The sequence below is a fragment of the Macrotis lagotis genome, chromosome 1 (assembly GCF_037893015.1).
Source record: "Macrotis lagotis isolate mMagLag1 chromosome 1, bilby.v1.9.chrom.fasta, whole genome shotgun sequence".
Lineage (NCBI taxonomy): Eukaryota > Metazoa > Chordata > Mammalia > Peramelemorphia > Peramelidae > Macrotis > Macrotis lagotis.
In genome coordinates, this window is record NC_133658.1 from 394,660,445 (window position 1) to 394,804,623 (window position 144,179).

General features: G+C 34.7%; 1 long non-coding RNA gene across 1 annotated transcript; it reads right to left on the reverse strand.

The window, feature by feature from the left end:
- Positions 1–32,788: 32,788 nt before the first annotated feature.
- Positions 32,789–117,215, reverse strand: LOC141518307 (uncharacterized). The gene is made up of 3 exons (XR_012477151.1): positions 116,998–117,215; positions 58,115–58,290; positions 32,789–32,877 (listed from the first exon to the last, which is right to left on the reverse strand). It is a non-coding gene; the product is annotated as an uncharacterized LOC141518307 (long non-coding RNA).
- Between the last annotated feature and the right edge of the window lie 26,964 nt (positions 117,216–144,179).

Below are 144,179 nucleotides of genomic sequence, written 5' to 3' on the forward strand. Positions count from 1 at the left end.
CAACAGAGTGAGAAAATCTCTGTGAAGAAACTGGCCCTGCCACTTATTACTTGTGCAAATATCTTTAGGTCTCATTGTCTTCACTTACATAATGAGAGAACTGGACTAAATAATCACTAAGGTCTCTTCCAGATTTAATGTTCTATGAATCTAATTCAACAAATATTTCTTAATCATTTACTTTGTGCTTATGTGACATCAATAAGGAATTGTCCTGGTCTTCCAGGAGCTCACATTTAAGTTGTGTAAATAAATAATGGTCAAAAATTGCAGCAAAAGAAGTCATGTGCTCTGGGTCATAGAATAATAAGAAATAGCTAGGAGCATAGTGGAATGGAAAGACCACAATTCAAGGGGAGGAGTGAATCATTTTTTCTAGAAAAGCAATGTAAAATATATTTGGAATCAGGTTGATATATTCCCACTTTCCTCCACTAATAAGCCAGTTCTTTAACTTCTCTGAACCTCAGTTCCCTAATCAGTGAAATGAGCATCAAAATACATTATAGAATCAAAGGATATAAAGCAGGTGAAGCCCTTTACAAACTTTAAAGCATTATCTAGGTTCATCAGTCTAGAGCTAGAAAGGAATTTGAACATCATCTAGTTCAATACCTTAATTTGACATCTAGGGTAACCTAAAGCCCAGAAAAGTTACTGACTTGCCCACAATCACACAAGTTATGGTAAATAGAAAGAGTGGAACTGAACACAGGTCCCACAAGTCTCAGTTCAGTTTTTTGTTCCAGATAACTACTCTGCCTTATCTATTATTATTGTACTTCTTGTTATTTGTTTATTAACCATTTGCCAGAAGTTTTTTTTGAAAGGCCTGGATAAATGCCCCATGAGCAAATCAAATCAGTTGTAATTTACTAAATATTTATGATGAAGAGGGCTTAAATACAGGAAAAATGAATTTGATTCAAGGGACACTAGGAAAATCTTATTGCCCCCATGAAAAAAGTCTTTCCTGCCTAGTTAACAGTGTCTGAAATTCCATCCTTGTTTATTCATTCTTTTGCATTTATATCCCTAATAAAGTTTTTAAAAATTCAGATGCTATGGAAAGGGATAATTCACATTTAAAGATTAGTGACTCATCAAATTTGCTTTCTATCTGATGGAAAGTATGTAAGACAGTAGAGTCCTGAACTATAAAGGCACATGTTGAAGGAGAGCCCAGAAAGGGAGCTTAAAAAGATGCAAAAATTGACAGTTAATGGTGCTGAAGTCATAACATTATCTATAGTGCATTCAACCTAGCTGGTGCTATGTTGTTGAATGAATAAATGATTTAACTTTTGTTTTGGGCTAGCCCTCTTCGTAAACTTTTGCTTAAGCTATGATGTGATTTTAGCTTTTCTTTAAATAATCATATAGGTTGGTTTTTTCCTTGGAAGTCTATAATATCAATCATCAATTTTACATGTCTTTTCTCTTCTACATTTTTCTATTATCCACTACCCCTTAGATAGAGGCTCATTGAGTCTTTTCCACTTCTGTGAATTTTTGTCCCTTTGTAAGTAAACAATTGTAGGATTTAGAGTTTGCAAGAACTATTAGATATATGATATAGTGAAACATACTCATTTTTAGAAATGATGGAATTGAAGACTAGAGATATTAAGTAATTTTCTCAAGGTCACAAAGGGAGGAAGAATCAGTCAGGATTTGAACCAAAACCTTTTAACTCTGCTACTTGCAATTTTCTTGACCTTGAGAAAATTACTTTTATCCTTGGTATTAGTATCCTCACAAGTAAAATGAAGAACTTGTACTGGTTGACATCTAAGATCTTTTCTGAATCTAAATCCTATGAAACTCGTGACTTCAAATCATATTGTTTTACCACTCTACCATGATTCTTCCCCTCAGTTTTTCATGATGTTGGCTTTACTTATGTGGATACATTACTCCCTTCTAATCTGCAATGAAAATATTGGTACTGGGAATCAGGAACATCTCAGAATTCCTGGAAAATTCCTGGTTCAGAATGCTCACTGGCAAGAAGTGACTATTTCATTGTTTGTTTTTTGTCTAAATAAGATTGTTTAAAAAAGTCAAAATAACCAAAAACAAGCAAAAACCAAATTTATACCTCTTCTTTTTTTCCAACAGGAAGCAAACAGTTCGCTAAAATTTAGGGAAAGTTTGTTTCCTTTTTGAGTGTCATCTGAATAGACACATTAGTATGTCAGTTATGTACAGAATTAGTTTCATATAGCAATGAATTCTACCTCTTTTTTTCTTTTCTAACCTTGAAGTACTTGAGCCAGTGTTGGCAATATAAAATAAAATAGATAATCTCATGACCTTTTAAGTTTCACCCCAGCTCCATGTGGAAGATTCTGTTTCATAGGCTTGTCAATCAATGACCCCATGGTGTCTTAAAGATATTTCAGACCCAACCTCACATCAAAGAAATGTATTCATGAGAAAAATGAGACTGTAGCTTCTGAGAGTCCTTGATCCTTTAATTGGTTGTTAAATAATCTCAACTGCTTAGTTGGAAAATTAGGTCAGATAGAGGAAGGATGGCCTTTTTTTGTGAAAGGAAGTCTTAGTGAATGTTTTTATTCAGAAAACATAACTGCTAAAATTTCATAGTAGGCAAAGAGGACTTTAAAGGATGGCATTTTCTCCTATGTTATGAATAAATATCACTCATTCTGCAGTTTTCAAACCAAATAGTCAAATTGCCCATACCATTTATATTAGAGTAAAAATAAAACAAAACAAAATACTTTCCCCTTCAAGACCCTATGTTTAATAAATTCAAAGCCATAAAAGTGACTGGGCAAGTCGCTTAATCTCCATTTGCCTTCATTTTCTCATTTCTAAAAAAGAGAAAAATAATAGTACCTAACTCTGAGGGTTGTGGTGAAGATTAAATGAGATGAGATCCACAAAGTGCTTGACCCAGTATCTGGTACACAGTTAGTTAGTTATTATTATGATGATGATTATTATTAAATTGCTTGGGGAAGTACTCCTTTTGACATTTATTGCTAGTAAAAAAACTATAAATCAGTTCAGAAGATATTAGGTTCAGATCAACATCTTATATCATATACCAAAATAAGTATAAAATGATACTTAACTTTAATACGAATGGATATGCCTTTTAAAAAGTAAAAGAAAAAAAGATCAAGTAATTTTCACAAGGGAAGCAGGGAATGTTGGGGAGTAGACTCAGAGTCAGTGGAGAGGTTCTTAGCCAAATAAGACAGGTCATTATAAAAGACACTAAAATGAATCTATGATCTCATCAAATCCATCAATGATCCAACAGAACATACTTTATCCATACTTACTCATCCTATGTCATTCTTAGTCATGTTCTTTCTTGAGTTCACAAGGGGTTAATTTAATATGCTAGAGAGTTTCCTTCTTTTTTCCTGACAATGTATATCAGTGGAATATTCTAGCAGTCCCTTGCCAGCTCTTCATGTCCAACTCATTTTCTCTTTCTATCATATATTTCCTTGATGTCATACTTTAATCATGTTTTCAATGTTCCTCAATTATATGATGCAGCCTCTACCCATCATGTACTTCTCCATTTATTCCTGTATGCTGTTTATTTTTAACTTTTTAAGGTATTTTTTTATTCCATGTCTCACTGACATATATCAACACTGGAAAATGAATGCAGATAATAAGAAGATGGGTCACTGAAAAAAACTTTGAAATACTTTTAATACAATCCAGTCCATTCTCCTCCTGTTCAACTGTGGACTTAACTCATTCTCCAGCAGTACTATCTGTTCCATACTGACATATGTATAGTGATATATATGTATGCACTCCATAGGATATCTATCTAAATAAGGGTTTACAAACCAGTAGACATTTTTCTAGAGCTTAGTCTTTCTTATGCCAGGGATCAACAAACTCTTCCCTATAGGTTTTCAGTGTTCCAGGACTTGATAAAGCTGCCCCAATTTCACTATAAAAAGTAGTATCTGGTGGATTTCACCCACAGAGATAACCTCTTCAACTTGAACTCTGAACTAGATATTTCCTATCACAGTGGAAAATACTTTTGTTAAATATAGATCTCTTTCATTCTATCTGACTTGACATTTACAATCAGAATACAATTACTGGCTACTGACTACTACTGACTATTAAGAAGAGATTTTTCTTGAGGGGAGAGGTGATTTCTTTCAAGAAATCATGCATTTTTTTGATAAATGGATAGTAGATACTTTGTAAAGACCAGTTAACTAATAAGCATTTATCAAATACCTATTATTTACCAGGTATTATGCTAAGACCTAGGAGCAGAAAAAAGATGCAGAAGACATCTTTGTTTTTAAGGAGCATATAATCTAGTGAGGGAGCAACTATGCAAACAAATATATATGTATATATATATATATATATGTGTGTGTATATATATATATATATATATATATATATATATATATATATATGTATATAGTAAAATAGAGGAAAGGTCATGGAATTAAGAGGATTTGGGAGGGAGATAGAACCAAGATAGCTAAGTAAAGGCAGAAACTCATCTGAACTCTCCCAAATTTCCCTCTGAACAACTTTAAAATAATTCCTCCAATTGAATTTTGGAGCAGCAGAACAAACAAAAGATTGGGATGAAACCATTTTGCAGCAGGATAATTTAGGAGGTCAATAGAAAAGGTTTGTCTCAGAGGAGCAGTGGTCAGATTGGGAGTCGACACAGATTAGGCTTGCTAGGGATCAACAGTAGACCTTGAGGAGAAGTACATGAGCTACAGCAGCAGTTGCTTCAGGAGTTCTCAACCCACACAGAGTAAGAAGGTTGGACAACTAGTCAGAAGGAGATTGTACTAGGTCACAATACCACAGTTAAGAGAACTAGCTCAATAGCACTTTTGGTGGCATTAGCTTCCCTTTTTTTCCTCTGTCTATATTTTAAGGAATTATTTTCTTCAGAGATTCTTTGTATCTCCTTTTCCATTTGATCAGTTCTGCTTTTTTAAAGGCATTCTTCCTATTTGCTTTTTAGACCTCTTGTTCCATTTGGTCCAGTCTGGTTTTTAAGATGCTATTTTCTTCGATATTTTTTTGTATCTTCTTCATCAAGCTACTTATTCAGTTTTCATGATTTCCTCACATCACTCTCCTTTTCCAAATTTTTCCTCTATGTCCCTTACTTAATTTTTAAAATTCTTTTCTAGCTCTTCCATGACCTGAGTCCAATTCATGTTTTTCTTGGAGGTTTTGAATGTAGAAATTTTATTATTTCCTCCTGAAGATCTTTCTTATGAGCATAGTAACTATTTATAGTTAGATTTTTTTTTCCTTTGGTTGCCTGCTCATTTCCCCACACTATGATTTGATTTTAATTTTTTGTGGTTCTTACTCCAGGCACTGTCCCAACATTCTGAGGGTTTTTAAATTGTTTTCAGAGACCTTTCTCAGTACTTACAGGTTTTTAAGTCTTCCAGGGTCTTATGAGGGGTTATAACACTCTCCTGGCCTGTGTTCTGGTCTGTGGATGACCACAAACACTCATTTCTGTGAGGGAGAGACTATGCAAACAAATGACCATGGAATTAAGAGGATTTGGGAGGGAGACAGAGCCACTATGGCACTAAGCCATATGGATCCACTAAGGCAGTAAGTTCTGTTGTGCTTCTGCTTCTGCTCCTGTTCCTGGGACCAGGATCTCAGATCTGAGAATGGGCAAAGCACCAGAGTCCTGCTTTGGTGATAGCAAAGAGAACCCTCTAAGTTCCTTCCAACACCTTTCCTGTCCATGGACTGAGAGCTCCAAAAGCTGATTCAGTGGCTCCTGAGACCTGTTCCTGGTCTGCTGGGATCAGGTATGCGCTGCTGAGGTCTGTGCTGAACCATCCTCCAATTTCACCTCAGTGCAGCAGAGTTTTCCTGATGTCCTTCCAAGTTATCCTTGGTGTTCCCTGGACTGAGAAGTTTAGAAACCAGCACCACTGCCACTAACCAGTCTCCTAACTTCTGGAGAGCTGTGGGCAGTTTGCTCTAACTCTACTGCTCTCCTCTCCTTTCTCACCCTGGTTCAAAAGATTCTTCCCTTCAATCTTCCAAGCTATCTTGGCCTGGAAAATTGTTTTGCTCTGTCTTTTTGTGAGTTCTGCCACTCTAGAATTTGTTTAGTGTCATTATTTAAAGCTATTTGGAGTATTTTCAGGGAGAGACCAGAGAGTCCCTGCCTTTACTCTGCCTCCAAACAAATAATTTTTAAAAAGAATTATTCAAGAGGTGGGTAGGTGGCATAGTGGATAAACCACTGGCCCTGGAATCAGGAGTACCTGGGTTCAAATCCAGTCTCAGATACTTAATAATTACCTAGCTGTGTGGCCTTGGGCAAGCCACTTAACCCCATTTGCCTTGCAAAAACCTAAAAAAAATTATTCAATTTGATTTTTAAAAAGAAAGAGAAACCAAATTACCAATCTCAAAAGTGAGGAGGAAATTACACCAATTATTAGGAATTATTTTGTCCAATTACATATCAATAAATTTAATAATCTAAGTGAAAGAAATGAATATTTATAAAAAGAATATGTTGTCTAGTTTAACAAAGAGAAAACAGAACACTTAAATAATCTTATCTTAGAAAAAGAAATTAACCAAGTTAACAGTGAAAATTTTAAAGAACTAGGTAGATTCATAATTGAATTCTTGAAAACATTTCAAAAAACAATAATTACTAATATTATTTAAAATATTTGGAAAAAATAGACAGTGAAGTAGTCCTATGAAATTCCTTTTTGACACAAAAATAGTGCTAATTCCTAAACCAGGTGGAGCAAAACCAGAAAAAGAAAATTATAGATTAATTTCCCTAATGGATATTAGTGTAAAATATTTAAATAAAACCACTAGTGAGGAGATTACAGCAATATATCAGAAAAATCATAGACTTTGACCAGGTACATTTTCACCAGTAGTGTAGGATTGGTACAATATTAGGAAAACTATTAGCATAATAGACCCTATCAATGACAAAAGCAACAAAAATCATTTGATTATATCAATAGATGCCAAAAAATACCTTTCTTGCCAAAAATACAGCACTGGTTTTTATTAAAAACACTAGAAAATATAGAAATAAATGAAGCTTTCCTTAAATGACAAGTTATATCTATTTAAAACAATCGGCAAGCATTAACTGTAGTGGAAATAAGCTTGAAGCCACCCCAGTAAGATCGGGGTGAAATAAGGACACTTGTTTCTACTATCGTTTAATATTATTCTAGAAATACCAACTATATCAATTAGAGAAGAAAAAGAAATTAAAGGAATTACAATAGGTAATGAGAAATAAAACTATCACTCTTCACAGATAATATGATGGTTTAATTACATAATTATAGAAAATCAATTAAAAAACTAATTGAAATAATGAAAAATTTCAGCAAAGTTGCAGGTAATAAAATAAACCCACATTAATCATACCATTTCTATATATATATATATATATATATTACCAATAAAGTAAAGAAGAATAGAGACATTTCATTCAAAATAGCTACAAATAGATTAAAATGCTTGAGAATCTACCTGCTAAGACAAACCCCCAAATTCTATGAATATAATTACAAAAAAATTTAGATCTAAATATTAATATTAATCATCTCTAAACAACTAGATTAATTGTTCATATGTAGCCTGAACCAATATAATAAAATGATGATTCCACTCAAATTTATTTACTTTTTCAGCACCATATGGAAATAAATTAGCAAAAATCCATCTGGAATAACAAAATTTCAAGAGTATCAAGGAGATAAATGGAAAAAAATGTTAAGGAAAGAGGTCTACCAGCAGCATATTTAGACTGGAACTTGATAATTATTGAAATAATCTGGTACTAACTAAGAAATATAGTGGTGTACCATTGGATAGATTAAGTACCCAAACCATTGTAATAAATGATTATTTGAGCTTATGTTTGATAAACACAAAGATACAAATGTCTGGAACAAGAACTCATTATTTGAAAAATACTGGAGAAAACTGGAAAGCAGTTTGACAGCAACTAAGTATACCAAAATCAACACAGGACTTAGACATAAAAGGAGATAACACAAGCAAATTAAAGGAGCATGGACTATCAAACCTACCATCTATGGATAAGAACTCATGACTAAACAAAAGTCAGCACTGCAGGAAGTAAAGTGACAATTTTGATTGCATTAAATTAAAAAGATTCAGCCAAACAAATCAAATATAGACAAAATTAGAAAGAAAGCACACAACTGGGGAAAATTTTAAAGAGCAAATGGCTCTGAGGAAGGTTTTCTTTCTCAAATATATAAAGAACTGAGTCAAATCAATGAGACTACAAATCATTCCCCAATTGATAAAATAGTCAAAGAATGTGAACATTGGAAAAAAAATATTCTAAATCACTCTTGATTAGCAAAATACAAATTAAAACAACTCTGAGATATCGCCTCATTTCTATCAGATTGGTTAACATGGCTGAAAAGAAAAAAATGACAAATGTTGGAGTGAATGTGAAAAAAATTTGAAAACTAAAGCATTGTTTTTGGAGTTGTAAAGTTGTAAAGGCCCAACTATTCTAGGCAGCAAATTGGAACTGTATCCAAAAGGCTATAAAATCATACATACTCTTGGATCCAAGTCTGTATCCAAAAAATATTTTAAAAAGCAAAAGGATTTATGTGTACAAAAATAAGCATAGCAACTCTTTTTTGGGGGGGGCATAATAAAGAACTGGAGAATGAGGGGTCTTTCATCAATTTACGAATGACTGATTCAACAAGTTTTGGTATATTATTGTAATAAAATGCTATTGTTCTATAAACATAATGAATGTGATGCTCTCAGAAAAACCTGGAAAGTCTTTATAAAATAATTCAATGAGAAATTATCAGAACCAGAAGAACATTTCATACAGTAACAGAAATAGTTTATGATGATCAACTCTGAATGACAATTATTTCAAAGAATTTATGATGATAAAAATAATGTTCATCTCCAGAGAAGGAATCTGAATGCAGACAAAATTATACTTTTTTAACTTTATTTTTCTTAATTTTTTTGGTTTATGTCACAAAATGATTATTATGGGAATGTGTTTTTCATAACTGGAGATATACATATATATATATATATATATATAGAGTCTATATTAACTTGTTTGCTTTCTTAAGGAGGGGGAGGAAAGGAGAGAGAGAATTTGGAACTCAAAGTTTTAAAAATGAATAATAAGGATTCTTTTTGCTTGTATATGGAAAAATAAAATATTAAATGAAAGACAGGGAGAATTTGGGGAAGGCATTCTATAAAAGGTAGAATTTTGGTTGGGACTTAAAGGAAGTCAGAGAGGTCAGCTGTTGGAACAAAAAAAGAGACCTTGTTTTAAACCAGAGAAAATTCTCTGAAATGAGAGATGCAGTATCATGTTTTTGGAACAGCCAGGAGTCTAACATTTCTGAAATGAAGGGTGTATGTCAGGAAGTAAAGTTTAAGATGACTAGAAAGATTAAGAGAAGATTAAGTTTTGAAGGTCTTTGAACTGCCAAACAGCCTTTAAAATGACATTTCTGTCGAATTGTTTCATAAAATTATTAACAAATAATAAACTCAAATCGTATCTTTTCTTTCAGTTAGTTCAAAAATGGTGATTATTTCAAAAAATCATTTTCAAATATCTTCCTTAATAATAACCCTATCAAAGCTTTTTTTTGATTTGTGTAATGCATTTAATTTTGCAATATCTTGCAAGAATATTTCATATTGCTGGGAATGCAGATATATGATTCATTAGTTTTTGATATTTTCTGCCAGTTTTCTTGAGATCAATGAGGTTCAAGCTTTTTTCAATAATTTTATTATTTTTTATTCAGATCAGAAAAGATAAAATTAATAATTTTGATTTCATGAAGTCAATATGTTTTTGAACAATCAAAATCAATGTGGTTGAAAAGAATGGATAGAATCAATAGGAGCAAACTATCCCTCTGTCAGATATCTCTGATAAAAGGGTTAGAAACAAAGTACAGAGAAAACCAACAAAGATATATAGGGACAATAGTCCATTAAAAGCCATGTATAGCAAAAAGATATGAACAAATAGTCCTCAAAAGAATTGCAAACTATTAAGAACCTTATGACAAATTAGTTCATACCACTAAAAATGCAAATCAAAAGAACTTTAGATTTTATGAGAAAATTGACCAAAAAAAATGAAAAAATATTAGAATAGTAAATTTTAGAGTAACTGGAAAGATAGGCATATTTATAAACTATTTAATTTATAAACTATATAATTTTAAAGGTCATTAAAATGTTCATTTCTTTTGATGTTATCTCACTAACAGGCATATATCCTAAGAATTTCAAAGACAGAGAAGATTTATATATATATATATATATATATATATATATATATATATATATATATATATATCCAGATATTCACAGTGCCACTTTTTTTGTAGTAACAAAGAAATGATAATAAAGTTTAAAAAAAAGAACATGTTTACCTTCTTTATAGAAGAGGAATATAGGTGGGCATAACTGCACATACTGTCACATTTAGTTAATGTATAGACTAGTTTTTTGCTGAATTTCCTTTATTTTTCCTAAACTATTTGTTACAAAGAATAGTTCAGTGGGCAGGAAAAGAGAAAAGAATATATTCAGAAAGGAAGGTGATGTAAATAGCCAAAACTATCAATAAAACTGCAAAAAAAAATCTCTCCCTTCACCCAGGAATTGTGTGAAACTCAACTTATTTGTATGAAAACCTGGGTGTCAGTGAAAAGAATTCTAAACTGGGATCGAGATTTCAGCAGTCCTATGTCTGTTGACAATAAAACTTTGACATGTATTCAGTGGTACTCTTTCCTCATTTGATGACATCAAGTTAATGATAACCATGCTAATAATAATACCTGACAAGGCTGTAATGTTTTAAAGTTTACCTAGCACTTTACATACATTTCAATTGAACTTCCCCCCACCCCTCAAATAAGTCCTCAGGTTTAATATTATAGGAACAATATTATTAAATATTACTAAATAATATTATTAAATATTATTCCTGTTTTAATGATGAAGAAAAAGATTTATGGAGTTTAAATGATTTTGCCCCATACTATGTACCAGAGACTGAGTTGTGTTGAGACTAAAAAGAAAGGTAAATAATGTCTTTGCCCCCTTAAAGAACTCACAACTTAATGAAAAAGTAAAGTTTACAAGGGGGGGAGGTACATGATAAAATCCTGCAACCAAAATAGGAAATGATCTGAAGAATGTGAATGGTAGAGTTGAATTTCTTTTGCAGCATGATGAGCTCCTGAAGATCATGAAATCCAGGAGGTCAATCAGGTAGGAAGTGAGATAAATTCCTAAAAATCTCTCCTTAAATAGTAGAGAACCAGTGAGAAGTTCTCCAGTGTCTAAACTCCATATTCGCTAACAGGAGGTAGGGAAGGGTCCCTGATTTATAGGGTGCCAAGAAAATGTGAATTCAGACTTGATTTAATCTTGCAGAATGATGAAATTCTGAATATCATGAACTCTAGGAGGTCAGTTAGATGGGAAATAATTTGTTCATGATTTGCCAGAGAGCAAGTGTCAAAAGCAGAATTCAAAAGATCATTATTCTATTCTGGCATTCTTTGTTCGAAGGGTAATTCCTTATCTGATGTTTTATATTCTATGTTCTAAAATTCCTTCCAGTTCTAACAGTTTATGTTCTCTTTTCTGTAAATTCTTCATCTTTGATATTAATTCTTCGACATATCTTACATTACATTTTTTTCCTTTTTGTGAGACCAACTTCATTTCCTTAAATAAAAGCCTCACCAGAGAAGTCTGTTGTAATGTCTACTTCAAAGAAAAACAATTCATTACTATATTCATTACACTCATTAATTTTATTTATTAATCACTATAATGTCTTGTAATTTTATGAGCCTATACTAAGTTAGGCACAATTCACATATCCAACTACTGTAATTGCTTCTCTCTTTCTACAGGATAAATGAGGCTGATGACAGGGCTAAAGGAGAGGGGAAGCAGAATGTAACAAAGTAGAGATTTCCAGATTATCCTATGAGTTTAAATACAAAATCCTGTGAATTTACTTTCTCCTTGAGGTTTTATAGACATATTTTTTCTTTTATCCCAACTGACTAATGAAAAGGGAATTCATACTCTGACTCCATTCCTCCTGGATCAGTCTTCACTTCTTAGACAAAAGGGGGGGGTGCTTAGTTTCTGTATAAATGTTTATAAGAAGGGTGCTTTTTTATATGGGGATTTCTACCCCAAACAGATCATAATGCTGCCTAGTAATCTGCCTTGCTATGATTATGTGAGAGCCATTTCCTTTTATTTATTTATTTCCTCCTACATAGGAGGAAGTATGCCTAATAAAAGATGACCAGGACTGTGATGCTAGGGAAAGATCTGAAAAGAATGGGCTTTTTGAGGGTCGTTGTAAAATTTGCAGACAACTTGGATTGCCAGATTGGGACCAAGTTTCATTTTTCACTTGCATTCTGCTTAATTTAACTAACGTGTCATCTACCAGGATTGTCAGCTTGGGAAGCAATTGTCCTTGTGGTTGGATTCCAGAAGTACTGATGACTGAATGGAGGGTGGGAAGAGAAGGTCCTTAGCCTACATGACATTGGCCCTAATTCACATTTTCCACACTGTTTATTCAGGGTGTGTCAGAGCCTTTGTGCCAGAGGGAAAGGAATCTTTGAAGCCAAACAGATGGGTAGGCAAAGATCCTGGCAGTATTTGCTTTTTCTTGTAGCACTTCTAGCTAGTTCCCTTTGGAGAAGTGCCCTTAGCTTTATGTTACTTATTGCTTGGGGGTTGGGGTGAGGAGAGAGAATCATAGGATCATTATCAGATTTTTAAAGATGGAAGCAATTCTGAAAATTCAGCAAGCATTTATTGTGTACCTACTAATTTCCATATGCAGTGGAAAAACAAAGATGATAACAGCACTCACTTCCCTCAAGAAATTTATATACTCTTGGGAAATGCAATATATAAACAGATAAATATAAATAATCTGAGGCAGAAGAGGGTGATACACAAACACACACAATTAGTGGGATCAGGGGTTCACCTGGGATCAGCTTTAAAATAAGTGAAAGATTCTAAGAGGGAGAAATAAGAATAGACTGATTATAACCATGGTGAATAACCTGTGCAAAGCAAGGAAGATAAAAGATAGAATGCCAAATTCTGAGAACTACAAGTAGGCAAATTTGGCTGGAAAATAGAGAGAATAAATGATAGTAATTTAAAATGTCTGGAAATATAGGATGGAAACAGATTTGCAGTGCATTACATGCCAGACTGATGAACTCACAGGCAACAGAAAACCATTGAGGATTCCTGAGTAAGAGAGTTACATACTCAGACTTGTACTTAAAAAGATTTTTTCTTTTAAGTAGAGAGTGGAATGGAAAGGAACAATTAACAGCATGAAGAATAATTAAGAGACCAGTAAGATAGTTCAGGTGAGAGTCGATGAAATCCTAAACCAGGGTGCTAACTATGTGAGGGGTTATTCAAATAATACAAAGTCATGGGTGTAGAAACAACAAGACTTGGAATCTGATAAATAAATGGATAAGAAAAAGCATGACTAAGTTTGTAAACCTTGGTGAATGGAAGTATGGTAGTATGTTTGATTAAATATGAGAAAGTTTGGAGAAGGGAGAAGTTTAAGATGGAAGGCAAAAGTTCTATTTTGAGTATGTGGAGTTAAATATACCTATAGGAAATACAGGGAACGTTCAATTGTCAGTTTGTGACTGTGGGATTAGAGGTCAGGAAAGTAGTTAGAACTAGATCTAGAACTAGATCATATGTTTAGGGTTGATAATTTGAGAGAGACAAAGACAGAGGCAGAGAGAAAAGGGAGCTAGGGCAAAGGATCTCATATCACAGACTTGGAGTACAATTAAGGTAGGACATAAATTTAATAAAGAGAATTAAGAAGGAATAGTCAAATATGAGAAAACTGGAAGAGGGAATTTTCACTAAAACCAAGGAAGAGAAAGTATTTTTGAAAACAATGTGGTTGGGGCGGCTAGGTGGTGTAATAGATAAAGCACCGGCCCTGGAGTCAGGAGTACCTGGGTTCAGATCCAGTCTCAGACACTTAATAATTACCTAGCTGTGTGGCCTTGGGCAAGCCACTTAACCCTGTTTGCCTTACAAAAAAAAAAAAAACCTAAAAAAAAGAAAAAAGAAAACAATGTGGTTGATAATGTCCAAAGGTGAAAATAGATCAAGAAGATAAGGACCAAGAAAAGACTATTAGATTTAGTAATTGCAAACTATAGTAACTATCTCAATCAGTTTCAATCTAATCATAGATTTGGAAACCAGGTTCCAAGGGTTGAAAAATAAAGGAAAGGAAGCAATGAATATTGGAATTCTTTTCTCAAAATTTGTTTATGAAAGAAAGGAGAAGTTTAATATTATAATTTGAGATGAGTCAAGGCAATATCGAGTAAGGTAGAGTAGAAATGGAAATCATAGGACTTGATGAATTAGGAGGTTAGAGTATTTGAAAGCAGTTATTGAATCCCTCAAGCAGAGATGAAAGTAGAAGAGAGGTCTGAGATCCAGATGTTAAATTCCTTGAGAAAGGAGGGAAAATAGCCTGGGAGGCTGATAAATGACTCCAAGAAAGGAAGTGCCTTCTGTTTTTATTTTATTAAACATTTAATTTTTCCCATTTACATGTTACAAATTTACTTTATAACCTTAATGAACAAAATTATAAAAAAGAATTTTAACATGCTTTAAAAAATTTTTTTGAGTTCCAGATTCTCTCTCTCACTCCCTCCCCTTTAGTCACTCAAAGCATATTTTTATATTAGTCAAGTTGTAATAGAAAAGAGACCAAAAAATACCCAAGAAAAATAAAGTTTCTAAAAAGTGTGTATTGATATGTATTCTGATGCTGTGAACTCTGGTCTTGGAGAAGAGGGGACATTTTCCCAAGCTTGAGAAGTTTTGTGCAACTATTTTCAGAGCTAGTTCTTGGGATCTGTAAGTTTTCAATTCTTCCAAGGTGGTATAATCTGAGAAAAGGTTTGTGTACCACCAAAGTGTGTGTACATGTGTATACACACTCTCACACATGTATATATGCTATATATTATATATATAGCTATATATATATATTCTGCCCTGGAATCAAAATCACAGTTCCCACTCCCCTGCATTGCAAACTCTGCTATGTGAGTGTTCCTCCTCCTTCTGGAACTGAAACCTGGACTGAAACCTGGATCTGCATATGGGTAATGCAACAGAGACCTGCATCAGTGCCAGAAAAGGGACTGCTGTAATCTCCTTTTAACCAATTGTCCAACCCCTTTACTGTCTGTGAACTGAAAGCTCTGGAAACAGCTGCTGCCAATTCAGTTGCCCTCAAAGTCTGCTGTTGGCTCACCCCAGCTATTTCCTGGGCTGAATTGCTCTCCACTATCAGCCAGTGTGATTGATCTTTCCTAGCAACCTTCTAGGTTGCCTTGGACTGGAAAATTGTTTCTCCCAATCGTTTTGTGGGTTCTGGCACTCTAAAATTTGTTTTGAGGTGACATATAAAAGTTGTTTGGAAGGGGATTTGTAAGAACTCAGATGACACCCTGCCTTTCCTTCACCATCTTGTCTCTACCCTCAACCTGTCTTCTGAAGGAGCTAGGTCTCTGAATACAAGATGGAAGACAGGAAAGAATGAGGGGAAAAACTGGGGGAAAATCTATAAGCGACAGGGGATTCTAGAGGACACAAGGAAATGAAGATTAGAATAAAACGAGGACTCTGGAAGAGTAGAGTCAAGATAAATGGAGATTAAGATAGCAGAGGAAAAAAGTTTTTGTCTAGGCCAGGGGTTGCTGGCCTTATTTAAAGTGATGGACCCTTTCTCATAATAATATTTTTGTTAATAAAATAAAATATATAGAATTATAAAAGAAAACAATTGCAGTGAATTATAGTTATCTATATTCATTATAAATATTATTATATATAATGTACAATTAGTAAGTCAATGAAAAAGTACTTATTACTGTTGGGGCAGTTAGGTAGCTCATGGATAGAGCTCTGACCTTTGAACCAGGAGGATAGGAGTTTGAATCCAGCTTCAATAACTTGCTACTTACTAGTTGTATGACTTTGATCAGGTCATTTAACCCTAATTGCCTTGCATCCAGGGCCATCTCCAGTCATCCTGATTCATATCTGGCCACTGGACCCAGTGACTCTGGAGGAGAAAGTGAGGCTGGTGACAGCACAGCCTCCCTCTCACTCAAATCCAATTCCCATGCTTGTCATGGCAGCACCTCCCTGATGTGGTGGTCTTCTTCAAGAATGAAGGACAAACATCACTCATTCCTGGTGTGAACTAGGTACCATGCTCTCAAGATACTGCTGAATGAAGCAGTCAGCAGAGAGCAAAAATATCAAAGGAATATTTTTTTACTTTCAGGTCTTTCTTGGTGTGTGAAGCCCTACTCTTTGACAAGACAAACTTGGTCTTGGTCCATGAGTATTTATGGATGTTATTGAAAGTGAATTCAATGTTGTTTTTCTTATCTAGTTTAGTAAAGCAAAGCAGGGAAAATGGAGCCTTCTAAAAATAGAAGATTCAGCCTTTCAACCTCATTCCTGGCTATGAGATGGTGTTAAAGAGTTACATCACTATTGCAGGGAGAAGAATAGCTCTCCTCTCCAAGACAGCTAAGCTGGAGAAGTACATTTTAAATTCATTCCCTTTATGTGGTCATATCTAGGGCATCTGCTCTCACTTGTCCAACAACTGTAGCTCTGACCCAAAATCACAGTTGGTGTCCATAGTGAATCACATACTCATATGCTGTTAGAAATCATTTAGTCTAAATGTCAGGAAGCCTACAGAAAAACAGTACACTGATGTGTATTGATGGAGCTCTGAATTGGTTCACATGTTCTAGAAAGCAAATTAGAACCAAAGCCTTGGACATAGCAACACTAATACAAGGTCTACATTCCAAAGAGATCAAAGAAAGAGAAAATGACCAAAAATATTGATAGCAGCTCTTTTGTATTTGTCTCAAGGTATGTCAGAAATGTCAGTTATTACTGGACTCCTTAGTCTTTCCTTCCTAGCAGTTCACTCTCCCAGCTTCATTTTCCATAATCTTCCAATCAAACTCTTCACTCTCTCCTAAAAGTACATTGTACTTTCAAACTTCTGGGTGTCTTTGCTCACATCAATTTTCTCACCTCCATTGTGTTCTCAGATCTTATTCAAAGCTTGAGTATACTTCAATTTTCTTCTCCACTCCCTGCTAATCCACGAGAGATTTCTAGACTATATTGGCCACAAAGATTTTTCCTTCCTCTAAATTCATCACATTTATATCCTAGTCTACTCATTTAGCAAGCTGTAATATTTTCTGTAATGTTAAATTTTGTGTTAGAATTTAACTTTTCCCTGGTATGTGTCTTGTTCCTCATACTAGAATGCGAGGTCTCTGAGAGCAACAGTTATATCCTTCCTTGTATCTCACATTTCTTTGCAGAGATAAAGATCTCAATAAAATCTTCAATTGACTGATGCCAAAGGGTACATACCTATGAAGAGGGTAACATCATAAACTTATATCAATCTCTAAGAGCAGGTTTTAAGAAAGAGAAGAAAACATAAGGATTATGGGAGCCCAAGTTCTAAAGACGGGAAAATAACTTGAAGTGCAAAAAAAAGTACAAGATTGGTGAAAGGGGAAGCTGGGGTGCAAAATATAAATTAAACCTAATTTATATTTTGACCTACGATATCACATATAGATGAACATAGGTCCAAATGTAGGGAATTGTCCGTGTGTGTGTGTGTGTGTATGTGTGTGTGTGTGTGTGTGTGTGTGTGTGTGTGTGTGTGTCCATCTTTATGGTTTTGGCTAAAAGTGGTTCTCAAGCAAGAATAGATAAATCTCATGAATTTCCACCTTCTACTCTTAACCAAGAGATTATTCAGTCAGAAGAGGAAAAAATATATATTAGGGTAAGAGCTTCACCATTCTGCTTTCTTCAGAAGTGGTACTAGGCAAGAATTATATCTATGTGTTCCCTTAAGCATAGCTAGTATTGGTAAAATAATTTTTAAGGTCAAGCTACACTCCTGATTACTATTTTTTTTAACTGGTACTTTTTAGGTTTTTGCAAGGCAAATGGGGTTAAGTGGCTTGCCCAAGGCCACACAGCTAGGTAATTATTCAGTGTCTGAGACTGGATTTGAACCCAGATACTCCTGACTCCAGGGCCGGTGCTTTATCCACTGTGCCACCTAGCCGCCCCAAGATTACTATTTCTTAATGGTAAAGGAGTGCCTCAAATTCTATATCCAAGGTTTGACTTCCTCCCTATTAAAATGCCAGGTCCACAATGAACACACATACCAAATAGTAAGTAAATTAGTTTTTTTTTTCCCAGAGAATCATAGAAAATATATTTGAGAACTGTAGACAAGAAAATACATGGAATGAATAAGCTCTTCTATTGAGAGCAAGATAAATAAATTCAATTGAGAGAGAATTCCAAAACTCAACCAAGGAAAAATTTCCTGATCTCTAGAGTAACAAACTGGGGTCAAGAACATGGTAACTGGCTTTTCTGTTAATTTCTCACCATAGGTTTTCTTTTCCTTCAGAGTCCAGAAAAAAGTCTGGGACCAAACAGGAAGCTAGAATATCAGGATCTCTCTCTTCTCAAGCTCTCAAAAGCTCCACCACACAATAGCAATGAGGAGAGCCTCATGAAAATAGATTTTGAGGTGAAGGCATTATATGCAAATATAGGCTATTCAACAAAGTTCATGGTAATATCAGTCACCGTATTTTTTCATTTATTTGGGGAATACTATTATGTTAAAGAAAGAGTTTTAGAACTGGTATCTGCAGATCTGAATTAAAGTCTAAGCTCTGTCTGTAGTGTTTGACTTATGCCACATCATGCTAACTCTCCAGACCTCAGTTTTCCTCATTTATTAAATGGAATAATAAGATTTCCTGAGCCTCAGAAAACTCTCTAGAACTTGTTTATTTATGCATAGACTGATTGTTACCTTTGCTGGTGAAGGGAGTTCCTCACCCTGAGAAAATCACAGATCCTTTACATTATCCCATAATTTTTTTCTATTAAGATCTTACGGTTGTTAAATTGAGCCAATAAGAAATATATGTTAAATTCTTTATTTTCTTAGAGAACATTACTGATTATTTTTCATTTAGAAACATCCAACCTTTTTAAAGTATTTAAGTTTTCAAGGTATCTATTATTTATTATAAGGGCAAATAATTATTAATATTTAAAAAACTAATCATTATTCAAACTAATTTCCTAATAAATTCAAATATTTGTCTAAGAGATCCTTTCAGATCTAGGAATTTATGAACTTATATGTAAAACAAGCTTTTGATGACAGAAAAGTAATATAACACTTAATAGGCACCAGTAGAACTTTGTATAAGTTAGTACTTTTTCATAAAGACAAGATAGATTTTTGACTACTCATAAAGAAAGGGCTGCTGTAATCCCATTGACAGGGCTTTCTCTGTCACTCTTCATTAGAGGCATGGTGTCAGGGATACAGTGCTGATCTTGGAAACAAGAAGATTTGGCTTCAAATATTGCCTCTGATGCTTACTATATGACTATGGCCAAGCCACTTAACCTTCTTTGCCTCAGTTTTCCCCTCTATAAAATGAAAACCTTTATCTAGATTATCTCTATTGTCTCTTCCTGCTCTAAATCTATGATCCTATGAATCTGAGGTTACAAAACTTAAAATAAACCTTCTGCACTCAAAAATAGCATTCCTTACAACACATGCTAAGTCACTAAAACTGAAAACTGAAGTTGTCTAGATACCAAATTGCTAGGTAATATAAGGGACAGAGTTCTGGGCCTAGAATCAGGAAACTTTGATTTCAAATCCAACCTCAGACACTTTACTAACTGTATGACCCTGGGCAAGGTACCTAATGTCCGTATTCCTTAGTTTCTTTTTAGAGTAATATGGAATAATAATAGTACCTGCCTTCCAAGATTGTTGGAAAGTTAAAATGAGATACTGATAAAGTATTTTAGCACATTTGCTAGTGCACAGTAAGTACTTTAATATTTCTTTCTAAAGATAAAAAACCTACCATTTTTAGAAAGATTTTATTAATTTGAATTTTATAATTCCCCCCCCCCCATTTTTGCTTCCCTCCCCCCCACAGAAGGCAGTCTGTTAGTCTTTACATTGTTTCCATGGTATACATTGATCTAAGTTGAATATGATGAGAGAGAGAAATCATATCCTTAAGGAAGAAAAATAATGTATAAGATAGCAAAATTACATAATAAGATAACTTCTTTTTTAATTAAAGTTAAAAATCTTTGGTCTTTGTTCAAACCCCACAATTCTTTATCTGGATACAGATGGTATTCTCCATCATAGAAACCCCCAAGTTGTGCCTGATTGTTGCACTGATGGAATGAGCAAGTCCATTAAGGTTGCTCATTGCCCCCATGTTGCTGTTAGGGTGTACAATGTTCTGGTTCTGTTCATCTCATTCAGCATCAGTTCATGCAAATCCTTCCAGGCTTCCCTAAATTCCCATCCCTCCTGAAAACCTACCATTTTGATTTTAAAAAACTGATGGGAAACTCAATGACAAAGTTAATCAAGCCATTTGGTGAAACAATTGGGACTATTGTTGAATGTATTAAACTTATTCATATTGGTCAGATAAGTCATAAGTATGGACATGTCCAGAGACTGAACAGTAGAATAGAACTAGAGATTTAGAACAGAGAGATTATATCAGTTGTCAAGGTGAAACACTCTATTTTGCAGATGAAAAAGCTGATGTATATGGTCAAGCAAAAAGAGGATCAGAGCCCAAATGTGGAAACCAGGTCCTGTTGGGCTAAATCAAGGCCTTTGGATAACTAAAAGGACAAGCAACAACAACTTATTATGTTTTGCTTATATCATTGTTATAGTTTATCAGACAAGTTTTTTTAAAATTATCAAATGAGACTTGTGCTAGAGCAGATTTTAAAATTAATTATTCTACCATATAATGAAGTTTTAAGGTAAAGGCAAAAGTCAGAAAGATAATTATTAGAAAGACATATGACTGCTGAGTTTACATCTCAAGTCTATCTCAAATTTATCTCCTGAATGCATCTGTTTCTCTCCCCTCCTCCAACTAACATAGCAGCTAGGTGGCAGATTGGATAGAACACTGGACCTGGAATCAGGAAGCTCTGGATTCAAACTTAATCTTAGCTGTGTAACCCTTGGCAAGTCAATTAACTTCATTCTGCCTCAGTTTCCTCATCTACAAAAATGGGGATAATAATTGTACCCACTTCAGAGTGAAGATCAAATTGTGAAGATCAAGTGAGATATTTGTAAAGTGTTTAGCACAGTGCCTGGTACTGAGTATGTGCTTAATAGATGTCCATTTTTTTCCTTAAAATTCTACCTGGATAATTTTAATTCTCCTAATTGGTTTCTCTGCCACCAATCTTGCCTCTGTCCTTCACATTGTCAAAATTATTTTCCTAAGGCATAGCCATTACCTTGCCACTCTTTTTGCTCAAAAGTCTTCAGAAACACCTTTTGCTACTAGGCCTAACTACTAATATACTAGTCTAGAGTTTTATGTCCTCCACAGTCTGACTAGAACTTGTCTTTCCAGTCTTATTTCACATTCTTCATCTTCATTCACTCTGTGTTCCAAGGAAAATGGTCAACTAGCATTCTCCAAACTCAGGCTGCTATTTCCCATCTCTATGCATTTTAAAAGACCTTTCTCCATATCTGAGTTCATACTTTCTCTATTTTCATTTTTCAGAATCCTTCTCTTCCTTTGAAACTCCATTCTGAAAGTACTATCTCCCTCCTTACATCTTCATTGAACACTTCAGATTTCTCCTTTGCTCTCAACATACTTTACCTGCTTATCACACCTATTATTGTACATGTTGTATCCTTCCCTCCACAACCCCTACTGTCTCATAGAATTTAAACTCCTTTAGTATGAGGTCTCTGTCTAAAATAAATTTTAGAACTCATCCAGTCCAGTTCTCTCATTTTACAAATGAATAAATTGAGATATAGAGTGGAAAAGGGCCAAGTTTCAAAGCCAGGATTCATATTCATATATTATAACTTCAAAAATTGATGATTCCTCTACTCTGCTATAATATATCTCCTCTATTCGGAGATAGGGCTTCCTCTAAACCTTCATGGATTGGTAGTATTCCAACCAAGTGAATCTTTAAAGTTTTCTAGAATAGACTCACAGCCAAACTTGCTTGGCAACTTAAAGTGGGATCAAAGAATCACAGATTTAGAGCTGGGGGAACTTCAGAAATCTTCTAATACAACCTCTCTCTTTTTACAGGTTGGAAAACTGAAATCCAAAAAGGCTAGAACTGACATATCTGAGATTATATAAATAACATTTAGAAGGGTCAGGATTTAAATTTAGATCTCCTGATTCCAATGTCTGTTCTGTTTTCTACAGTATTACCCAAAAAAGTGTCTTCTTTTAATTTTGCCTAAGGTCAAAAGGGATAATTGGAATGATTGACTTATTCAACCACATATAATGACAGTATGATGCAGTAAACTCGGAGGTTAAATCCTACCTTAGATATTTGCTAGCATTTAGCCTTGAACAAGTCACAATCTCTGTGATTCATTTTATTCACTTTTAGAAGGACACTACAGATTCAATGATTCTGGAGCTTCTTTCTAGTTTTATACTGATAATGCCATATTTCTTCCACCCTTCCAAATTTGTTTTTGTGGTATACTGAAAAAACATTAGACTTGGAGTCAGAAGAACTACTTGTGACTCCTAGTCTCATAATTGCTTCTGTGATCATGGAAAAGTTCCTTCAATTATCTGAGTCACTATTTCTTTCTAAGTAAAGTTAGACTATATTGTTGGAAGGTAGCTCACAGGGGTGGTATGAGGAAAAAGCTTTGTAAATTGTAAATGTGAATTATTGTCATTGGGAAGTAAGGAAGAGTTCTCTTCATTTTCTTATTCAAATATGACTTTCCATGGACCAAAGGACATTCTTTTTAAAATTTTTAGGTGTCACAGTCTCCAGTCTCATTTGCTGCACCATGATGCTGTTTCCTTCCCAGTGGTGATTACTGCTATTTTCTTTCTGTATTAAGATGGATTAAAATATTGAAGTATGAATGACCAATCTGGTAACGGTCTCATTCCTAGGTCTAGAGAGCATAGACTTGATGTTCAAAAAAAACATGTGGGAATGGAGCATTTGTGGCTATAATGGAGAGAAGTGCAAACTACAAGAGTTACTACACATTTAACTCAGTGTATTAATGTTTGGGGTTACTTTTATTTTCTGGCACCTCCAAATTACAACTTCCAGAAAGACCCAGCTTCAGGCTGCAAATGTGGTTAGCAGAGAGGGAAAAATACAGCAGCTACTGGTCATGCGCCACTATTTTTTTTTCATTCCACAAGAAGGCAAAGTCATGTTAGGACTTCATCGTTTCAGGATTCAGGCAGAAGACTTATTCTTAACTTCAAAAGGGTAAACACATTCAGGATCCCTGGCCGTATTTATGTACATCTGTTAGTTCTATAGAAAGATTGCACAATATATATCTTGTAGATTGTTTGCTATTCCTAATGAACATATCTGTACTCTATAATACCAAAATAAATATCATTCTTCCAAATAACTCAATGTGATATGAGGAGAAAATATCCTTTTGATATACAGAGGAGGAAGGCAGTTTCTTAGCATCCTACTGAAAGTAATTCAGTGAAATTCAAATTCGGCTCTTATATGTGCTATTTCTGGGCATAGAGCAGTCAGTTTTTAGGGCATGTCTCTTTCTATAACAGAACATATTCCATAAAGCATGTATAGGAATGAGTCTCAGAGTCCATTCAATTGGACACCCATGGGTCTGAGGTCATCTCTCCTGGTCATTTTTAGGGACTAGTGTCCTCAATGCTATAGGATTTCACAATGATGAAGTGCTATCTTAGTGCTTGTAATGATAGACAGTCTCCTCATTAGACTTTTAGGAAAAGGTAATTTCTAGTTCCATTTTCTTCTTTCTCCATTCTTAATGTTTAGGAAGTCTGAGAGCTCTCTCTTGACTATCCCCTGGGGAACTGATGGGATTTTCCAACCCTCACTCAGTGGTAATAGCTGCAGTAGCTGTTCACACATTCCATTATGTGCAAAGCTAGGTAGCACACTGAGTTTCAAGAGTGGGCTTGGACTTTAGGACTTTGTGTATGTTTTTCTGAGCATAGATGACTAAACAATGATCCTGAGATGGAACTTGTGAATTTGAGAGATTGCAAACTCTTAGATAGCTCAGAGTGGCAGCAATGGTCTTCTCTTCTGAGGTTCAACTTTTAGGAAAAAAAGATCACTCCTGGGAGAATGAGCTTAGCTTTCCAAAAGGCAAGGAAAATTATCATGATTATTTGATAGAGTGCCAGAAATACTAAGAAGAAAAGAAAAAGGAATAAAGGAATACTCATAGGCAAAGAGAGCAAAATTGTCTTTTGCAGATGATATGATAATGGGTTGCTTAGAAAATCCTAGAAATTCAATTAAAATTAATGGAAAGACTAATTTTGGCAATTTTACTGGATAGAAGAAAAAAATCACATAAATTGTATATTTTCTGCATAATTTCCATATAATACTCTATGGAAGGGGGAAAAACCCAGGAAGACACAGAAAAACAATTTCTATTTAAAATAATTACAGATTGCAAATATCACTTGGAAGTCTGCCAACAATTAAAAAAAACAGGAACTTTAGATATACAAGTAAAAAGCACTATGAAAATAAAGACAGACTAAATATTAATAGCCTATTTGTAGGCCAAGCCAATTTGGTAAAAATCAAAATGCTGACTAAAATGATTTGCTTTTTTAGTATACTATTCCAACCAAACTACTTTATAAAGATAGAAAAAATAATAAAATACATCTGGAGGAATAAATGTTCAAGAATTGTAAGAGCAATAATTTAAAAAAAAGTAGAAATGAATGGGACTAAGTGGTACCAGATCTCAAACTACAATTGGTTTTTTTTTTGTTTTTTTTTGTGTTTTTTAGTTTTTGCAAGGCAATGGGGTTAAGTGGCTTGCCCAAGGCCACACAGTTAGGTGTCTGAGGCCAGATTTGAACTCAGGTACTCCTGACTCCAGGGCCTGTGTTCTATCCACTGCGCCACCTAGCCGCCCCTTCAAATTACAATTGCAAGGAAAAAAATCATTAAAATGATTTGGTTAAAAAGTAGAGGACTAACAGTGAAGCACAATAGTTATAAAACATTCAGGAGTAAATGAATCAAGTAACCTGGTGTTACAAACTCCCAAACTCTAAATTACCCTATTTAACCCAAAAACTTTAGGAAAAAATGGAATACAATCCAGAAGAAATAAAATTTAGACCAACCTTTCACATCATATGTCAAGATAAATTATAAATGGATAAATGAGTCAGATAGTTGAAATGTTCATGATCAAATGAGATAAAGTCAATCATTTAAGATGAAATATTTAAATTTTGACTATGCGAAAATTTTAAACTTTTGCAAAAACAAAACAAAAGGAACTTAAAATTAGAAGGGACATGTGTACCAAATTTCTTTAATAAATATCTCATTTCCAAGAAATGTGAAGAATTTATTTAAATGTGTAAGTATAAGAGTTATTCTCTAATTGATAAATGGTCAAAAGATTTGAATAGACAATTTTCTTTTTCTTTTTTTTTTTTGTCTTTTTCAAGACTGGCTCTTTTATTTTTATTTTTTTAACATAAAGGTTTTATTTATTTTGAGTTTTATAATTTTCCCCCTAATTTTACTTCCCTCCCCCAACCTCCTCACAGAAGGCAATTTGCCAGTATTTACACTGTTTCCATGGTATACATTGATCCAAATTGAATGTGATGAGAGAGATCTCATACCCTTAAAGATGAAACAGGCGACTAGGTGGCGTAGTAGATAAAGCACTGACCCTGGAGTCAGGAGTATACCTGGGTTCAAATCCGGTCTCAGACACTTAATAATTACCTAGCTGTGTGGCCTTGGACAAGCCACTTAACCCTGTTTGCCTTGCAAAACACCTAAAAAAAAAGAAGAAACATAAAGTATAAGAGATAGCAAGATCAGAAAATAAGATTTCAGTTTTTTTTTCTAAATTAAAGGTAATAGTCCTTGGTCTTTGTTCAAACTCCACAGTTCTTTCTCTGGATATAGATGATATTCTCCATTGCAGACAGCCCCAAATTTTCCCTGATTGTTTCACTGATGGAATGAGTGAGTCCATCAAGGTTGATCATCACCCCCATGTTGAATAAGCAATTTTCAAAGAAAGAAATTGAACCCAAGGAAGAGCCATATGAAAAATTTTCTAAATCAGTAATAAAGAAATACATATTAAAATGACCCTAAGGTTGTACTTCACATCTCTTAGATTGATAAGGATTAATAAAAAGGAAAAAGACAAATGTTGGCAAGACCAAGAGAAAATAATCACATTAATATACTTTTGTATATTGGTATAATATACCAATATGAATTATTTTGGATATGCTGGAAAATAATTTGGCTACCTAAAAATTTGATCAACTGTGCATACTTTTTGACCTAGCAATGCCACTAGTGGTACATATATCAAAGATATTAATGAAATTTTTTTTAAAAATGCATATGTATATGTATAGAAGTTCTTTTTATAATAGTAAGGAATCAAGTTAAGGGAGCAACCAACATTGGGAAACAGCTAGAATATGGTTGTACTATTGTTCTCTAAGAAATGATGAGAGAGATGATGTCAGAGAAACCTGGGATGTCTTGTGTGAAATAATGCAAAGTGAAGTGAGAATAACAAAAGAAAAATTTGTATAATAGCAATAATATTATAAAGATACTCAACTTTTAGGAACTTTCATCAATGAGATAATCAACCACTATTCTAAAAGCCCAATAATGAAGTAAGCTACCCACTTCCTGGTCAAGAGGTGATGGGGAGAAGAGAACATCCTTATATTAGGTAGGTAGTATGGGACAGATACTAGGCCAAACAGTTTATGAATAATATCTCATTATCTCATGTTTCAAGGTTATGAATGAAACATTAGTTTTTGCATAATGAAGTTTTAATCAATTATGAATATTTATTATAGAGGAGGTTTTTCTTCCTTTTTTTCATTGAGCATAGATTGGGGTAGGAAAGAGGAAAAAATTCTAATTAGAAAAAGTAGAATAGATTGAAAGGTTTAAAAAAAATTGGACCTTAAAGGAGCTGTTTGGACAGTACAGAGATTAGATTAAGATGAAATGGTCATTCAACAGTCTCAAGTGGTTCCTGTTTTGAGCATCACTATCTCTGCAGAATATTATAGAAAAATTCCATTATTTTTTAATTTGGGGGATTTTCTCAATGTATGTCTATCAATCATTTATGTTTTAAGCACTTAAGTATGTGTCTGTCCTATTACTGATTTATATTGTAAATTGAATATTTTTCTGTACCATTTTTTGGGAGACTCTATACATTATAGTCAAACCTCATGTTTCCTGAAGCTCTAGGTTGGGGAAATAGAGAGCAAGAGACTTTAATAAAGAAAGAAACTGACCTTTGACTCTAGACCATAATCTTCTTTAGGAATCATTATGATCCAAATATGAACCCAGACCTGAGACTTCTAAGTGGGCAAGAGTATCTCCAGTCCTCTACCTTTAGCAGTTTTTTCTTAGTTTGTTTTCTTTGAAGGAACACTATGTAGTATAAAGGGTATTACATTTGGAGTTGGATGACTTGGGTTTAAATGTCACATATGATGCTTACTGGGTGACCTGGGACAAGTCATTAAATACCTTTGGGCTTTGGTTTCTTGGTAAAATAGGGATTATAAAACCTATGCTATCCACCTTTTTTGTATTGAAAAGGACCTTTAATAAATAAAATGCAATAAAAATTTGAATTTACCACTGGGTCCTAATTGCTGAATCTCAGTGCCTGGAGAAGAATGATTCAAAAGGCTCTGTGGATTTATTCTTGCCTTTTACATTCATGTCATTCAACATTTTTTTTAATAATGAAAGGGCTTTGAAGACCAGAAAATAGGCTCACAAATATCCTCCCTGGAAATATTTTCTCTGCTGTTCCCCATCTAAGTATGTATGACATATGACATAATGCACTTAAGTGCGAAATGCTGGGGATTTCATCTGACCCCATTAGATCACATCAGTGTAACTACACATTGGCTAATTGGAACACTCAGTTACTTGAACACTAAGTTACTTGAACACTAAATAGAAGGTCAAATGCTTAAAGCATAATGACTCCAGAGAAAGGAAAAGTTGGACTTAGTTTCCTATCTTCCCTATTCCTCAACAGCTGCTTGTCTCTGCTTTTAAAATACAAATGTTGGCTAGAGTACTAAAGTACCAGATCATGAAATCTTTTTGTCTTTGTTCCTATCAATTTAACCAAAGTAATGCCTCCAACCTGACCACAAATTTTACCTCTCCAAGATACTGTGCCAAAAAAGTGATGTTATTAGACTTTAATATATTATCTGCTTAGAAATCTTACAATCTATTTCATTTTTTTTCCTGGAATGTCTGAGTAGAGTGTGTCCATGTGTTTCTGGATGAAAGGAAAAATTCTTTTTTAAAAAAAAAACTATATAAATATTTGATTTCTTTTCCAATGATATACAATAGTAGTTTCTACCTATCATTTTTTGGTAAAGTTTTGAATTTTACACTTTTCCCCCCACCCTCCCTACCCTTCCCCCTCCCCTCCACAGAAGGAAAACTGATAATCTTTACATTGTGAAAAGAAAAATACTAAGATACACAATATATGTTTGTGGGTATATGTGTGTTGTTATGATTCATTATCATAAAACAACAGCATTTCCCTGTGTATATGTAGAAATACTTCTGTCTTATTATAAGGAATCATAACCATCTATTAAGCATAAGGAGGGATCAAAGAATCACCAGAAATAGGGAAGAATGAAAAAACATAAAAGAAAATTTTTAAATTTAAACATAGTATGATTTGCTCTGCAACATCCAATAACTTTTGCAAAGAGATGCTAACTTCTAAGATGCAGAAATATAGTTCTACCAAATACCTTGAAGGCACACTCTTCTCTTTCAGCATAGCATTGACCCCACCAACTTCATATCCAGATGCAGAATTGAGAGAGAGAGAGAGAGAGAGAGAGAGAGAGAGAGAGAGAGAGAGGAGGGAGGGGAAGGAAGGAAGGAAGGAAGGAAGGAAGGAAGGAAGGAAGGAAGGAAGGAAGGAAGGAAGGAAGGAAGGAAGGAAGGAAGGAAGGAAGAAGAAAAATAGGAGGAAAGAGAAAGAGAGAAAGAAAAAGAGAGAAGGAAGGAAGGAAGTACTTGTTAAACACCAATTATATGCCAGGTGCTGTGCTAAACAGATTAAAACATTATCTCAACTAAGCAACTGAAGAGAATGATGAGGCTCTGGTCACCAGGACTTTCTAAGTTATTTGTAGTTCCAGCTAATCAGTCAATCCAAAAAACTTCTCCCCCTCATGTGCTTAGCAGATCAGAACCAGTAATAAAATGTTCTTATGTGTTCATTTCCATTATATTATATTATATTCCATTATATTACACACCGTTATAGTTCTCCCAGAAATGGGCTCCCTTTCTTCTTCCACATGGGAAGTATCATCAGAGACACTCTATGCATGAGCCAAATCTCATTAAGGGGTTCATATGGCTAGTGCTTAAAGAGACTTAGAAGCCATCTGGTCACATCCATTCATATTACAGAGGCATACAGACAATGATGACGTTTGTCCTTCATTCTTGAAGAAGACAATGACATCAGGGAGGTGATGTCATGACAAGAACATGAATTGTATTGGGGTGAGGGGGTGCTATGCTAAGCCTCACTTTCTCCTCTGAAGTCATCTGGATCCAATGGCCATATATGAATCAGGATGACTGGAGATGGCCCTAGAGGCGAGATATCAGGCCTAAGTGGATTGATATATAGGCTTTAACATTTCCTGAATTTTTCAATTTGATTGAGAAGTTTGGCATTATTTTTAGGATAGAGATGTAATCTGAGTCATGAGACGTTAATAGATGGGATGGAGTCTTCTCAATTTTCTCAGATCCAAAGCATTAAAGTGATAATACCATAGGACAGTAATGAGGGTTGAAAAAGAAGACATCATCCATTCAGTCAGGGAGGAAAATCATTATGGAAGGAAGGAGTGCACTGTGCAAATTTCACCATTTCTTATCATATTTATGAACTCATAATCTTATGATCTTCTTCCCATGCCCAGAATATTTAGTGCCTTATCTGAGAACAAAGCCCAAATTCAGAAGAGGTCACTAATGTAATACTTTTCATTCTTGTTTCACTGGCTCTAACTTACTCTCTCTTATCTGAGTTCAATCTCAATGGCATTTTCTGCTGACATGAAATAACAAATTCTATTTTGCATACTTCCAACCCTAACCCTCTCAATTGTAACTTTCAGGAAGAGAGTTTGAAGGTATCCTTTTACTCTGACAATAACTGGGTCATATTTTTTTTTCTAATTGAATTGTTATATTTCTTTCCTGTTTTCAATAAGTATTTAACAGAATATCTGAACTGGAAGGGTCTACAGATATCATCTAGTACTATCTGTCATAGAAGTTAATTATATCTTTTGTTTTTATATTACCTTAATTCCTCAACATATCCTTTCTATTCTACTACCCCCCTTCAGAAAAACCATTGTTTATAATAGAGAATAAAAAAGAAAGAAGAAATGCCAAGTTCCAGCCAGATGATAAGCCCAACCATATGTAATCCATTCCCCAACTCTGCAAAGAAGGGAGTGATGCATATTTTCATACCTCGGTTAATGACCTAGACTTGTTAATGTTAATGTTAATATTATACAGTCACTTTCAGTCTTGTCTAACTCTTTGCAACCTCACTTTGGACTATCAGTAAAATACTGGAGTGTATTGCCATTTCCTTCTCCAGCTCATTCTACAGGTGAGGAAATTGGGGAAAACAGAGTTGTGCTACTTACCTAGGGTCACCCAGCTAGTGTTTGAGACCAAATTTGAATTCAAGAAGATGTCTTCCTAACTCAAAGTCCAATGCTCTATCCACCTAGCTGAGTGAGAATTGTACATTATTATTATTATATAACCTTTAGTGTTGATTTTTGTTTTGGCTGCTACTATTCTTTCCATTTACACTGTTGCAAAAATATAATAACTGGTACTTCATAATATCTAACATTTATATAACTCTTTGCAAATATTTTCTCACTTTATACTCAGATTCATACTGTGAGGAATACTATTATGCTCGTTTTACAATGAGGAAATAGGAGGCCAAAGAATCAAAGTGATTTATATCAAGTCACAGAGCTGGTCTGAAGAAGAATTCAAACTCACATTTTTCTTAGTCCAGGTCCAGAACTCTAACTGATTGGACATCTAACTGCCTTTGCATAATAAAGCCTTAATTACTTCACATTCATCTTACCATGACCCTCTATATCATTTGTATTCATTATTTCTTTTTAGTACAAAAATTTAACAATGTATTTTTGTGTCATGATATGTTTAGCCATTCCCTTATCAATGGGTATCAATTTGGCATTCAGTTCTTTGATACTATGAAAAAATGATATAATTATTTTGTGTATGCTGTAAAAAACTTCTGTCTTTGACCTCCTTAGCATATAATTCTGACAGAATCCCTGAGTAAAGTTATGGATATCTTAGTTATATTCTTTAGCATTGCTATAACTTACTTTCCAGAATGATTGAGTCAATTCACAGTTCTAGCCCTTCCCCCCAACATTGACTATTTTCATTATTTGCCATTTTTATCAATGTGCTAGGTATGAGGTGAAGTAATATGTTGAATTTATTTTTATTTCTCTTATTATAGTAGTTTGGAAGAAATCTTTCTTATGTTGGGAATAGTTTTTAATTTTTCTTTTGTCTGGCCATATCTGTTAACTGATTTTATTTTGACAATGGCTTATAATGTTTGTAATAGTTTACCATTTAAATATTAAACCTTTTGGAAATACTTACTAAAAATGTATTTTTTTCTCAATAGAATACTTTCTTTTTCACTAGGTACATTCTTCTTGTTGATTAAAAAAAGCCCTTTTATTTAATTTCAAATAATTGATATATATTTATTCATCTTCCTTATTGAAAACCTACTTATTTTCTAGATTTATAATCTGAAGTCCAGAAGAGAAAAGGAAATTATAAGGAAATAGATATTTTCATGATTGGTGATCTTTCTACTGTTTCATTGATTTAAGGAAACCTACTAAGTCACAGCATACATAAAAGAAAACACATTTCAAGAACAGTTCAAACTGTGGCCCATGTGTATAAGATATAGGCTTATAAGAAGTAGTTCCAATTATTGATTTTACTTTTATTTGACTCATTCAGAAATCTCAGAGCTCAATTTGTGTCTATATCTTCACAGATGGGGACAAAATCATCACAGTATCCCATATCCCATAAAACCCTGAGGGTAATAGTTCATTTATTAGATACAGAACAGAACACCCCGAAGAAAACACAAAGTCACAGACTCATGAGGTCTATGAACAGAGAATATATATAAAATATTCTTAATAACCCTTAAGTAATTAATACAATTCTCCTTTATTAGCTGGTAAATCCCATTTCTGGTATGGTCTCAAAGCCCCCTAGGATCATTGCTATCCTGTGGTTCAGAGTTCCCTTTAAAGTTCACTGCAAAGAAAGAGATAAAAAGAGAAATGTCATTTAAAGCAACTGCAGACAACATAAAATATGTGAGAGTCTACCTGCCAAGATAAACACAGAACTCTTGTCAAAACAATTGCAAAACACTTTTCACACAAATAAAATCAGATCTAAAGAATTAGAAAAATGTCAATTGCTCATGGGTAGACAGAATTAATGTAATAAAAATGACATTTTCTCCTCAAATTAAATTACTTATTCAGTGTCGTACCAATTAAACTACCAAAAATCATGTTATAGAGTTAGAAAAAAATAGTAGCAAAATTCATCAGAAGGAACAAAGGGACAAGAATATCAAGGGAATTAATGAAAATTGCCAAGGAAGGTGGTCTACCCATACCAGATCTAAAATTATATTATAAAACAGCAGTAATCAGAACTGTTTGCTCCTGGCTAAAAAGTAATTAATGACTGTAGTTATCTGCTTTTTGAAAAATCCAAAAAACTCTAGCTTCTGGGCTAAAATCTCACTATTTGACAAAAATTGCTGGGGAAACTAGAAAAACTTACAACAAAATAATGTCAAAATGGGCACATGGTTTAGACATAAAAGGTGATACCATAAGCCAGATCTGTCAGATCTTTGGAAAGTGGGGGAGTTTATGACTACACAGTAGGAAAATATTATAAAGTACAAAATGGATAATTTTGATTAAATTAAATTAAAAAAAGGTTTTGCACAATCAAAACCCAAGGCAACCAAGATGAAAAGGAATGGAGAAAGTTAAGAATCATTTTTTACAGCTATTTTTTTCTGATAAAGGATTCATTTCTAACATTTGATAAACTGGGTCAAATTTATAACAATACAAGTCATTATAATTAGTAAATGGCAAATGATCTGAACAGGCAATTTTCAGATAAAGAAACTAAAACCATTTATAGTCATATAGCATTTTTATGCTCCAAATGATTATTGATTAGATAAATGCAAATTAAAAATAACTCTGAAGTACCACCTCATACCTATCAGATTGGCCAATATTACAAACAGGAAAATGATAAATGTTGGAGGAGATGTAGGAAAATTGGGACACTAATGCATTGTTGTGAACTATTCCATCCATTCTGGAGAGTAATTCGGAACTACATCCAAAGGTCAATAAAACTTACATACCCTTTGACCCAACAATAATACTTCTAAGTCTGTATTCAAAGAGATCATAAAAAGGGGGAAAGACTCACCAGTACAAAAAGTTTTTCACAAGCTCTTTCCATAGTGGTCTTGCATTAGAAATTGAGAGAATGTCTGACAATTGGGAAATGGCTAACAAATTGTGGGATATAAATATGATGAAGTACTATTGTTCTATAAGAAATCATGAATGGGTGAACTTCAGAAAAGCCTGGAAAGATTTGATGTAAGACAAGTACCAAGACTAGCATCCTCCTTCTTTGACTAAAAGACCATAGATAAGAACTCTCAAACTTGGGTCTGCTAAAGAGGAAGTCAATCTCTCAGGAATTCTCATCCCTTGTTCATATGACTCCACTCTGACTGATATGGGCACTCTAAATACTCTCAACTTCTTGGCTCAAAAGATAAATCTCTTCTGATTTCTATTTAGTAGCTCACCCCTAGCTCATAGCTGTGTTGATCAGGACTATGATCTAGGTGTAAACTAGGAAGAAGGATTACAAGTGTGCAGGTAATTGCAGTTTTCTAGACTTAAAATTCCTCCACTGCAAAATGAAGAAATAAGACTAGATAATCTCAAAGGTCAAGACAATACTTTAGGTTATATTGTGCTTGTGATTTGAGGGGGAAAATTCATGTAAGTTGCTCTACAGGGGAAAAAATAATTTTTCCTGGCACTGGATTTTAGAAAGAATTTATTAACTAGATGTATTGGATATTAGGTAATACAATGGGCAATGTTTTCAACTATGGCTTTGCAAAAGATACAGAAATAGTCTTCAAATAGAAATTGCTTATATCAACCCTCTCTAAAAGTTGAAAGTATAACATTAAATCCTCACTCAGTGACACCTAAATTAGATTTTATTTAGTATATTTTGCAGTCTACTTTGTACCCAGAGTCATAGCTCATATGATTTAGAGCTGCAAAGTACTTCAGAAATCATGAAATCCAAACCATTGCTTATACAGATAAGGAAACTGAGGCCTAGAAATATAAAATGACTTGCTAAGCATCACACAGCTAATAGGTAGAAAACAGAACAGGGATACAATTTGTAACTTCTGATTTTAAACCTGTTATTTTCATCCTACTGTATTGCCTCCCTTTCATTTCCCATCTATCCACCATTAAAGAAATTTAAGGATCTGCCTTATCTCCTGCTTCCTTATAACAGCATTCATAATTGGATGAGTAAAATATTAGAGAACTAAGGAGTCAGAGTAAAGAATGCTACACTTTGGAGGTCAAGTTGGTTCCAATATTATTATAATCATGATATACATTAGTCAGTATTATTTAATGGGAAGAACACTGGTCCTGTAATGAGAGAATCTGAGTTCAAATACTCATTCAAATGCTTTTAAGTGGGATCAATTTCCACATCTGTAAAATATAAGGATTATGAAGGTCCCTTACAGTTCTAATTCCTATGATCTGTGAGGAGGAAGGTAAGAATGGAAAATACCATAAGGCAAATTTAATCATCCAAGAAAATTCAGAAGCCAACAAAAACATTTTCTGTTCTAATGGAAACTGGGCAGGATGATATGGGGGAAAAACAGAAACCAAGAGGCAATTGTCCAGCATCCAGATCAAGTTAGTCATTGGCAGTAGAGTTGGATAAGATGGCTTCTTGAATTATGAAAAGTTCTCCTAGTCTCCTCTATCCCTCCAACCACCCAATCCCTGAATTTGATGTTATGGGGACTACAAATGCTTTGCCTCAGTTCATTGAACCAAAGCTACACTCAGCTCTGTATTACCACCACACTAAGACTAGGACAAAGTCTAGGCTATTGAACTGGAGACAGTTCATGACTGATCAGGACTCAATCCAGGACTTAACTCAAATTTCAGGGTTATACCTCTATCATCCTAATCTCAGTGGTGCATACTCACCACCTCCATAAAGAAAAAAGCAAAAAAACCCTCACCTGTCACTACTTGTCATTCTCTTAACCCATCTAACTTATCCATACTCTGCCTAAATACCAATTCAGTTCTTCCCTTCCTTTTTATTGTATTCTCTAGAGATATTTTTCTATCATCAAAAAACTCTCTTCATTTTGTCCCTCTTCTTTTCTTACTCGCTCCATTTCATGGTTCCTGCATCCCTGAATAACCTTTACCAGAATTATTTACCAGATATTATTGTCCTATGTCATTCAGCACACAATGGACCAAGACTTGGTAGATGTATTTTGCTCCTTGTTTCCATGTTCAGACCCTCTCCACTACCATCAATCAGTATCCTCTAGTCCCTTGAGGCTGACACCATACAGATACTGGTAGTAGTTCTCTACCAGTACATATTATACTTAAATTTAATATAATGACTGGGGGGGGGGCGGCTAGGTGGCTAGGTGGCGTAGTGGATAAAGCACCAGCCTTGGAGTCAGTAGTACCTGGGTTCAAATCCAGTCTCAGACACTTAATAATTACCTAGCTGTGTGGCCTTGGGCAAGCCACTTAACCCCGTTTGCCTTGCAAAAACCTAAAAAAAAAAATATAATGACTAGGAAAATGTCCTGCTTTTTGTATAATAGACTTAGATTCAGAAGGGACCTAAGGGGTCATCCTCATTTTATAAATGAGGAAACTGGGGCCTAGAGAGATTAAGTGATTTACCTAAGATAAAACAAGCAAAAAAGATGGATTTGTGATTCAAACCCAGATCCTGTGACTCCAAGTTAAGCTCCCTTTCTATTGTATCAAACTGCTTCCCCAAAATAATCCTTCCTTGACCAGAAATAGAATCAGGATAGTAGCAGAGTGAGCAACAGATCCTAATTGGTTTGTGTGGTAACATTCTACTCTCTTCTCTGGGTATTTTTAGTGTTTTATTGCTGCTTTTCTTCCTTTCCTTTTTCCTTTTTTTCTTTTCTTTTCTTTTCCCATTTTCCTTCCTTCCTTCTTTCTTTTTTCCTTTCTCTTTTGTCACTATCTCTCCACATTAATTTGCCCCACTATTTTCCTCACCATCAAGATAAAAATCCTTCCTTCAAATAAATAAATCCAAGCAAAATAAATTTACTAGACATTTACCATGTCTAGAATTGTAAATCTCTTTGCATACTACTTATCTAATATTTTTCTGCCAATAAATGGGAAGTAGACTCGATCATTAGTCTTCTCAAATCATGATAAGCTATTGTGTTGATCAGAGTTCTAAATTTTTTAATTGTTTTTGAATTTTACAATTTTTCCCTTCAATGCCAATCCCCCCAACCCCCCACAGAAGGCAATATGATAGCCTTTATGTTGTTTCCATACTATACATTGATCAAAATTGAATGTGTTGAGAGAGAAATTATATTATTAAGGGAAAAAATATAGGAGATAGCAAAAATACATAATAAGTCACCTTTTTTAAAAAAAATTAAAGGTAATAATGTTGGGTCTTTGTTTAAACACCACAATTCTTTCTTTGGATGAAGATGGTATTTTCCATGGCAGATACCCTAAAATTGTCCCTGATTGTTGCACTGATGAAATGATCAAGTTCATTAAGGTTGATCATCAACCCCATGTTGTTGTTAGGGTATACAATGTTCTTCTGGTATTGCTCATCTCACTCAGCATCAGTTCAGGCAAATTCTTCCAGGCTTCTCTGAATTCCCAACCCTCCTGGGTTTTAATATATAAATAGTGTTCCATAAAGTACATATATCACAATTTGTTCAGCCATCCCCCAATTGATTTCCAATTCTTTACCACCACAAACAGAACTTCTATGAATATTTTTGTACAGGTGATGTTTTTACCCTTTTTCATGATCTCTTCAGAGTATAGACCCAGTAGTGGTATGGCTGTATCAAAGGGTATACACATTTTTATTAACTTTTAGAAATAATTGCTCTCCAGAAAGGTTGGATGAGTCCACAGCTCCACCAGCAATGTATTAGTGTTCCAGATTTCCCACATCCCTCCCAACACTGATCATTGTCCTTTCTGGTCATATTGGCCAGTCTGAGAGGTGTGAGGTGGTACTTCAGAGATGTTTTAATTTGCATTTCTCATCATATTGGCCAGTCTGGGAGGTGTGAGGTGGTACTTCAGAGATGTTTTAATTTGCATTTCTCTAATGATTTAGTGATTTAGAACAATTTTTCACATGACTATGGATCACTTTGATTTCCTCATCTGTTAATTGCCTTTGCATATCCTTTGACCATTTGTCAATTGGGGAATGGCTTGTCTTTTTTTAAAAATTTGATTCAGTTCTCTGTATATTTTAGAAATGAGTCCCTTGTCAGAAATACTAGTCATAAAAATTGGTTCCCAATTTACTACATTTCTTTTGATCTTGTTACAGTGGTTTTGTCTGTGCAAAAGCTTTATAATTTAATGTAATCAAAATTATCTAGGTTATTTTTAATGTTGTTCTCCATACCTTCCTTGGTCATAAACTGCTTCCCTTTCCATAAATCTGACAGGTAAACTATTCCTTGATCTCCTAGCTTGTTCTCCATCCTTTCCTTGGTTATAAACTACTTCCCTTTCTATAGATCTGACAAATAAAATATCCCTTGACATTCAAGTTTGCTTATAATATTGTTTTTATGTCAAAATCCTGTACCCATTTTGATCTTATCTTGGTATAGTGTGTGAGATGTTGGTCTAATCCAAGTTTCTGCCATACTAATTTCCAATTTTCCCAACAGTATTTATTGAAGAGAGAGTTTTTTTTTTCCCAGAAGCTGGACTCTTTGGGTTTATTAAACAGCAGATTACTATACTCATTTCCTGCTAACTCTTTTGCACCTACTCTATTCCACTGATCCACCACTCTTTTTCTTAGTCAATACCAGACAGTTTTGATGATTGATGCTTTATAATATAATTTCAGATCTGGTAGGGCTAAGTCACCTTTTTTTTGCACTTTTCTTCATTAAATCCCTGGAAATTCTTGACCTTTTATTTCTACATATGAATTTACTTACAATTTTTTCTAAATCATTAAAGTATTTTTTGGAATTTTGATTGGTAGAGTCTAAATAAGTAGATCAATTTAGGTAGAATTATCATTTTTATTACATTAGCTTGGCCTATCCATGAGCCCAATTATTTAAATCTGATTTTATTTGTGTGAGAAGTGTTTTGTAGTTGTTTCATAGTTTCGGAGTCTGCATTGGCAAGTAGACTCTCAGGTATTTTATATTGTCTGGGGTTACTTTGAATGTGATTTCTCTTTCTAGCTCTTTCTGTTGTATCTTGCTAGTCATATATAGAAATGTTGAGGATTTATGTGGGTTTTTTTTTATATCCCGTGATTATGCTAAAGTTGCTAATTATTTCTAGTAGTTTTTTAGATGACTTTTTGGGATTCTCTAGGTATACCATCACCATGTCATCTGTAAAGAGTGAGAATTTTGTTTCTTCCTTCCCAATTCTAATTCCTTCAATTTCTTTTTCTTCTCTTATTGCTGAAGCTAACATTTCTAACACCATATTGAATGGTAGTGGTGATAATGGGTATCCTTGTTTCACCCCTGATCTTAATGGGAATGCCTCTAGCTTATCTCCATTTCTTTTTTTGTTTGTTTGTTTTTTAATCTTTGCCTCAAAGATTATTTATTGAAAATAATTTTATTGCATTATAGTTAGTGAAAGGTACATTTAATGTCTCTATTTCCTGCATTTGTTTGTGAGGATTTTATACAATAATATATTATCAGCTTTTGTGTAGGTGCCAAACACATTGTAATAGTATATTGACTCTTTTCTATTTTCATTCATTAGGGGGTCTAATTGCTTTTTTTAATTTTTATTAAAGATATTATTTGAGTTTTACAGTTTTCCCCCAATCTTGCTTCCCTCCCCCCACCCCCACCCCACAGATAGCACTCCGTCAGTCTTTACTTTGTTTCCATGTTGTACCTCAATCCAAATTGGGTGTGATGAGAGAGAAATCATATCCTTAAAGAGAACAGAATTCTCAGAGGTAACCAGATCAAACAATAAGACATCTGGGCTTTTTTTCCAAATTAAAGGGAATAGTCCTTGTACTTTGTTCAAACTCCACAGCTCCTTATCTGGATACAGATGGTACTCTCCTTTGCAGACAGCCAAAAATCGTTCCAAATTGTTGTGCTGATGGAATCAGCAAGTCCTTCAAGATTGAATATCACTCCCATGTTGCTGTTAGGGTGTACAGTATTTTTCTGGTTCTGCTCATTTCACTCAGCATCAGTTCATGCAAATCCCTCCAGGTTTCCCTGAAATCCCATCCCTCCTGATTTCTAATAGAACAATAGTATTCCATGACATACATATGCCACAGTTTGCTAAACCATTCCCCAATTGAAGAACATTTACTGGATTTCCAATTCTTTGCCACCACAAACAGGGCTGCTATAAATATTTTTGTACAAGTAATATTTTTACTCTTTTTCCTCATCTCTTCAGGGTATAGACCCAGTAGTGGTATTGTTGGGTCAAAGGGTATGCACATTTATGTTGCCCTTTAGGCATAGTTCCAAATAGCTCTCCAGAAGGGTTGGATGAGTTCACAGCTCCACCAACAGTGTAATAGTGTCCTAGATTTCCCACATCCCTTGCAACAATGATCATTATCCTTCCTGGTCATACTGGCCAATCTGAGAGGTGTGAGGTGGTACCTCAATGAAGCTTTAATTTGCATTTCTTTAATACTTAATGATTTAGAGCATTTTTTTTCATATGGCTATGGATTGCTTTGATCTTCTCATCTGTAAATTGCCTTTGCATATCCTTTGACCATTTGTCAATTGGGGAATGGCTTTTTGTTTTAAAAATATGACTCAGTTCTCTGTATATTTTAGAAATGAGTCCTTTGTCAGAATCATTAGTTGTAAAGATTGTTTCCCAATTTACTACTTTTCTTTTGATTTTGATTACATTGGTTTTACCTTTGCAAAAACTTTTTAATTTAATGTAATCGAAATCATCTAATTGGTTTTTAGTGATGTTCTCCAACTCTTCCTTAGTCATAAACTGTTCCCCTTTCCATAGATCTGACAGGTAGACTAGTCCTTGATCTTCTAATTTGGTTATAGTATTGTTTTTTATGTCTGTGTCCTGTAACCATTTGGATCTTTTCTTGGCAAAGGGTGTGAGGTGTTGGTCTAATCTAAGTTTCTTCCATACTAACTTCCAATTATCCCAGCAGTTTTTATCAAAGAGGGAGTTTTTATCCTGGTGGCCTGACTCTTTGGGTTTATCAAACAGCTGATTACTATAATCCTCTCCTGCTTTTACACCTGCCCCACTGGGTGCATATATTATTCAATACTGAAATGACTTTATTGTCTATGGTACCTTTTAGGAAGATAAAGTTTCCTTCCTTATCTCTTTTAAGGCTATCTACTTTTGCTGCTGCTTTGTCTGAGATAAGGATTGCTACCCCTGATTTTTTTACTTCAGCTGAAGCAAAATATATTTTGCTCCAACCTTTTACCTTTACTCTATATGTATCTCTCTGCTTCAAATGAGTTTCTTGTAAGCAGCATATTGTAGGGTTATGGTTTTTAATCCACTCTGCTATTTGCTTACGTTTTAAGGGAGAGTTCATCCCATTCACATTTAAGGTTATGATTACTAATTCGTTATTGCCCTCTGTGCTATCTTCCCTCTGTTTGTATTTTCCCCCTTTCTCCCCTTTTATCCATATTCCCCAGTATTTTGTTTTTGAATACCACCCCCTTCAGTGTGTTTGCCCTCCTATATCGCTCCCTCCCCTTTCTTTCCCCTTTTCCTGTTCCCTTTCCTTCCTTTTGTTTTTTCCCCTTATTTCCTCCACTCCCCTTCCCTTTCTCTGTCCCCCCTCCCCTTTTCCCCTTTTACTTCTTGAAAGGTTAGATGTTTTATAAGTTAACTGAGTATGTGTAGGTTGACTTTAAGCCAAGTCTGATGAGAAAAAGATTCAGGTGTTTCTCCTCTACTCCCTTCTTCCCCTCTATTGCCATAGGTTTTTGTACCTCTTAGTGTAATGAGATTTGTCCCATTCAATCTCCTCCCACCTCCCATCTCGTTCCTGTCCCCCTTTTTAGGGAGGTAGTGTATTTTTTTTAGATCATTCTATCTAAGTCATAGAAAATTCTGAGTGTCTGTCCCTTCTAGTTCAGTATATTCTGTTGAATAGAGTCCAAATTCCTGAGAGTTATTAGAGTCTTTCTCCCCAGTGGAGTTAAAGCCAGTTACATCCCATTAGATATCAGTCTCATGGATAGGTCATGGATGTCCAGCATTTCTGGCCAGGTATATTCTCTCTGTTAGAGTTACATTTGTCAGGATTCTCAGGATTTCTGAGAGTCTCTACCCCCCCCTCCCCCCTTGCTGGGATATAGCCAGTTTCAACTTGCTGGATTGCATTTTTTTCCTTTTACAGCCACCCCCTTTTTTTTTTTTTACCTTTTCATGTGTCTCTTTATCCTCCTGTTTGATATCCAAATTTTCTGTTTAGCTCTGGTCTTTTCATCAGAAATTTTTGGAATTCTTCCATTTCGTTAAATGTCCATCTTTTTCCCTGGAAGAGAAGGCTCAGCTTTGCAGGGAAGTAGATTCTTGGCTGCATTCCAAGCTCCCATGCTCTTCGAAATATCTCGTTCCAGGCCCTTTGATCCCTTAAAGTTGATGCAGCCAGGTCCTACGTGATCCTTACTGTGGCTCCTTGATATTTAAATTGTTTCTTTCTGGCTGCTTGCAGGATTTTCTCTTTTATCTGATAGTTCTGGAGTTTGGCCACAACATTCCTTGGTGTTTTCCTTTTAGGATCTTTTTCTGGTGGGGATCGATGTACTCTTTCAATAACTACTTTGCCCTCTGATTCCATGATGTCAGGGCAGTTTTCCATCACTAGAATCCTGTAATATTAAGTCCAGGCTTTTTTTCTCTTCAATGTTTTCAGGAAGTCCTATAATTTTCAGGTTTCCCCTCCTCAATCTATTCTCGAGGTCAGTGGTTTTGTTTAATGAGGTATTTCACATTTGCTTCTATTTTTCTATTTTTTGATTTTGTTTAACTGACTCTTGCTGTCTCGTGGAGTCATTAGTTTCTGTAGACTCCATAATTTTTGGGGGGGAGAAGTTTTCTTCATTAACCTTTTCCAATTGGTTGATTCTACTTTTGAAAGAGCTTTCCATTTGACCAATTGAGGTTTTGAGAGAATTAATTTCTTTTTGCATTTGCTCATTTGAGGATCTGAGAGAATTATTCTCATTTTGCAAGGTATTAATTGTCTCCCCCAAATTTTCCAGTTGATTATTAAACTCCTTCTTTATTTCTTCAAGGAAGTCTTTCTGTGTTGGAGACCAGATTGTATTCTCCTCAGAGGTTCCAGGTCTCTCTGGGTTGGGGTCTTTCCCTTCCAGAAATTTTTCTATGTATCCACCTTTCCACTGACCCTTCTTCATTATGCTAAGACCTTGAGTGGGGGGGGGGGTGGTTCACCTGGGCTTGGGATCTCTAAAGGCTTTAGTGAGTGCAGTTTCTCAGGCTGGCCAGTAGGAGGAGCTGGTTGCCCTCTCTGGGGTGTCTGTGACCTGGGTTGCAAGGCCTTCTCCCTTTGCTTGAGGGAGGGAATTGGAGCTTTTGAGTCCTTTTGCCTTCAATCAATGGTGGGCTTTACCCTGGCCTGAGGTGATTCCTCAGCTGGGCTGGTTCTTTTGCTCACACATCTGGGCCTGAGGCAGAAATAATTTGCATTTGTTTGAGAAGAGGCCTCAGTGCAATGGAGGCGTGGGCTCAGCTTTTCTCAGACCTGAGGAGGCCTGGGGATGGTGTCAGCAGCTGTCCTGCATGGGACCTCTCCCCGCGGCCCCTTCCCCAAGCTCCAGGGGGACAGCCCCAACACCAGCACCTCTGCTTCCCCACGGACCCAAGCCCCCTTCGTCCAGCCCCACCGCTGATCCAGCAGGTCCGGCTCTCGGGCCCTCAGACTCCGGGTTCCGATTCAGCTGTTGGTCTGGCTGATCTTTCCTGGGAGCTCAGACTCACCTGCCGGTACTCAGTCAAGGCTGCTGTGGGAGACGAATCCTGAGGTAGATTTTCCTCTCCTGGCTTTTCTTTCTGGGTTTCCTGGTTCGGATTTCTTTTAAGAGGTTTGTTTCATGTGATAAATGGGGAAGAGATCAGGAGACTTTAGAACTGTGCCTGTCTTCTCTCTACCACCTTGGCCCCCAGTCTCTATCTCCATTTCTTATAATGCTTGTTGAGTTTCAGATAGATACTACTAATCATTCTGAAGAACAATCTATTTATTTTTACCCTCTCTAAGTGTTTTTAGTATGATGGGATGCTGTATTTTGTCAAAGACTTTTCAGCATATATAGATATAATCATATGATTTATGATAGGTTTGTTACTGATATAGTTAAGTAAACTAAGAGTTTTCCTAATATTGAAGCAACTTTGCATTCCTGGTATAAATCCTGCTCAGTCATAGTGTATTATCCTAGTGATAACTTGCTTAATTGCTTTGCTAAGATTTTTTTTTAAAAAGATTTTTGCATCTATCTCATTATGGAGATAGGTCTGTAATATTCTTTTCTTGGTGTTATAGAGTTAGATAGAGTTCCAACTTCACATATTTTTCCAAAGAGTTTATATAGAATTGGAACCAATTGTTCCACAAATGTTTACTAGAATTCACTTGTGAATCCATCTGACCCTGGAGATTTTTTCCTTAGGGAGTTCAATAATGGCTTCTTGAATTTCTTTTTCTGAGTTAAGGTTATTTAGGTATTTAATTTCCCCTTCATTTAACCTGGGCAACTTATATTTTTGTAAATATTCATTCATTTCACTTAGATTATCAAATTTATTAGCATACAGTTGGGCAAAATAATTCTAAATTGTAACTTTAATTTATTCCTCATTGGTGATGGATTCACCTTTTTCATTTATGATACTGGCAGTTTTGTTTTCTACTTTCTTTTTATTAATCAAAATAACCAGAAGTTTATCAATTTTATTGATTTTTTTCATAAAACCAATTCTTGATTTTATTTATTAGTTCAATAGTTTTCTTGCTTTTCATTTTATTAATTTCTCCTTTAAATTTTAGAATGTCTAATTTGGTATTTAATTGTGAGTTTTTAATTTGTTCTTTCTCTGTTGTTTTTAGTTGTATGTTTAGCTCTTTGATTTCCTCTTTCTCTAATTTATTTATGTAAGCATTTAAGGATATAATATATCCCCTGACAACTGCCTTGGCTGTATCCCATAAGTTTTGGTATATTGTCTCATTATTGTCATTATCTAGGAAGAAATCATTAATTTTTTCTTTTCAACTTTTTTTTTTCAATTTGTTGTTTGATCCACTCATTCTTTAAAATAAGGTTATTTAGTTTCCAATTACTCTTAGGTCTATCTCACCCTGGCCTGTTACTGCATGTGATTTTTATTGTATTATGATCTGAGAAGGATGTGTTCACTATTTCTGCCTTTCTGCATTTGATTATTAGGTTTTTATTCCCTAATATGTGGTCAATTCTTGTGTAAGTGCCATATACTGCAGGAGGAAAAGTATATTCCTTTCTATCCCCATTCAACTTTCTCCAAAGGTCTATCATGTCTAGGTTTTCTAACATTCTAATTACCTCCTTAACTTCATTCTTCTTTATTTTATGTCTAGATTTACCTAAATCTAAGAGCAAGAGGTTTTGCTCTCTATGTCTTCCTGGAACTCATTCAGCTTCTCCTTTAAGAATTTGGATGCTACAAATAAAATCAGATTTTTCTCAAATATAGTAAGAATGACAATTCTACCATAATTAACTTGTTTACTTCCCTACCAATCAAAATTCCAAAAAATTACTTTTATTAGTTAGAAAAAGTTGTAAGTAAATTCATATGGAAAAATTTAAAGTCGAGAATCTCCAGGGATTTAATGGAAAAAAGCACTAAAGAAGATGGCTTAGCCCGACCAGATCTAAAATTATATTATAAAATATGAGTCATCAATACTGTCTGGTATTGGCTAAGAAATAGAGTGGTTGATCAGTGGAATAGACTACGTGCCTGAATTGATAATAGTAATCTGCTGTTTGATAAACCCAAAGAGTCCAGCCATTGGGATAAAAACTCTCTCTTCAATAAAAAAAATTGTTGGGAAAATTGGAAGTTAGTACGGAAGAAACTTGGATTAGACCAACACCTCACACCCTATACCAAGATAAGATCAAAATGGATATAGGATTTAGGAAAAAAACCCAATATTATAAGCAAGCTAGGAGATCAAGGAATAGTTTACCTGTCAGATTTATGGAAAGGGAAGCAGTTTATGACCAAGGAAGGTATGGAGAACAACATTAAAAATAACCTAGATAATTTTGATTACATTAAATTATAAAGCTTTTGCACAGACAAAAGCACTGTAACAAGATCAAAAGAAATGTAGTAAATTGGGAGCCAATTTTTATGACTAGTATTTCTGACAAGGGACTCATTTCTAAAATATACAGAGAACTGAGTCGAATTTTCAAAAAAATTGACAAGCCATTCCCCAATTGACAAATGATCAAAGGATATGCAAAGTCAATTAACAGATGAGGAAATCAAAGTGATCCATAGTCATATGAAAAATTGCTCTAAATCACTAAATCATTAGAGAAATGCAAACTAAAACATCTCTGAGGTACCACCTCACACTTCTCAGACTGGCCATTATGACTAGAAAGGACATATTACAATGATCAATGTTGAAATGGATATGGAAAATCTGCGACACTAATACATTGTTGGTGGAGCTTTGAACTCATCCACCTTTTCTGAAGAGCAATTTGGAATTATGCCCAAAAGGCAACAAAAATGTGTATACCCTTTGATCCAGCAATACTACTACTGGGTCTACACCCTGAAGAGATTATCAAGTAGGGTAAAAACATCACCTGTACAAAAATATTCATAGCAGCTCTGTTTGTGGTGGTAACAAATTGGAAATTGAGTGAATGTCCAACAATTGGGGAATGGCTTAATAAACGGTGGTATACATATGTCATGTAACACTACTGTTCAGTTAAAAACCAGGAAGGATGGGAATTCAGGGAAGCCTGGAAGGATTTGCATGAACTGATGCTAAGTGAGATGAACAAAAGCAGAAGAACATTGTACACCCTTACAGCAACATGGGAGTGATGATCAACCATAATGGACTTGCTCATACCAACAATTTTGGGACATATGCAACAGAGAATGCTATCTATATCCTGAGAAAGAATTGTGGAGTTTGAAAAAAGACCAAAGACTATTACCTTTAATTTAAAAAAAATGTTATCTTATTATGTAATTCTGCTTCATGTCATACTTTATGTTTCTTCCTTAAGAAAAAATTCAAAAATAAATGAAATCTTTCAAATAAAAAAGAATTTGGATGCTATACCATGTGGTGTGTGTGTGTGTGTGTTTATATATATATATATATATATATATATATATATATATATATATATATATATTTGGTTTTGAAATTGCTTCATTGTCTATGGTACATTTTAAGAAGATATAGTTTGCTTCCTTATCTCTTTTATTGAGATTGATTTTTGTAGCTGTTTTGTGTGAGATAAGGATTGCTACCCTTGCTTTTTTTATTTCACTGAAGCAAAATATATTTTTCTCCAACCTTTTATCTTTACTCTGTATGTATCTCACTGCTTCAAATGAGTTTCTTGTTAAATACCATATGGAAGGATTCTGTTTATCTTTCTTTAGAAAGATTTTATTAAGTTTGAATTTTACAATTTTGCCCCCATTTTTGCTTTCTTCTCCCTACCCCCCACAGAAGGCATTCTGTTAGTCTTTACATTGTTTCCATGGTATACATTGATCTAGGTTGAATGCAATGAGAGAAAAATCAAATCCTTAAGGAAGAAAAATAAAGTATAGGAGATCACAAAATAATAATAATATATATATAATAACAGTTTTTTTTCATAAATTGAAGGTAATATACTTTGGTCTTTGTTCAAACTCCACAATTCTTTCTCTGGATATGGATGGTAGTCTCAATTACAGATAGCTCAAAATTGTCCCTGGTTGTTGCACTGTTGGAATGAGCAAGTCCATCAAGGTCGATCATCACCGCTCCCCCCACCATGTTGCTGTTAGGGTGTGAAATGTATTTCTGGTTCTGCTCTTCTCCCTCATCATCAGTTCATGCAAATCCTTCCAGGCTTCTCTGAATTCTCATCCCTCCTGGTTTCTAATAGAACAATAGTGGTCTATAACATACATATACCACAGTTTATTAAGCCATTCCCCAATTGAAGGATATTAACTTAATTTTCAATAATTTCCACCACAAATGGGGCTGCTATGAATACTTTTGTACAAGTGATGTTTTTACCCTTTTTCATAATCTCTTCAGGGTATAGGCCCAGTAGCGGTATTGATGGATCAAAGGATATGGCCATTATTGTTGTCCTCTGGGCATAATTCTAGATTGCTCTCCAGAAAGGCTGGATGAGTTCACAGTTCACCAACAATGTATTAGTGTTCCAGATTTCCCACATCCCTTCCAAGATTGATCATTATCCTTTCTGTTCATATTGGCCAGTCTGAGAGGTGTGAGGTGGTACCTCAGAGATGCTTTAATTTGCATTCCTCTAATAAGTAATTATTTAGAGCAATTTTTCGTATGACTATGAATCACTTTTATTTCCTTTGCATATCCTTTGACCATTGTGGGGAATGGCTTTTTTTTTTAAATTTGACTCAATTCTCTGTATATTTTAGAAGTGTGTCCTTTGTCAGAAATACTAGTTGTAAAAATTGTTTCCAATTTATTACATTTCTTTTGACCTTGGTTACAGTGGTTTTTATCTGTGCAAAAGCTTTTTTTTTTTGCAAGGCAAACATGGTTAAGTGGCTTGCCCAAGGCCACACAGCTAGGTAATTATTAAGTGTCTGTGACCGGATTTGAACCCAAGTACTCCTGACTCCAGACCTGGTGCTTTATCCACTACGCCACCTAGCCGCCCCTGTGCAAAAGCTTTTTAATTTAATGTAATAAAAATTATCTAGTTTGTTTTTAATGATGTTTTCCATCTCTTTCTTGATCATAAACTACTTCCCTTTCCATAGATCTGACAAATAAAATATTCCTTGGTATCTTATTTTGTTTATATTTATAGTTTGCTTATAATATTGCTTTTATGTCAAAATCCTGTGCCCATTTTGATCTTATCTTGGTATAGGGTGTGAGGTGTTGGTCTAATCCAAGTTTCATCTGTACTAACTTCCAATTTTCCCAGAAGTTTTATCAAAGAGAGTTTTTATTCCAATAGTTGGACTTTTGGGGTTTATCAAACAGCAGATTACCATATTCATTTCCTGGTATTGCATCTAATCTATTCCACTGACTTACCACTCTATTAGTCAATACCACATAGTTTTGATGACGTCATAATATAATTTTTGATCTGCTAAGGCTAAGCCACCTTCTTTTTTTCACTGAATCCCTGGAAATTCTTGACTTTTTATTTCTCCATATGAATTTACTTACAACTTTTTCTAACTCATTAAAATAATTTTTTGGAATTTTGATTGGTAGGGCACTAAACAGGTATTTTAGTTTTTGTAGAAGGATTCTGGTTTTTAATCCAATCTGCTATTAACTTATGTTTTCTGAGAGGAGAGAGTTCATCCCATTCACATTCAAAGCTATAAATGCTAACTCTTTATTGCCCTCCTTTTTATCTTCCATCTGTTTATAATTTCCCCTTTTTTTTCACTTTATCCATATTCCCCAGTATTGTGTTTCTGAATATCACCACCTTCAGTGTATTTCCCCCCCTTGTATCCAACCTCCCTCCTCTTTATTTTCCCTTTCCATTTGCCCCTTTGCCCCCTTCTTCCTTCTGTTAATTCATCTTTCCCTCCCCCTTCCCCTTTCCCGTTTTAATAATTGAAAGGTAAGATAAGTTTCTTTAGGCCTAATCTGATGAGAGTAAGATTCAGGAGGTTCTCATCTCCTCCCTTCTCTAAATTTCTTTATTTTTATATACTTTAAAATTATTCTCCTAATTCTGCTCACTTTCTTCTATATCAAATCATACAAATATTCCAATTCTCCACTGAACCTTTTTCTTTAGTTCTGTTCTAGTCTCATGCCATAATTTATTTGATAATTCATCAATTGATATGATTGTTAATAATTTTCATTTCTTCTTTTGAAAATTCCTTTTTCACATTCTTCAGCTATTTATCTATTAGGAAAATAACTCCTTGCATATCACACCTTTATCAGAGAAATTTTCTATAATTATTTCCCCTCTATTTTTAACTGCATTGATTTTTGTGAAAAACTTTTCTGTTTTATGGAACTAAAGTCATCCATTTTTAGCTTTTGTTATCATTTCTATCTCTTGTTAGGTCAAGAACTCTCTCTTTATATGCAGTTGTGAAATGTATCCTGTTCTACAATTTAATTATTATATAATCTTTTATATCTAAGTCATCTATCCATTCATAGCTTATTGTAGTAAGATAATGGTCTAAATTTAATTTTTGTCACACTGCTTTCCGGTTTTCCAAGTTAGTTCTGTCAGATGGTGAATCTTTACCTCTAATAACTGGTGCCTTTAGCTTTCATAAAAAGTAAGCTACTATGTTCAATGCCTCTGGGTCTTATTTACCTAATCTACTCCATAGATCAACAATATTATTTTTATAAATAGTATGAAATAGCCTTGATGATTACTGATTTGAAGCATAGGTTGAGATCTGATACTACCAGGATTACCCTTCATTCCCCGTTTTTTTCCTAATTTCCTTAGAGATTTTTGACATGTTGTTTTTCTAGGTGAATATTGAAATAATTCTGTCAAGTTCTTTAAAGTAATATTTTTTTAGGTTTTTGCAAGGCAAATGGGGTTAAGTGACCTGCCCAAGGCCACATAGCTACATAATTATTAAATTTCTAAGGCTAGATCTGAACTCAGGTACTCGTGACTCCAGGGTCGGTGCTCTATCCACTGTGCCACCTAGCTGCCCCAAAGTAATAATTTTGCAGTTTTATTGATATGGCAGAAAACCTAAAATTAGTTTAAATAATAAAGTTTTTTTTCATTATATTAATATGACCCAACCAGGACAGTTATTGTTTCTATAAAGAATAATCTGTAATTATATGTATATTATTCCTATCATTAAACTCATAGACATTTCATATGTTTTAGTTATTTTATAATAATTTTTAAAAATTTCTCTTTCTGTTGAATTTTGTTGGTGAAAAGCAGGAAGGATGTTTTGGTGTATTTATTTTATATTCTGTTACTTTACTATGGCTGATTGCTTCAATTTATTGTAGATGAAACTTTAGAGTTCTCTATGTAAATTGTCATATCATCTGCAAAAAATGACTTTTTATTCTTTGTCTTTGCTTATTTCTTCAGCTTCATTGATTTTTCTTTTCAAAATAGCAAGTATTTCTAGAACTCTGCCAAATATCTTCAACAATGCACATCCTTGCTTTGTTTTTTAAACTTTAAAAAAAAAGAATTAAATCGATATTTATTAAGTACCTATTGTATTCTACTAAGCACTGGAGAAAATACAAAGTTTAGAGGAAATATTTTGCTGTCTCTGACCTTTTTATATGTGCCATGAAACCTTTTGGCAATCCAGTGAAGCCTCTAGATATTTATCAGAATATTTTTTGTTCTATTTTCTTTTTAAAATTCAAGTTTGCTTTATTTTCGGGTTTGAATTATTTCCCTCTCACATCTATCCACCTCCCCAACCACTGAGAAATCAAGAAAAACAAAAGCTATTGCAAATAGTCATACAAAATAAATAACCACATTAGTCTTATCCACAAAAAATGAAAACTCCTCTGTGTTCTCAGAGTGCTTTACCTCCCTATTTCCAAGTATATAGTATGTTTCATTGTCAGTTCTCTGAAATCATATTTTATCATTGAGTTGATCAGAGTTCTCAAGTCTTTCAAAACTGTTTTCCTTTACAATGTTGACACTATATAAACTATGATTCTCCATCACTGTATTTACCTAATTCTGTCAGTTGATAAAACCATTCCCATCTTTTTCTAAAACTGTTCTTTTATCATTTCTTATAGGGCAACAGTATTCCATAACATTTATTTCTTGTGATTTGTTCATTCATCATTCTATAATTGGTGGGTAATCCCATTTCCAATTCTTTGCTAACTATAAATAATAACTCCAAACCTAGTATTTTTGTACAATCTTAGGATTTATTTTGCTTAGGATTAATCTCTCCCTTAATGTTTTCTTCATTTTATTCTAACCTCCTTTTCTCACTTTTCCTCTGTTTCTTTGTTCAGTTAAATGTAGTTTATATATATCTATATATCTATATCTATATATCTATATGTATATCTATATATATCTATATATATATATATATATCATTCTATGTGTTTTCCCTCTTCTGATTAGTTCAGATAAAAGTTTCAATTTTCGCCCAGTTCCCCTACCTCTTCCCTTTTGCTTAAATAGACTTGTACCTGCAGTCTCTAATTATATGAAATAAATTTCTCTTTCCTTCCTTTCTTTAAAATATAACAGAATCACTTCCAAACCTTTTCTCTGATTAGATTCCTATAACTCCTAATGAGATTTGAATTCTGAGGGAACACATGAATCATGTCCCCATAGTAAAATGTGAAAAATTTATATTTTTGATCCCTTATGATTATTCACTAATTTTGTCTTTTTTATGTTTCTTTTGACTCCTAGATTTTTTTCCAAAGTTTCTACTCAACTCTAGTTTTTTCATCAGGACTGTTTGAAAGTCCTCTATTTCAAAAGTTCATTTTTCTCCTACAAGAATAAGTTCAATTTTGCTGGATAAGTTATTCTTGGTTGAAAGCTGTTTGCCTTAGTTTCCTCATCTGTAAAATGGGGATCATAGTATGACCTACTTCTTAGGATTATTGCAAATTTTAAATGAGATTATTATAAATTGTCTGTTACATAGTGAATAATATATAAATGTTTATTATTATTATTAATATTATTTCCCCTTCCCAGCTCTTCTCCAAAAATTCAATCTAATTTTTTTAACTTTTACTTTACTTCTTCATTTGACTCTTTCTAGACTAGTCTTTGTATTTTTCTGGGGCTTTATTTATTGTAGATCTTCTCTTCTCTTCTGGGTTTAAGCTATGGGTTTCTTTTAATTTATTTTATTTTTTAATTTATTAAGAGGTTTTTTTCTCTTTTACTAATGTTTATAACCTCATTTCCAAGATTGCTCCCTCCCATATTCCTGAATAGGGTGAGGAGACCCTCTATAATTCTAAATATCACTACAGTTACTGCTCTTTACTATAATCTTTTTTTTCTTCTATTCTTAGAGGCAGACAATCATTGCTGGCCTTGGTCTGTCTGAGTCTCCTTTGCTTTTCCAGTCATCAACCAGAAGTTCATTTATTTCTCTGACCCTAACAAGCCCCAACTAGATTGAGGAGGTCATGCTTATCTTAGACTTCCTGGAAGGCCCCAGATTGAGTGCAGTCGCTGCTACTGACCAGTGATTGTCTCTATCTCCTGAAGTTGCAGGACTCTTGGACATATAGATATATTCCTTGATCTGGGTAACTGGCTCCATCTCTCATTTTAAGTCCAAAAATCCACAAATGATTTCCCTGACTTTAGGACCTATTTCTGAAAGTTAAGTTGCCCTTTGCCCCCCACCCCCTTGACTCTATTTTCCCTTTTGTCCCACTAAGAACTCCTACCAGTTTCAGGTCTTGGTTGCTGATTAGTTTGATGTCAACCACCATAACAAAATTTATCTCTGATTATAATGCCAATTATTAGCCCCATTTTACAGTTTTGGGGCTTTGTTTTACTTTTGATGTGGCTGATATCTGACCCTTTGATGCATATCCAATCTGAGTACCCATAGGATTTGGGATCTATTTATTAGAGGTTAGACTGCCCTACAGCCACATTCCTTTTCAAATGTGGCCTTTCAGTCACATAGGAGGTATCTGAAGTCAGATTTGAACTCAGGTTTTCCTTACTCCAGGCCCAGCATTGTATCCACTGAGTCATCTAGTTTCCTCAGCCTAACTACTACCATTCCAGACCAATTATATATCAGTCCCTTTTACTTTATTATACAGTTAAGCCAGACTACTTTCTGTTCCTCACACATGATATTCCATCTCCTGTCCTGGTACCTCTAATGTCCACTCTCCTTACCTCCATCTTCTTCTTCGAAGTCCAGTTCAAATGACTCATCTTTTATGAAACCCTTTCTCATCTTCCCTTCCCCTGCATTAACACCTCCCTTCCCAAAGAAAAGAAATACTAATATTTTCCTTGTATATATATAGCTTACTATTTTTGTACATGCGTTCAAATGTTTTCTCCTAATAGAATGTAAGATTCACAAGGATATAGAATTTTTGTATATCCAGTCCTTAGCACATTATTAAACAGATGTTTGATTAAATGCTTTATTAATAAAATTTTAATAAAGCAATATTAAATTAAATGCTTATTGATTGATTGAAGTTCCTTTCAAAATAGTATTAAACCAGAAGAAGAGAATGGAAGCAAGAAGACATGCCTTCCTCTTATTTGCTGTAGGGGAACCCAATGCTAACTAAGCTTTAAAATGTTGTTGAGGAACAGGGTAACAGAAATGACATAGAGACCAGTTTTTAGTTAGATCTTTCCTCTACCCAACTGCTTCTTGTGAAAAACTGCGGGAACAAAAAAATGGGAAAAAAGAACTAAAGGTTTCAGTTTAATCAAGCCATATTATGACATTTAATCAAGCCATATTATGGGAAATTCATTTCATTGTGCATTCCACAAGTCATACAATCCTCCTCTCCTCAGCCCTGTAATCCATAGTCATATTGGAGTTTGACTGGCTTTGTGGGATGTTGGAAAGTTTTACTTGGCAGCTGAAATTGGAAGCAAGAAATGATTAGCAGAATTGGGCAATGGTTAATTATCCAATATTTGGAAAGTATTTTCTTATCATTGCCTTTGCTCAAGCTATTTCCAACATCAGAAAAATCCTCACTCCTCTTCCTTGATCTTTGAATTCCTTCCCATTTAAAGTCCATTTATAATATCACCTCCTGCACAAGACTTTTAGTTATCCACTTGATGGTCTAAGATCAACTTCAACCTCAGAAACTTACTGTGTGGCTTTAGGTTAAGTTTTTTCTAAACTTTCTGCCTCAATTGTAAAATAGGGATAATAATTGCATTTACCTCCCAGAACAGCTAGGTGACTATATAGTGCACCAAAGATTTGACCTGAAGACAGGAAGATTCATAGTCTGAATTCAAATCTGGCCTCAGCCATTTACTAGCTGTATGAACTTGGCTAAGTCATTTGACCCTGTTTGTTTCAGTTTCCTCATGTGAAAAATAAGCTAGTAAAGGAAATAGAAAACCCAGTATCTTTGCCAAGAAAATCCCAGATGGGGTCCCAAAGAACTGTAAATGGCTGAAACTGAACAACAACAATACAACAACCTCCCAGGGTAGTAATATTATAATGTTTAAATAAGATAATATTTTTTAAACATTTAAGACAGTATCTAATAGAGTAATCAATAAATATTTGTTCCTTCCCTCCCACTTCCAGAACTCACATATAACTTTCTTTCACATTTCTCTAATGGTTGTAAGCATATAATGTTGCATTTTGTTATAATTATGTGTGTTGGTATCTTCCCAGTAGAATATGAGTAGACCAACTAGAAGAATCATAATCTAAGCTTTATCTCCTTTCACACCTAAGTTAATATAATTGAAAATAGTAGGAATTTAATAAATGTTTGCTATATTGTTCTATAGTCTTTTGAGTCTAGGGTTTAACAATAGGAAGAGGCAAAGAAGTAGGATGAGAGGGCTTCCAAAAAAGGAAGGAAGTAGGAAGTAAAAATAAATGGGAAATTCCCTTACTAAAGTCAAAGGGAAAGTTAAATCTGGTTTCTTAATCTGTAAATGGGGTGGGGGGGAGATATAGCATTAAAGATCTTCTTTCTAGCTTTCCACTCTATGATGAACTATTCAATACCAATCAGGCAAAAGCTAATTGTAGCTGTTCTTTATGGTTGACAAGCTATTATATCTCTAAGAGGAAAAGCTGTAAGATATAGCTCTGATACCTGGGAGGTGGGGGAGGAGGTGAACAATTGTGTGTATGGTAGTGGGAAAGGAGGGCACAGAATGCAAGTAAAGACAAGGTCCTGTGTTCCCATGACAACCCACCTAGCTCTGTGAGTGGAATGGTGCTTAGGAAAGTTCTCAGCAGGGTGGAAAACCGATTGGAAGAAGTTGTTGGTTGTAACTCCTGAGGAGCTGAAGCATTCTTGCCAGTAGTTTCTATCTTAATTAATTACTTTTGGTAATGAGATGCTACATTCAGTTGTTTCTTCATCCTGAGGGTATATAAATGCTATCAGTTTCTTAGGGATGAAGCCGTAGGCATTAGTTATAATTTGGTTAATAGGAAGGCCCTGTAGAGTCTTCAAGGTCAAGACAATGTGGTGGAGTGGAAAACAACTTTAGCTTTGGGTATAAGAGGTCTCTGGTTCAAATTTGGCCTCTGCGCCTTATTACCTCTGCAAGCTTGGGCAAAGTATATAGTTTATGATTCAGTTTCTTCGTTTTATAAATGAACAAGAAATAGATACTTCTATGATCCTTTCTAAAATCTGTGATCCTGTTGTACCTAGAAATATTGGTCCAGGCTTACTTTTAGCTAATTGAGCTTGACATGAAGATGAGAGGTTATGAAGAGTGGAGTGTCGATATTAATGAGATCTCAGTTCCACTGAAGTATGGAAGGATTCACTTAGGTAAGACTAAATTAACCATAAGATAATTTATTTAAAAGTTTCTTCAAATGGCTATGTGACTCAAATGGTTCCAAAAGGACCCTACTTATATTCTTCCCTGATTTAGCCACAGAGGAAGATTGAGTGTGGGGAAAGATGTTATAAATTAGATTAATTTGCTCCATTTTTTGCATAAAAAGGTAATGCCCCCCACAAAGTTATGTAGCTATCAAGAATAAAACTGATATACCCAATATTTAGTCAGAAACCATGACCATGAATCCCAACTCCCTTACTTGCATGACCCTGGACAAGTAAATAAACCTTTCTAGGTCTCAATTTATTTAAATAAAATGGATAGAAGTAGATGATCAACAAGATTACTTTCAGCTTTAACATTCTATGATTCAATGTATTCAAAGAGTACAAATTATTAAGACTTTCAGCCCATGGGAAACTTTGAAAAATATAAGTAGGTTCACTCCCTACTTCCTTTCAAATTCCTCTCCTTTCTCTCAAGTTCTTCTCTTTATTCTCTGGACTTCTTTCTCCATAAGGCTTCTTTCAGATCGCTCCACCCTTCAATCCCTTCCTGTAATTGGTCAGGTGCTCATAAAACCTTCATTTAATGAAAAATATACATGTCAGCCATATCCATGCCTTCATTAATCTCCTGACTTTTTTTCTGACTCAACTATGCGCTTTATTTAGCCACATTTCTCAGCTCCCTTCTATGAGTGGTCTTTCCGCATTAAAATGTATACTCCCTGAGAGTTTTTACTTCAAAATGGATTGGATTCCAATTGAACTGGATTATCCTGACAGATAATAAGTGCTTAATAGTTTGTTGGATTGACTTGCCTGAGGATGCAAAATATAATACTTAAAATTAATATATAGTATCTATATAATAATATAGAAATAAAATATCTAATAGTAACAAATTAAAAATGCATTACATATGATCACATCTGTTCCTCACAATAACTCTGGGAAAGAAGTACAACATCCTCATTCCATAATTAAAAAAACTAAGTCTGGACTGTGCTATTAAATGTTTAACAATTGACTCTCTGGGGGAAAATAATTGCTCTTTTGCACATTTTTAGTTTTTAATCTTCATCATTAACATTTTTCTCATCACTTTATTAAGTCTAGTTAGTGAACAAGACAATAAATCAAGTCCTGGTTCACAGCATTTTTCAGTTTCCAAGGTATAAATAATCACACATAAAATTTAACAACTTGATCTCTCAAACCAGTATGAGTTGGCACCAGAACATACCTGGTGTGGATAAGGCAATAGGGTGTCTGCATCTCTGTGAGGTTCAATAACTTGTCTATGGTCCTATAGAACGTAGTGAATGAGAGAGGTGGAAACAGGAGCTTGTTCATCCTGATCCTGTAAAGTCCAACATTTTGTCTACCACAACATGGCAAGACAGGATCTTCTTGGAAAACCTGGAGTATAAAAAGATATAAGTTATGACTTAAATTTGCCAAAGAAATTAGCAACTTCCTCCAAAACTAAAGGAGCCCTGTCGGGCCTTTTTATTTCTGTGATTTTTACATCCTGTAACCTTCTTTTTAATGGTAGCTATCATCCTTTCACATGTGAAGTCAAGATTGTGTTTGCTTAAGGTAGAAATGATCATTAGCTTTTAGAATTTAAAGGCAGACATAATTGTCTGATAATCTGTTCCCATTAGACTATTTGCCTGCTGCTCTCTATTTTTCTTCTTTATTTCAAGTGTGAAAAATACTTAGCAGGTGAACTTCCTATTCAAAACTAAAGGAAGATGTATTTTTGCTAATCACTTCGTGCACTGGTTGGTTAGAAAATAACTTGTGGCCTTAAACAGCATGATAAGAGTGCAATTAGCAGCAATTGTGGGGGAATTACGGAGCATAAAAATATTAAAGGGAGATTAAGCTGATGGAGTGAAAATGGAGATGATGAAGTCTGCCATAGTAGGAAAAGAGACTGGATTGGAAGTCAGAATTCAATTCAACCACTCAACAAATGTTTATTACCTAGTTTGGAACAAGGAACTGCCCTGGGGATATCTGGGGGAATCCAAAGATGAACATCATCACATATCTCTGGTCTCAAGGAGTTTAGAGTCTATGGGAGTAGATGACATGTATCTAAAGTGAAAGAAAAAGATTGCTTCCTTGCCCTGGAGAAAAAGTTTGATTATTTTAGATCCAGACAAAGACCTGTAGAAAATATGGAGAAAAGAGAACACTGTTAGGTGAGGAAATTAGGGAAAATAAACTGGGGGGCCTCAATTGAAGAGAGAAGATTTCCAAAGGCAAAGATGAATTCTGGTCACAGGGAAAGCCCAGTGCAAATTTACAGAAGCAGAGGATTGGCTCCATGAGATCTAGAGACTATGGCTGATTTCCATGTCTGGACAGAAGGGTCAATTTATTTGAAGGGGAGTAGATCATAGATGAGGTCTAAAGGGCGCTGACTCCTAAGAGGCTGCCCTTTTTAAGTCCTGGTGACAAGGGAATAGCATTGATGGCTCAATCCTTAGCCCAAAGAATAGTTTCCCATCCCATTGGGGAAAACTAGCCTAGATGGCAGAGGCTTTGGAGATAACTCTCCTTTCCCCTCCCCATGCATGGATCTGGACCTTAGTATCCATTTATCCAGTCATAGCTGGGAAAGTAGATTAGTCAGATAATTGAGGACCTAGAATACTGGGATAAAGAGTGTATGTGTACAATTGGGAATTATTGAAGGATTTTAAGCAGAGGAAATGACAAGTTTGGATCTAAGCTTCAGTCCTGGTTGTGACACTTATGGCATATATCACCATGGTCAAATCATTTAACTTTACCTATCTGCAAAATAAAGATAAAATCCCTACATTTACTTCATAGGATTATCATGGAGAAAGCATTTAAACTGTGAAAACTCTGGTTACTTGTGACCCATGTTGTTATTGTTATGAAGAATGGGTAAATCTGCCTTTACTTAGGGACCTTGAGGTCCTTCAGGAATAAAAGAAAGTTACTCCCCAAACTGTCTTTTATTTCAATCTAAATCCATCAAAGTGAGGTCTTTACAGTTTTAATTTAAGCCTAATCATTTGTCAGTCTATTCCCACCAGAAGTAATATGCCAGCAGTTCAGTTTATCCTCTCCTATTGCTCTGCTAAACTCTTCATTTGAATGAATACACACACACATATATACACACACATGCTGCTGCAAAAGTCCATCTCTTTAATACCAATATTCTCTAGGCAATGTTCTACAGTTACAAAGCTCAGCAACACAATCTTGGAAGAATTTAAATTACAAATAACCCAAAGGGCAATGAAGAGACGCATGGTGGGCGTAAGCTTGGCTACAGCACACTACTACCAACAACGTTCATGCAGGAAGAGGCATAAAAAGCATTACCGATGACACACATGACCCAAAAAACTGAGCCAGGTAGGAAAAAAGAATTGGAAACAGCAGATGGAGTGTCTGAGAGCCCCACAAGCCCCACTGAGATGCTAAAATAAGGCTGCTGGGGACATCTTCTGTGATATATTTAAGGGAAATCCTGGACAAGAATCACACTGGATGGTGAGGTACAACAGAAAAGGATGGCAATAATGTTTTTGTTCTTTTTTTTCACTTTCAAAGAAGACCATGACACCAGGGGGGTGATGCCATGACAAACACATGAATTGGATTTGAGTGAGAGGAACTGTGCTGAGTCACCAGCCTCACTTTCTCCTCCAGAATCATCTGGGTCCAGTGGCCAGATACAGATCAGGATGACTGGAGATGGCCCTGGATGTAAGGCAATCAGGGTTAAGTGCTTGCCCAAGGTCACACAGCTAGTAAGTGTCAAGTGTCTGAGACTAGATTCAAATCCGTATCCTCCTGACTCCAGGGACAGTGCTCTAGCCATTGCACCACCCAGCTGCCCTTTAGGATGACAACAATGTTTTGTGAAAGAACCTCTAAACTTTGAGTAAAAACACTTGAGTTCAAATCCCAGCTCTGTTCTTTGTTAACTGTGTTTGTTTGGGCAAGTCACCAAACTTCCTCCAGTTTTAGTTTTCCTCCCTATTAAATAGAGTAATTGTACAAGATGATCTCCAAAGTGCCTTCCTGCTCCAGATTCTATGATTCAGTGTTGAGAATTGTGTTGATATAAGAGGGAGTCATTTAAATGAAACCATAACTCAAAATCTATGCATATAGAACCATTAGCACTATCATGTAAATGTGCATAATTTTATATGTAATGCATCCTGTTATTCAAAGTAATAACCAAACAAGCACACATTCTGATCATTCAACATTAGTATACAGCTTTCCCAAAATGAATCAGCACTGTATCTCTGCAAAAATGGAAATCTGACAAGCAAGGTAAAAATTTTGCAATTAATAGTAAAGCATGCTACTTATATTGTAACTTCATATCTTTAAAGCATTCTTACTAGCTGTATGACCCTGGACAAGTGCCTTAATCCTTTTTGCCTCAGTTTCTTCATCTATAAAGTGAACTGAAGGAAATGAAAAATGACTCCAATATCTTTACTGAGAAAACCCTAAGTGGGATCACAAAGGATCAGACACAACTGAAAAATGACTGAACAGCAACATCCATTATCTAATTTTAGATTCACTGATAAAGAGGTAAGCTCACACAGGGAACTGGTCAAGAAAACCTGGGTTCAAGTCTTGCTTTTGGTACTTATTAACCATGTGACTCTGGGTTAGTCCTTTCACCTCCAAATGTTGTAGACCAGTGATTTCAGACTAAAATAGAAATGGGGATCCAATAACCATATACAAAAATGCTTTTTACACATATATTGACTTTGAAAATCACATATTAGAAAATTACATATCACAATAGAACATAAATATGTTCTATTGTATTTGCATTTTTTAAAGTATTCCTCAATTAGATTTTAGCCTAGTTCAGGAGGCACTGGTAGTGTTAATGGACACCTTTGCTCTAAGCAATTCTATAAGACTCCAAATAATAAGAGAAGCTAACAATTTACATTGGTAAAGCTGAATGACCTTGGGCAAATCACTTAACCTCTATTGGCTTCCATTTCTTCAACTGTAAAATGAAGAATATAATAGTAACTACTTCAAAGAGTTGTGAAAAAATATTTGTAAAGACAATTAGTAAAGTCTTTGATACATAGTAAACACTTATAAATGCTTATTCCCCTTTCTAATTCAGGAATTCCCTAAATCAGTGAAATCCCAGATTTAAGTCCTGTCCACATTCCCAGTAATCTTGTGAATTGGAACAGCAAGTTTGTTGGCCCCCAATTGAAAGGAGAGGGAAGAAAGTCCAAGAAGTTTAACAACTTGCCAAAGGTCACACAGGAAGTTGACAGAGTTAAATCTAATGACCAGATCTCCTCTGTTGGCTTCCAGTCTTATTCTCTATCCCCTATGATGCAATGTTTTCTTTGTTCAATACCCCTAGAGACTGACCTATTCTGGCCAAGTTCCAGGAACTCCCATTTATTTTAGAAAGAACCTGGGGTTCCATTTAATCCATTTCATAAATCTCACTTCATCCTAAAGGAAAACTGATAGTCCAAGTTGTCTATGAAAACAACCTAGTCTTTTGGAAGGGATTCAGAAAAGATCTTCCAAGGACCTGCCAATTATGAGTTTCAAGCAGAGGCAGACAGGGAAGAAAAGAGTATATAGATCTTAGGTTTCAGAAGTTGTATGACAATGAACAGACCCCCCACAAACCTTTCTTCAAAACAGAAGTTATCCCAAACCTTCTACTTCTGTACAGGTTGATCATGGTCTGCCCTTTGTGCCTTTACTTATATTCTTCCTAATGTTTCAGTACTGATAATTACATAGGAACAGAGTCTTTCTTCGATCTGTGATTCAGCAACCTTCAAGGATGTAAGGTTAAGCAAACTTGATCTAATCCTAGAAATGAACCCTAAATTTAGAGTCAACTTTTCTCTTTTACTCATCTATCTCAACTGAAGGTACTTTAGAAAATCTTACTGTTTACTCACTCAGCATACAATGGTTCTAGGTTTCCTCAAAAGTAGAAAACAAATCTATAGCTCCTACACTAGAACTCAAGGTATAAAATGTATATTTATTTAAGAGCAAACTTTATTTCTCCTCACAGAAAAGGCATAAGATGCAAAGGTGTCATTGGAGCCTATCTAGATGAAGACCAGTTGCCCTCAGAAGGAAGCTAAGCTTAGAGCTATTATTAAGACAATATCATGACATGTCATTAAAATTCCTCTTTACCATAGTCAGGTATAGACCCTTTCACACTCAGGAGGCCACCCCAGCATTTAGACTCCTCTGGGCAAATCATTTTCAAAGGGTGCTGGATAATCAATGCCTTACATACACTACCTGGATAAATCTCTAAGTTTTCCAAGGATGACTCTGTATATTGTACAATGTACAGGTAGTTCTCTGCCTGGAGTTTCTATTTCTTTCTTCAAAGAGCACAGTACAGCAGGCAAATCATATCTCACTCTAGGAGTTTTGATCCTCAAACTCTCAGTCCAAGTCTCAGATTATAAAGTTAAATGGGCACATGCATCACTACTTCTCTCATGGGCAATATCTCAGGGTTTTCTCTGATAATATCCAGAGCTAAGGAAGTTCAATATCAAGTTCCCTAGTTTCTAACCTGTGTTCAGAAAAAGAATCACAAAAGCAAAATGAAGCTAGGAATTTTAGGTCAAAGAACTCACTGCTGAGGCCAGTGGGGCAAAAGCATGCAGCTTTCCATATGCTTGAACTAAAATTACCATTACCTGACCCAGGTAGGAAAGAAAAAGACTGCTGGTTGGTGTAACAGAGAGAGTTTACCCAGTCTGGAGTCAGGATGATCTGAGTTCAAATCTAGTCTCAGACTTTTCCTAGCTATGTGACCCCAGGAAAGTCATTTAACTCTTATATGTCTCATTCCTCATCTGTAAAATAAGGACATCCTGGAGAAGGAAATGGCAAACCATTGGATAATCTTTGCCAAAAGACTCCCATGGACAAATCTAGGTATCACATAGAGTTGGACATGACTAAATAACAAGAACAAAATAGTACATGAACACAAATCTTCCAGTCTGTCTTATGAAGATGGATGGGGAGTCCATGCAGGAGAAAAAGCAACTCAATTATCTAAGTGGGGTGGAGTGGGGGGGATTATGTTGTTTGGGAACAGTGAGGGAAGGGTATAAGGACTATTCTAAATGAGCCACTCATTAGGAAGCAGACCTATCCCTGAAACCTAATCAATATGAGCTGCCAATAGGAAAGTTAACATTTCATGTGAAATTTACTTGTTTCCAAACAAGGATTCTCACCTTATAATATTGCCAAGCTGACTGGGTAACACATCAAACTGATCATGGCCTTCCCATAACCACCCTACCTGACATCCAATTTTTTTCATTCTAAATTCTCTTTTTTTCATTCCCTACACTAATTACAGTGCAGGTGCTTAGACATAGAATTTCAGAACTGGAAGGAGAATATCTAGATCAATCTATACCCAACATTGCATCCCCAGGGCAGCATCCTTGACCAGTGGTTATACAGCAATTGCTAGAAGGGTCTCCATGAGGATGAACTGGTTACCTCCTAAGACAACTCATTTCTTTCCTGGCTGGCTCTAATTGTTTGGGAGTTTTTCCTTGCATCAGTTTTAAATCTACCTCCTTTCAACTTTCTCCTATTGCTCCTAATAAGACCATTTGGAGCCAAGCAGAACAATAAATCAATATTTGTTAATTGAATCTTGCTTTCTATGCCAAAGATGCAATTTCTGACCAAAAGGACTCAATTCAGGTCACAACTTTTGACTCTTCTCTTCTAACTTATTGGTTTCTTGCTTTTCTGAAGTACTGGAGTACTTACAGCCTTCCTTGTCATTTAAACTTCATTCAATAATAATAACAATAACTGACCCTTATAAATTTATATACATATATAATTGTAAAGTTTACAGTCCATCTCATTTGAACTTCATAGGAATCCTGTGATTTGTAAATCTCTGCTTTTCAGTTAAGGAAATGAAGATAATGAAAGTTTAAATGGTTTGTCCAGGGTCATACAGTTAATAAATATCTGACTTATGATAGTATTTTATAGAAATTGGAAATAGTGTGAGCAAGAGCAAGAGGTTAATAATCATAAAGTCAACAGCATTTATAAGTACCAATTAAGTGCATGTCTGACAGTTTGCTAGGTACTTGGAATATGAAAAAAAAAACTTACCTTCAAGAAGTTTGTTATCTAGCCACAGGGTAAATATGTATACATCACAGCACATCCTCCAAATGTCTTGGTTTGAGAGCTTAAGTTTTCAGACTGAAGAACTTAAAACTGAACTAAGACTTTTATTAGGGCAACTAGGTAGCATAGTGAATAAAGTACCTGATTCCAGACTCAGGAAGTGCTTCCACTCTTACTAGTTGTGTGACCCTAGGTAAATCATTCAACCTTGTTTACCTCTGGTTCCTCATCTGTACAATGAGTTGGAAAAGGAAATGAATGACAAACTAGCCCAGTATCTTTGCTAAGAAAGTCTAGAATAGAGTTATAAAGAGTAGGACATGACTGAACAACAACAAAAGACTTTTGAGACACACTGAATAAGTTTGTACAAAATATATCTGTGTGTGTGTGTGTGTGTGTGTGTGTGTGTGTGTATGGTGGGGAGGGAGGTGGTCTCTGAACAATTGATTCCATGCAGTTTAGTTGATGAAATCACAGAAGGGGGTACATAACAGAGAGCTGAGGTGTTAATGTGTTAAATGGAGTACAAAGACATATCTACACACTATTACCTCTTTAAGAAGTGTGAAAGAGTTCTCCCTGATGGCATAAGAGTAGCAACTTGACATTGGCTGGTGGAAGATTGGTCACGCCCTTGATTGCCTTTAAATAGCATGTCTGTCAGCTCCTAGAGAGGTTCAAGGTATGAAGCAGCTTTGTGAAGTGTGACCCACACATACTTCTGGCAGAAGGAAGAGAAGAATTTTCTCTCTCCCCTACTCCCATCAGCCATTATATCTTTCAGTCATTTTAATTGCCCAGGAGGTGATCTGGCATTCAGCAAAGAGTGAGGGTCAACTGAGGCAAGGACCAGTTTTTTTGCTTTGTTTTTTAGGTTTTTGCAAGGTAAATGGGGTTAAGTGGCTTGCCCAAGGCCACACAGCTAGGTCATTATTAAATGTCTGAGGCAAGGACCAGTTTTAAGGAATATGACCCCTGAGAAGGGAATTCCTGACTCTGGAAGAGAGAGTGAGGCTAATGACTTTGTGCTACTCTCCCTCACTTAAATCCAATTTATGCTTGAATCAAAAGACAACAATTTTTTTTAAGTCCCGGCATTTGAGAGATAGTCTGTCAAAGGAGTAAGACCAGGTACTCAGATGAGAGATTCACCTCACAAATATATTGGGCCCAAGGGACAGCTTTGTAAGAGTAGCACGATTTTTTAAAAGGGATATTAGAATTCTTATGTTATAGAATCATGAGTTGCCTTGACTCCCATATATTCCTTATGTGCATCCTTTCCAAGTGCACCACAGTTCTATTAGAATATTGTCTCATAACTATTCCTATCAATAGTCAATACCAATGTTTTGAGCTATTTCTTTCTACTCTCTTAAAAAAAAAATGAGCATACTAATTGGTGTATGTGAGCTAGAGGAGGGACCCATAGAGTACCTTGAACCAGAGTTTAGCTAATCTCCTGGGGACCCAATATTAAACCTATGAATGTCAATTTGGGGGAACAACAAGAAGGCACCCCCACAGAAATAAAAATAAGGTAAATTGAGGGAGAGAGGGTTAGGAGTGCTTAATTTAGAAGATAGTACCTGAGTTGTATTTTGAAGAAGAAAATGGTGCTAATCAGTAAAGCTAAGGAGGAAATAAATTCCTTACCTGGGGTGAAAGAGGGGAAGGAGGAAGAGGGAATATATAACCAGTGCTACACCACAGAAAAAAGAGGTGGATTATCCTATAAGAGGAATAGCAAGATCAATTTGGAAGAACCATAAAAGAAAGGAAGGGAAGGAATATAAGAAGGCTGAAAAGGAAAATTATGTCTAAATTGTAAAGTTCTTTATATGCCACACAGAAAAATTGATATATAATCCCAGAGGCAGTAGGGAGTCGCTGCAATATATTGAGCAGTATGACATAGTCAGACATGTGCCTTAGAAAAATTACTTTGGCAGCTAAAGGAAGGACAAAAGGAGAATACTTTGATACAGGGATCATAATTGGGGGCTACCCCAATAATCCAGACAATAAATGCTAAAAGTCTGAATTAGATTAGTGACCATATAAATAGAAAGAGACAGAAATTACAGATGTTGTAAGGTGGAAATGATGAGATTTGGTAACTGATTGGATACTTTTCATTTCTCATAGGAGATATGTAAAGCATTCTGATCACTTTAAAGAGGTATATAAAATCAATTATTATCTATTGTTATTTTAGATGTATTATTCTTCACTACCTAAATTTGATCACAAGTTTTTCAAAAGAAATATTTTCTATTTCCTTAATGCTCATGGGACAGTTGGGTGGCACATTGGATAGAGTGCTAATCCTAAATTCAGGAGGACCTTAGTTCAAATGTGATCTCAGATACTTATAAACTGTGTGATGCTAAAAAAGTCACTTAATCCTCTTTGCCTCAGTTTCTCATCTATATAATGATCTGGAGAAGAAAAAGGTAAATCACTCTAGTATCTTTGCCAAGAAAACCCCTAATGGGGTCATGGAGAGTTGGGCACAACTGAAATGATTCAATAACAATAAAATATCCTATATATTGCCTACCACAATTCTGATCCTATAGCGGACACAACAAATACATATTGGTTCATAGAATAAGTTTGTGTTTTTTCTGCCCCAAAAAGCAATTCTGCTCATGCTGCTTTGAGACAAGCTACTTGACTGGATGGAGCTCCTCCTGAGAGTTATTTTTCAAAGGTGAAAAATGAGTGAAGTGAAGAGTGAAGAAGTGGGTGAATCCTAGGCACCCACCTGCATGGGGGCAGAAACCTTTCTGGGTGAACAATCTATCTTTCCCTCCCTCAAATGTTGATTGTAATGTGTATGCTTGTATGTGTCTGCAAAGGAAAAATTCCTCAGGCATTCATCACCTAGCAATTATGCATAAATGTTGCAATTAAGGTTTTTTCCAAGCTAAATGGCAGGGGAAAAATTTTAAATCCACTTAGGCAAGGCAGGTTTAGGAAATCTGTAATGAACCGAAATTACATCAGTGAGTCCCAAATTCTTTTTCGATGCCCAGAAATCATGATTATTGGACTGGTTTTCCTTTCATTTACCCACATAAAGGAGAAGTAGTCCAGGCTGCCAGGGCTGTTTCCTGAGGCTTCCTGAAGCAGATAGTCACCATAGTGGGTTCCAGATGAACTGGGGTGGGGGGGACAAGGAGGAGACAGCTCATCACTCTGTGGTTGATAGAGATGATGAATGGAGAAGCAGTATTTGCTGAAGAAAAAGTAAATACTTTCCTCTTTCAAATATTACAATCAAGAAACAAAGATGGTTCTAAAATTAATCAAAAAGCACTATTAAACATTTACTATGACCTAGGAATTGTAATTGGAACTGAGTGCTCTACATAAATATGAATGTCTATGCCCTGAAAGATCTTACATTTTTAAGGGGGAGTGAAATTAGTATATACATACATATGCTTATACACACTAATATATATATATATATATATATATATACATATATGAATATGCAAAATGTAAATGAAATAAATGACAGCTAGGAGGCAAAGTGGATAGATTGCTGTCTGGAATCAAGAAGACTCCTCTTCCTGAGTTCAAAACTTGCCTCAGACACTCACCATGTAACCCTGGGCAAGTCACTTAACCCTGTTTGCCTCAATTTCCTCATCTATGAAATGATCTGGGGAAAGAAATGTTAAACTCTATTATCTTTGCCAAGAAAACCTCAAATAGTTTCATGAAGAATAGAGTATGACTGAAAAACACTTGAAAATATAAAATAAATACAAGATTATTTGAGAAGGGAGGTACTTAGCAGCCAAGTGGTAGAGTGAATAGTTCAGTGGACCTCTAATCAGGAAGACTTGAGTTCAAATCTAGTTTCAGACACTTACGAGCTGTGTGACCCTGGACAAGTCACTTAAGGTTTTTCTTCCTCAGTAGTAAAATACAACCCAGAATTTTCATGAGGCTAAAATGAGATATTGTTTGTAAAGTGATTTGAAACCTTAACTCCAAGTATCTGAATAAAAATCCATCCTGTATGCACCCAGAAATATGATCATCTAGTCATATATATATGTGTGTATATATATATATATATATATATATATATATATATATATATATATACAGAAATGTGTGTAGGTAACTGTGTGTATAATATGTATATATATATATATATAAATGTGAGTATGTATGAATATGTATATGTGATTATAGATATCTATGTGTCTATGTATACACGTATACATATATATTTACACATGCATATATTATGGATTTTATATATACATATATGTACATATATTATATACACATATACATATATATTTTATTGATAATGTTGATAATGTTGTTTTGATAATGACAAGTATAATCAGGAAAAGTTTCTTCTAGGAATTGACTTGTGCTGAATTTTTTGAGAGAAAATAAAGCTTAACATTTCACAAAAGTTGAGGTTGGTCAAGAATGCAACCTAAAGGATTACCAAAGTACAAGGCATGAAGACAAGAGATAGAATTTCATGGTTATAGATCATTAATATGACCAATGTGACTAGATAGTAGAGGGGGAAATGGGAAAAATATTCAATAAAGCTGGAAAGTAGCCTGGGGCCAAGTTGCAAGAGACTTTTCAAGTCAAAGGATCCTCTACATAGATCTCCTATGAAAGATAAGGAGGAGCTTCTGAATCTAATTTTGATCATTCTCTGTTTGATTGCTATGTACAAGAAATGATGAGAATAGAAATTGACAGAATTGATCATCGAGTGGCATTTACCCACCTTTGGGTGCACTATATAATTGAGACAAGGCATAATTTTTAAAAATATCTATTTGTTTTAAAAATATCTATTGCCTGGTAATGAAGATTTTACAACTCAAAAAGAAGAAAATGTAAGTGTTGAGAGTAAGTATGTTATCAGCATCACTTAACTTATCAATCTGACATTTCTGATCCCTTGTAATACTATATTATACTACTTTTCTAGCCTTATCTCATGTTACCTGGTGGCAAAGTGAATAGAATACCGGACCTGGACTTTGGAAGACCTGAATTCAAATCTAGCCTGAGACACTTAATAGCTTTGAGACTCTGGGTAAATCATTTAACTTGTCTGGCTCAGTTTCCTTATTTGTAAAATCAGGTTAATAACAGCACCTACCTCTAAGAGTATTGTGAGGATAAAAATGAAATAATATTTGTAAGGTACTTTGCTAACCTTAAATTGTTATACAAATGCAAGCTATTATAATTAGATATTATTATTTGTCAATGTTCCAATCACCATCTCCAAAGATGATTGAGGGGAGGTGGGGGAGTAAGGTGGTATTTTAAGTGGTACTTTCCCCACCTCTGTGTCTTTGTTCATACCATTCACTGTGACTTAAAGACCCTGTCACTCTTCACTTCTCTACTTGTTGAAATGACCTAATACTTTAAAGCTCAACTCAGAGAAATATAGAATCTCAGATCGTAAGGATCCAAAATTCCCTGTTTCTGAATAAAATCCATCCTGTAATATCCTAGATAAGTGGTCATCCAACTTTTGCTTAGAGACCTCTGAGGTAGTTTGATATGCCATGATAGAGATCTAATTTTAGAAAGTATTTTCAAACATAGGGCCTAAATCTACCCTGTGAAACTTTTATCCATTGTTACTGATTTTTCTCCTTAGGAACTAAGTAACAGATATAGCTTAGAAAATAAACACTCTTCAACATGGTGGTCTGTTAAATGCGTCAATACAGGGGATCAAGATCCCCCTGAGTGGGAAGTGAAAAGGAATAATCATTTATTAAATACCTAGCACATTGCTGTTACTGTATTAAATACCTTAATACATTATTTCCTTTGAATCTTATAACAATCCTGGGAAGCAGGTACTATTATTATTATTATTATTGTCATTTTACAATTGAGAAAACTAAGGAAGGCAAAGGTTAAGTGATATGCAAAAATTCTCACAGCTAGTGTCTGAGGCTGGATTTGAACTCAGGCCTTCCTTACATCAGGCCTACTGTGCTATCCAATTACCTTCCAAAATTTAAATAAATTGAATCAAAAACAAATCCATAATCTACCAGATGCCTTCTTCTGTGTTGATACTGAGTATTACTATTCCTTTTCTGTTACATTATTCTATTCAATATGTATACTTCAACTGTCTCTTTGATACTTTGTTCTATAATTTTGTCAGGAATTAAAAATTAAGCTCACTGGCTAGCAGTTTATAGACTCTACTCTCATAGTTTTTTAGAACATTGGAAAATCATTTACTCCTCACTGCTCCTGTGTCAACTCTCCCATTTGACTTGATCTTTCCAAAATCTTCGACAATGATTTGTCATGCTACCTACCTTTTATTTCAGCACCTTGGGTCATTTAAGCCTGTTGACTTGAGCTCAAGGCTCATTTTTTCCAAGAACTCTTACCTGATATCCTCTTACCATTGGGGATGACCTTTCCCACCTCGAACTCCAAATGGCAATTTTTAAATACTTTATGATGCAGTTATCTTGTCATTTCATATTAGGCTTTTCATAGGTGATTATTAAAAGACTCTACTATATTGTAAATATCATGAGGTTCTGGACATTGCTTTAATTTAATTTTGATATCCCCCAAGTCCTGGAATAGTATTACACTCATGGGAGGAATGCCACAGTTATATATCTTGAATTAAATTGATTTATTTGTAATGTTAGACATTTTTGGGGAAAGTATTCCCTTTTTCAGATCCATGGGTTACTGGTTCACAGATGACTACCTTGATGGACTAAGTGACCTACAAAAGACAGGAGGGGCTCTGGGAACATTTCTCCCCTAGAATACAATAAGCCTTCATTAATGTTTCCTCCTATTCAATAGGGAAAAAAGTCTTAAAGTAGCACTTTAAATATCCTGGGTTACTATAATCACATCCTTTAGAAGATATCCCTTTGAATTAAGTAGATGGAGGTGTGTCTGACTCCATTTTAAAATGGATTTAACTTGTTTAATTATGCTCCACTGAATTAATTTGGCTACTTCCCCCAGTTCTCATGCTTTAAGAGAACAGGGCTTTCAATGCAATTGCACAGCCCTTCAATTTGGGATTACTTTGAAAGACATCTCTATGTCAAAAAGCTATCCTAAAACACAGATTTTAGCTGTTAATATATTGTGCTTCAGTCTGTCTGTGGCCTCTCTCAAGTCTTGCTCATATATTCTTACAGCTCTTGCTTGAACAAGTTAGTTATTTCAATATTTCAAAGACCTTTGGTTTTATCACAGCTTCTCCTCCCCTCTACCACTACTCCTAACATAGTTTTCTAGCCCTTCCTGCCTTAGGTGATGTTGTGACTGAAAAAAAAAAAAGATCCATCCCCTGACATCCAGTCTTCTTGTGCTGAACCTCTCAAGACACATAAGCTAGTCCTCTGACAAAAAATTTGTCACTTGGTGCCTATTCAAGCTTTTCCCAGATTGGCAGAATCTGCCTGGACCAGAGTTTGGAGTGCACTGAGATAGACCAAGTCCTCTGCTGAAAAGTTTGTCCAGAGAAATTCTGAACTTGGGATACTCCTTGGGATATTTAGAAGTAGCTGGGCATTGCACAAGGAGATAGAAGGATGCTTCAGCAGGCACTCAAGGCTATTCCTAGTATCTATGACATGACAGAATGGAGAACAAATGTATATTGAAGAATTTTAGTGCTTTGTCTACCCATCCAAATTTTCTTCACATGTATTTATTCTCTCTGGTATTCAATATTCATAGTCAATCTGTGTGACAATTGTCAGAAAGTTTTTCATCTTTTTAGTGTCAGGGGGCCACCTTGGTAGTCTGGTGAAACCTATAGACAAGACATAGAATAGTACTTTTTAAATATTTGAAGGAAATGCTAAATTTCAATTTTTGTTGAATCATTTTTTAGTTGTGTCCAATGAGGTTTTCTTGACTAACATGTTGGAGTAGTTTGCCATTTCTTTCTCCAGATCATTTTACAGATGAGGAAACTGAGGTAAACAAGGTTAAATGACTTGTGCAGAATCACACAGCTAGGAAGTATCTAAGACCAGATATGAACTCAGGAATAGGAGTCTTCCTGACTTCAAGTCTTGCACTCTATTCACTGTACCCGCCTAGCTACAAATTTCAGTTAGAATATAGTATCAGGACTGGTCTTAGGAAGACTTGAGTACACACCCAACTTCAGATACTAGCTGTGTGACCCTGGAAAAATCATTTATTCCTGTTTTCACATTTTTAAAATAAGCCAGAGAAAATGGTAAATCATTCTGGCATCTTTTGCCAAGAAAACCTCAGTGGTGTCGTGAAGAGGTGACCATGGCTGAAATAACTAAACAACTGTTACTTACAGTTTCCTGGGATTCTTAGAGTTGCCCAAGTGCTACCTAGTCAGTTTATGTGAGAGACAAGATTTGAACCTAGTTCTCCCTTAGCTTCATTATCAGTACTTTTTGATACAACCCTAGTAGTGTTTTTTATGTTCCTCTATGTATTGCTGATGAGCAGCTAAACATATTCTATAATGTACTTTATCATTTCAACATTAATTTTTATTTAAAAGTTATCTATTTGATTTTCTTCTTCCTACAGGGAATGGGGTGGGGGGGGGAGAAGTGAAAAATAGTAGCAAAGAATGGAATTGGTAGCCTTGGGTTCTGCTATGAGTCTTGTAAACATACACTGAGGACTCTCTGAAGTTCACAATCTTGAAAGTCATAGTTAATAAAGGTGTCTCTCTAGGGAGGCTTAAAAAGGCCAATGACTGCCTGTTGTTCACTGTTCTAATCATTAAGTACACATTTTACATGTTAGCTAACTCCCTACCCTGAGAGCTATTCTGATTGAAGAGCTTTATCCCCTTGCATATAGCTCCCTCCCTCCGTAACACAATGCAGGTGCTCATTTGAAAGCTTAAAGAATCATAAGGTCATAACACTAAATGGGAAGAGAACCTCCCATTCACTTATTTTATAGCTGAGGAAACTGAGGTTGAGGAAATGAAAACTAAAGTCCTATGGTGGTAGAGCTAGTCCTTTGAAGGCTGCCTCAATGCATTATGGTTTACCTCCTCATAAAGTAAGACATACTATTGCCCCCCCCCCAAGATATTGCTACTATTTCTCATAGATTTGAGATTGGGCTCCAGTCTCTTAACTCCTAGTAGAGCTTTCTGTACCCTATTTATGTATCATATCCTTTTCGCTAGATTATTTGGTTCATGAGGGCAGGACCCTGTTGGAAGGGATCTCAGAAGTCAAAGAATTCATGCTGTACTAGAGTGAGGATCATCTCCACAACAACCCTGATAGTTAGTCATCCCTCTTTAACTAAAGCTTATTCGTTGAAAGGAAATTATGACCTCCTGAGATATTCCACATTATTCTTAGTTTATTCTTAATGTTAAGAAATTTTTCCTTATATCTAAGCAAAATCCAATTTTTTCAATACTCTCAGCTCCTTCAATTGATTCTTATATCCTTACTATTTTGCTCATCATCCATTGTACTCATTCCAATTAATCATGTTTTAATTTGTCATATACAAATAATTTTTAAAACTCCCCTCAGGGTGAAGGGTAGAGAGAAGATAGGAAGTTGCCTGAACTTTCTTCTGTTTTCCTTAGAAACAATATTAAATAAAATCTTTAAACAGATTCTGAAGTGATATAAGCCACAAAAAAGACAAAGTGGAACAATTTTCCAGCTTAAGATATCTTGGAAGGATGCACTGGGCTATGTAAAGGTGCAGAGAAGTGAGAGGAAGGTTCTTAGTCACAGCAAAAAGCAGCAATTGCGGTCCCTCAGTTCTGGATCAGCAGGTTAGGAGCACAGCTAGCAAGCTGTGAAGCTTCAAGTCCCAACACACAAAAACCTGGGAACCACAGAACCTCTACACAAGAACGTGACTAGGCTATACAATTCCAGTATAGTGGGCAACTTGCTAGCACCTGAGAGCCAATACCTGGAAGTCAATGATCCTGGCCCTCCATCACAAGAAGCTTGAAACATTGGCCTTTCTTCCCCAAGAGCAGAGCTCACCTTTAAAAACTATGAAATAGACAAAAAAAGGAGTAAGAAACAGGAAAAAAACCCTGATCATAGAAAAGTACTATGGTGATAAGGAAAATCAAAACACTAATTCAGAAGAAGGACTGTGGGAAAAGGCCTAAATATGAAGCCCCAAAGGGGAATATGAATTGGTCTTAAACTTAAAAAGTTCCTCTTGGAAGAGCTCAAAAAGGATTTCAAAAATCAAGTAAGGGGGGTAGAAGAAAAATTGGAGAAAGAAGTAAGAGTTATATCAGAGAGATCAAGGTCTTGGAAAAAGAAGCACAAAATTGAATGAAGCTCTTTAAAAATACAATTGTCCAAATGGAAAAAGAAAAGGACTCTTTAGAAAACAGAATTAGCCAAATGCAACAAAAATAATTCACTGAAGAAAACACCTCCTTTAAAATAGAACTGGTCAAATAGAAAAGAAAATACAAAAGCCAACTAAAGAAAATAATTCCTTGAAAATTAAAATTGGGGAAGTGGTAGCTAATAACTCTATAAGATATCAAGAATCAGTCAAACAAAATTTTTTAAAAAAGGAAAAAAAATAGAATAAAATGTAAAATACCCCATTGGAAAAAAAGAATTGACATGGAAGAGATCCAGGAAAGAAAATTTAAAAATTATTGGACTACCTAAAAGTCATGATCAAGGGGAAAAAAAGCCTGTGTAACATCTTTCAAGAAAATTATCTAGGAAAACTGTAAAACTGCCCTGATATCCTAGAACCAGAGGGCAAAATAATCATTGAAATAATTCCTTAAAACTTATGGGATACAACTAAGGAAGTTATTAGGGGATATATCTATCTTTAACTGTTTACATGAATACAAATAGAGAAAGAGGAAATCAATGAATTAAGCATGCAACTAAAAAAATTTAGAGAAAGAGAAAATCAAAAACCCACAATTAAATACCAAATTAAAAATTCTAAAAATTAATGGAGAAATTAATAAAATAGGAAGCAAAGAAACAATTGAACTAATTAATAAAACCAAGAGTTGGGTTTATGAAAAAAACCAATAAAATCAATAAACTTTTGGTTAATTTGATTAAAGAAAAAGAAGAAAACCAAATTACTAATATCATAAATGAAAAAGATGAACTTACCACCAATAAGGAGGAAATTAAAGTAATAATTCAGAATTATTTTGCCCAACTATACCAATAAAGTTGATAATTTAAGTGAAGTGGATGAATATTTATGAAAATATAAGTTGCCCAGGTTAAATGAAGAGGAAATTAAATAGCTAAATAACCTTTTCTCAGAAAAAGAAATTCAACAAACTATCATTATATCTCCAGGGTCAGATGGATTCACAAATGAATTCTATCAAGCATTTCAGGATCAATTGATTCCAATTCTAAATAAACTCTTTTGAAAAAATAGGTGAAGATGGAACTCTGTTTAACTCCTTTTATGACACCATTATGGTGCTGATACCTAAACCAGAAAGAGTTAAAACAGAGAAAGAAAATTATAGAACAATTTCCCTAATAAATATTGCTGCAAAAAAATTTTAAATAAAATCTTAGCAATGCAATTACAGCAAGATATCACTAGGATAATACATTATAACCAAGCAGGATGTATCCTAGGAATGCAGGGTTAGTTCAATATAAGGAAAACTGTTGGTATAATGGAGTATATCAATAAAGAACCTAACAGAAATCATGTGATTATCTCAATAAATGCTAAAAAAAGCTATTCCTACTGAAAACATGAGAGAGGGTAGGAATAAATAGATTGTTCCTCAGAATGACTAGCAGTATTTATCTGAAACCATCAACTAACATTGTATGTAATGGGGATAAGCTAGAGTCATTACTAATAAGATTAGGGGTAAAACAAGGATGCCAGTTATCACAACTACTATTCAATATTGTATTAGAAATGTTGGCTTCAGTAATAAAAGAAGAAAAAGAAATTGATAGAATTAGAATTTGCATGGAAAAGACAAAACTCTAACTCTTTGCAGATGACAGGATGTATACCTAGAGAATCCCCAAAAGTCATCTAAAAAAACTACTAGAAACAGCCACTTCAGCAAATTTGCAGGATATAAATAAAGCCTCATAAATCCTTAGCATTGGGGCGGCTAAGTGGTGTAGTAGATAAAGCACCGGCCTTGGAGTCAGGAGTACCTGGGTTCAAATCTGGTCTCAGACACTTAATAATTACCTAGCAATCCACTTAATCCCATTTGCCTTGCAAAAACCTAATAAATAAATAAATAATCCTTAGCATTTATATATATATATATATGTATATATATATATACATATATATATATATATTAATAGCAAGATACAGCAACAAGAGCTAGAAAGAGAAATTCCATTTAAAATAACTTCAGACAATATTAAATACTTCAGAGTCTACTTGCCAAGGCAGACTCAGAAATTCCATGAAAACAACTATAAAAGACTCTTCACACAAATAAAATCAGATTTAAATAACTGGGCAAATATCAACTGGATAGGTGGAGCTAATATAATAAAAGCAGCAATTCTACCTAAATTAACCTACTTATTTAGTGTCTTCCAATCAAAATTCCAAGAAATTACTTTAATGAATGAGAAGAAATTAAAACTAAATTCATATGGAGAAACAAAAAGTCAAGAATATCCAGGAATTTAATGAAAAAAAAAGTGCAGAAGAAGGTGGCTTAGCCTTACCAGATCTAAAATTATAGTATAAAGCATCAGTCATCAAAACTGTCTAGTTTTGGATAAAAAATAGAGTGGTAGATTAGTGGAATAGATTAGGTGCAAAAGAGACAGCATAAAACAATTATAGTAATCTGCTATTTGATAAACCCAAAGAGTTCAGCTTCTGGGATAAAAAAACTCTCATCTTGTTAAAAAGTACTGGGAAAAAGGGAAGTTAGTATGGAAGAAACTTGGATTAAAGCAACATCTCATACCCTATACAAAGATAAGATCAAAATGGGTACAGGATTTAGACATAAAAGACAATATTATAAGCAAACTAGGAGATCAAGGAATATTTTACTTGTCAGATCTATGGAAAGGGAAGCAGTTCATGACCAAGGAAGAGATAGAGAGCATCATTAAAAACAAACTAGACAGTTTTGATTCATTAAATTAAAAAGCTTTTGCACAAATAAAACCACTGTAACCAAGATCAAAAGAAATATAGTAAATTGGGAAACATTTTTTACAACTAGTATTTCTGACAAATTATTTCTAAAATATATAGAGAGAACTGAGTTAAATTTATAAAAAAAGCCATTCTCCAATTGACAAATGGTCAAAGGCAATTTTACAGTTGAGGAAATCAAAGCTATCCTTAGTCATATGAAAAATTGCTCTTAATCATTACTGATTAGAAAAATGCAAATTAAAGCAGCTCTGAGGTACCATCTCATACCTATTAGATTGGCCAATATGACCAGAAAGGACAATGTTCAATGTTGGAAGGGATGTGGGAAATCTTGGACACTAGTACATCATTGGTGGACCTTCGAACTCATTCAATCTTTCTGGAATTATGCCCTAAAGGCAATAAAATGTGCATACCCTTTGATCCAGCAATATCACTACTGGGTCTAGACTCTGAAGAGATCATGCAAAAGGGTAAAAACATCACTTGTACAAAAATATTCATAGCAGCCCTGTTTGTGGTGGTAAAGAATTGGAAATCAAGTGAATATCTATCAATTGGAGAATTGTGATTTATGTATATTATGAAACACTATTGTTCTATTAGAAATCAAGAGGGATGAGAATTCAGAGAAACCTGGAAAGACTTGCATGAATTGATGATGAGTAAGATGAGCAGAACCAAAAGAACATTGTATACCCAACAGCAACAGGGTTGGACTTCCTCATTCCATCAAAGTAATAATTAGGGACAATTTTAGAGCACCTGTGATTGAGAATATCATCTGTACCCAGAGAAAGAACTGTGGAATTTAAACAAAGACCAAAGTCTATTACCTTCAATAATTTTTATAAAAAAGTGTCTTATGGACTACATAATTTTGCTACCTCTAATATTTTATCCTCAAGGATATGATTTCTCTCCCAATACATTCAATTTTGATCAATGTTTAGCATAGAAACAATGTTAAGATTACCAAACTGCCTTCTCTAAGGGTATGGCAGGTAGGGAAGAGAAGATGAAGGAAAGATTGTAAAATTCAAAACTTTACAGAAAAGGATGGGTAGAAAATACTATTGTATGTAATTGGAAAACAAATAAAATATTAATTACAAAAGAATTCCTTGTCAACTTCCCAAAAGAGATCCCAAAAATGAACACTCCAAGGACTATTGAAGCTAAATTCTGTAATTATTGGTCAAGGAAAAAATTTTGCAAGCAACCAAAAAGGAATAATTCTAATACCAAGGAGCCACAGTCAGAATTACACAGGACTTGGTAGCTTTTACATTAAACTAATATGATATCCAGGAAGACAAAGGGGGCTGGATTACAAAACCAGCAAAAAATCAGAATCAGCAAAAATGAAAATTCTTTCAGGATAATAGATGGAAATTCAATGAAATAGGGACTTTCAAACTTTTCTGATGAAAAGACCATAACTGAACAGAAATTCTGATCTTCAAATATAAGAAGTGATGCATAAAAAGGTAAGCAGAAAATAAAAAAAACACACTGATATTCAATAAAACTAGACTGTTTACATCCCTACAAGGGAAGATGATACTTGTAACTCTTGAGAACTCTACCTCTATTGAAAGGGATATAGTTAAGACAAAGAATAAAGGCAAAATTGATTTTGATGTGATGATATAAAATTAGGATACAGAAAAGACAAAAGGGAGAGGCAGAATAGGGCAAATGATATCACATGAAAAGGCACAAAGGACCTGATACAGTAAAGGGGGGAAAAAAGAAGAGGTGGTGGGCATTGTGTGAATTTTTACTCTCTTCAGACTTGACTCAACAAAGGAATAATGTACATCCTCAGTTTATTTTAGAAATTTATTTTAACCTACAGGAAATTAGGAGGGGGAAATAGAAGGAAAAAAAAGTAAAAGAAGAGGTTTATATAAGGAAGGGCAGAAGGGAGGATAAAAGAAGGAGGGGGAAGGGGAAAAGAAAAAAGAGGGGACCGATGGAAGGGAGGACAGATTGAGGAAAATGATGTTCAGAAGTAAAACACTGTGAGGAGGAAAAGGGTAAGAGGAGAGAAAAGAGTATAAACAAGAGAAATATAGGATGGAGGCAAATGCAAAACACTGGTGAGGAAGAATAAGGTGAAAGGAGAGAGTAAAGTACAAACAGGGAAAATAAGTTAGAGGTAAATATTGAGATATTGATCATAACTGTAAATGTGAATGGGATGAATTCACCCATAAAATGGAAATGGAGAGTAGAGTGGTTTCAAAACCAAATTCCTATGATATGTTTACAAAAGCACATTTGAGGCAGAGAGATACACACAGAGTAGAGGAGAAACGCTGGAGCAGAAAATATTAGGTTTCAACTGAGGTGAAAAAAATGCAGGGATAGAAATCCTGATCTCAGACAAAGAAAAAGTAAAAACATCTAATTAAAAGAAATAAGGAAGGAATCTATTTTCTAAAAGGAAGCATAGACAATGAAGTAATATCAATGCTAAACACATAAACACCAAGTTAAGTGAATTCCAGGAAGATATAGACAGCAAAAAAATACTTATGGGGGTCCTCAGCTACTCTCTCTCAGAACTAGATAAATCTAACCACAGAATAAACAAGAAAAAAGTTATGGAAGTGAATAGATTTTTAGAAAATTTAGATATGATAGACCTCTGGAGAAAATTGAAGAGGGATAGAAAAGTATATATCTTTTTATCAGCAATATATGGTACCTACACAGAAATTGACCAGGTATTAAGTACATAAAAACATCACAATCAAATACAGACAGAAATATTAAATTCATTCTTTTCAGACTACAATGCAATAAAAATTATGTGTAATAAAGAATATTGATATAGACTAAAAACCAATTGGAAACCAAATTATCTTTTTTTAAAAAATATATCTTATTTAGTTTTAACAATAAAATATTTATTTTTATTTAAATAATGAGTTGGATAAACAAGAGATCATAGAAACAATCAATAATTTCATCCAAGAGAACAATAATAATGAGCAACAAACCAAAACTTAGGGGATATGGTCAAAGCAGTAATTAGGGGAAATTTTATATCTCTAAATATGAACATGAAAAAAATTAAAATAGAGAAAGAAGAGATCAATGAATTGGACATGTAACTAAATAGCTAGAAAAGGAATGAATTAAAATGAGCAATTTTGTACCAAATTAGAAAATCTGGAAATCAAAGAATAGATTGATAATAAGTAATTAATAATGACCTAACTTAAAAAAGCTAAGAATTGGTTTTATAAAAAAATAAAATTGATAAAAAAAATTTTGGTTCATTTGATTTAAAAACGAATAAAAACCATTTATCATTCTCAAAAATGAAAAGCATGACTTAACTTTGAAAAAAAAAGAAATTGAAGTAATAATTCAGAGATATTTTACCCAAAGGAATGCCAATAAATTTGGCAATCTATGTGAAATTAACTAATATTTACAAAAACACAAGTTTCTCAGTTTAATATAAGAGGAAATAACACCATATCAGAAAAAGAAATTAAACAAATTTCAATCACTTAGAAAAAAATCTCCAAGCCAGATGGATTTGCAAAAGAATTCTACCAACTATTTAAAGAACAATTAACTCAAATTCTATACAAACTATTTGGAAATGATAGGTATATAAGAAGTCCTACCAAATTCCCTTTTTGAAATAAATATGATGCTGATTTGAAAGAGTCAAAGTAGAGACAGAAAATTATAGATGAATGTTCCTGATGAATATTGATGCAAAAATTTTAAATAAAATATTAGCAAAGAGATTACAGCAATTTAACACCAGGATAATAAACTATGAACAGGTGGGATTTATACCAGGAATATGGGATAGTTCAATATTAGGAAAACAATCAGCGTAACTGACCATATCAATAACAAAACTGACAAAAATCATGTGATTATCTCAATAGATACTAAAAAACTTTTGACAAAATACAGCTCCAATTCCAATGAAAATACTAGAAATCATAGGAATAAATGAAGTTTTTTTCCTTAAATGATATGTATTATCTATATAAAACTTTCAGTGATCATCATATGTTTTGGTTGGTTCTTGTCTCCTTATCAAAAAAGACCAAAATGACATCACTATATTAGAGACAAGCTTCAGTATGTTCGACTGTGATGATCAGACTAATATGAGCTCACAAAACTCTTCAACAAGGACACAAATAGTCCATAAGAACACCTGGGCTGGTTACTCTGAACTTATACATCTCACATTTCCTTTGAGCTGTTTCAATTCTGCCTTACTCACAGAGAACAGCACCCTTTTAGAGCAGGGCATGCCACACTGAGCATTCTCTCATCCTGTAAAATAAATTCCAAAGTTCTTAAGAGAGACCTTCAGAGTGCTCCAATATCACTTCTGATCCAGTTGTGCATGCTTGCCCTGTGTGAGTTCTCCATAAAATAGCCTTTTTGGCAAGCATACATTTGGCATTCAAAGAAGATGGCCTGAACTATCTGGAGCAACTTTGATTGCTTGGCAGTTTAGCTTGAGAAAGTGTCTGCCAGGGGATCTTCCCAATCTTTCTAAGACAATTTAAATGGAAGGGATTCAGTTTCCTGAACTGGTACACTGTCCATATTTCACAGGCATATACCAATGAAGTCAGCACAAAGTCTTTCAAAGTTTACCTCTTCTCTCATATACTTATTTTCAGAGCCTCCCAAATTCTGAGTTAGTTTTGGTGATGTGTAAGTCAACCTTATTATCAATGTGTACCTTCCGGGAAAGAACACTGCCAGGGTAAGTGAATTTATCCCCAGTTTTCAAAACTTCTCCATTTGAAAAAAATTGATGGTTCCATTGGTGGTGTGGTGCTGGCTGATGGAACACTTGTGTTTTCTGGGGTGTTGTTAGATCAAAATTAGCATGAGCAACAGCAAATCAATCCATACTTTTGCATCTCAGTTTCAGAGGATGCATTGAATGCACAATCATCTGCAAATAGAAAATCATGGGGGCAGCTAGGTGGCGCAGTGCATAGAACACCAGCCCTGGAATCAGGAGTACCTGAGTTCAAATCCAGCCTCAGACTCTTAATAATTACCTAGCTGTGTGGCCTTGGGCAAGTCACTTAACCCCATTAGCATTGCAAAAAACATAAAAAAATAGACAATCATGCACCTACTCTCCCTCTACTTTCATCTTGGCTTATAGTCTTTTCAAGTTGAAGATATTACAAAAGTACAATCACTGACCTTGTTTCCATGTTCATCCTCAATGCAGTCATTTGATAACATGACTGAAAACAGCATGCTATAAAGCATGGGAGTAAGGGAATAGACTTATTTGATTCCATTGGTCATGAGGATATTTCAGGAGCATTTCCAATTAGATGAGGGGAGAAACAAGGAACCCTGTTATCATCACTGTTATTCAATAGGTATTAGAAGTATAATCTTTAGCAATAAGATAAGGAAAAATAAATTGAAAGAATTAGATAGGCAATAAGGAAACAAAATTCACTCTTTGCTTATGATCTGATGGTATACTTAGAGAATCTTAGAGAATCAGGTAAAAACTACTTGAAACAATTAACAACTTTAGCCAAGTTACAGGAGGTAAAATAAATCCACATAAATAATCAGCCTTTCTATATAGTACCAACAAAATTCAGCAGCAAGAGCTAGAAAGATAAATTCCATAAAAAAACACTGTAGACAATATAAAATATTTGGGAGTCTACCTGCCAAGACAAACCAAAGAACTATATAAATACAATTACAAAACACTTTTCATAAAATAAATCAGACCTAAACAAGTGGAAAAATATCAATTTCTCACAAATATGCCAAGTTAATATAATTAAAAATTACAATTCTGCCCAAATTAATCTACTTATTCAATGTCATACCAAACTACCAAAAAGTATTTCATAGACCTACAAAAATGATAACAAAATGTCTAAGGACTTGTTATCTAAGGACAACAAAAATATCAAAGGAATTAAAGGGAAAAAAAATGCAAGAGAAGTTGGTCTAGCCATACCAGATCTAAAACTATATTATAAAGTGGCAATCATCAAAATTATTTGATACTGGCTAAGAAATAAAGTGGTGGATTAGTAGAATAGATTAGTACAAAAGAAACAGTAGTACACGATTTTTAGTAATCTACTGTTGATAAAGACTCCATAGAGTTTATCTTCTGAGAAAAGAACTCTCTTTAACACAAACTGTTGGGAATATACTGTTTAACAAACTAAGTGACTCCACTTTCTGGGAAAAGAACTCATTATTTGACAAAAACTTTTAGGAAAACTGGAAAAATAGTATGGCAGAAACTAGATATAGACTTAGAATATAGCATCTTATGCAATATATCAAGATAAAGTCTAAATAGAGATATGATCTAAACATAAAGTATGATACCTTAAGTCAATTGATGATGATGATGATGATGATGATATTGATGATGATTGTTCTTATTTCTTAAAGAAGACTATGACTTCAGGGAGGTGATGCCATGATAAGCAAGTGAACTTAATTGGAGTGGGGGTAGGGGCAGGGTGCTGTGCTAAATCACCAATATAATCTTCTCTTCTGAAGTCATCTGTATTCAGTGACCAGATGTGAATCAGGATGACTGGATTTGGCCCTGGATATGAGGCAATCACAGCCAATTAGCAGAAAGAATGCTCTATGGAGAGAAGAGTTTATGACCAAACTAGAGCTAGAGAACATTGTAAAATATAAAATGGTTAATGTTGATTACATTAAATTTAAAAAAGGCTTTGCATAAAAAACCCCTATTCAACCAAGATTAGAAGGAGAGTAAAAAGATAGAAAACAATTTTTCCAGCCAGCATTCCTGATAAAGGATTCATTTCTGACATGTAAAGAGAACTAAGTCAAATTAATAAGAATGCAAGTCCTTCTCTGATTTAAAAATGATCAAAAGATATGAACAGGCAGTTTTCACATAAAGAAATTAAAGCTATTTATAGTCATATGAAAAAATCTCTAAATCACTATTGATTAGAGAAATGTAAATTAAAACAACTCTGACATTCCACTTCATACCTATCAAAATGCTTCTCAAATACTGAACTAGCTCTGGCAATGTGTGTGTCAACCTCTTGTCAATGTGTATCACCTTGGAAAGAATACTGTCAAGGTAAGTGAATTTGTATACAGTACTCAAAACTTCTCCATTTGGAAGGTTCCGAAAGAAAGTGTGGAAGAGAAGAGGTAGTAGGCTGCCAAACTGAAGGTTTACAGAACCGTTGTGCAAACCTCATTGCTATTTGCCTGTGAAACCTGTCTCCTAGTCTTCTAGCGCCATGTCAGGAAACTGAATCGCTTCAATTTAAATTGTCTTTAGGAAGATTCCGGGATCATCTGTCAGGAGAAGATACCAGACACTGAGGTCCTTTGATGAACTAAACTGCCTAGCATTCCAACATTACTACAGAGAGTACAACTGTGGTGGGCTGGACATGTTAGAATGCCAAATGTACACTTACTAAAAAAAACTATTTTTTGGAGAACTCAAACAGGTTAAGTGCTCACAAGGGAACCAGAAGAAGCAAAACCAAGATACCCTGAAGGTCTCATTAAAGAACTTTCAAATTGATCATACAGCATGGGAGACACTGACACAGGACCTCCTTAGCATGGCTTGCCCTCATCAGTGAGAGTACTGCACTCTTTGAGGAAGGAAAAATTAAAGCAGCTCCAAAAAAATGTAATATCCATAAGTTTAGAGTACCCACCCCAGGTAGTCACATGGACTATTTGTACCCAACCTGTGATAGAGCACTGTCTCCAACATAGTGATCTCATTTTGGTCTTCTTCAATAACAAAGGTCAAGAACCAATCAGATTGGCTAATATAAGAGAAAAAAAAGATGTAGGAAAACTGGTACACTTATACAGTTGTGAACTGATCCAAACATTCTGAAGCACAAGATGAAACAAAACCCAAAAGGCTATAAAACTATGAATATGACCACCAAATCTCTGTCACAAAGTATTGTTTAAAAAAAATGGAAAGGAACTCACATGTACAAAACTATTTATAGCAACTTTTTTGTGTTGGAAAAGAAAAGCAAATTGAGAAGATATTCATAAATTGTGAAATGGCTGAACAAATTGTGTCTGAGATTGAATGCTATTGTTATTTAAGAAATGATGAGGGGTGGCCCGGTGACACAGTGGATAAAACACCGGCCCTGGAGTCAGGAGTACTTGTATCTAGTTGTGTGGCCTTGGGCAAGCCACTTAACCCCGTTTGCCTTGCAAAAACCTAAAAAAAAAAATGATGAGCAGGCAGATTTCAGAAAAACTTGGAAAGACTTAAATGAACTGATGCTAAGTGAAGTGAGCAGAGCTAGGAGAGCATGTACACATTAGCAGCATCATTGTGTGTTGAACTAATCTCTTCTCAACAAAATAGTGATCCAAAACAGTTCCAAAAGACTTCTTTTTTTTAGGTTTTTGCAAGGCAAACGGGGTTAAGTGGCTTGCCCAAGGGCATACAGCTAGGTAATTATTAGGTGTCTGAAACCGGATTTGAACCCAGGTACTCCTGACTCCAGGGCCAGTGCTTTATCCACTACACCACCTAGCTGCCCCTCCAAAAGACTTCTGATGGAAAATGACATCCACATTCGGTGAAAGAACTATGAGTCTGAATGCAAGCCCAAGCATAATATTTTCACTTTTTTAAAAATGTGTTTTGATTTTTCCCCTCTCATTTTTTTCTCCTTTTAATTTGATTCTTTTTTCACAATATGATTAATTCGGAAATATGTTTAATGTGATTGTACATATTTTTCCTGTATCAGATTACTTGCTCCCTTACAGGGAAGGAGAACAAAAGAGAGGGAAGGAAAATAGTTGAAACACAAAATCTTCAAAATTAGTTTTGAAAACTAACTTTACATGCAATTGAAAAAATAAATATAAAAATTAAAAAAAATTCTCCCCTCAGAGCCCAAACAAGAGTCTCCACAGAACAGCCACCCCTTTCTTTGAAATTGTTCCCTGTGTACAAAGGGGGATGACAAGGATGGTGAAAATGAAAGGCCTCCCTCATAAAACTTACAATCTATTAGAATATTTGAAACATAGATAGTGGCAAGAACATTCCTCTGAGTCAAGAGACATGAATTCCAATCTTAACTAAATAGTTGTATGATATCAGATAGACCAAGTGTCTTATTTTCTAGGGAAATAAGCAGTGTCTTGAAGCAGTATGGTATTTTGGAAAAAAGCTGAATTTAAAGTCAGGACCCAAGCATGTGTGATTCAGTTTATCTCTAAAATGAAGGAGTCAGGTTCAATAGTAACTGAGATCCTTTTCAGTGTTAGTTATGATCCTTTGGAGTTGCCCTGATAATTTTACCAGATTTTTGAAATCACAAAATCAGAAAGTGCTCTGGAAAATAAATGTTTTTGAATAAATGAAAGATGTTTATATTTAGATAACAAGGTAGCAACCAATAGGAATTGTCATTTCATTTCTATGGATACTCTCTCTACTCATTCAGGCCACAGTCCCTTCCATGACAATAAATTATTTCATGAATTATTGCAACCAAAATAACCCATGACTGATGACAAGCTCTCTATTGATACTGATAAAAAATGTCACTAAAAGGACAAAATATACAAGGATTCCCTTCAGACTTCAGTGAAAACACTCAATTGCCCTCTAAACCGGTTTAACACCAAACACATTGGCATATTATCTCATAGATGTTGCCCAGAGTCAGGTTGTGAGACCCCACCCCTGGGTCTGAGCAAGTAAGTGGAATTAGAGGTATCCGCTAGAAAGGTGAGAACTATCTGTCATTAGGCAGCTCGCACATGGACTGTGCTCCAGACTGATTTCCATTTAAGGAAGGATTTAGGGTGAGTGCCAGGTTGATGCAATAAGAGTTAGCTGAGTCTTCTCCTAGCATCATTGGGTCCATCCCAACAGATGTAGTAAAAAGTAAATGATCATTACTTCTACAGATAGTCTTAATCCCTGCCATAAAGGCCCAAAGTTTGAATAGAAAGACACTTGCTATTCAGTTTTTCGACTCCTTTATAATCTTCTCTTTTCCACAATATGTATAGTAATTATAATAATGTTGAAGGAAAGATCAATAAAATAACCCTGAATTCTATATGATTTTAATTAGCAGAAAACCTATCAAAATAAGAGATAATATGTCTTTCTCCATTTATTTCAGGAATAGGAGGTTGGAATTATGGATGTAGAATATTGTACATACTATCAGATATAATCAAAGCTGATTGGTTTTGCTAAACTGATTTCCTTTTTTCTTTTTAAGTCTTTATTCAAAAGGAAGATTCAGTTGGTAAACAAATGGAGGACAAACATATTTGAAAGTGAATATGATATAAAAGAAAAAAACATCAATAAAAATATTTCCTTTTCCTGCACAAAACACCTGAGCACTTCAGAAGTTAGAGAAAAAAACTAACTCCCAAAATAAATGAAAGAACTACAGAGTTAGAAGGAACTACAAAGTCAACCTATTGGTCTCCCTGCTTCCCAGGCTGATAGCTCCTTTGCCTCCTAGATAGCTGATTTGTCTTTTCCCAATATTTAGAGATTTTCTTTGCTCAAGATCAAGCCATAGCTTTCAGGAGTGATGTCAAAAACAGGAAGAAAGAAAATGACCAGAACGAGGTTTTTACACAACTTTCCCATGAACTAAAAAGTGCTAAAAAAATGTTAGTTTTGCAGTTCTCCAATAAATTATGCCAGGTGATCTGGTGACAAGCAATCGAAGAAAGCCACATGGGTTGGATAGTTGGTGCAAGAGAGTAGAATGTCTTCAATGCCAAACTGGGGAAGATTGCAGGTAAACCTGAGATTCATTTTGGAAACTAACTGTAATAGGACTGCCTCACCCTAACCCCCAAACAGGACAAAGTCATTAGAGAACCTATGTTATAGGATTTTTTTTAAAGTTATATTGATGTCTTTCATTTTTATATAGCAATTTTTCCTCATAGCTCTGCCCCAAGAGTTCTTCCTTCCAACAGGGTGGGGGGGGGGGGGGAAGTAAAATTAAAATCATGTCAGAAAGCATATATGACATTCTATGCCCATAATGTCTCATCTTTCTACAGAAATAAAGGAAGTTTCATCATATGTTCTCTGGGTCTAAGATTAGTCATTAGAATTCATTATTGTTCAGCTTCCTTTTAAAGTTGTTTTCATTTTACAATGTTGTAGTCAATGTATACATTCTTCTCCTGATCCTGTTACTTCTCCCTGAGAAAACATTAAGAATCTGAAGAGTAAGAAATGTAATGAAGAAAAAGTCAGGAGGACAATAGGAGAAAGAAGTTAGTTGATATTTGAGACCAAATTATCTTCTCATTTAAGAAAAATATGATATATGTGCATGTTTAATGGAGAGGAAAATAATACAGAAAAATTAGAGCAGAGTAAGGTAAAAGTAGGATAGAATAGAGCTGAAAAAAATTGACCAAGGTTTGAGAGTAGAAATAGATAAGCTTTAAGATTCTCACAGTATGTTTGGGGATATTAAGAGAAAATTATGGGGCATATCATACCAGTAGAAAGGGAATTCTCTGACTTCATCAAAGGAATCCCCTAAATCAAAAGAGGTAAGATGGGTCTTCGGACCAACTCCATTTGGGGAGAACAGGAAAGGAGTGGATACAAGATTGGACGTTTATATAAAATTCTTGAGAAAGGATCTGAATCTTGGGGATAATTTCAGTTATTAGGGAGCAAGTTGTTGACAAGGTAAAGGGAGGAGGTTCTGAAATGCATGAAAAATAGTCTGTAGATTCAAAGGTAAGGGGCCATGACAATGAAAGAGACAAGTAGCATGGAAAAAGACAATGAATGGTATTTGGGTTCCTTAGATCTAGAATACAAAATAGTTCATGCTGCACCTTGATGTCATTCTGTAGAATTAAAATTCCTGGGAATTAATATAGAGTATTCTAGAAAGATAAAGGAATTGAAATGGCATTTTACAAATTATTACTGAAATAGGAGACTGGATATGAGGGACAGGGATAATTAAGTAGGTAACTTATCTAAGACAAGAAAGGCATAGGAAAAAGAAAAATACAGGTGAGGAGGAGAAGGGAAAGAAGAAATGACAATGTAAATAAATTTCTCAGTCATTTCCTAACTACTCTGGCCATTAGTCTCATCTTTTCATCATTGAAATCTTACATTCTGTCCCTCATCTATTGACCTCTTGTCTTACTTTTCCAGGAGATAGACCTCTACATCAGTCTACCATTACCAAACCACACTGTAGTGTGAGTTCTTCCCTATCCTAACTCTATACAGCTAAACTCCTTCATGGAAAGGACTCTCTTGCTTGCTCAATTTGTGTCTCCAATGTATAGTGTTTGCTATATGGTATGTGCTAAATTGATGCTGAATGTATTTGCCAATCTATCCAAACTAATGGAATTTTGATTTAGGAAAGGTAACAAGAAGGATGAGGCATTGTTGAAAGGAAAACATGACCAGATTGATGTAAGAAAAATATTGCAAAGATTAAGTGCTAATAGGGGAGAATAAATGTATTACATACATTCATGCAACTATTTAGGTATAATGAAAGAAAATACAAACATAACAATTATAGTCCTGTATAATAATGGTTTAAATACATCAAGGATTTTTTCTGAGGAATGGAGTTTTCAAAGGAAAACAATAATTTGCTGCATACAAAAAAAATTTTAAAATGAGGAGAGACAAATACAAGTGAAGATATAGAGAATATCTGCCATTTTTCAGGTACTTATATTTTTAAGACATATTCATGTTTTCAAATAAGGCAATAATAAATAGCATACAATGATAAGTTGAGACAGTCAAATAGAAAAACGGCAAAATGTCTAAGGGCATCATGGGTAAGTTCTTTTGAAAATTAGATTTTGGGGGTGGCTAGGTGGCACAGTGAATAGGGCACCAGCCCTGGAGTCAGGAGTACCTGAATTCAAATCCAACCTCAGACATTTAATAATTACCTGGCCGTGTGGCCTTGGGCAGGCCACTTAACCACATTGCCTTGCAAAAACTAAAAAAAAGAAATTAGATTTTTGTTTATATCTTTTGTTTTGAGACCATCTAAATTTATCTTGGTATTCTACCCCCTCCATGAGATTTCTTTAAAGAAAAGTTAGAAGAATTTTATAGACATTGACAGTAACAAGATATCAGTTAGATACCTTAATTTTCCTGTCCTGAAACTGGATAGAACCAACAGAAAATTAAATGAAGAAAAATATAGAACTGAACAGATATTTGAGGAAAGTGGCAGTTTGACTGACCTATGGTGATATCTAAATGAGAAAATTAAATGACATATATTTCTTAAAATGCTTTTATAAATATTTTATAAATAAAATAAATAAAAATAATTTTATAAAAATTAAATAATGGCTAAGGCATAAAAGAATTATAAAAATATCAAAAGGCAGATATAATAATTAAATCCTTTAAAGATCATGGCACAATAAAAAATAGCATGACAAAAGATACAGATATAAATGAAGATCAAGTAATGCCATCCAGAATAATGAGTGGGTCAAAGAATAAATCACAGAAAGAACAAATAATAGTCTTAAAGGTAATGTTAACATGGAAACAAAATTCCAACACTCATGGGATATAGCTAAAGCAATTACCAAAGGAAAGTGTATGCATATACATATATATATGTGTATATATATATATATATATATATATATATATATACATATATATATATATATATTTGAAAACATTAATATTGGAACTGGAAAAAAAAGCCTAAAAAAAGATGAACTTGGTATGCAATTAAAAAGGCAAAAAATTAGGAAATCAGTAACTAAAAACAAGTACAAAAGAAAACACCACAAAAATTAGAGAATAGAAGCAATTAAAAATTTTAAAACAGTTATAGAACTGATAAACAAAACTAATACTTTATTGAAAAGGAAAACAAAAATTATCTAACCTAATTAAGAAAAAGAGCAAGGAAGAGCATTTTTAAATCCCTGAGACAAGATGAACAAATGAATTATATAGCATTTATTAACCCATTGTTATATGTCTAATGCTATATTGAGTATTGAATTCACAAAAACACAAATAAAAGTTCCCTCAGAAATTAACTGAACATAAATAAACTATGTAATAATGAAAAACAAAACAGTTTTTGCTAGGACTATTTTAGTATATACAAGGTCTTTATTTTTGTGTCATTGACCTCCTTAGCAGTGTGAGCTCTGAGTCAATGTAAAGACTAAGCAAAATTATAGAGTTTTTTTTTAGCATAATGTCACATCATTTTGTAACACTATGAACAGTATAATAATCATTCAATAAGCATTTTTATGTGCCTTCTACTATGCTACATGCTAGGATTAAAAAGAAGGCAAAAACATAATCTCTGTCTTCAAAGAGCTCATATTCTAAAGAGAGAGACAATATGCAAATAACTAATGTGCATACAAGGTACATTTAGAGTAAAGGAAATACAATTTCAAAAGGAAGACACTAGTAGTGACTAGGAGATGTGGAGAGGGAAATCCTTAGAAAGTCTATGATAGGGCGGCTAGGTGGCACAGTGGATAGAGCACTGGCCCTGGAGTCAGAAGTACCTGAGTTCAAATATGACCTCAGACACTTAATAATTACCCAGCTGTGTGGCCTTGGGCAAGCCACTTAACCCAATTTGCCTTGCAAAAAAAAACACCTAAAAAAAGTCTATGATAGATGTCTTGAAGGACACTAGACAATTCAGCAGACAAAAATAAGGAGGACTAGTATCACAGGAAAAGGGAGCAGCCAGTTCAGTGTCTCAAAATGTCACATCTGAGGAGCAGTTAAGTTAGCCAATGCACACAATCAAGTTCAGTTTGAGGAGTAAAATATAATAAGACTGGAAAGATAGAAAGAGCCAGGTTATGAAGGATTTGAAATGTCAAGCACAGGATTTTCTATTTCATCCTAAAGTTAACAAGGAGACCCTGAAATTTAGTGTAGGGAGAGAGCATTGGAGAAAGAGGCTTCAGTGAAATTGATGGGGTCAGAAACTAGCTTATGGTGGTGAGCAAGAGGGAAGGAAATGGTAAGCACTTGGATTAGGAAGCTTTCTCAGAGTAACTCTTCTTCCCACTGCCTCTATAGCATTAGCCATATCCATTGTTATTACATTTCTCAATGTTCTGTATGTAATGTAAAAGCTCAGAATTGTTTTAATGTTCTATTTCTTTTACTATAATCTTAAACGTTTTTATATAGTTATTGATGACATGCAAAACTTACTTTGAAAACTGTTCATATATTTTGACTGCTCCTGAAGTAGGTTAAAAAAAATCAAGCAGTTTCTCTTTGTTCAAAAAAAATAACAAATACAAATATCTTCTATCACTACTCTACCTGAAATAGAATTTTTATCAGATATTTCATGCTACCATGATTTAAAGATCTATTCAAACATACTTATGAGAACCCAGTGATTTGAGGTTTCTCTGTTCTCTTATGAATTAAAGACAGTTTCAGCTTATCATGGTATCTTGAGAGAACAGAAAGAAATAATGGCAAAACAAAGAAATCACAGGATTCAGTCTCAGTTTTCTGCCAACTTTTATAGAAGAAAGAGAGGTAAGAGTAAAGGAGAAGGTTTGTATCAATAAATTAGATGTCACACCTCTCTGTAACTCCCAGAATCTTTATACAAAGTTAGGTTGGTTATGGCATCTCCAGTTCAAAGCACATGGTTTGAATAGTGTTTTGCTGCATAGTACCTTCTGGCTAAAAATCACAATTCTTCAATGGAAAAATGAAAAGACAAACTATCTACTCTTTAAGTAAGGGAGAGGGAATAGAGGAAAAGGCAGATGAGTCTGAAATCCAAGACATAGAGGGAATTAAATATGTAAATCCTTTTCAAAAAAAATTAAAGATATTTTTGTCAAAGGATATTAGCAATCTCAAAAAAACTAATCAATAATCACATTAATGTTTCAGATCACTAATAATAAAAGAAATGTAAATCAAAGAAACCCTGAGGTTTTTAACCTTACTTTTAGCAAACTGTCAAAGATAACAAAATAGGAGAACAATCAAAGATAAAGCAGGTGTGGGGAAACCAGAACACTAAATGCACTGAGCTATGAGTAGCTCGATTCATTCTGGAAAACAACTCAATCCTGTAAAAGAAGTGATGAAAACATCTCTATCTTTTGACCTAGAGATCTCCCTGCCAAGCATATACCCCAAGAAATAAAGGGTTTTATTTTATTAAAAACAGTCATAGCAGCAGCACTTTTTAGGTAACAAAACACTAAAACTAATTAGATTTAAATCAAATGGGCAATGGCAAAAAAAAAATTGTAATCCATGAATGTAATGCATATTATTGAACCAAAAGAAACAATGAATATGAAAGATTGAGAAAAGCATTGATTTATATAAACTGATAAACAATGGAGTAAGCAGAATGAGAAAATTATGCATATAATGACTAGAGTATGGGAAAAGAATGGAAAGAATAAAAGCAAAGCAAAGCTGAATGCTGCCTAATTATAACAATCAAAGCTTGGTCACAAAAATAGATATGACAAGATGACTCCCTCCCTTTATTTTGATGACCAATAGGAACAGAATCTTGAATATATTCTCAGACTTGGTTTATGTGTTGGTTAGTTTAGTAACCTTTATTTTTTCCTTGATCTTTCTTTTCTATTTTTGTTATAAAGGATGATCATGCAGATAGGGAAGGGAAAATGTATATATATATATATATATATATATATATATATATATATATATATATATATATATATGTATATATGAAATGGAACAACTAGGTATCTCAGTGGATAGAGAGGTCTTGGAGTCAGGAGGATGGGACTTCCAATCCAGTCTCATATACTTGTTACTTACTAGCTGTGTGCCCTTAGGCAAGTCACTTAGCACTGATTGTCTCAAATCAAGAACCATCTCCATTAGACCTGATTCATATCTGGCCACTAGATCCAAATGACTCTGGAACAGAAAGTGAGGCTGGTGCTTTAGCATAGCACCCCATCACTCAAATCCAATTCATGTCCTTGTCATGGCATCATCTTCCTGATGTTATGGTCTTCTTCAAGAACAAAGGACAAACATCATCATCATCATCATCATCATGTGTTTGTGAGTATATATTAGAAAGGTGATATGAAAATATGAATAAAGATATGAAATCAAATAAAAACCCAATCTCCTGTCTTCCTTACTCTTTCTAAGTCTGTTCTTCATTTTCATCACAACCTCTAATCCCTAAATCTCTACCTGTCATCCCATTTTGAGCCCACTTTACTTACTTCACAATCTTGAACCTATTGTTAGCCAGTTTTATCCAGAACAACTCATCATCCTTGTACATATTCCCTTTGTTCTCTCTTTCCACTGGTCATGCCATACAAAGCCCAGATCTGGGTCACCTTCACTTTCTGTGTTATCTAATTCCCAATCCCAACATTGCTAAATTACTGAAAAAAAGGCAATGGAACTGTGCAGATTGAGTCCATTAGAAATTCCTATTATCATGCTTTGCATATGTAATGCAAATTGTATTTCCTGTCTTCTCAATTGGGGGAGGGAGGTAGAGAATTCAGAATGAAAAATAACTTTTTTTCATTCTAAAGTTTAAATAAAAAAAACAAGTTCACATTATTTTGCTTCAACTAGGTCCTGGTGCAATATAGTAGGTCATCTTGTATTCATCTCTGATTAGCTATAGCGTTTTCTTTTTTTTAGAAAGATTTTATTTATTTTGAGTTTTGTAATTTTTCTCCTATTCTTGCTTCCTGCCCCCCACCCCCCATAGAAGGCATTCTGTTAGTCTTTACACTGTTTCCATGGTATACATTGGTCTCAGTTGAATGTAATGAGAGAGATATCATATCCTTAAGGAAGAAAAATAAAGTATAAGAAAGCAAAATTACATAATACAGTAATGTTTTTTTTTTCTAAATTGAAGGTAATAGTCTTTGGTCTTTGTTCAAACTCCACAATTCTTTCTCTGGATACAGATGGTATTCTCCATTGCAGAGAGCCCCAAATTGTCCCTGATTGTTGTACTGATGGAACAAGCAAGTCCATCAAGTTTGATCATCACTTTCATGTTGTAACTATAGCATTTTCCATGGCAGTTCTCCCAAGTCTTCTCTGCTTTCCTTAAATCTCCAACATTGCCAGTCTTTTTCATCATAACAGATGCATCTTTATTCAGAAAATTAAGATCATCCACAGTCTGCTTCCCCATCACTCTTATTCTACCCACTCAATATTGCTTTATATCTTTGCCTATCATATTCTCCTTTCCTCTCTACTCAATCAAAGGATTTTAGTTTTTATTCTTTCCAAGGTTAACTTTTCTACTATGTCCTTGATCATAATTTAATCTGTCTCATTCATGATTTTGATCCATGAATCATTCATCTCTCTCTCTCTCTCTCTCTCTCTCCCTCCCTCCTCCCCCTCCCTACCTCCCTACCACCCTCCTTTGATCTTTCTATCCCTTTAAACTGTTACACATATGAACACACAGACACACAAACACACAGACACACAGACCTTTCTTTTCTTTTCTAACCTCCCTTTGTCTATAATCACTACCTCTACTTTCTAATCACAATTCAGTAATCCATGTCTGGCTTCTGGTAGGGGAGATATCAAGGAAAATTTGGTGAAAAGATGCCTGTAAGCCTTAAGGATAGCTCTCATGTCAACTGGCAAAGGGAAAGTATTTTCAACTCATAGGAAACAGACTGATTTTTGTTTCTGATAAGTCATTGTATACAAGAAAGCCTAACCATGTATATAGTAGGTTCTCATTGAAATTTTATTTATTTTAATTATATTTCATTCCAACACACATAACTTTCACCCACCTTTCATGTACACCATATTCCTCCAGGTAAAAGTCATTATTTGCTACCATGATCATATACAAGAATGCCTCTCAATTGAATAGGTCAATTAACAACAATTCTCAACTTTATATTCTTTTTTTTTTTTTGGTTTTTGTAAGGCAGTAGAGTTAAGTGATTTGCCTAAGGTCACACTGCTAGGTAATTATTAAGTGTCTGAGGCTAGATTTGAACTCAGATACTCCTGGCTCCAGGGCCAGTGCTCTATCCACTAGGCCACCTAGCTGCCCCAAGCTATTGTTTTAGAAATTGGCTTTACAAAGATTTCAAAAATAGTGTCACAGTGCCTACCCTCAAGGAACTTGGAAAACATTGAGGATTGATAAATATTAGATATAAACAAAGGAGAAATTCCCATTTTTCTCCCATATGAAAATTTGAGAACAAAAATAGTTTTAACTCAACGATGAAGAATCAGGGAAACCTTTACAAAGGAGGTGCCACCTCAGTTAGACTTTGAAGAAAGATAAGAAATTGAAGAGGCAGAGATATGGCAGGGAATGTGTTGCAGACACAGGGGATGGCCTGACCAAATATTCAAAGGTGGTTATGTGAAACTGGGAAAAATCTAATCATCCAGTTTTGTTAGAATGAAAAAACTTTGATATGTAGCTGAAGGAGAGATGAGGTAGCTCATGATGAATGTTGTCAGTTTCCTGGAAAAAACTGGGAGTCAATGAATCACTGTGAATTTGGGAGCTTAAAAGAGGAAAAGGTTTGGAATAGTTGTGTGAGTGTGTGGGGGGGGTGATATGGATTAATTAACACATAAATAAAAAGATAGTTCTACAACCATTAAGGGTAGGAGGCAGGGAAAGAAGAGAGAGGGAAACTATCAAGTTTAGAAAGTATAAATTAATAGCAGATATGACCAGAATATTGTTGCTTCAGTTAGGTGATGCAGTGACCAAAAATTCTGGATATGGATTCAAGCTGATGAGTTCAAATCATGAGCCAGAAACTTGCTGACACTGTGATCCTGGACAAGCCACTTAAGCCCTGTGTACCACAATTTTTTTCATATATAAAATGTAGATTATAATAGCATATATATATATATATATATATATATATAAAACAAAGATATTATGAGATCAAATGAGATAATAGATATATCATTTTGTAAATTTTAAAGTGCTCTATAAATGCTAGATATTAGCAAAATTATTTAGGGGTCAAGATAAGAAGGTAAGTTATGGAAAGGATCTACAGTTAGGGATTGGTAGAATAAGAACACTGAAAAGACCTAGAAATAATGGATTCAATTATAAAGAAAAGAGTCTAACTGAAATGGTTAATTCATAGTTCATTCAAGAAACATTTGTTGGATTCTGCAAAGAGAAAGAAGTCAGAACAAGGAGTATATTGTGGGAACAGGAAAGAATCTAGAAACTAGAGATCATGCGGAAACGAGAGATAAATTTCAGATAGAAATAATGAAGTGGTTGAAGAAGTAAAAGGTAAGGAGACCATGATCAGAGAAACAATTTTTGGAGTTCTAGATCTGGAAAGCAGAGCAGCTCTGTAGGGTCATGGACCATGTGGGTAATGCACAAAATGTGAAGATGTAGATCATGAAAGGTAAGGAATCTGATGAACTTTGAGGTCAATATGTCTGAGAAAGACATAATGAATATGATGATGGGATTGGGGTAGAAAGAATGATTGTGAGTCAACTCTGTAGAGAAGGTAGGTGAATTTCCAGTGATGAGTAAATAGAACAAAATAAAGACAGGGTCTTATATACTAAAGGAGAGGTTACAGACTGATAATTACCAAGAACCTAGAAATGTTCCCAGGAAATGAATATAATAAATATTCCTTCTGGTCCTGTGAGCTTGGGGCATGGGGCTAAAGCAGGTCCAAGAGGGTTGGCATTGTCAGCATTTGGCAAGATAGTAAGAAATATGAAACAAGAGCTGAGTAGTGCAGTGGTTACAGTGCTAAAACTGGCACTCATCTTTCTGAGATCAAATCTTGCCTCAGACAAGCTGCATGACCCTGGACTAGACTCTTAATCCTGTTTGCCCCAGTTTACTCATCTGTAAAGTGAGTTGAAGAAGGAAATGGCAATCTACTCCAGTATCTCTATCAAGAAAACTCCAAATGGGGTTATAACTGAAAGTAATTGAACATGCATACATAAGGAATGGGAGATCTTCAAGGAAAATGTGATCCATGCTAATGTTGAAGCCATTCACACTGCTATTTAAGGTCTGAAAACAGCCATACCTTTTGAACTTGAGTAACTCATAAAATTCTAATTTACAGATACCATCATTGAGACACAGAGTTGGCATTGCCTGGATTGTTGCAGTTCACTATTCTTGAGTAGTCAGTATGTAAACCACTGAATACTTTTTCCCCTGATGCTTGTCAGCAAGACATCTGATTGATACACTACACTGTTTTCAATCTAGACTTTATGGGCCCATATTCAATAGTGAAAACCAAGCTATATATCTAGAAAAGTAATTAGTCTAGAGCAGCTTCCATGCATTCTCCTTGTAAAAGTTTTAAAGAAACCTGAGGATGATGAATATTTGATGTACTATACCTCATTGTCATCTGATAATAAGATTAGTTATAAGGCTATAAAATATTATGTTAGGTTCTTACAGTATATCATTAATATTGTAAAATGTAGCTGTGCTTTTAGGCAGAACTGCCTGGCAGCAAAACAACAGATAGATAAGTGACATCAACCACTTTGTTCAAGAGCTAAAAAAAAGAATTCTCAAGCTGAATTGAAAGGTCACTTATTCCATTTCTCTAACTACATATAAGAAGATACACCAATTGCTACATAAACACAATTATCTACCCTCTTTTTTAATGCAGAAAACAATAGCAAAGCTATATATGGTTGACATGAGGATTAAATAAGGCAGCTAGAACTATTGAACAACAAAGTTAGAAGGGAATTTAGAACATAGAATATGAAGTTAGAAAGTCAAGGACAGAGACAGAGACAGAGACTGAGGATAAGACAGCAAGGAGAGAGAGAGAGAGAGAGAGAGAGAGAGAGAGAGAGAGAGAGAGAGAGAGAGAGAGAGAGAGAGGAAAGATTAAGGAGGAGAGAGAGAGACACTGAGAGAAAGGAACAGAGACATACAGAAGAGATAGATGCAGACAGAAACAGGGATACAGAAAATCAGAGTCAGAGAGACAGAGAAGAGTGGGAGAGGAAAGATTGAGAAGACAGAGAGAGAGAGAGAGACAGAGGAGACAGTGACAGAGAGACAGACAGACAGAAACAGAGAGCCAGAGCCAGAGACAAGAGACAGAGATGGAGAGACAGAAACAGAGACAGACACAGCCAGACACAGACACAAAGAGATTGAGTAAAAGAGAGAAAAATCAGAGAAGAGAGATTTCAGAAAGAATAGCTATCCATCTAGATAGATGAATGATTGATAGAGTGATAGATAAACTTTTACTAGGTATCAGACTGTGCATTAAGCACTGAAGATGCAAAATACAAACTATGGGAGAAGACCACTCCTAAAAGGGAGTGTCTAAGGAATGGGAGGGGGGGGGAAGAAGAATGGACATAGCTGTGGCTCAATATGGAGCAATCCAGGAAGTCATGGATTAGACTGATCCTTAGAACATACAGTTTCAATTATATGTAAAAGTACTTTAATGCATAAATTACATTACAAGTGCAATTATATATATATGTATATGTACATGTATATGTATGCATGTATGCATGTAGATATATATATATAAATATAATATTTTATCACATGGAAAATGTAGGAACTGTGCTAGCTGACTCTCAAGGAATTTTCCAACTTGAAAAATCTGCTTTCCCAGTCAGTTGTATTTCTCAATCAGTTGTATTTCAAATGTTAATGCTTGGATTTCAAGCCATTTTAATCATCCAGAGGAACTGGGCAAAGGATATTTAGAATCTGCAGATAGTTTTTTTTATTATTTTTGTTTATTTGTTTATTTTTTGCTTCTGCAAGGCAATGGGATTAAGTGACTTGCCCAACCTCACACCAATAGGTAATTATTAAGTGTCTGAAGTCAGTTTTGAAGTCAGGTCCTCCTGACTCCAGGGCAGATGCTCTATCTACTGCCACATCTATCTTCCCCAAATCTGCAGATAGTTTTGATTTAATTCCATCACATTTGTTTCATGTACTTGCTAGGTGTAGACACTTTGAGAGAATGAACACATAAAGAAATAAGGACCCAGAGCAAAGCCCTCAACTTGGGACCTGAGTGGTTGCTATCATGGCCTTGTGGCATTACCTTTCTAGACCTTATTTTGTTCTGATGTAAAGCAAATATAATCTTGCTTAGACTCCCAACCACAAAGGGTTTTTGTGAAGGGAGTGGGTTAATAAGGGGCTCATCAAACTACAACCCAATGATCAAATCTGACCCATTGCCTGTTCTTATACTACCCACAAACTGAATTGGCTTGCAGATTGTAAAAAAAAAAAAAAAACAGGTGGAAAGTTGAATTTGATTAATACGCTATAGTTTGCTGACCTATGGACAATATATGAAACCACTATGTAGCCATTAAGGAATATATAAATGTTAGGAGTTATTAACAGCAACAATAACCTTATTGTTTGAAGGACTAAGAAATGCCCTGTGCCCTTAAATATGTAAGATTTGCCCCTGTGACACAAAGAACAATGGGAGGCAATATATGACCAGGCAGTGTGATGAGCAATACAGACAGTAAGTGCTCTCAAAAGGGAAAGAGCAGCATGAGTGAGATTAACTGGGAGAGGTTACATTGATTCAGAAACCTCATCTGAGCCGGAAGCTTCAATCTCCTTCCCACACTAAGCTTCATAGGAAGAATGTTAGAAAGATACCAAACTGGCTGGCTTGGGGATGTCATCTCCTTTCCTTTGATCAGCCTGTAGTGGCAGATGCTAACAAGCAGTAATATAACCAAGGAGGAGGAAAGGAGAAGCAAAGAGTTTCTGTCTTTGCAAGCTCTGGATGATGGGCATTGATGCTGTATGCTAGAGAACCTTAAGTGACCTCATTTGTCTCATTCCCCTAAGAGAAAATCTTTGTAAGAATCAAAGGCCACTAATTCCAAGGAAGGGAGAGAGGGAGAGGAACACACAGAAGAAACAGACCACAAATGAATAAAAATAGATGAATTTATTACAAAGCAGGAAAGATCGAGAAAAGGTATATAAACCTTGCAGGAGAGAAGATGGGAGATCTAAACTGGGAATAGTTCCTTCCTAAGAAATAGTGAAAGAATCAAAAAGGTATTTCTAATTATTCTGAGCTTTTAGACACAAACAATTAATTATTCAACTAATTAGACCATAAGGTCCAATAATAGGATGTTTAGTTCTTCAAAGACAGGGTTTGCTTTCATTTTTATCCTGGTATCACTAATACTTAGGACAGAAACTTGAAAAGTGTTGTATAGAAGGTGTTTAATGAATGCTTATTGAGTTAAATAATGGTGGACTTTTTAGATAGCCTTTGATTAGCAACTTTGTGAGGTACCAGAGCTCTAGTTATACTTCTCTCTTTGGACTGGGAGGAATCAGCTCTGTACTTGGGAACTTACTCTAAACTCAAGGGAAAAAGAATAAAAATCTTCAACCTGTACAAACCAGTTTGTGTTTGATGTTGCTATTGCTGCTCTTTTTATCATCACCTTTGTTATTGTTGTTATTTTTTGTTCTCAACTTGGAGGAGGTGATGCCATGACATACATATGAATGAACTGGATTAAATGAGGAAGGTTTCTGCAAAATTATCAGTCTCACTTTCTCCTCTGGAGTCTTCTGGGTTCAGTGGCCAAATATGGATCAGGAAAATTGGAGATGTATACAAGAACAGAAAAAAAGCAGGAGTTCAGTCTAAGGAATTAAGGTTGAATACCCTCCAGTTAGCCTCAGAAGAACTCAGTTCAAATTTCAGCTCTGCCTATTTGACATTTGGACTAGTCCCTTTTCTCTCAGGCCCTCAGCTTTCTCCTCTATATCATAAGAGAATTTTACTGGGTGACCTCTGAATTCCCAACAACTTTAACTCTATGAATCTCTGGTGTGGTTTCTTTCTAGAAACATTTGAAAGCATTAGACAGTGGAGGAAGGCAACAAATCCACCAGACAAAAGATGGGCTTGATTCCATTGTTGATCTAGTATTTGATTTTCATTGAGCCCACTTTCTCAATTAATTCTTATGCTTTTACTTTCAGTATCTTCCTTTAAAAATAATTTTAAATTTGTTTTCTACTTTTTCATTGTTGGTCTCTGGCTCTATGTTGCTCAATATCTTACTTCAGTAATTTGTAACTTTCAGAGCAAGACAGATTTTATTATATGTATATATCAAGATATTAAATATCTATGTATCTTGAATCTATATATTACATATCCATACATGTGTATGTGCATATATAAACATATACATATGCAACTAGATGATACAATGGATATTGTGTCAGAACAAAAGTCATCTTCCTGAGTAAAGATCTGATCACAGATATTTGTTAGCTATGTCATTTATCCCTGTTTTTCTCAGTTTTCTCACTTATAAAAATGAATTGGAGAAGAAAATGGCAAACCACTCCAGTATCTTTGCCAAGAAAGCCTCAAAATTGGGACATAAAGAGTCAGACAAAACTGAAAATACTGGACAACAACAAATATATACATAAACACACACTTATATTATACTTAAATGCATTTATATAAATGAATCTTGCTCTGTGACATAAATATGTAATAATATATATAAAATCTGTATATATACAAGTATACATATAAACATATGTACATATGTTTATAAAATCTGTCTTGTTCTGAAATAGATTTATATATAGAGAGAAATATATATATATATATATACACAACACTTGATATATGCAAGTTTATATATACATATATTAATAAAATCTATCTTGTCCTGAAATAAACACAAACACAATATGAAGAGAGAATTGGAAGCCATGTTCCCCAGTCAAGTTTACCAGGGATTACAGATGTCTAAGAAATGCATTTAAAGGAGGTACACATCTGCCTGCCAAATCTAGGTGAACTAGGGCACTAAATGTTATTTGCATAGAAAGCTAGGAAATGGGACTTGAGCAAGAGTCAGAAAACAATTTATTATCTGTAGGGTAAGAAAGAAGCTGAACTAAGATACAGAACTTTGATACCTGTAAAGTCGGTGTATTAAGCAGGGATTGGAACTCTGCCTTTTGGTGTCAAATCCTAAGGCACTCTGGAAGAAAAGTTGGACTTAAAGGGAAAAAAAAATCTCTTCAGACTCTTAAGTCACTAGATCCACTAACTGCTCTGCTTATCCCCTGATTTTGAGCATATTCCAAGTTGCAGTTGGACTTGGTGATAGGGAGTGGATTAAGCATCTCTTGGCTTTTACACTTAAACCTCAAGCATTAACTTCTCAGCATAGCAAGGTTTTCCCATTTGAACCACTGTGCTTGCAAGTCCCAGCTATTGATAAGGTGCAAGTTGAAGCCTTGATAAGAAATATGCATTTGCAGGGACCATAAAACAGAATACCATAAAGTAGAGTCAGGAATCTAGGAAAACAGCCAAGTTGAGGTTTCCTCTAGACAAATACTATTTTTCACATATTGTAGAACTTCAAAAACCATTTTCCATAGGTCAGTTAGTCAAATAAGATCATGAACTCATAAGGTAAGGAGAACATAAATATATTAAAAGCACAGATTTAAAAAATAAACCAATTCTAACATTTGCATTTGAGATTTTTTTAAAGTAGACCTTTCTTCTAATCTTGGGTACTTATGCCCTGTAAATGGAAGTCTAGTGAAAACTCCTGTTCTGATTCAGATCATATTAAAGGTTTTTTTTTTAACAAAGATATGGGCAGGATGGGGGTGATGGGGGCAGAAATAAGATTTAAAATAATTATCCCTGGGCTTCCATATAAAATAAGTGCTACTTCATAATTCCTCTAACTGAACAGAATCTCTGAGATCAAAGGATGTTTTAGCTTTTTTTTTCCTATGCATTATTCCAAGTTGGAACAATGTTTTACACATAGAAAGAACTTAATAAGTACTTATTGAGTTGAATTCAATCTTAATAAATAATGCTTCTTTATATATATATATATATGACTCTCAAATCTGTATGAGGGATGCAATATGTTTTCACTTGAGAGAAGGATTTAATGCTGTATTTATCTTTACATTCATCGTTATATCCATGATATTTAGCACAGTGTAAGAAGTAAAGAAGGGAAGGAAGGAAGGAAGGAAGGAAGGAAGGAAGGAAGGAAGGAAGGAAGGAAGGAAGGAAGGAGGGAGAAAGGGAGGAAGGGAAGGAGGAAGGAAGCAAGGAAGCAAAGAAGCAAGGAGTGAAGGGAACGAGAGAAAGGGGGAGGGAAGGAAGAAGGGAGGAGGGGAAAAAGGAATGAAGGAGGAAAGAAGAAAAGAAGAGTAAACAAAGCTATATAAAAGAGAATAATGCTACCTCCTGTAAGTTAATAAAGACACTCCAGGAAGATGTTGAGGCTGCTTTTTCAAGTCAGATCACTGCATGTTCTGCCCTTAGTTGCCATTTTTGCTCAAAACATTCCACTCCTTCTGCTTATTCTCCATGTACCTTAAGTATTTTCCCCCCTCCCAGTGCAGTTATAAAACTTTGTTAATGAAATAAAACAGCAGGAAGGAGCCAAGCTGTGAGATTCAGGCTGCAGACTACACAGGATGTCTGCATGTTCAGGCTGTCTTTGAGTCCTACCCGATTAAGCTTCAACCAGAGACATTCCTGCAGGGGCCAGGACAAAAGTCTGTACAACCATGACCAAGTTGAGTTCCAACTTCATTACAACAGGTTCCACTGCTAATTCCAGACATTAAAGAACAAGACATTAGCAGCATTAGCAGCTGCAAAGCACTCATTAAATGCACAGCACCCTTTGCTGAAAGTTCCAGAGAGGAAATGTGTGCATGGCCCCATCAACATGAATTTTGTTTTACAACTCTGTTGGACCAAGAAACACATGATTGTGCTTTGAAAAGAATAGGGTGGAGTATTTAATAAAATTGATGCCCATTTTGAGAATTTGATTTTTGCTCAATGGGAAGCACCTGCTGTTTTCTGTTGTATAAGCTAGAGAAGGATCAGGGGGAGGTAAAGGGACAGGCAGGATGCATCATCAATGAAATGTTCACACTCAAAATCAATCAAGAGTTTACCAAAGGAGAAAGGATCATCAGTCAAATGAAAAGATAAATTGCTTTCAAGACCAGGTAGACTCATTTTAATCTTAAATGTTTTATGGGTGGTCTTTTCTTTATTTATGTCACTGACATTTGTCAATGATTCCCTAGAAGAACTCTGCCTTATAACAAATGAGAATACCTGAAGAAAACAAAGCAATACATATACCATGTTTGAAAACATAGGATACATTAGGCAATTATGTACTACTTTTCTCTGCCAAGAAAAAGGATATTTTACCATCTAGGGTTGTGTAATAATGAGAATTATGATGTTTCTCCAATGTTTTTGTCCTTTAGAGCACAAAAACTCAAATGTCATTTGTTCTCCTAGTTCTGCTTACTTCACACTACATCAGGATCTGCAAAACTTCCAAAGTTTCTCTGAATTCTTCATGTTCCTTGTTTCTGACAGAACAATTTTATCACATTGATTTATACCCCATAATTTATACACCAATCTTTTCCTAATTGATGGTCACACACTTTCCTTGAAATTTTTTGGTTGGTTTAGTTTTTTCTGTTACACAAAAAAGTACTACTATAAATCTTTTGTAGAGTACTCTGCCTTTCCCTCTTTGGGAAATATCAATTGGGCTAAAATGTTGCATCACGACATATGCCAAAATCAAAGGGTTTATAAGGTTTGGTAATTCTGTTAGTAGGTTTCCAAACAGTTTTCAGGAATGGTTGCACTAATACTAATAGCAGAACACTTACATGTCAGTCATTCAACAGTCTAACCAACATTTATTCAATATTTTTGTCTTTATCAGTCTGATGAGTATGAGGCAAAACCTTGAAGTTTATTTAATTTATAACTCATTATTTATTTGGAATATTGTTACATATAGCTATTGAGAAGCTTGCATTTCTTCTGTGGAAAAGTGCTTGCTCCTAATACATTGAACAAGTCTTGTTTCTACATATTTGTATTACTTCCCTATATATCTTAAGTATTAGACTTTTTAACATTTACTTATTGGGGTGGCTAGGTGGCACAGTGGATAAAGCACTGGCCTGGAGTCAGGAGTACCTGGGTTTAAATCTGGTCTCAGACACTTAATAATTACCTAGCTGTGGGGCCTTGGGCAAGCCACTTAACCCCATTTGCCTTGGGGAAAAAAAAAACTTATTTATTGCAAAGATCTTTTCCTATTTAATGTCTCTTCTAATTCTAGTCACATTGATTTGGGTTCTGCAAAAACTTTGGTGTTTTTTATAGCTAAAATTGTCCAGTTTTGTTATTTCTGATCCCTTCTAACCTTTATTTATTTGAAGAAAATTCTTCTTTGTCATAATTCTGTAGACTATTTTCTTTTCTTTTTAAAAAATGTTAACTTTTTATAGTTAGGCCTAGGAAGTATTTGGAACTTTAATGGTACACAGTGTAAGATGTCAATCTAAACCAAATATTGTCATACTTTTTTCCAATTTTCCTAGGAGTTTCTGTAAAATTTAGAATCCCTCTGACAACCATTGATATTCTTTGGAGGGGGGGTGGCGTTTGCAAGGTAAATGGGGTTAAGTGGCTTGCCCAAGGCCACACAGCTAGGCAATTTTTAAGTGTCTGAGACCAGATTTGAACCCAGGTACTCCTGACTCCAGGGGAGGTGCTTTATCCACTGTACCACCTAGCTTCCCCTACCATTGATGTTCTTAAGTAAATGAGATACTAATCTACTTTGTTTGATTATGCATAAATCTTACTATATAATTTATTTCACTGATCAACATATTTTTTCTTTTTTTAATGAATTCTAAGTAGATTTGTTTACAGCATTGCAATGTAGTTTGAGATCTGATAATGCTAGATCCTTTTCATTTCTATTTTTTTCTTATTTTATATTCTTAACATATTCCCAATGATGAGCTTTTTAAAAATTAACTTAGCTTGTTCCATAACTTTTTGGGAAACTTGACTGACATAAAACTAAGTCCATAAATTAATTTAAACAAGATTAGGTTTTTATTATATTGTCATAGACCCTCCCTGAATATTATATATATATATATAATATATTTATCTAATTAAAATATAAGATTTTACTTCCAGAAAGATAATTTTGTAGCTGGATTTACACAGTTCCTCAATATGCCTTTTGATGGATCCACTTTAGGACATTTATGCACTTTGCAGGTTTTATTTTTATGTATCTTTTCCTATTCCATTCTATTGAGTTTTATTAGTAATATACAGAAGACTAACACCTTTAGTGAGTTTATTTCATATTCTTCCACTTCACTGAAGTTACTAATCATTTGAATTAATTTTTCATTAAATTTCTAGAATTCTTTAGATAAGCCATCTGATCATCAGTACATTAAGATAATGAGCTTCTGCTTACTCCCTTGATTTCCTTTTTCTTAACTTATTACTATAGTTCTCTGAGACTTAAGATTGCATAACTATGTCTCACTTAAATACAATTCATGCACAAGACAAGATATCACCTTCATGATGTCATTTGTTCTCTTGAGAATAAAGGACAGTCACAACAAATACGGTTCTCATTTCTAAAACTATTTCAATTAATAACAGTGGTAATGGACATCCTTGCCTCACCTCTAATATTATTTGAAAATTTTCTAAATTTCTCCTTAGCAAATAATGCTGTCTCTTGATTCTAGATTTTTTGTTGTTAAATCATTTCAGATATATCTGATTATCAGTGACCCCATCTGGGGGGTTATCTTGGCAAAGATACTGGAATTGTTTGCCATTTTCTTTTCTAGTTCATATTATACATAAGGAACTGAGACAGAATTAAGTGACATGCCCAGGGTCACAGAGTAAATGAATGAGACCAGATTTGGAATCTTAAACATGAGACTTCCTGAATTTAAGTCCTGTGTTCTAACTGTTGCAATACATAGCTTTCCTGTTTTAGAAATATACAATCTATTAGATCAAGAAAAGGTGTCCCCTTCCTTCATTTATGACATTTTTATACTATTTTACATTTTATAAAGACTTTTCCTCTCAAAAGTACAGAACAGTAGGTAGACAAATATCTTTATTCTACAATTAAAGTACATTAAAGCTCACATATATCAACTGACTTGCTTATATTCACATAGTTATGAGGTTTATGATCTGGGTTTAGAATCCAGATCTCTTGACATCCTGGTCAATCTTCTTTCTGCTATTATGCCCAGAGACATTAAACAACTTTGCTTTGACACTTACAAAATGAAATATCATCTAATACATTGATATCCAACCTTTTAGTTCTCCTGAGTAGCATCATCCATGAGAATATTGTCAAGAACTGTATACAGAATTTCATATTTATGTATGACCTACAATGTAACCCATTTTACCAATAAGAATAATAATAAAATGTAATAATGCCACATGAATGCCTTGGAAGGCACAAGCTGCAGGTTGAACAGATCTTGTCTAAAACATTCACCTGGAAGAAAGGATTTGGATGGGATTTTGGTTTAAGTGAGAGGTTTGATTGCAGAAATGCAGTCATACCTGGTGAGATCTTTATAACTTGCAAATTCATCCTTTGTATGAATCAGGAAAGAAAAGCAACCAGATAGAATGAAAAATAATAAACCATGACTTTTTTGGTCATGCTAGAATCATAGGAGCAAAAGAGACCCTGAGGACCAGGCAGGTTAAGTGACTTGATCAAAGTCATGTAGACAGTAAATGTCAGAGACAGAATTTTAACTCAACTCCTCTGATTCTAGAGTCAGTCCTTCCCCTTAGACTGTCAGATCTTATCTAGGGATCTCAAATCTTATCCAGGTCAATTTATATTGAAAACTTACATAATATCTACAATATCCTTGATAAGTCTAGAACATTTCCTCAAAGACTTGATAGTATGGGGACACACTAGCTCCCAAATAATTCCTTTTTACTTAGAGACAACTATAATTTCTGGGAAATGTACACACATGTATACATATAGAAATACATATGAAATTAACAGCAATTGTGAGAAGAGATAGGGAGACAAATTTCAGCTTCATATCAATATGTATATGCATACACACAACATACAGACATGTTTACACATAATGTTAACATGCATATGAATTTATATATTTCATGTGTTTTGCATTTTAACATTCATGTATTTGTATATTTCTTTTACATGTAGATGTGAAGATAAAATGTCTCCCTATTAATTCCCTCTATTGTTGCTAACTCTACCATCTGAGTCAAAGAGGGGATTAATCTGTCTTCTATGTGTGAGTCTTTGCTTAGGTTCTCCTATAGGCCTAAATATACTCTTTCCACATTCCCACCACTTAGAATAATCTAGTTTTCTTCAAAATTCTAACTCCTAAGGGAAACTTTTCTAGAGATCTCTAGTTATTAATGTCCTTACTCTCCTCCTCAAGTTAGGGTATATATTGTTCATCATCTCCATACTATATCCCTCTTGTAAAATCTTATTCCTTGAGGGCAAAAAATGTTTTTCCTCTTTTTGTCGTTGCTCCTCCAGCACTTAGCACAGTAATTTATAAATACTTGGTATTTAATAAATATTTATTGAATTGAATTAAATTGAAGGGTCCATTGAATATTTGAAAAAGGAATGTCTTAATGTAGCATGAGGCAAGTCTTGTGCTTCTAAAGTACAATGTGTGGAAGTACGGAGCATAAAACCTAATACTGATTCAACAGAGATGATACTTTATTGGGGAAAATACGATTAAAAAATACTGCTAAGTGGCACAATGGATAGAGTGAAAGTTATTGAGTCAGAAAGACTCATTTTCCAAATTCAAATATGGTCTCAGATACTTAGCAGAAGTGTGATCTTGGACAAGTCATTTAAAATCCTATTTGCCTCAGTTTTCTCATCTGTTAAATATTTTGGGGAGGGAAATGGCAAACAACTCCAGTATCTTTGCCAAAAAAAAACCCAATTAGGGTTATGAAGTCAGACACAACTGAAGAACAACTGAGCAACATTACAATCAGAAGTGACATAAAGGAAGATAGGTCAGATCTACTTATCTCCCTGATGGAATTGGGAATCCCAAACCAGTAAACTGGGAAGAGGTTTTTATGGGGTTCCTATCTGGAGCAAGAAGACCAAATAACAAGGGAGAAATTGGAAATCCTTGACCTTTGTACAGATAAAGTTCAGTGACTGAAGTTAATTTAAGTTGGGAGCAACACCTGGAGAATTGAGGATTAATTGACATTCAAACTCCCTTTCAACACAAGAAGGAACTTTCAGCTTACTACTATAGGTCCTACTTTGACAGTGTGATAAAGTATTTAAGCCTCCAAAGCATTTTTTGGCAATTTTGTTCTTAACATGGTTTGGAGGTTAGTGACATACTTATTACATCTCTCCTAATTCTCTTTTCCAGGGGAAATACCTGCAGCTCTTTCAAGATCTTTATGTGAAATGGTTTCAAGTCTCTCTACTATACTCATCAACTTTCTCTGAACATGCTTGCAATTGTCAATGTCACTATTAAATATGACACCAAAAACCAGATGTAATGCTCTATAGGAGATCTGACTAGGGCAAGAATGGATCTTTAAATTAGGACTTAGCTAAAAAGAGCAAAACTTCATAGCAGTGAAAAGGTTATGGAGTCAATACAAGTAGTCCCTGGAAGTAAAGTGTGGGGGTTGAGTAGATAATCTCTTAGACCCCTTTTTGCTCTGAGCTTCTGTGATATTGTCATATGTGAATGTCATACAGTTGAGAAGTGGCAGAACTCATAAAAATGCTAATTTAGTCATGTCTTATTTTTACACCATGTTGGTGCCCTGCTTTGGGAGAGTACAGTGGAAAGAATATTTCCTGCAGATTTAGAACTGGTCAAATCCTGCCTTTGAGGTTTAGTATCTATGTGACCTTGGGCACATCCTTCCTGGGCCTTAATTTTCTAATCTTTTAAATGAGTGGTTTCAAATAGATGACCTCTGAAGTCCCTTCTAGCTACATATATGATTCTATGATCTTATCCTCATGAATCTCATCTATTGATTGAACTGGCTATAGAATCATCTTTAAAACCTGATCAATAAGGCCTAAGACCAAAAAAATTAGTACTGTGATAAAAGGAGGGTTTATCAGAAAAAAAGAGAAAGGTAGTATAAAATTGAAAATGAGGTGAAAAATGAAATTGAAGCATAGAGTCAGAGACCCCAGCTTAGAAAATTCCCAATCAAGATAAAACATGGACATCTCTTTTGTTAGTTCCATGATGGTCACAGGATGAATTATGAGATTTTAACGTTCTGCTTCCATATGGGGAGCTCCCTGAGAGATGAACAGACACCATCACTTTCACTTTTCACAGCTCTAGGGCCAGGAGAGATTGCAGTGATTAAGAAGGACATCATGAAATCTCACTAGGACAGTGAGAGATTATGGTGATTAACCATTCAGAGTGATTCACTGAATAAGCCAAAGAATGTGGCAATAGAGAAACTATGATTAAGAGAGGTAAATTCATCCTTACCAGGGTAGATTCCAATTCAATCAATAACACTGAAATCACATGTTGCCATCAATTGTTATTAACCTGTTTGCATCAACACGGGCCCCACAATGAAGTGAACTTCACTGACAGAGAGAGAATTAATGGGAAAGGGAGAAATGACTAATTCAAGGCCTCAGACTGGTTTTCTGGGGAATTACAAATCTTCAGCCACAAAACCTTGGATTAGCTTTAATGCATCTATCTCCATTGATTCTCCCTTAGCCAAATCCACGGATGGATGAGTCTAATTAATATGGATCTGTAACAATACAAAAAGAAACGACTGACTTTAAAAACAAGGCTAGTTTTCCTCATATCTGAGTAACTACTTCTCTTCAGTCTTTACTGTAACATTATCACCCAATCCCTGCCCATTAAACAAAGGTCTCCCCTAAGGTTCTGTCCTGGATCTGTTTTCTCCTCTCTATCTCTACAATCCCTATTCCTATCAAAGAAGCTCATTAAGTTCTTCCCCAATCCTGATACTGAGTTCCTCATGCCTTTCCATTGACTATCTTTTCTTCCTGAAATGCACTCATCCTCATCTTTACCTTGTTGAGTACCTTCCTCATCAGATTGCCTTTTACTATTCTCTCAGTTGTTAGTGCTTTCTTTCTCCTAAAAATGAATTTGTGATTACCCATGTACATTTCAAGAATCCTAATATATAAGCTCTTTGAGTTTTTGTCAATTGAATTTAATTGAACTATAGTCATCTTACCATGTAGTCATTTGCAAAAGAGTCTCCATTATACATTATTCTGAGTTACCAAAAGAGATTCTTGCCACTTTGATCTACTTATAACATTTTTGAGTGACATGAAGTACAGATATGGGAGAGGATAGCTAAAACTATGTACAACAGAATCAAGGTTCTTTAATCATCTTAAGTTGTGTTGTTTTCAGTTGTGTCTGATTCTTCATGACCCTATTTGGGATTTTCTTGGCAAAGATACTGCAGTGGTTTCTCAGTTCCTTCTCCAACTCTTCTTACATATGCGAAAACTAAGGCAAACAGGATTAAGAGACTTGCTCAGGGAATAGCTAGAAAGTTTCTGAAGTTGGATATACACTCAAGAAGATGAGTCTTGCTGATTTTAGGCCTGGAACTCTACCTACTGCGCCACTTAGCTGCTTTTTAATTATCTTTATAGTTAAAATGATGGACTAAAACTAGCATAAATTTTAACTGGAATATATGTATCACTTTCATTTAGGTTCTGATATAGCTTCACACAAAGTTATATGAAAAATATTTTTCAGCAGACTAAATATGTAATACGAACTGACATTGTATAGCTACTATAAAAATTAAGCAAAAATAAACCAGAACAAATTCAAGTATGAATTAAAGATCTGATGATTTCATCCAAAGAGCCTTGATTTAGATTTAGAGAGACCTAGAACTGAAGACAATTTCTTCTCTATTGCTTCTTTCCATGCTACCTCAACTTGGATCATCATCTCTTCCTCTTCCTGGCTGGTAACCTGGTCACTGAGCCATGAATTTCTCAGTTCTGATAACTCAGCTTTTGCCTTGTCTTCACAGGGCCAAAGTCTCCATGGCATTTCCTTTCCTGATCTATGGCATGCCACAGTGCATTTGTTGCTTCTTCCTATGTCCCACTCTCCTTTGTGAATTTTCATTCCTGTTAGAATGTCAACTACTTTAGGAGCTATCTTTCTGTATCTCTACACTTTAAAACAAGCGCTTAATAAATGTGCTGTCTATCTGTCTGTCTTTCTGTTCATTTGATACCAACCAAAAGTGTGATTAAAGGCACAGTTGAAGTTTTCTCATCTGTAAAGTAGGAATAATAATTTCCCAAGTACCTCCTGATGTTGCTGCAAGGATCTATTGGGAAAATATATTTGTAAAATACTTTGCAAACCCTAAAGTTTAAAATAAATGTCAATAATTAGCTATTGGTCTAGAACAATAATTTTCTATGTGTAAATATGTGAAATCATTCTATACATATTTCTATTCATCTGTTCTTTCTCTGGATACAGATAGTGTTTTCTTTCATATATCCATGGTAAGCATCTCTAGGGCAGGGGTAGAGGGCATAGGGATTAGAAACAAAAAGGAGATTTGCATGATAATTTTTATATATTTAAAATGTTGTACATAATATACTTGCAGTTTCATGTATAATATCCTTTTTATTATACTATCTCATAGAAATACTTGTTTTATTCTGAAAGTTAAAAATAATATCAAAATAAATAAAGCAAAATTATTAGTTGAAAGGAAAAAACAATTTTTTTCTACATGTAATAACCTCCAGTGTGGCAACTCTTTCTATTTCTACCAATACAGATTGATAACTCAAGTGTAATCCATGACCTTACAGAGTTTGTGTGGTCACAACTAGTTTGTGACATAGTACATCAAAGTCTTTTTGATTCTATGACAAGACCTCCAGCACTACACTGTGCTGGTTTTTTTTTGTTGACGATTATACTCCAAAAAATAAAGTAGTGTCCAGAAAGAGGGAGGTAATTTTCTTGCTTTAATCTTTCCTTGTAAATTTTGTGTCTAGTTCAGGACCACATTTCATGAAAACCATTAAAAAAATTGAGATAGCACAATTGCTATATTAGCCATTCTTTTAGACTAAAACCTTGAAGGTCATTGTCCAAATGCAAATGTGTTAGTCATTTGGAAAGATTGAACTTTAACTCATTTTGAGTCATTAATACTTTAGGAGGATTAATTGATCAAATTAGGTAATTCCTGTCACCTAGAAAAGATGAGAGTGGGCTTTGTCTACAGTGCAGAATTGGGGGTGGGGGCAGTCAGGAGTAGGGAATGATACTTGAAGAAGGCAAACCTAGTGGAGTATTACAAGTGGGGTCAGAATGGAGTCAGCAAGTGAGCCTTAGAGCTCTGATATGAGAATTGAAAGATACATGCTGAAAACTGAGAGCTGTCTGGTGCCATTTTGCCTAAGGCCAACCCATCTTTCAGGTTACACGTGTGTCTAATCAGTTACTTTGCCTTCTGAGATAGCTGCTCTAATCCATCCTTCACACACTTCACACTTAGACCATAGCAAAATTATTTGTATATATGTCTTTCTTGTCTTCCCTATTAGACTGCTTCTAAGGAAGGAACTGTACTGTATTCAACCTTGTCTTTCCCAAGAAAGCATAAAACTTTATTCTTAGTATGAACTTAGTAATCAATAACTTAGTAATCAATAACTCAAAACAATTACTTATTAAACACCTACCACATACTATGTGTTAAGAACCTGTGTGAGATGTTAGAGATAGAAGACAAAATATAACATTCCCCGTCCTAGAGGAGTTTACATTCTACCAAGGGAGATAATACCTACACATGTAAGGGAAGGGAATAAGCATTTATTAAATACCAAAAATGTGGGAAGAGCTTTACAAATATCACCTTATTTTATCCTCACAACTCTGGAGGGGGGGATAAGAAACTGAGGAAGACAAAGGCTAAGTGCCTGAAGTTGGATTTGAATCTTCAGCCTGATTGCTTTTGGGTCCTGATGGCAGTTTTCCTGATTCCAGCAGAGGACACCTATAGAAGTAGGTCAATAAGGCCCCTTGTTGGTGCTCTCATTGTAGGTTAGTTACAGAAGCATCTCTTTGCCAAAGATTGGAAGCTCCTTGAGGGGAGGGTCTTGTGTCTCCAGTGTTTAGTATAGTCTCTCACATAGAAAACATTTAATGAGCATTGCTTACTGAGTAGATTGGTTGATTGATTGAAGTCCCAATATTTTAGTTCATTTAAAGCAAAAGAAATGAAAACATGACTCTCTTCAATTTCCACACAGACAAGGAAGATTGAGCCAAAGCTACCAGCAGACAAGAAGGGATTAGTTTGAGACATAAGCCCTCTCCTTAGGAGTGGACTAAACACTGGCATTCTGAATACTGGGAGTTTCTTGTAGAAACACCAGGAGAGCTGAGATTAAACTTTGCAGCAATAGAAACTTGGGTACCCAGTGGGAAGAGAAAAAAAAAGAAAAAGATCTTGCTCAGTCTCAGTTTCTTTGACACTGACCTTTAGTCCACAGGAATTATGAACATTCTGTAAGTCTCCTGTTCCTCTGCTCTGGCTAATTGGCCACCAAGCTCTGCTCCCCCATCTCCAGCAGGGGATCTGAGTCCTGACAGAAGCTTAGAGAGGAGGTGCAAAAGGAGAGATGACAGGCTTCCTCCAGTAGAGACACAAGTAAGTTGCTCTCCCCAGTTATGGAGGAGGAAGAGGACAGCAAACTCAGCAAGGGTATGGAAATGCTGGGGAAAGCAGTCCTCCTGGCTGGAGACAATGGGATTCTGTGTACCAGCAACCAGTTAATTATTTCTCACTGCATATCAGCAAAGGCTGACCTGATTAAAATCATAAATCAGCTCAGTGTTTCTGTTTGTCTGCTGGGAAGAGTGTGGGACTGTGTGTTAATTAAGATCCACCCCATAATCCAAAGTCCAGGCTTCTGTCAGTGTGGTCTTTCCTTGGCTCCAAGACCCCTGTGTCCCGTACTTTGTGCCAAAGTTATTTTGGCTGAATCACTATATTCAAAAACTAAACATAGACCCTATGGCCTCGGTTACATCTTTCTGAATCTTTCCTTCCATTGCTAGGGTATGGCACAGGGCCTTAGAGTCAGTGTTGGCTTCTGAAGAGAGACAATCGGAAAAATGGGTTCAGAATGCCAAAAAGGAGGCTTCATGCTCCAATCCTTTCCCTCTCCTTCCTTATCTCCTTCCTGTGTCCTCTCTGGGATATTGCCAGTACTGGCTGAAGAATTAGTATCAACAAATCCAGGACACTCCATCAACACCAGATTAGTGAGTGGGCCATTATCCCCACAATTTATTTGGACTATGCAAAAATTTCCAAGATCCACATGCCAATTTCCAATGAGATGAAAATCCCTTCTTAACTAGAATCAGAGTTCATAGAAAATATAATGTTTAAGTCAGAAGGGATATTGGGGCTTTTAAGCACACAGTACTGGAAGGGACCTTATAACACAGAATATCTGTGATGAGAGGAAGTTTGACACAGAAGAAATGTCAGAGCTGGAAGAAACCTTAGAACATAAAATGTTCCAAATGCCTTGTGGTTCATTTCTGTTTTCTATTAGAAATTAAAAACTCTAGACACTGTATATTACAGTCAAAGAGCACTGGAAAGGGAGTCAAGAGTCCAACTCCATCAGTAACTGACTTAGTGACCTTGCATAAATCATGTCTTGTTTTTAAGCAAATCATTTCACCTTTTTTAAAGCAAAATTTCTTCACCTGTAGAATAGAAACATTGAACTTGATGCTCTCTAATACTTCTTTCAACTTTAATATTCTACATTTTTTTAAGAATGGGGGGGCTACTGAACATGAATTGCACTCATTGACTTGTTGCTAATAAATGTTTGAGTTGATGAAGAGGAAGCGCTAAAGATCTACCTAAGTTTAACATTTTGTAATTATAAGTATTATTGATGTTGACTAGAGATTAGTTTCCTAAATGATCTATTTCAAGGCAAGGGGGAACGGGTCTCTCAAATGAGAGATCAAGAATGGGCAAGTTTCTGAGTCTTCTTATAAGTATAAATAGAAAGGAACAATGGAAGTGACAGTGGAAAGGTGTGGCTCTCATGGATAGGTACAGTCATAGATCAAGAAAGAATGGGTAGAAATTATGTCACATAATTACAAAATCTTTGAACAAAATTGTCTATTAGAGAATTGATAAACAATCTGAGTAACGAGATGCTGAGTGTCTATGAGCCTTCAATGAATTCAAAGCACCAAGCCTAACTGAACAACATCCTTGGATACTGAAGGAGCTGGTGGATATAATTACTGAACCATTGCCAAGGGTTTTTGAAAGATCATAATGAAGATTGGAGAAGGGCAAATATTATCCTGAATTTCAAAAAGGGGAACAGAATAGAGACTACTAATTCTAAGCTTATAATTAGGATATATCTATAAAGGAATGGTCAATGTATATCTAGATGTAGATGTGGAAATTACAAAGAACTTGAGCATATGGCTTCAGCAAGAAAAAGCCACATCAGAAAAAGCTTATTTCATTTTTTTGACAAGATGACTAGATTGGTAGATAGGAAAATGCCATAGGTAAAAAAATGAACAATATTTAAATATTTGACAATTTCTTTCAGGATGTCTTTGTGTAAAACATGGAATGAATAATGTGAAATAATATAATAGTTTAGTGGTTTCAGAACTGGGTGAGTAACTGTTCCCATAGATCTATTCAAATAATTGTTGATTTGAGAAGAGGTCTCTTGATTGAGCTGCTACTTCTCTTTACCTTTTTTTTTTATCCCATGATTTGGATAAAGGCATAAATGAAATGGAAAATGATCCAATGCTGAAAAAGTCAGGTTCCAAAAGCAACTTAGTTTACTACAATGTTAGACCCAAACTAGTAAGATGAATGCTAATAGATATAGTGAGCCCAGATGTTATGTTTAGTTTCAAAACACCAACTTTACAAGTACAAAATGAAGGAAGTAGTTTGACTACAAAGGATTAGGATTTCTGTGGTTCCTGTAGACTAAAACCCTTATATAAGTTTGAGATATGATATGATCACCAAAATATGATATGATCATCAAAAATGCTAATTTGATTTTAAAGAGGCATACTGTCCAGGAAAAGGAAAATTATAATTTAATTGAAATCTGTCCTGTTAAGATCACACGTGCAAACTTCCGGCCAAGATGGTGGAGAAAAGACAGGCACAGTTCTAAATTCTCCTGATCTATCACATGAAACAAACCTCTTAAAAGAAATCTGAACCAGGAAACCCAGAAAGAAAAGCCAGGAGAGGAAAATCTACCTCAGGATTTGTCACCTGCAGCAGCCTTGGCTGAGTACCAGCAGGTGAGTCTGAGCTCTCAGGGAAGATCAGCCTGGGATCAGCCAGATGGGCAGCTGAGTCGGAGCCCGGAGTCTGAGGGCCCAAGAGCCAGACCTGCTGGATCAACAGTGAGGCTGGATGAAGGGGGCTTGGGTCCACGGGGAAGCAGAGGTGCTGGTGTTGGTGCTGTCCCCCTGGAGCTTGGGGACAGGGCTGCCAGGAGAGGTCTGGTGCAGGAGAGCTGCAGACACCATCCCTAGGCTCCTCAGGTCTGAGAAACTCTGAGTCCACGCCTCCATTGCACTGAGGCCTCCTCCCAAACAAATGCAAATTACTTCTCCCTCAGGCCCAGGTGTGTGAGCAAAAGAACCAGCCCAGCTGAGGAATCACCTCAGGCCAGGGTAAAGCCCACTATTGATTGAAGGCAAAAGAATTCAATAGCTCCAATTCCCTCCCTCAAGAAAAGGGAGAAGGCCTCCCAACCAAGGTCACAGAAACTCCAGAGAGGGAAACAAGCACCTCCTGCTGGCCAGCCAGAGAAACTGCACTCTGTAAAGCCTTTAGAGATCTGAAGCCCAGGTGAACCAGCCCCACCCAACTCAAGGTCTTAGCATAATGAAGAAGGGTCAGCAGGAAGGTGGATACATAGAAAAATTCCTGGAAGGGAAAGACCCCAACCCAGAGAGACCTGGAACATCTGAGGAGAATACAATCTGGTCTCCAGCACTTAAAGACTTCCTTGAAGAAATAAGGAAGGAGTGTAAAAATCAACTGGAAAATTTTGGGGAGACAATTAATACCTTGCAAAAAGAAAATAAAACCTTAGAAAATAGAATTAGACAATTACAAAATGAGAACAATTCTCTCATATCCTCAAATGAGCAAATGCAAAAAGAAATTAATTCTCTCAAAACCTCAATTGGTCAAATGGAAAGCTCTTTCAAAAGTAGAATTGACCAACTGGAAAAAGTTAATGAAGAAAACTCCTCCCCCTAAAAAATAATGGAGTCTACAGAAACTAATGACTCTACGAGACAGCAAGAGTCAGTTAAACAAAATCAAAAAATAGAAAAAATAGAAGCAAATGTGAAATACCTCATAAACAAAACCACTGACCTCGAGAATAGATCGAGGAGGGGAAACCTGAAAATTATAGGACTTCCTGAAAACATTGAAGAGAATAAAAGCCTGGACTTAATATTACAGTATCTAGTGATAGAAAACTGCCCTGACATCATCGAATAAGAGGGCAAAGTAGTTATTGAAAGAGTACATCTATCCCCACCAGAAAAAGATCCTAAAAGGAAAACACCAAGGAATGTTATGGCCAAACTCCAGAACTATGAGATAAAAGAGAAAATCCTTCAAGCAGCCAGAAAGAAACAATTTAAATATCAAGGAGCCACAGTAAGGATCACGCAAGACCTGGCTGCATCAACTTTAAGGGATCATAGGGCCTGGAACAAGATATTTTGAAGAGCACAGGAGCTTGGAATGCAGCCAAGAATCTACTTCCCTGCAAAGCTGAGTCTTCTCTTCCAGGGAAAAAGATGGACATTTAACGAAATGGAAGAATTCCAAAAATTTCTGATGAAAAGACCAGAGCTAAACAGAAAATTTGGATATCAAACAGGAGGTTCAAGAGACACATGAAAAGGTACCAAAAAGTGGGGGGGGGGGGCGGTAAAAGGAAAAAAAAATGCAATCCAGCAAGTTGAAACTGGCTATATCCCAGCATGGGGGGGGGGGGGGGGGAGACTCTCATAAATCCTTAGATATGCAACTCTAACAGAGAGAATATACCGAGCCAGAAATGATGGACATCCGTGACCTATCCATGAGACTGATATCTAATGGGATGTAAATGGCTTTAACTCCACTGGGAAGACAGACTCTAATAACTCTCAGGAATTTTGAATCTATTCAACAGAATATACTGAACTGGAAGAGACAGACACTCAGAATTTTCTATGACTTAGATAGAATGATCTAAAAAAAATAAACTACCTCCCTAAAAAGGGGGACAGGAAAGAGGCGGGAGGAGGGAGGGGATTGAATAAGACAAATCTCATTACACTAAGAGGTACAAAAAACCTATGGTAATAGAGGGGAAGAAGGGAGTAGAAGAGAAACACCTGAATCTTCTTCTCATCAGACTTGGCTTAAAGTCAACCTACACATCCTCAGTTAACTTATAAAACATCTAACCTTTCAAGAAGTAAAAGGGGAAAAGGGGAGGGGGACAGAGAAAGGGAAGGGGAGTGGAGGAAATAAGGGGAAATAACAAAAGGAAGGGAAGGGAACAGGGAAAGGGGAAAGAAAAGGGAGGCTGTGATATAGGAGGGCAAACACACTGAAGGGGGTGGTATTCAAAAACAAAATACTTGGGAATATGGATAAAAGGGGGGGAAAGGGGGAAAAATACAAACAGACGGAAGATAGCACAGAGGGCAATAAAGAATTAGTAATCATAACTTTGAATGTGAATGGGATAAACTCTCCCTTAAAACGTAAGCAAATAGCAGAGTGGATTAAAAACCAGAATCCTACAATATGTTGCTTACAAGAAACTCATTTGAAGCAGAGAGATACCTATAGAGTAAAGGTAAAAGGTTGGAGCAAAATATATTTTGCTTCAGCTGAAATAAAAAAAGCAGGGGTAGCAATCCTTATCTCAGATAAAGCAGCAGCAAAAATAGATAGTGTTAAAAGAGATAAGGAAGGAAACTTTATCCTCCTAAGAGGTACCATAGACAATAAAGTCATTTCAATATTGAATATATATGCACCCAGTAGGACAGCACCCAAATTCTTAGAGGAGAAGCTGAAAGAATTACAGGAAGACATAGACAGCAAAACACTACTAGTAGGAGACCTCAACCTCCCGCTATCAGATCTAGATAAATCAAATCATAAAACAAACAAGAAAGAAATTAGGGAGGTAAATAGATTGTTAGAAAAATTAGATATGGTATACTTATGGAGGAAACTGAATGGGGATAGGAAAGAATATACCTTTTTCTCTGCAGTACATGGAACCTATACAAAAACTGACCATGTACTAGGACATAAAAACCTAATGATCAACTGCAGAAAGGGAGAAATAGTGAATACATCTTTCTCAGATCACAATGTAATAAAAGTCATATGCAATACTGGGCCAAGGAGATAAAGACTCAGAGCAAATTGGAAACTGAATAACCTCATTTTAAAAAATGAGTGGGCCAAAAACAAATTATAGAAAGAATTAACCATTTTATCCTAGATAATTATAATAATGAAACAACATACCAAAACCTATGAGATTCATTCAAAGAAACTCTCAGGGGATATATTATAGCTCTAAATACTTATATGAATAAATTGGAGAAAGAGGAAATCAATGAACTAAACATGCAACTAAAAAAATTAGAGAAAGAACAAATCAAAAATCCCCAATCAAATACCAAATTAGAAATTTTAAAAATTAAAGGAGAAATTAATAAAAATTGAAAGCAAAAAACTATTGAATTAATAAATAAACCCAAAAGTTGGTATTATGAAAAAACCAATAAAATTGATAAACCTCTCATCAATTTGATTAAAAAAAGAAAGAAGAAAACCAAATTGCTAGTATTATAAATGAAAAAAGTGAACTCACCACCAATGAGGAGAAAATTAAAGTAATAATTCGAAATTATTTTGCCCAACTTAATGCCAATAAATTTGATAATCTAAGTGAAATGGATGAATATTTACAAAAAATATAAGTTGCCCAGGTTAAATGAAGAAGAGATTAAATACCTGAACAACCCTATCTCAGAAAACGAAATTCAACAAGCCATTATTGAACTCCCTAAAAATAAATCTCCAGGGCCTGATGGATTCACAAGTGAATTCTACCAAACATTTAAGGAACAAATGGTTCCAATCCTATATAAACTCTTTGGAAAAATAGGGAAAGATGGAACTCTGCCTAACTCTTTCTATGAAACCAATATGGTACTGTTACCTAAACCAGGAAGAGTTAAAACAGAGAAAGAAAATTATAGACCTATTTCCCTGATGAATATAGATGCAAAAATCCTAAATAAAATCTTAGCAAATCGACTACAACAACTCATCACTAGGATAATACATTATGATCAATTGGGATTTATTCCAGGAATGCAGGGTTGGTTCAATATTAGGAAAACTGTTAGTATACTCAATTATATCAATAACAAACCTATCAGAAACCATATGATCTTATCAATAGATGCTGAAAAAGCTTTTGACAAAATACAGCATCCATTCCTATTAAAAACACTAGAGAGTGTACGAATAAATGGACTGTTCCTTAAAATAATTAGCAGTATCTATATGAAACCATCAACAAGCGTTATACTCAATGGGGAGAGGCTAGAGGCATTCCCAATAAGATCGGGGTTAAACAAGGGTGCCCATTATCACCACTACTATTCAATATTGTATTAGAAATGTTAGCATCAGCAATTAGAGAAGAAAAATAAATTAAAGGAATTAGAATTGGGAAGGAAGAGACAAAACTTTCACTATTCACAGATGACATGATGGTCTACCTAGAGAATCCCAAGAAATCATCTAAAAAACTATTGGAAACAATTAGCAATTTTAGCTAAGTTGCAGGTTATAAAATAAACCCCCATAAATCCTCAACTTTCCTATATATGACTAGCAAGAAACAGCAGGAAGAGCTAGAAAGAGAAATCCCAGACAGTGTAAAATACTTGGGAGTCTATTTGCCAAGACAGACTCAGAATGTTTTTGAAAACAATTATAAAACACTTCTCACACAAATTAAATAAGATTTAAATAACTGGGCAAATATCAACTGCTCATGGATAGGGAGAGCTAATATAATAAAATGACAATTCTACCAAAACTAAACTATCTGTTTAGTGCCCTACCAATCAAAATTCCAAAAAATTACTTTAATGAGTTAGAAAAAATTGTAAGTAAATTCATATGGAGAAATAAAAAGTCAAGAATTGCCAGGAGCTTAATGTAAAAAAATGCAAACGAAGGTGGCTTAGCACTACCCAATCTAATATTATATTATAAAGCATCAGTCATCAAAACTGTTTGGTACTGGCTAAGAAATAGAGTGGTGGATCAGTGGAATAGACTAGGTGTAAAATCAGGAGACGATTATAGTAATTTCCTGCTTGATAAACCCAAAGTGTCAGGCCACTGGGATAAAAACTCCCTTTTTGATAAAAACTGCTGGGATAATTGGAAGTTAGTATGGAAGAAACTTAGATTAGACCAACACCTCACACCCTTTACCAAGATAAGATCCAGATGGTTACAGGACATAAACATAAAAAACAATACTATAAGCAAATTAGAAGATCAAGGACTAGTCTACCTGTCAGATCTATGGAAAGGGGAACAGTTTATGACTAAGGAAGAGTTGGAGAACATCACTAAAAACCAATTAGATGATTTTGATTACATTAAATTAAAAAGTTTTTGCACAGATAAAACCAATGTAATCAAGATCAAAAGAAAAGTAGTAAATTCAGAAACAATCTTTACAACTAATGATTCTGACAAAGGACTCATTTCTAAAATATACAGAGAACTGAGTCATATTTTTAAAACAAAAAGCCATTCCCCAATTGACAAATGGTCAAAGGATATGCAAAGGCAATTTACAGATGAGGAGATCAAAGCAATCCATAGCCATATGAAAAAATGCTCTAAATCATTAATTATTAGAGAAATGCAAATTAAAGCTTCTCTGAGGTACCACCTCACACCTCTCAGATTGGCCAGTATGACCAGGAAGGATAATGATCATTGTTGGAAGGGATGTGGGAAATCTGGGACACTATTACACTGTTGGTGGAGCTGTGAACTCATCCAACCCTTCTGGAGAGCTATTTGGAACTATGCCCAAAGGGCAACATAAATGTGCATACCCTTTGACCCAACAATACCACTACTGGGTCTATACCCTGAAGAGGTAAGGAAAAAGGGTAAAAACATTACTTGTACAAAAATATTTATAGCAGCCCTGTTTGTGGTGGCAAAGAATTGGAAATCCAGTAAATGTCCTTCAATTGGGGAATGGTTTAGCAAACTGTGGTATATATATGTCATGGAACACTATTGTTCTATTAGAAACCAGGAGGGGGTGGATTTCAGTAAGCCTGGGAGGGATTTGCATGAACTGATGCTGAGTGAGATGAGCAGAACCAGAAAAACACTGTACACCCTAAGGGCAACATGGGAGTGATGTTCAACCTTGAAGGACTTGCTCATTCTATCAGTGCAACAATCAGGAACAATTTTAGGTTGTCTGCAAAGGAGAGTACCATCTGTATCCAGATAAGGAGCTGTGGAGTTTGAACAAAGTACAAGGACTATTCCCTTTAATTCGGGGAAAAAAAACCCAGATGTCTTATTGTTTGATCTGGTTACCTCTGAGAATTCTGTTCTCTTTAAGGATATGATTTCTCTCTCATCACACCCAATTTGGATCAAGGTACAACATGGAAACAAAGTAAAGAGTGACAGACTGCTATCTGTGGGGTGGGGGTGGGGGGAGGGAAGCAAGATTGGGGGAAAATTGTAAAACTCAAATAATATCTTTAATAAAAATTTTAAAAAAAGATCACACATGCAGTGTTGTAATTATCTGGGTACCATATTTTAGAAAGGTGATTGATAACACAGAGTATATCTAGAGGAGGGCAACCAAGATACTGAAGAGAGCTAAAAAAGAGGTCATCTGAAAATCATTTAAAGAATTGGGAATATTCAACTTGAAGAAGAATAGAACTGGTGGAGGTAGAAGAGTGGGGATTAAGATTTTTATTCATAGATTTGAAGAGTTGTGTAGAAAAAATAGGTAGTCTTTCCATGCGTGTCCTCAAAGGGTAGAAGTTTTAAATATATGATTTAATAATATTGAAGAAAGTCACTTCCTTGCTTATGCTTTTTGTATTTTTTAACTTGAGTTCTGAATTTTGCCAGTGACTTTTTTGCATCTATTGAAATAATAATGGTTTAACATGAATAATTATATTATAATTTTCCTAATTTCAAGTCATCTTTAAATTCCTGGAAAGAATCCAATCTGATCATAACAAATAATTTCTGGATGGATTTCTATAGACCCTTTATAAGGAAGCTTTTTATTTGTTTTTAATGTTTAAATCACTAATTCATTAATGAGGTTGCTTTATAGGTTTTTTTGCTATGTGTTGTTTGAATATCAAGACCATGTTAGTATCATAAGAGGAATGTAGGAAAGTATTTTCTGGCTCTATATTTGAGAATGATTTTCATTTAGAGAAAAATTACTATTTAAATAAAATTCATGAGGAGGGCAGAGCCAAGATGGTGGTATGAAGGCAGTAATTCCTGGAAACTCATTTTCCCAAAAACTTCAATAGCCATCAAATTATGACCCTAGACAAAATTTAGAGGGCAAAACCCACAGAAAGAGTGAGTAATACAATTTCCCAGTCGAAAACAATAAGTTCCACAGGAAAGGTCTGCTCCAACAGGATCGCGGGTTGTAAGCACAGCACTGCCAGGCCAGGAATTTGGATCCATGGCAGAGGGGGTAGTGTCCAGACCTCTTGACCCAGGGATCATCAGGGACAAACAGAAGAGGTGTGAGAGAACTCTACTGCACTAGACTCAATACAGAGCTCTGGCCTCAGAGCAGCCCTTCACTAAGAACTTGCAGCAGAGCCACTCAGCACACCCAGAGCTCTCAGCCCATAGACATTAAGGGGGTTGGGAGAGACTGTAGAGGTTTCTCTGCTCCCCCCAGGGCAGGATTCAGCTGTTTAACCACACTCAAATCCAGGTTGCAGTCTGAGCCCCCACAACACCACTATACCCAAGCAAGGACCCTCCTCACAGGTCCAGGGCAAAAGGGAGGGCCTGAACACAGGCAAGAGAGCCTCTCACAAAGACCTTGGAAGAATTAAGGTCCCTGTGGGTTGTCCTAAAAACCTTCCAAAGCCTTGGAAGTGAGGTAAATAAATCATAGGCTGAGGAAATGAGCAAACAAAGAAAAAGAAGACTCTGACCGTAGAAAATTACTTTGGTCCCATGGAGGATCAAGATACATACTCAGATGATGACAAAATCGAAGCTTCTGTAACCAAAACCTCCAAGAGAAATAGAAAATGGGTATAGGCTATGGATGAACTTAAAAAAGACTTTGAAAAGCAATTAAGGGAAATAGAGGAAAAATTGGGAGGAGACATGAGAGCAATGTAGATAAATCATGAAAACCAAGTCAGCAGTTTGGTGAAAAAAATATAAAAAAATACTAAAGAAAATAACATTTAAAAACCAGTTTAGGCCAAATGGAAAAAATAACACAAAAGACAAATGAGGAGAAGAATGCCTTAAAAAGCAGCATTGGCCAGCTGGAAAAGGAGATAAAAAAGCTCTCTGAAGAAAACAACTCCTTCATATGCAGAATGAAACTAAAGGAAGCTGATGACTTGGCAAGAACTCAGAAAGAAATAAACTATACCAAAAAGAAAAAAAATTAAATAAAATTCCCTTATAAATTAATGGGTGGAAGATGTAGGAATAAAGGGATATTAACACTTCTGCATCTCATATGACATGCAAATTAGTAATCATCCAGTCTTTTTTGGTAGCTAAATAGTACAATGGATTGTTGGACTTCAGTTCAAATCCAGTCTTAGATACTCACTAATTCAGTCACTTATCTTTTATCTATATCAGTATAATTAACAGTAAAACCTAAGTAACAGTAGCATCTACTTCCTTAGGCAGTTATAAGCATCAAATGAGAAAATATTTATAAAGTCTCTTGCAAAGGGTAAAGTGCTATGTAAGTACTAGTTATTGTTATTATTATAATTAATTATTATTATTGATGACTTTTAAAAGCAGACTGGATTAAAAGAGAAAGAACTAAAAACATTTGACCTCAATGGTTCAATGTTTGCAAAATTTGGGAACTTGAATTACTTAGTGAAGATTTTTCTGCTTGTAAAAACTGCTGGAAAAATTAAAAAGTAATTTGGTAGAAACAATATTTAGAAAAACATTCTATATCATTTAATAATCTCAAAATAGCTGCATGATCTAAATATTAAAGGTCATAACATAGCAAAATTGAAAAAGAATCAGATCATATTCCTTTCACAACTAGGGAGAGAAATCTTGAACAAACATAGGTATGAGAGAAAATGAGAATTTTTTCTCTCTCTCTTTTTAAAAATTCCTTGCTACAAGGGATAAATCTCTGAAAGGGGGACTGACAGAAACAATGCAAAATATGAATGACAAAAATAAGATAGCCATAAGAATTTTTAAAATATATTCATAGCAGCATTCTTGTGATAGCAAACAACAGAAAAAAAGCAGATAGCAACCAATTAGGGAAGAGCTAAAAAATTATAGTTTATGAATGCAGTGGGATATTATTATACCTTAAGAAAAAATGATATATGAAGAATTCAGTACAACATGGAAGTATAGATTGTTACAAAGTAAAGAAAGTAAAGCTTGCAAAATAATAAGTACAATGAATATAAAGTTAATGCAAAGAAGAACAATGGCAAAATAAAGTGAAAGCTGCATACCAAGATCATCCCCTTAATTGGAGAAGTAGGGATGATGGCTATGGAACATTGCCTACACTATTGACTTAGATTTAGTTATATGTTAGCTTTACTGATTCTCTCTCTCTTTTTCTCTATCTTTTTCCCCTCACTCCTTCTAACCCCTCCCTTCCATAAAGGTTATGTAGAAGAGCTATCAGATATATTCCAAAATAAAGATGATAAAAAAAACTTTTTAAAATATATTTGACATATTTCATTAGATAATTTTAGGTTTCATGTAAAATTTTTAACAATTTTTTAATATTTTGAGTTCCAAAATACTTGAGAAGGCAACTCAATATTAATAATGTATGTGAATTTGTATGGAATATTAATCTATATTAGCCATTTAGGAAAGAAAATACATACAAAAACAAATCAAGAAAAATAAAGGAATTTATAAAAGTATACTTAAATCTGTTTTCAGAATTCATCAGTTTTCTTCTAAAGATGGATAGTATGTTTCATCAAGGGCCTTTTGGAATAGTTTAGTTTATGACTGAGATTAGCTGAGTTGTTCACAATTCATTACCTTTACAATATTACCATTGCTATATTCTGGTTCTTTCACTTCACTTTGTCTCAGTTCATATAAGCATTCCAGGTGTTTCAGAAACCAAACTGTTGATCATTTCTTATAGAACAATAGTATTCCTTCACAACCACATACTACAGCTTGCCTAACCATTCCCCAACTGATAGAAATCTTTCAATTTCCAATTCTTGGCTACCACAAAAAAAAAAGTTGTTACAAATATTTTTTGTACATGTAGTACCTTTCCTCATTTTTATCTCTTGGGGATATATTTGCTGGGCCAAATGGGATATACAATTTTATAGCCCTTGGCCTAGTTCCAAATTGTGCTCTAGAATAGTTGAACCAGTTCATGACTAGTACATATGTCCTTATTTTTTTCACATGCCCTTCAGTGTTTATTGTTTTTCTTTTCTGTCATGTTAGCTAATCTAATAGGTTAGAAGTAGTACTTCAGAGTTGTTTTAATTTGCATTTCTCTAATCAGTAGTTATTTAGAGCATTTTTTCATGTGACTATTGATAGTTCTGAATTCTTCTTCTGAAAACTACCTATTTGCATCCTTTGATTATTTATCAATTGTGGGAATAACTCTTATTTTATAAAATAAGCTAATTATTCTATATATTTAAGAAAGAAGTCTTTATCAGAGAAATTTACTATAAAAGATTTTTTCTCAATTTCTTGGTTTTCATCTAATTATAATTATATTGGACTTATTTGGGTAAATTTTTTTTAAATTTCTTGTAACTAAAATTATCCATTTTATTTTCCATGATACTCTCTATTTCTTTTTTAGTCATAAACTCTTCCCTTTTCCATGAATCTGACAGTTATATTTTCCATGCTCCCTAAATTACGTATGTTATCAGGTTTTATATCTAAATCATTTATCTATTTTGACCTTATCTTGATGTACAGTATGACATTGTTTTATACCTAGCTTCTGCCAAACTGCTTTCAAATTTTCCCATAAATTTTTGTCAATGATGAGTTCTTAATCCCAAAGTTTGGCCCTATTATGTATCTAATCTTTTCCTGATCCACTTATCAACCATTTACTTCTTAGCCAATATCAGATTATTTTGATGATTACTGCTTTGTAAAACAGTTTGAGAACTGGTACTACTAGATATTTTTCCTTTATATTTTTTTCTTATTAATTCTCTTTTTATTCTTAACTTTTTATTCTTCCAGATGAATTTTGCTATTATTTCTCCTAGCTCTATAATAGTTTAATAGGTATGGCACTGAATAACTTAATTAACTTGGGTAGAATTGACATTTTTATTATATTGCCTTGGTCTACCATGAGCAACTAATGTTTTTCCAATTGTTTAAATCTGTATTTATTTGTGTGAAAAGTGTTGCATAATTTTGTTCTTATATTCCTTGAGTTTGTCACGGCAAATAAAATTCCATATATTTTGTATTGTCTGCAGTTATTTTAAATGGAATTTTTCTTTCTATGTAGAAGTGCTGATGGTTTATGTAGGTTTATTTTGTGTTCTGCAACTCTGATAAAATCGCTAATCATTTCAGCTATTTTAGTTGATTCTCTACAATTTTCTAAGAATACCATCATATCATCTGAAAAAAGAGTGATAATTTTGCTTTCTCGTTGCTTATTTTTATTCTTCCAATTCATTTTACTTGTCTTTGCATTTCTAGTACCATATTGGATAATTGTAGTGATAATGGAAGTCCTTTCTTCATCCTTGATCTTATTTGGAAGGCTTCAAATTTATTCCCATTATAGATAATGCTTGCTCTTAATTTTAAATAGATATTATCACTTTATTTCTACACTTAATAATGTTTTTAGTAGGAATGAGTGCTGTATTTTGTCAAGATCTTTTCTCCATCTTTTGATATAATCTATAGTTTTTATTCCTTTTGTCATTGCTATTTTCAATTATACTAACAGTTAGATGGTGGCACACAACTAGGAAGTTCCCAGATCTTTGACTAAAACAAGTTTGAATGAAACCTCTAAATAGATCTTAAAGCCATACCCACCTCCCAAAAACGAACAAACTTTACAGAGAGATATCAGGGAAAAATTTCATGAAAAGGTTTGTCTTATGGACAAAAGGGGAATATAGCCTAGTGAAGACAGGAGAACTGAGGAGTTAGTGAGAGAATTCTAGATACAGGTCCTGTGCAGCTCAGGTCCTGAATCAACAGGCCAGCAGTGAGGGTCCCAACCCACTTCAGAGAGCAAAGTTAGAGCCTTGGAACACTGGTGCGGTTTTGGGCTATCTTAACAAAGAGAGGAAAGTGCAAACACTTAAAATGGCAAAGCAGAAAGCCAAGAACTAGACACCCGACTCCAACAACAAAAAAAAAAGACTTGTGACTATACACTTAATACCACAGGAGAACAATTCAACCATAAAAATGAGCAAAAATAAAGCAAAAACTGAGTTAGCCATTGACAGCTATTATCTTGATAGGGACAATAAAAACACCATCTCAGAGCAGGAGAACAGTAACAAAATGTCTTCATATGAAGTCTAAAGGGATTTATGAATTGGTCTCAAATCCAACAAGATCTCTTAGAAGAGCACTAAAAGGATTTAAAAGACAAAGAAGAGAGGATGAAGAAAAATGGAGAAAAATTGAGAGAAATGAAGGACAATTATTAAAAATTTTATTGAAGAAAACAATAATTCTAAAAGTAAAAATGACCAGCTGGAAATAAAAATTGACCAACTGGAAAAGGAAAGAAAAAAAAATCTAACTGAAGAAAATAAGCTGAAATGAATAACACTATGAGACAACAACATTTATCAAACAAAACCAAAAGACTTTTGAAAAAAATAGAAGAAAAAGTAAAATATATCTTAAAAATATTTATCTGGAAAATAGATCCAGAAGAGTTCATCTACAAATTATTGGTTTACCTGAAAGCCCTAAGTAGACAATGTCCTATAGGAAATAATCAGGGAAAACTGCCATAATATCATAGAACAAAGAGAAAAAATAGCCTCTGAAAAAAATCTACCCTCCCCCAGAAAGAGATCCCAAAATAAAAACTCCAAGAATTATTGTAACCAAATTTCAGGATTCTCAGCTAAAGTAGGAAATACTTCAAGCAGCCAAAAAGAAACAATTTGAATAGCAGGAAGTCACTGTCAGGATTATATAGAATTTATCAATTTCAACATTAAATGGTCAGATGACCTGGAATATGATGTTCCAGAGGACAAAGGAGTTTGGATTAAAACCAAGAATCAACTGCTTTTCAAAATTCAGTATATTCTTTCAGGGGAAAAAGATGAATTTTCAATAAAATAGAGGATTTTCAAACTTATCTGATAAAAAGACCAAAACTGAACAGAAAAATTTGATCTTCCAATACAAAACTTGAGAGATGTGTAAAAAGGCAAATGGAAAAGGGAAAACATAAGTCATTAAGACTAAATTATCTATTTCCCTACATGGGAAGATAAGACTTGCAACTTTTAAGAATTGTATTTATCTTAAGAAGATGGAATAGTTATATACTTAGAGAATGTGGGATAAATTGATTGTGAGGTGATCAAACTTTTAGCTCTTGATGATTCTACTTTTATTGGGATTATTAAAGGGATTGTACCTGAAAAGAGGATGAGTATAAATTGATTGTAGTGGAAAAATGCTTATGGCTCTTGAGAATTGTACTTCCACCAGGACAGTTGAAAAGAGTATGCTTTGATAGAGGGAGTGGATACAAGACAGCTATAAAACAATTAAAAAATGAAAAGAAAAGGAATTATGCTGGGATAAGGAGGTGGAGGCATTAGAGCATAAATAATACCATGTAAAGAGGCACAATGGACCTAATATAGGAGAGGGAAAGAAGGGAGGGTGTGAGTACTGAGTAATCATTACTCTAAACAGATATAGTGCAAAGGGGAAACAACAAGATTGCTAACTTTGCTTATAAATTTATTCTACCCTATAGGGAAGCAGGGAAGAAAGGGGGAAAGAAAATTTACTTTTGGATATAGGCCTATTAATGGTATTGCTGGGTCAAAGGGTTTGATCAGTTTTATTGGTCTTTGAGCATAGTTACATATTGTGCTCCAGAATGGTTGGTTTACTTCACAATGCCACCACAATACATTAATGCCCCAATGTTCCCATAAACCTCCAACATTGATCATTTTCCCTTTTAATCATCTTATCCAATTTGTCAGGTGTAAGTTGGTACCTCATAATTGTTTGAGTTTTCATTTCTCTAATGAATAATAATTTGGAGCACTTTTTCATAATATTATATCACTTTAATTTCATTTGAAAACTTCATTGAAAACTGCCTATTTATATCCTTTGACTACTTTTCAATTAGGAAATGACTTGTAACCTTATAAATTTTATTTAATTCTCAAATGAGACCTTTATCAGAATATCTAGCTGTGGAAATTGATTCTCAGCTTTCTATTTTCCTTCTAATCTTTTTTTTAAATTTCCTTCTAATCTTGACTGCATTAGCTTTATTAGTACAAAAACTTTTTAATTTAATATAGTCAAAATCATCCACTTTTGCATTTTATAATGTAGTCTATTTCTTGTTTGGTCTTAAATTTCCTCCTTTTCCATAGATCTGACAGAAAGAGTACTTCATGATCTATTAATTGGTCTATGGTATCACCCTTAATGTCTAAATCCTGTACCCATTTTGACTTTATTTTGGTTTAGACTGTGATATGTGGGTCTATGTCTAGTTTTTGCCATACTATTTTTTAATTTTCCTAGCTGGTTTTTGTTGAATAGTGAGTTCTTATACCAGAAGCTAATGCCTTTGAGGTTTGTCAAACAATTGTTTACTATAGTCATTTACTACTGTTTCATTTGTACCTATCATAGTCCATTGATCCATTACTCTATTTCTTAACCAGTACCAGGAAGTTTTGATGACTTTCAATTTATAGTATAATTTTAGAACTGGTAGTGTTAGGTCACCTTCCGTCACATTTTTTTTTTTTAGCAATTCCCTTGTCTTGATCTTTTGTTGCTCCAGATGAATTTTGTTACTATTCTTTCTAATTATAGTTATTTGGCAGTTGATTGGTATGGCACTGAATATGTAATGTAATTTGAATACAATTTACATTTTTATTTTATTAACTCAACCTAACCTTGAGCAATTGGCATTTTCCAATTTTTTTAGATTTGACTCCATTTTTGTGAAAATTGCTTTGTAATTTTATTCATGCTGTTTCTGGATTTGTCTTAGGAGGTAGATTCCCAATATTTTATATTGTCTACAGATACTTTAAATGGAATTTTTCTTTCTGTATCTTGCCCTTGGACTTTGTTGCTCATATATAGAAATGTTGATGATTTATGTAGGTTTATTTTATATCCTGCTACTTTGCTGAAGTTGTAAATTGTTTCAAGTAGATTTTTAGATGATTTTCTAGGATTCTCTATGTATACCATTGTTTAAGTAAGGAGTTTCAGTTTCAATTTGCTCCTACAAAATGACATGTTCACATCAACAAAAATAAAAAGAGTATATTTAATAAAGTGATTATAAAACAGGTAGAAATAAATCCATTTTACAGCAAAAGTAACCAAAAAGTCCCAATATAATGAAAAGAAGAGCCAAGTCTACATAAATATAGACATTAAGAGAAAACATCGCCAATTGGGGGAGCTTCAAAATCTGAATCAACAGCAGTTAGAGAGTTCTGGGATACAGCCTTCAGAGTCCCATTTGGGAAGGTCCCAGGCAGAGCATCCTCTCCATGGGTGAAACTCCAATTAGACTATGATCTAATTAGATATTATATATCTTGAGAACAAAGAAGGCTTCTTGCCAATATTTTGTGGAATAAAACTAAATTTTCCAGGTTGTCTGAGGAGAGAGCCACTCCTCCCCAAATCCCAAGAAATATAGTGTTTACATTCAGGAATTGATAGTTCCTGAAGTGATAGGCAATGTTAATCAAGTACAGCCTTGAGATTCTGGCCAGAACCAGTCAAAGACTTTCAGCAGTCCTTTTAAATACTCAAGCTGTTTTCAATATGTGCATGAGATCAATCCTGCTCATCTCCACTCCCTATATATCAGGGGTGAACTGGAGGTAAATGATTCTGTATATACCAGAGGTAAATTGAGGGTCAGTAATTCTCTGAGGCTAAACTATAAGGCCTTACCATGGAAAATCTTGTATCATATGCATTAATAATATAACCATTATATCATCTGCAATGAGTGAAAGTTTTTCCTTCTTCATTGTCAATTTGAATTCCTTCAATTTCTTTTTCTTTTCTTATTGCTAAAGCTAACATTTTAAATACTATAATGAATAGTAATGGTGATAATGGGCATCCTTGTTTTACCCTTGATCCTATTGGAAATGTTCCTAGTTTATCCCCATTGTAAATATTTGTTGATGGATTTGCTAGATAATGCTTATTATTTTAGGGGAAAACTCCATCTATTCCTATATTCACTAGTGTTTTATAATAGGATTGTATGTTGTATTGTGTCAAAGGCTTTTTTAATCTATTAAAAAAATCACATGATTTCTGTTAGTTTTGTTATTAATGTTTTCAATTATGTTGAGTACTTTCTTAATGAACCATCCCTGCCTATCTGGTATAAATTCTATGTGATCATGGTGTATTATTTGAGTAATAACTTTTAATCTCTTTGCTAAAATTGTATTTAAGAATTTTGCTTCAATTTTTAGAGAGATTGGTCTATATTTGTCTTTATCTATTTTGGCTCCTCTTAGTTTAGGTATAAGCACTATATTGGTGTCATAAAAGGAATTGGTAGAATTCCTTTTCCTATTTTTTAAGAATAGATAATGGGGAGGCTAGGTGGCACATTGGATAGAGCACTGGCCCTGGGGAGTCAGGAATACCTGAGTTCAAATCTGGCCTCAGACACTTAATAATTACCTAGCTGTGTGTTCTTGGGCAAGTCACTTAACCCCATTACTCTGCAAAAAAAGCCTAAAATAGATTATGTATAATTGGAATTAATTATTCTTCAAATGTTTGATAGAATTCACATGTAAGTCCATCTGGACCTGGAGACTTTTTCCTTAGGGCCTTTATTGATGATTTCCTCAATCTCTTTTTCTGAAATACAGTTATTTAAGTATTTTATTTCTTCTTCTTTTAATCTGGACAGTTTACATTTATGTAAATATTCATTCATTTCACTCAGGTTGTCAAATTTATTGACAAATAATTTGGCAAAATAGCTCCAAATTTTCTCCTTAATTTCCTTCTCATTTCCTTTTTGATCCTAGGAATTTCATATTCTTTCTTTTTTAAAAAAATATTATATACAAATATAAAGTATAAAAGTATGAAGTATAACTATATAAAGTATAAACAAAGATTTATCCATTTCATTGTTTTTTAATAAAATCAACTCTTAATTTCATTTATTAAAGCAATGATTTTCTCATTTTCAATTTATTAACCTTTTCTTTGATTTTCTGAATTTTTAATTTGGTATTTAATTGGGGATTTTTAATTTGTCCTTTTTCTAGCTTTTTAAATTGCATGTATAATTCATTGATCTCCTCTTTCTCTATTTTATTCATGTAGCATTTAGAGACATAAAACTTACCCTAAAAACTGCTTTGGCAGCTTCCCATAAATTTTGGTATGATATCTCATACTTGTCATTCTTTGGATAAAATAGTTGATTATTTCTATGATTTGTTGTTTGATCCACTCATTCTTTGAAATTAGATTATTTAGTTTCTAATTAATTTTTGGTTTATAATTCTATGGCCATTTATTACATGCAATTTTTATTGCAACATGATCTAAAAACATTCCTTTACTATTTCTACCTTTCAGCATTTGATTGTGATGTTTTTATGCCATAGTACATGGTCAGTTTTGAATAGATGACATGTACTGCAGAGAAGAAGTTATATTCTTTTATATCCCCATTCAGTTTTCTCTTATTTATCTAAGTTTTCTAAAATTTTATTCTCTTTCTTAACTTCCTTCTTGTTTATTTTGTGATTGGATTTATCTAATCCTAGAGAAGGAGGTTGAGGTCCCCCACTATTATAGTTTTTCTGTCTATGTCTTCTTGTAAACTGATCAGCTTCTCTTATAAAAATTTGGATACTATACCACTTGGTGCATATATATGTTTGATAATGATATAAATCCATTGCCTGTGATGACTTTTAAGATTGTAGTTTGCTTCCTTATCCCTTTTAATGAGATGGATTTTTGCTTTTTTTGCTTTGTCTGAGATCAGGATCGCTACTTTTGATTTTTTTTTTTGCTTCCACTGAAGCATAATATGTTTTGCTTCAACCTTTTACCTTTACAGTGTGTGTATCTCTCTACTTCAAATATATTTCTTGTAAATAACATATTATAGGATTCTGGTTTTTTAATCCATTCTACTATCTGCTTCTGTTTTATGGGAGAGTTCATCCCACTCACATTGACAGTTAAGATTACTAATTCTGTGTTTCCCTACATGCTATCTTTCTCCCTCTTATATTTTTTATATTTTTGTTCTTCCCTTTCCTCTTATTCCTCCACACCAATATGTTTTCTTCCTTTTCCCTTTAACTTTTCTTTTAAATTTTAACTTTAACTTTATTTTTACCTTTGCCTTCATTTTTATCAGGCCCTTTGTCCCCTTCCTTTCCCTTCCCTCCCCCACCCATTTACTTCCCTGTAGGGTAGTATAGATTTTTAAACCCAACTGGAAATATATATTATTCCTTCTAGGCCAAATCTTTTAAGTAGGATGTATTTGGTATTCATACCTTCCCTTCTGTTCCTCTAATATAATAGGTCTTTTTGCCTCTTCATCTGGTATTATTTATCAGCTAATGCCTAGTCTCTTCCTAGTATAGTCCTTCTTTTTACGTTTTTATTGTTTTAGCCCTGTCTTCATTATATTTTCATGTCCAGTCCCTCTAAATATACTCATTCCCTTTCCAGCCATAGCTCTTCAGTCCTCCCCGACCAAAGTATTAGGTATACTCTTTCTCATTGTCCAACCATGGTACTAAAACCCTTGCTAGCTAAAATATGTAATTAAAATAAAATCACTTCCTAATCTCTTTATGTCCACCCCTTCTAAGTACATTCCCACCCTCTACTCCTAATGAACTATAAACTTCTAAGTATCTAGTAAAGTAAAGTCACTTCTGACTTAATTATTCATTGAGCCTCCAAGTACTCTAAGTACTGAGATATCATAAAGGTCTCTCTTAAGAACTTTAGAGTTCCTTGGGCAATCCGCTTAACCCCATTTGTCTTGAAAAAACCTAAAAACAAAACAAAACAGAAATCATCTAATCCAACAACTTCATTTCAGAAATAATTTTTTTTTTAAAAAAAAGAACTTTAGAGTTGATTTAAGGCATAAGAGACACTAGCACAGAATCATTCAGCATAAGTTGTCCTCATTATAGAAAGTGCTGAGTTCTATGCTCAAGGCATAATTAAATTAGCTCAAAGGAAATTTGAGATGAATAAATTTGGAGTAAACACCCCAGATTTTCACCAGGACTATTTGTGCCTAACCTGTTGCAGAGTATTCTCTAGTGTTATTAGTCAGACTATAATTTGTCTCAAACGTAATTCTGTCATTTTGATCTGCTTGATAATGAAGGACAAAGACCAACAACACTCATATCCTCTAAGTACAATTTCTTCAACTAAATTCAACTCTTTAACTGTCTTAAGGGAAAAAGAATTCTCAAGTGTTATTTTCCCTTGTAGGGCTGTATACAATTTAATGTTCTTGACTAATATTTGTTTTATTTCCCCCTTTCCATTTAACTTTTTATCCATCTCTTGAGTCTTATACTGAAAGTTAGAATTCTTTATTCAATTCTGGTCATTTTATCAGGAAAATTTTGGAAGTCCTCAATTTTGTTGAACATCCATCTTTTCCCTTGACAAAATATGCTGAATTTTGCAGGATAGTAAATTCTTGGTTGTAATCCCAGGTCCTTTGCCCTCCAAAATATCATATTCCAGGCCCTCTGGTCCTTTAACATCAAAGCTGATAAATCCTGTGTAATTCTGATTGTGCTTCTCATATTTAAATTGCTTCTTTTGGGGCTTTTTGTGGTATTTTCTCCTTTTATTTGAGAATGCTGAAATTTGACTTTGATAGTACTTGGAGTTTTTATCATGGGATATATTTCTGGAGGTGTTCTGTGTATGCTTTCGGGCTATTTTGTCTTCTTGATCTAGTATATTTGGACAGTTTTCCCTGATAATTTATGAAAGATATTCCCCACACCCTTTATTTGATCTAGGTTTTCTGGTAGACTAATAATTCATAAATTAAGTCTCTTGGATTTTTGTTCCAGGTTGGTTGTTTTTTCCTAAAAAATTCTTTATATTTTCTTTAATTTTTTCAGTCATTTGAATTAATTTGATGGAATCTTGGTGTCTCATAGATTCATTAGTTTCTATTGGTCTAATCCTAATATTAAGGGTTTTTTTAAGTTGCTTTTGTGTTTCCTTTTCTAGTTGATTAATTTTATTTTTTTTGCTGAGTTGCATTCCCTTTTCAGTTGGTTGATTTTATTTTTTGAAGAGCTATATTCGTTTACAAAAAATAGAAGCTGACATTTTTGCTTTTAAAGGAGTTGATTCCTTTGCCCAATTGTTCATAATTTTCCTGCATGACTCATTTCTTTTTTTTTTCCATTTTTCCTCTTCATCTCTTCTTTGGTTTTTAAATTCTTTTTAAAGCTCTCCTGTGAGGTTTATATTTGAATTCAATTCATAGACTCCATTGAGAGTTGCCATGTAGGTATTTTGTCACTGTTTTCTTCTTCTGAGGTGGCATTTTTAACATCTCTATCTACATGGTAGCTTTCTATGGTTAGTACTCTTAGTTTTTTTGCTCATTTTTGAATTTTTAATTTTACTCTTTGGGCATAGGGAGCATAGACCCAAGCTTTTTTGTGCTGGGGCTGGGGTCTGATCTCTGGCTTATCACTAGCTAAGATGTTGCCCATGTAGTCCAGGTCTTGCAATTGCAGAGGTTTGTTTCCTGCTTTCTGTCCAGGCTCTGCCAATGCAGTGGTTTGTTCACAAATTAATCTTGTGTTGCCAGAATTCAGACTTTGTCCAGGCTTGACACCCTCCTTGTTAGCTTGCTCTCTTGCTCCTAAGACCTTTGCGGCTATCTAGCTGCCAGGACTGGACTTCACTGGGGTTAAAATCCTCCTGCTGGCTTTCCTGTTCTCCTGCCTATATGGGCTTTACTTCCCCTTTTTGCCCAGAAGAGACAATCTTTCACTGATGATCCTCCAAACTGTCTTATCCCTACCATTTCTACTTTAAGGTTCTTCAACCTGATTGACTCTACCATCCTGACATAGAATAGTCCAAATGGTCATTGATAACTTTGAATTTAAGATAGCTGTCTAAACATTGTTAGCAATGATGTTAGCTAGTAGATGTTATACTATACTATACTATACTATACTATACTATACTATACTATACTATACTATACTATACTATAAACTATGGTAATATGTAGTTATACTCATATACTATAGTATAGTTCTTTGAAGTATTAAAGAACAAATCCACATCTCCATGGAATCATAGAATGTTCAAATTAGAAGAGTCATAGAAACCATCTAGTACAAACTCCTCATTTTATTAAGAAGGAAATTGAGAACCAGAGAGGGGAGTGACTAACCTGCGGTTACAGAAATAATTAGGAACAGGTTAAGCATCTGAATGAACTCAGGAATCCTGCCAATCTAGTTGATGCTCCTTCCACTAGAATACAAATAAAATAACTGATTTCATTTGACCTACTTGAACTAGGCCTTCTATATTTATGTTTATTTTCCATGTCTTAACATAATACCCTGCACATAAAACCTAGGATCTACTCTTCCAAAAATTTCCATGGCATCCATAGGAAGAGTGGGGTTATAATTCAAATATAAAGGTAGTGAGCAATGTGAAGAAACACATGTGGCAAAGGAATAATTCACTAGTGCTGGAACTGGAAGTTTAATCTCTCTTCATAGAGTTTTTCATGAAGTTTCCTATGAGTAAATATAATGATAATAATAGTAATGCTGCATTTACATAACACTTACATTGCAAAAAGATTTAATATAAGTTATCTCATTTGATTCTTATGGAAATTCTGTGAAGGTTATGAATATTAACCTAATTTTCCAGATGAGGAAACTGAGACTAAGAGTTTTTTTACTTTTCCAGGGTCAAAAATCTAATATGTATCTGAAACAATATTTGACCTCAAGCATTGCTCATTCCAAGTCCACTGTGCCACCTATTTCATTAGATGTAACACTGCTGGATTCTAATGTCTATGACTTTCAAAAGTCCCTAATTGGTAGATTTTGTAGTCACAGAGGATAACTTTCCCTGAATGTGCCTTTTCTGACAACTCTAGTACTGGAAGTTCTTTCATCTTTTATAAGGACCTCATGAAAGAGAGAGAGATACACAGAGAGAGACAGAGAAACAGAGATAGAAACAGAGAGACAGAGGAAGAGAGAGACAGAGGAAGAGAGAGAGACAGAGGAATCTTTACAGAAGAAAGAATTACATAAGGATCCTTTATTTCATTATTTTAAATATTCATGACTTCAGTAGAATTTGTGCTTAATCCATCAATTCAGGTTCAAATCTATATAATTGTCTTAGAAAATTACCCTTGAATCTATTTGATTCAAATAATCTAATATCTATTGTCCTCTTTTTGGTAATGAGCTCTTCCTTTCCTTATGCCAGTGCTCAAATAACATTTCACTTTGAGGCAGAAGCTTTTGAAGAACCTCAGTATATTTAAGTAACCTTTTTTCAACTTGAAACATTGGATTTACACTATGACAGTGGTGGACACATGTAGCAAGTGCACAATTCCTTGGTATATGTTTCTCTTAATAATTATTATCAGAAGATTTTTCAAACATGGTTAACTTGGTTATTAAATCTTTCAAAAATGGATAGAACTTTGGCATGAATATAGGAGACACCATAATAGCATTTTGCTCTACTATATCAAATACTTTAAAAAGTTTACAAAAAAAATCACAGTGAGGGTGGCTAGGTGGCACAGTAGATAGAACACTGGCCTTGGAGTCAGGAGTACCTGAGTTCAAATGCGGCCTCAGACACTTAATAATTACCTAGCTGTGTGGCCTTGGGCAAGCCATTTAACCCCATTGCCTTGAAAAATCAAAAAAAAATCACAGTGGAATCATGTATTCTCTAAACCCATTCTACCCCCTTCAGAAAGTATTTGCCCTTTGAGGACAAAGACTTTTTCATTTTTTGCCTTTTCATCACCAAGATGAGCACAGTTCCAATAAAGGCTTGCTGAATCTTTTGGTCTATTATGTAATCACATTAGAGAAAGTTAAAGATAATAATGTACCTGGATTTGAAATCTTTCTAGTTTTCTAGAACTATTAAAGATTATTTATTCTCTGCTCACTGTTGACACCTATAGTTTCCTCCATGACAATATGAGTTGATAAAGCAAGTTTTTCAAGTAAAGAAGAAGGACCAAAAACTTTTTCTGTGTCTTTGACTATGAAATCTAATTGTAAAGATCATTTTCTCTACTATTTTCCTCTAAGAAAATAGAATAAATTCATTCAGCAATGCAATCCAAAAATAACTCCATTAAGGGTGAATGGCTTCCATGGTTACCAGAAAAGACCCCATTATACTTTGCTCTGACAGGCAACCAGTATTGTAGGGATCACTGGATTGGAAAACAACACCCAACCTTTGACACAAACACGATGAATAGGACATCATACCCTATACCAGTCCTTCCTTTCCTGTTATTTTCCAGAGAAGGTTATTGGTAATTCCACTTCAGTACTGACAAAAAAAAAGTGTATCCCTTAAGAAAAGGGAAGGAAACAGAAACTTGTTTCACTGTGCAATATCTGCTGAGACAATGAAGTACTTGCCTTACAGCAGACTGGTATAACTCTGCTTTTGAATTTCAGAAGCATATTTCTTCCCTAATGAAATATCTGATGATCTTTTCACACATCATAGAGTAATGTTAATATCCTACTAGTAGGAAAGGGTTTAGAGGAAAAATAATAGATGGGAAAAACTGGATTTGCAGTTCAAGGACCTGAACTTAGTGTGGAGTATTTCTACTTACTCTTTGTATAATATTGAGAAAATTACCCACCCTTTCTGGACTTGGGTTTCCTCATTTGTAA